This window comes from Natrix helvetica (assembly GCF_964273705.1).
Source record: "Natrix helvetica genome assembly, chromosome: 5".
NCBI classification, from domain to species: domain Eukaryota; kingdom Metazoa; phylum Chordata; class Lepidosauria; order Squamata; family Natricidae; genus Natrix; species Natrix helvetica.
Window position 1 is genome coordinate 122,769,524 of NC_138551.1, and position 144,179 is coordinate 122,913,702.

The 144,179-nt window shown below is 46.0% G+C and overlaps 1 protein-coding gene across 1 annotated transcript; it reads right to left on the reverse strand.

The window, feature by feature from the left end:
• Positions 1 to 26,285: 26,285 nt before the first annotated feature.
• LOC309392701 (vomeronasal type-2 receptor 26-like) lies at positions 26,286 to 111,321 on the reverse strand (the record flags this gene model as incomplete). The annotated part of the gene is made up of 10 exons (XM_081954129.1): positions 26,286 to 27,196; positions 27,493 to 27,619; positions 96,137 to 96,201; positions 97,738 to 97,846; positions 100,666 to 100,722; positions 101,339 to 101,445; positions 103,578 to 103,730; positions 104,816 to 104,948; positions 109,259 to 109,262; positions 111,302 to 111,321. The coding sequence occupies 10 exons, from the start codon at positions 111,319 to 111,321 to the stop codon at positions 26,286 to 26,288; spliced, it is 1,686 nt and encodes a 561-aa protein (XP_081810255.1).
• Between the last annotated feature and the right edge of the window lie 32,858 nt (positions 111,322 to 144,179).

Here is a 144,179-nt window from a genome sequence, read left to right on the forward strand (position 1 = left end):
CAAAGTCTCATGCCTCTCACAGGGCTGACCTTTCCCTTTTAATCAAGAAGCCAATCGTCTGTAGAAACTTAACGGCACCACTGTATAAAAACAAAGACTAAAATTGCCTCAAATGGAGGGAAATCTCTCCCTCGTTTGAAGAAAAAATAAAAAAGAATTAATTGACCTTCTGTCTTAATCATGGCAAACCCTTACCAATAAACCAAAACAATTGGCTGATTTTAAAAATAACAGGAAAGTCCTGCCCATGATATCAAAAAAGAATTTGATTTACCTTCTAAAATACATTTGGCAGATATGATTGAAGTGTGTCAGGACATAAGAACATCTTCTTATAAAACTAATTTGTTAGTAGCTGCTTTATTGCAAGGCAGCAAACCTCAAGAAAAGCGTTATTTTAAAAGAGAGTGTAAAAATCCAAGGAGGGGCATGTCTGTAACATCTTGCCCTCTCTTTCATCAGGGATCAAAACCCTAGTACAAAAATGATTTATGTGTCCTCGGAAAAAATACAACTCTCGCTTCCCCTTTCCTGACTTTTGCTTTTGCAATCCTCCCCCACTGTGCATTCAATTTCCTTTGACTTACCGTTCTTTGCATCTATAATGATAGTGTGTAAAATTAATGTGGCAAAAGAAATGTAACTACAGGTGTGAATGGGTGTGTATGTAGTCAGTATTGGACGCTTGAAATGTAAGGTTTGTTGGCTGAAAAAGCAGAGTGTGTTGTGTTAAAAGAGCCTGTCGTTTTAACAAAGCATTTTTTCCCTTCCTCTCACCCCCCTCTTTGCCTCCAGTGAGAAGGCAGGAGGAAGGGGGGCTGTGTTCTTTTCACCATTTTTTTTTCTTTTCTCTTCCTGCCAGCCGAGAAAGGCGGGGTAAAGGGTGATATCTGATGCCTGCATCTGAAGTTTTAATTCAACTTTGCTTTTTGGAAAATTTTAATATTGACTCAAATTACCTTATTTAGATTGTTTGTTTTATTTTTGAAGCTGTTTTTTTTCTCTTTTATGTTTTTATGTTTGTGCGCACCTTGTATGTTTAACAGATGTCACGTTTGTTTGTTTAATTGTTTGTTGGTCTGTTGTTTGTTTGTCTGTCGGCAGCGCTAGTTGCTGCCCTATTAGGAATTCTTACAGAGATGACTTAGAAATTACAATATGTAGTCAGAGAGAGTGAATAACATTTTTGTTTGAATCCAGCTCAGTTTACAAGGAAATTTGGAAGGACAATCAGATATTGGTGCTGAAATGGAGATGTTAGCTTTGGCAGTTGGAGGTTGTTTTGGGACCAAATCAATGTGCATTTTGTACAGTAATTGGTCATTGTAAGAGAGGATTTCAGATAAGTGAGAGGAAGTCAGAGATATGTTTTTGAGGACGAAAAATGAGGATGCCTGAGATGAACTTTCTCTGAAATTGGCTTATGAAAATGGTAATAGGGATTGTCAAAAGGTTCTTCAACCTACAGCAAATCGTCCCGGGGTTACTTTAGCTGATTTCCTTCAGGCTTGTCGCATCGTGGGTACAACTGACCACAAGATGGGGGCTCTTGCTGCTGCGTTGTAACAAAATGCCGCGTTTCCTGCTTCTTCTTCATCTGCTTCTTCCCGCCCTACCAGAAATTGTTTAAATTGTGGGAAACCTGGTCATTTCAAGGCTTAGTGCCGCGCCCTTGGGGGCGGTGCAAACAGGAACAATCTACAAAGAAGCTCCAAACCAAAAACTGTACCTTTCCTCTGGAACTCTATGCATCTTTGCTAGCATTTCAACAATTTTCTGATCAGCCTTTTAATTTCATTTTGGATAGTCTGTATGTCTCTCAAATTATTTCTTCTATCTATGACCTTGCTGTCCTTTTTCTTTCCCTACAAACACTTATTTCAAAAAGACAACACTCCTTTCATGTTTCTCACATCAGAAGCCATCAGCCTTTTCAAAGGCATTTATGAAACAATTTGATCTCTCTTCAACAGAAGCGGCTGCAATCATTCAACAATGCCCCACATGCAGTCATCAAGCACATTCAGTGCCTATGGGAGTAAATCCTAGGGGCACTGAATCCTGATGGATGTCACCCAATATGCTTCATTTGCCCCGTGGAAATATCTACATGTTTCCATTGACATTTATTCTGGTTTCATAATGGCCACTTCGCAAAGGGGTTAGGCCACCAAACATATGATAACCACTGCATTCGTACCTTTGCAATGTTGGGATGCCCAATTGTCCAACACACACACAATTGGCTTGCCCTGCGGTTCTCATGGCCAGGGAATTGCAGGGCGAGCTAATTAGACTCACAAACATGCCCTGAATAAATCAAAAGAGGAAAAATACCTCGGCCTCCCAGCCCTGCAAAACAAAACTCAATCCTTGTTTAATTTATTTTGAATCAATTGAATTTTTCAATTTCTAATTTGACCGCTTATCAGAGGCATTTTCAACAAAAAACAAGTTTGCCTCTTCATCTGGTATATTTACACCAATTACCAGACAAAACATGGTTAACACCGATTACTTTAATTACTTGGGGGTGGGGCTAGGCTGCTGTGTTTACATCTACAGGATCCAGCCAAAGATGTCGTGCCACCAACCCCTGACTCCTATCCCAGAGATGGCAACGGTGACTTTACACCAACCCGATCCTGTCATGCCAGTCATCCAGTGACATGGGGAGATGTGAAGAATTTAACCACCAAAGCGCACCCGAGAATTTGTGTGCTGCAATTTTTGTGTTTAATTGATAATAACTGTATTTTGAGCTGTCATATCACCCACACATTCACTTGAACAACACATGAAACAAGACTTATATGTACAGCTTGCATACATCACACAAACTGATGCCTTTTGTTTGTCTGAAGTGTATATACCGTGTTTCCCCGAAAATACGCCAGGGGCTTATATTTTTTTGACCGAAATATGGCCTTGGGCTTATTAAAGGGGAGGGTTTATTATTTTTGGGTTGCCGGGCGGCTGCTCCCTTGTGACTGGGTTCCCGAAGAGCCGGGCACAGCCTCAGGGTCGAATGGCTGTGTTGCGCTGTCGCAGCAGCAACGCAGCAGCCATGAGGTGACCAAGCTTATGAGCAGCCGCCCGGCAACCCCCCTTTCCAGCCGGGTACAGCGCTGCTGACCGACCTAGCAGTACCCAGAAGGCACCAAGCAACGCGAGCGCCTGTTCACCGCCCTCCGCGTCCCGTGGCTCGGTGCCTTCGGAATGCTCCTAGGTGAGTGAATGGGGCTCTGCATGGCTGGAGGGGAGTTTCGCAGCGGCTTTTCCTCTCCCCGCTCGCGCGAAGGGCATCTGCGCTGCTGGCGCCGTCCGCCGCTTGGTTTTTTTTTTCAAAGCACGGAGGATGGATGCCGCTCTGGAAGTACGCTCTATGGTTGTACAACCCCTCCCTTCTTCAGCTGGGCACAGCGCCTCTGACTGACCTAGCGGTACCCCGAAAGCACCAAGCAACGCAAGCGCCTTTGCCCCCACCTCATTCCCGTGGCTTGGTGCCTTCGGGATACCGCTAGGTCGGCGAGCGGTGCTCTGCCTGGTCGGAGGGGGGGATTGTCCAGAGGGTTTATTTTCGAGGGTGGGCTTATATTTTTGCGCACACGAAAAATGTCGCAAGGGTTTAGTTTCAGGACATGGTGTATTTTTGGGGAAACACGGTATGAAAAAATTTGCTTTCTACATGTTTAATTCCAAAACCACCTCTCACGTTGGCCCAGGGTCAGGTTTATGTCTTGTATAGACAACTGCAGGGATATCCCTCTCCTGATAATAGTCCTTTTCTAGCCCTTTGTAAGAAGATGACTTTACAAACCATCACACTGTGAACAACACTTACTCAGTGACACTTTTTATCTCATTTCCTGCGGAATTGTGCATCAAATGGAATAATTCTGCCACAAGGAAGCTCTCCAGCATTACAGACCCTGCACAAAAATCCTTCCACTGCCTGGCACCTGCCCTGAAAAACCATGGTCTCCAACAATCTGTGCAAACATGGAAGGGGATGGACCTCTCTGATGCCTTTAGTGGATGGTGGTCGAAATTGCCTGGTTTGCAAACTGTAGTTGCGCTTATTGGAATGATTGCTTTAGGCTGCATAATATTACCCTGTGTTTTGCCAATCTTTGTTCATACTATCTCAAATAGTTTGTCATTGTTAACTGTTCCTGATTGGAACACATATATGGAATTTGGGACTGGAATAAATTGAGTAGTAAATGCGGGTTGAGATGGATGCCCACTGGGAGGTCCCAAATTAGAAAGCTGTGCTTGCAAAGCTAAAGTAATATCGAAACCATCTTAACAGGGACTTTCAAACTGAGGAAGTAACAGCTTGCAATGTAGAAAATGTAGCTGCACTGTGTATATTTCTGCATATCCTGTTCCCACCACATAACCATGAACTGTATGAAGTAATTGTTGTATTGAAATTGATGACAGTGGTCATGTAATCAAGGAAATCACTGACAGAATGATTAAAATTGCCCATGTTCCTGTACAGACATGGACTGGATTTGATTTTGGAGGTATGTTTGATGGTATTTTACCCAAATTCCCAGGTTTAAAAGCTGTTTTTATATTTGTTGCAATGATTGCTATGGGATGTATATTATTATCCTGCTTATTACCTATTTTTATGTTGGTGCCAACAGATGAAAGTAAGCAACCCTTACTACATTTCTCCTCGGATAACGATTCGGAAGATGACGCTGAGAGTATGGTAGGTGCGGACACAGGAAGCTTGGGGTCGGAGGGCAACTCGCGACCTGAGATAGCACTCACCTCACGTAAAAGCTCCATGTTTTCAGCTTTAATAAAGTAAAAACAGAGGAGATGTAGCTAACATGCTTAAAGACATAAATACCACATCCTTTGTCGAGCTAAAGCACCTGTAGTTTACGCAGAAACGCTAAACCACAAAGCCTGTCTGGAGAACTCCGGGCATGAGAGAAAACCACATCCTATGGAAAGCTTCTAACCTGCTTAAGTTTTGCCCTGCAACAAGTTTTTAACCAATCATGTAACCGTATGTTGTATTACGAAAACCCTTCTTGTATGCCTTAATAAATACCGTCTCAATCAGCCAGTGGGGGTCTTTTTGGCATCTCGCTGAGCTGGTTAATGCGTTCCAACACATCTTGGTGTCCGTGCTTCCTTAGCAGAGCCAGACCCACCTAGCTTAGGCTCACCCTAACGAGGGTTCTCACCCCTTCGGGGGTCCACAAGCCTAGCTCAGGTGCACCCTCACGAGGGTCCCAAAAGCAGACAAGGTCATCGCCGTGTGGCAGCCAGCCGCACAATCACAGTGTCCTTCATCTTTTTTCCAGTCCATCTATGTTCTTATATGAGACTCTATTGTTAGTCAAGTCCTAGTTGCTAAAAATCAGATATTTTTCTACTGCTTTTTACTTATGCACCCTTCCCTGTGTGCTAATCATAAATATTGTTTCTGGAAACTTGTTATTCCTCTTATAAAAATTTTTTATTCAAAAAGGTAAAATAAAACTATTACAATGACAAAACAAAAGTAGACAACACATTTTAAAAAGAAATGTGCATTAAAAACAGACAAAAGCATGCATATTGTCTCCCCAATTGAATACAATACAGCAATAATAGTTTCTCCCACTTGCAAAATAGGCCCACAATTATAAACTATATTATCTCCTGGACTTGTCATCTATCTGCTGTATATAAAAAACATAGTTAATAGGCAGTCCAACAATAAAGTTAAATTTCAAAACTTCAAACTTCTGTGTTATCTGCTGTTGTATTTAACTCACAGAATATTTATAGGGGCTTCTTATCTACTACAGACCACCACATTAATTACCTCTGATCCATCCAGAATCTGTCCAGGGTTAAACATCTTTGGTTGATTCTTAATAATAATACATTTCCTTAAAATGTTAATTAGGATCTTTCCCAACAACTGCTTTCCATTCCCCAAAGTCGTAGGACCTCCTGTAAATGGAAAAACAACGGCTCTTAAGACTTGTTTTCCAGTTAAATATGAAAAGTTCATTCCCCAATCTCCCTCAATCTTCTTGAAAGAATCCATTTCATCAGTCCTCTGTTCTGCCCACTTTGAATCTTCAGGGTCCATGGCCTCTCCAGCCATCTCCAAGCAGCCTGCCTTCAAACCAGACTCCTCCTTCAGGGATGCCAGCAGCAAATTAAATTCCAGTCCATCCATCCAATCCATCCTATTCAACAATTGTTGCTTGCTTCTGATTATTGCCTTTAAATTGATTTAAAACCATTGTTATTTTATCAAACTTTTAAATTGAAATTTAAAATAAAGTTTCAAATAAAGCTTCTAAGTTGAAAGACTTTATATTCTTTAAATCACATCAAATTAGCTTACTCTAAGATCGTATTAATTACCGTATTAATAACAGAAAAATTGATGACCAATGGCAGATTATAATCCATCACCTTCAGGTTTCATAAGAAAGATTAAAAATTGTTAAAAATTATTTGATTAACATTTTGGAGACAGTTTTTATCCATTTAGTTATCATACCACCCCTCAAGTTTCCACAAAATTCACAAAATTCTTTGTGAGTCCTTTATTGAAATCCAGTTCTATCACCAGAGTTCCTATAATCCATTTAGAAAGTATAATGATATGTGAGAATGACTTTTGGTATGAGGAGAAAAGAGGCTGACTAGGGAAGGATCAGATAAGAGGGGAGAATCCTGCAACTGCATAATGGGAGAGAAAGAAATTCAGAAAGGATCCTCCCTAACTTTTCAGGCTGAGAAAAGTGTTCGTGGGAGATTTGTTCTTTCAGATTTTAATTTTTTTGTTAAGTCACATTACAATAAAGCAGAATTAGCACATCTGGAGGTGTTTTCCATCAGGATTACAAGGGAGAAGATTAGCCTGAAAGATTTCTTCTTGATCAACCCATGCTTTCAGAGAATCAACCTGTTGTTTTCAAAGAGTTTCTGGATCATCTTTTTTTTCTGTTAATTTTATTGAATGTTCCCTATAATTGACCAACTGTGTGGATTATATTTTCTTTATATTTTGTCAGTATGTGATTGACAAATTTTTCTCAAACTTTTTCATTCACTTATGAAAATATTGGAAGTATTTGTATCCTATTTAACCATATTTGGAAATTGGACAATTGTAGAAGAAAGATTCAATGTGGGATAAGAAACAAAGTTTTCTGTTTTTCAAATTCCTGGATGTTCCCATTCTAGTTTCATCCCTTTCTGGAGAAGAATGAATTTTGGAATATTTCTGATAGAAAACTGTACTTGGACCAAAATGGAGAGATAAAAGCAGATCTGGCCATATCGGGCTTCTTGGTTCTCCCCAAGGAGGATGCCAAGAAAGAGATTCTGGCGTATTTTATAACACAGAGACTTATTATCAGACAAGATGCTCTTTCACAGCTAAAGTTGCTCAATAAGGTGAGAGAAATTTTGGTGTCTTTTCTCTGTTTCCCAAACAAAGCCTGAGGTCCCATTTCAAGTGGGCAAAGCCTATAGTCTCCAGGGTGGTTGGCCTTCCATGCCAGTTGGTGTCATCTAATGGAAGTTCTTTAACAGATGGGACCTAAGTGAAGGAACTTTGCCATGTTTTATGGAAACCTTTTAAGATCTTACTGGTCAGAGGTTTTTTTCTTCATCAGTTTTATTCTATATTAAAAATCTAATGGAATAAAAGTTTCCTAAATCTTTTACATATATCATCATACTTAATTTTTTTTCCAATTCAATCCATTAATAAAGTTTAAAGTAGAAAAGTACTTTATTAAATACCAAAATCAAAAGGAAGGAAGTAAATGAAGAATATTTCAGTCGTTATCCCCCCTGCATCTGTTTAGAAGTAGTCAGAGATTTCATATTTACCTCAGTGAAGACCAGAGGCTACATGTCTCCATCCATTTCTCTCTCCATTTTCCATGGACGGAGAGTCCTAATATGTTTTCTTTGGCATTCCTTGTTTTTCTGCTCAGTCCCTGCCTGAGTCCAAATGTGTGGAAAGTTGTCATCCTGGATTTTTCAAGAGGGCTCGAGAAGGAGAGCCAGTTTGCTGCTATGACTGCATTCCTTGCCCGGAAGGGACCTTCTCCACTCAGGAAGGTGGGTCACACTGAGGAAAATGGGAGGCTTTGTGGAACTGGATCCATCCAGAACATTTTCATAAAAGTGCAAGTTAAAAGACAGATTGAAGTTCACCAGTTTTTTAATTTTTATTTTTAACCTGCACAATTTATTATTTAAAAGGAAGTAAATAAAAAAAAAACTTTGAAGGAGGGGCTGGGAAGAGTTGGGAGGAGGAGGTGGAAGACTGAGCAAGCTTTTCTACTATTTAAGGAAATATCTCTTCTGCTTTTTAGTTTGGACTTGTGCTGCTAAGTTCACCTTTCTAGGAACACCTGAGTTCTTTGAAACTTGATGAATTGTTTTAGGTCCACCTTCTGAAAGACCTTGCAATTCACTGTATATTGAATCCTCCCCTTGAGGATCACTGAGAAGGTGTCAGTGGTCCATAATGTGGTGCTGTGGATAGTTATGGGGGGAACTCATTACACAGATATTCTGCCAGTCATGTAGATCAATAAATCAGAGTAGAGCTGAAAGGGACCTTGGAGATCTTCTACCCCTGCTCAAGCAGGAGAACCTATACCATTTCAGACAAGTGACTGTCCAGTCTCTTCTTTAAAACATTTAGTGTTGAAGAACCCAAAACCTCTGGAAGCCAGCTGTTCCACTGGTTAATTGTTCTTACTATTAGGAAGTTTCTCCTTAATTCAAGATTGTTTTTAAATGTTACAAGATACTGTAGGTATCCTCCAAGTCCAGTATATTAACTGCCATGTGGCAGGACTCAGGATGTTTGCCTGAAAAGATTATATGATTCATTACTAATTTCTAGTAATGTAGCTCCCTAAGAAGATTCTACACATTACACAGGAAATAATTAACATCCTAGGACTTCCCTCAACTTCAAATACTTTTAAGCCCACGCTTGAAGATGGCAGGTGAGATCCTGCCAAAACGTTGCAAAGACAATCTCAACCTTACACAGGAAAAGACCCGAATACAACAAAACCAGCATACCTACACCCGTGAAAATCTACGAAAACACACACACACACACACACACACACACACACACACACACACACATATATATATATATATATATATATATATATATATATATATATATATATATATATATATATATATATATATATATATATATATATATATATATATCCTTCTTATGCTCTTTTTAATGAAATCATTAAGAAAATACTTCTTGGAAAATGTCCATGGTATCAGTTGTTATCTAAAGAAGGTATTTTCTGTAAGATAAAAGGACAGAATGTTAAATAAAATTGCTTTTTGGTTTCTCAGATGTGGAAAAATGCATCAAGTGTCCAGATGATAAATATCCAAATGAGGACAGAGTCCAATGTATCCCCAAAGTTATAACCTTCCTGTCTTATGAAGAACAACTGGGCATCATCCTAGTTTCTTTTGCCCTGCTCTTGTTCCTAACTACAGTCCTTGTTTTAATTATCTTCATTAAATATGGAGAAACTCCCATTGTCAAAGCCAACAATCGGGACCTCTCCTACATCCTTCTGGTCTCCCTCCTGCTTTGCTTCTTGTCTTCTTCGCTCTTCATTGGTCAACCAAGGAAAGCCACCTGCCTTCTCCGACAAACGGTTTTCAGCATCATTTTTTCAGTTGCCATTTCTTCTCTCTTGGCCAAAACCATCACGGTGGTGCTGGCTTTCCTGGCCACAAAACCAGGAAACCAAGTGAAGAGATGGTTGGGGAAGAGCTTGGGCAACTCCATCATCCTTTCTTCTACTGCTCTCCAAATTATCATCTGCTCCATCTGGCTGGGACTTTTCCCCCCCTTCCCTGACTCTGACCTCCACTCCCAGCCTGGAGAGATCATCCTGCAATGCAACGAAGGGGCTGTTGTCATGTTCTACGTCACCCTCAGCTACATGGGCTTCCTGGCTGCCATCTGCTTCACGGTGGCTTTCCTGGCCAGGAATCTGCCTGGGGCCTTCAACGAAGCGAAACTGATCACCTTCAGCATGCTGGTCTTCTGCAGTGTCTGGGTGACTTTTGTGCCCACCTACCTGAGCACCAAAGGGAAATACATGGTGGCTGTTCAGGTCTTCACCATCCTGGCCTCCAGCGCTGGTCTGCTGGTCTGCATCTTCATCCCCAAGTGCTACATTATCCTTCTGAGGCCAGACCTGAACACAAAGGAGCATCTCACAGCCAGAATAAATGTAAAAGCATGAGATATAATACCATTATGATATTGGAAGAATTGTTAAAGTTTATTTTATTTCAAAGGAGATATTCTTTCCATTTTGATAGTATGCAGGAGTCAAAGAAAATATTTATATGTTTCAAAATAGGAAATTATTGAATTGTTCTAGCTCCCTTCCCTTTCAACTTAGTAAACCTTGCTGAAAGTCATTCAGAGGAATTTGCTGCTCAGCAACAGCTACTGAATTTGACACCTTTAAAAATAATTCGGGCACTTGTTCCTACAGCTAAAAAAGTGTGTGTGTGTGTGTGTGTGTGCGAGAGAGAGAGAGAGAGAGAGAGAGAGAGAGAGAGAGAGAGAGAGAGAGAGAGAGAGAGAGAGGGAGGGAGAGAGAGAGAGAGAGAGAGGGAGAGGGAGCGCAGGAAAAGAGTTCAGGAGGAAGCTGTGGGAACCAAGAACCAGCATGGTTTCCTGATCCTCTCCCCGAGAATGCCAGAATGATGTGAAATGCCATGTTTGACTGGCTGTCAGCTGGGGAGGGAAATCGAATATATAATTCTTTCTTGATTTTCTGACAAAACCTCCTTTGCAGAAAGTGTTCAGCAGAACAGCTGTCTGGGATTTCAGTTTGGGATTGTTTTTATTTTGGTATGAACTTTACACCAAAATAATAAAAACAAAGTAAAAAAAATGTGTAAAATTTCCACTGTATTTTTTTTCTTTGATCAACCAGAGAATTAAAATAACGGTTTTCACACCCTTTAATTTTCCACTCTACAATTTCTACCTAAAGCGTTTTCTCTGCTCCTCTTCCAAGCTTGTCTTCTCTGTGAAGGGCTGGAGAAGATGTCCAGAGAAAGGGGACCTTGAGACTCTCCCCAGAAGGAGGTTGGAGGGATCCTGTCTAAAGGCAGCCGCATCATTGACCAGGTCACAAACCTTCAATGCTTCATAATATCCATCCAGGTCCAAGAAGGGGCTGAATTAGGGGGTGGAGGACTTTGAGGTTTCTAGGACGAGGCACCCATGGAAGCTCTTCTGCTCCCCATCACACAGATTGCTGATCAGTTGGTAATCAATGTTTAGGTCTATGAATGGCTCCTAATTGGGAATAGGTTCCCTTTGCAATTTCATTTTATGGAGGTAAGAAAAGATCTGATGGACCAGAAGAAGGTCAGCCTAAGATTCACAGGGACCACACAGAGGCCTCTGGTTCTCCCACAAGCAGAAGAAGGCAGAGACTTATGGCTTTGCTCAACATGGAACAGACATTTTTGCACAATTTCACTTTCTTCCATCACACACCACAATATTGGACACTCGGACATCTCACACTCTAGGAATCCCCAATTCTGGTATCCCAAATTAATCTGAGAAAATATCTCCAACTTTCACAGCCCCATTCAATAAGAACTAAGGTGGGACTGGAACTCAGGAGTCTCCTGGTGATTGGCCCAAAGTCCCCCAGGAAGTTTTCATGCCTAAGGGAGGATTAGAACTCGAGTCCCCCGGTGATTGGCTCCAAGTCGCCCCTTTGGCTTTTATTTGAAGGTAAATAAATGTAAAAACATGATGATATTGGAAGAATTGTTAATGTTTCTTTTATTTGAAAGGAGATATTCTTTCCACTTAGATAGTAGGCAGGAGCCAAAGAAAATCTAATCTACTTGTTTCAGAATGGGAAATGACTGAATGGCTGAACTTCTTGTATCTCCCTATTCAACCCAATAAATCTTGCTAAAGAGAACTCTGTGAAAGTCATTCAGAGGAATGTAATATTCAGCAACTACCAATGAACCAGACACCTTATGAAAAATAATTGAGGCACTTGTTTCTACTGACAGAAACTAAAAGTTTGTGTATGTGAGAGAGAGAGTAAGATCCTAAGGTCAGAGGAGAGCTGTAGGAGCCCTGCTCTAACCGTGTTGTTGGATCATCTCCATGAGAAGCCTTGGAATGGCAGAATGACCTGGAATTGCAGGGATTGACCTGCCCTCCATCACTATTATGTCCTTCTTTCTTGATTTTCTGATAAAACTCCTTTCACAGAAAGCATCGACCGGAACAGCTGTCTGAGGTTTCACTTTGGGTTTGTTATTATTTAAGTATCTACCTTTTAGAAATCCCCACTCTATTTTTTCCTTCCTCATCCAGAGAATGAAAATAGCAACAACTAACACTATTCCGGCCCTTTAATTTCCCACTCTATAATTTGTCCATAAAGCCTTTCCCTGCGTTCAATGCCACCTATTCATCCAATTCAAGAAGGGGAGGGGGAGTAACGGGGATGCGAGGGGCACTTCCAGGTTTCTGGCAAGAGGCACCCATGGAAAGTCTTCTGTTTTCCAACCACAGAGATTGTGGGTGGATCAGGAGTCAGCCTGAGGTTTCAGAATGGCTTCTGGTTGCCACTCGGGTCACTTTGCAAATTCCATTTTAAGCAGGTAGAAAAGGTTTGATGGATCAGACCGAGGTCAGTCTAAAATCCATGCTGACCCCCCAGATACCTCTGGTCTGCCCACAAGAGGGAGGGGGGGAGGGACGTATCACTTGGCCCAACATGGAACCAGGTAGGGGTGGAATTCAGACAGTTCCCACGGATTCCCTAAAATGGGTTGTTAATTGTATGAGCTGTTCGGCCAACTGGCTGAATTGTCTCGGCCTGCCCCCCAATCCCCTCCTGAGGGTGTGTTCCCCCCCGAGAAAACAACCTGTCTCAAGATCCCATGGACCTCTTTGGCTCAGGCAGTCCAGCTCCCCAGTGGCTCTCACTCTCTACGCAAAGCGAAGGAATCGCAGAAACTCTGCAGAGCCCAGAATGGGGCTTCCTTGAACTTTGGGATTGGGAGGGTCCAGAAAGGCGGAGGACCAATGGGAATTCTCCCTTCTGCAGCATCATCGGTCTCCAGGCAGAGTGTCCCTCTATCCAGTGCATGAGAGCATTCCAAGCAGAGAAGAAGCCCCAGTTGGTTCTTCAGGCCAAGATCCTCCCTCCCACTTTCCCCGCCTCTCTCTCTCCTTAGAACTGGCTTGCCTCCTTCAGCTGTAGCCCCAAAGGACTTTGCCTGGAGACCGATGACACTCAAGAAGACAGAATTCTCATTGGTGCTGCCCTCCCTCCCACCTCTGAAATCCGAGACAAACGCTCACACCCCTTCCAGATTCCTCCTCTGGGGCTGGAAGCATCAGATACACGCACGCGCTGCCGAGCCGAGAACGGGCCTTCAGACGACACAATGCCTGAGAAACGCGGGATGTGCAGAGAAATGCTGGCTACAACCAGCGAATCGCATTTTCCCAGGATCCAATGAAGACCCAGCCGACCAATACGAATTCTCCCTTCTCCCTTCTCCGTGGGGCTGCCCTTGGAGAGCATCCAGGGACTCCGGCTAAGGCATAAGGCAGCTGTGAGGACAGTTGTGTCTCCGCTTAAACAGCCCTGGACAAAGAACAGGAGGGCCTCCACCCACAACGGTTCTTTTAGTTGAAAGTTAACAACAGCACTGAAAAAAGGGACTTATGACCGTTTTTCATGCTTAAAATTACTGCAGTATCCCCATGGTCACGTGATCAGACGTTTGGCAACTGTCTCATATTTATGACGGTCGTAGTGTCCTGGACTCATGGGATGGCCTTTTGGGACCTTCTGGTGAGCAAAGTCAGTGGGGAAGCCAGATTCGCTTAACAACTGTGGCAAGGTTGTAAAATGGGCCAAAATTCACTTAATGACTGTCTTATTTAGCAACAGAAATTCTGGGCTCAAAGCTGGCAGGGCAAGATGGCACACTTCCGTTGTCTTCATGAACTGTGAAACCTGACTCCACCTTTAAAATTCAGGCTTCCGGTCTTTGTCTCCGTGTCACTCAGAAGAATCTCTTGTGGATTGCTGTTTTCCTGAACTCTCTGGGGGGAAAATTCCTCTCTATTGTTAGACTGACTAAAGAAATTCTCCTCTGCTTGGATCTTCTGCCTCCTGGACTCGCCTGTCTGCTCTACTTCTCCAGTTGTCCATTCTCCATACTGACTGATCTCTTTATGTTATAAACTATGTCTCCAAAAAGACCACCCCCTGGAAAACCTGGCTTTGCTACATCTGCCCCGACATCTGCAACATCCAGTCCTGCTGGACAATCAAAGATCACAGAACTGATGCAACCTAAGAGTACAGAGATGGATCTGCAACAAATGCTTCAGCAACTTATACAGGGCCAGGAAGAAATCAAGAAACAATTAAAGGAAATGAAGGAAGAAATTAAAGAGAACCAAGTCCAAATCTATAAGAACTCACAGAGACTGGACCTTGTGGAGGGTGGGGTGGCGGAGGTGAGGGGGGGTGTAGAAGCAGGGCAGAAGGGAAATAAAGAACTTGATATCCAGCAAATGAAAACAGAATTTGAGAGAATGTCCTTTTATCTTAGATTTCAAAATGTTATAGAAGCAGATGGGGAAAACATAAGGGACATTATGACTAACATTCTAGCTGAATACATACATAAAGATAAACAACAGATGGAATGGGAGATAGATCTGGTTTACAGAGTGAATTCAGCTTATGCCAGAACACACAATGTACCCAGGGAGGTCCATATCAAATTCCTTAGAAAAAGCACAAGAGATGAAATTCTGGCTGTACAAAGGGGGCAAGCATTGACATACCACGACAGGGAAATAACCATCTTGAAGCAGATCCCCAAGAAAATTAGGGAAAAAAGGAAAAATTATTCGCAATTGGCGAATAAATTATACCAGAAGGGGGTGTGGTTTAGATGGTTGATGCCTGAAGGCATGCTGGTATTCTGGGAGGAGACAAGAATTAGAATCAATACACCCATAGAGGCACAGGCCTTTATGGAAAAAAACAAAGCAAACCTAGAAAAAACAGAAGACTCTACAACGGTTATGCAGGACACGGGAGGGGCCGAAGCTCTGCCAGCAGGGGGAGAAGGGGCAATACCAAGAAAGCTCAGATCACAAAAATGAATAAGAAAACCATATTGTTATAAACAGACCGAAAGTAATAATGAAATTATATCTAGATCATTTATTACAATATATAAACTGATTGAAAATATTTTTAGAACTAATATGCTGATTTTATATGATTATGTATTAATGTTTTATACTCAGATGTATTCTATGAGTTTGGAGGGAGGGGGAGCCTGCCACACTTTGCAACTGCCAAAATTTGTATACCCTTCCATTTACCTTTTTCCCTATAAATGTTAAAAAAACCAATAAAACTCTTTGAAAAAAAAAAGAAATTCTGGGCTCCATTGTGATCATAAGTCGAGGACTGTCTATAGAATTATTTGGCAGCCTCCTTCCCAAATGGTGAAGCACCATTTAACACAAAGACCCACAACTGCGCACAAAGGGGATGAATGGAGGCAGGTGGGAACTCCTGGGACTTTGCTGCCTTCAGACGGAGCCTTTTTTCAGTCTCAAGTGAGATTCCCCCAGGGAGACACAGACACACAATCAGAGGGGGGAGCCTTGCATCCCTCTCCCTCCCAGGAGGGGTCCCAAAAAGTTCCCCTGCCAGCCCCCTGCAGGGAACCCCCAGCAATGCTGCCAGCAGCTGTTTTCCTGCAGGGAAATCCTGGGTTGTCCATGGGAGAGACGTGGGGGGGGGGCAGTGGCCACCCACCCTTTCCTTAGCAATGCTGGGGAGACCCTCTAAAGGCGGGATTCCTTCCTGGGGCTCACAAAGAGCATCCAAACTTTCCTGGCATCAAGTGGGAAGGAAGCCTAAAAGGAAAGAAATCCCTGCACTGGCTCCGATTGTGGCTCAGAAGGGATAGGAAGCCCCCCCCCCGCGACCCCCTAACCCTTGCAAGACCCCCACTGCAGCCTGCCATCTGGTGAGCCCCCTTTCCTGGGGATGCTCCTCCCGGCCCCTCCCTCCCTGCCATACCCTCTTGCAGCTTCTTGGTTCGATGTGCGTGGCGGGGGCTGTCATTGTGCAGTTGCAAAAGGGGCCGAAGCTGAGGAAGCAGCCCCGCTCCATTCCGTGATTTTTCATCAGGTTGGGGAGTGAAAGAAGCAGAAATGGGCAAAAGGGAGACGCGCATGCTCAGTTCTTTTCTGAAGCTTGAAGCCTGCCAGGACTTCGCCACCAATTGCGGAGCGAGCCCTCTGCTGGTTGCCACCGGCCACGGCAGCTCCCTTTGCGAGCCAGAGGCAAGAGAAAAGCGCCAAAGAGGTGTTAAGTCCTAGAGCGGAAAGGAGAAGCGGCTTTCTTGCAACAGATCCTCCCACGTGGAATCTCTCCCCCCCCCATCCATTTGCTGCGGGCAACGTTCTTTCGCACATGCTCCGTTTGTCCTCTGAAACTGCCGAGTCAGCTTCTTTCCGGCATTGTGCGTGCGAGGCTCAGAGACTTCCGTCAGGCTGTGGGGAGGGGGGGGTCTCCACGGGAGGGGGGTCGCGCGAGGCAATCCGGCTTCGCTCTGCCCCCCCTCTTTGCAATGAGGCGACGCCAGCGGGACGTGCCCCCCTCTTTCCCCTTCCTTGAACCACTGGCGGGGGGCTTTGGGGGGGAGAGATTTGTCAACCGTTTACAAGATAACAGGGATAAGAATAAACATGAGGATGAATGAAATGAATAAAAGTAAACGGGGACAGTAGGCACAATGGTTACGGGTTGTGGAGTTCTACTGTTTCTATCAACACACACACACCACACACACACACACACACACACACACCTCTATCACAGGCGGCAGAGTGGAATCTGCTGCGCTTCCCAGCCCAGCGAAGGGACATCCATCTTCCACATCTGCAGGAGCCCCAGAGGTTCTTTCCCAGCCCTTGCCCCTGTTGGAAGAAATGTCCTTCTGGGTTCGGCTCCAAGTGGGGAAAAAGACACTGGAGACATGGAAGCTGCTTGGAAAGATGGTTTTAATGGTGGACAGGACCGCATGGCTTGAGTCCTGAGCAGAAAAGGTGATCACATGCTTCAATGTTGGTGGAGAAGAAGAGAAGGGAAGAGAAGAGCAGAGGAGAGAGAGAGAAAAAGGGCTTGCAGGGCTTTTTATAATCTGTTCTGTCCCACCTATCTGTTTCCTGTTCCTGTGTAAGAAGTGTATTCTGATTGGTTGCCAGACTCCCATGGGCCCATGCAAGGCCAACCCTCTAGGGTGAGTTTTGAATTCAGGTTTGATTGAGTTTAGATGCCATGTGGTCAGTTGAGTAAAAGGCAATATTATCCTGCCTTCATTGTCACTGCCAGAACTCTACACCCATCCCCCTGGAGCTGAACTCTTTATTATGTAAAGTGGACTAGCTTGGCCTTCTTAAGGGCCCATTGACAAAGTGGGGATGGGCCGGAAGCTGCAGGAATTTACTTTGTTTAAAATGTGTTTCTCCCTTTTTCACATCCAGGAAAATATAATATTCTGCCTTATCAATATTTCCTAGGATATTTCATTTTTCTGGGAGAGGGCTAGGTGATAACTTCCTACACCCCAATTTGGGGGGGGCAGGGGGGAAAACGCAGCCACAGCCCAGGACCCCCCTAACCCTCCTGTGCAGAAAGGGGCTTTGTGGAGGAGATCCCTGGAATTGCAAAGAAGCAGAGATGAAAAAGGGGTTTGGGGAGGGGGCTCGCTTTGCACCCAGCCCTTCTTTCCCCCTTTGATGGGGAGGGATCCAGGCAGCCCAGATCTTCAGGGGGGAGTCCAGAGCCTCAACTGACCCAGGGACCCTTTGTTAGGGTTCTAAATACCATGCAGAAATAAATCATTGTCCAAGGCAAAACATCCTTTAAGGTGCAATTTATTCCGCAGGCATGTTAGTACGGCTATGGAAATTTCAACTCTAAATTACATCCTCTAAGTTCAACCAGTTGAAAGTTCATGATCTCTCCCCACACCCACAAATCCATCACATGTTCCAATCATATTCTTCCACGCTGGCATGTACACCCATCTTCTTCCGGCCAGGTGTCGAGATGCGAAGACAAAAGATGACCTTGGCTTCTACAAAAGAATGTCAACAATCCATTCTACAATCCTACTCCTTTCTATTCCCCCCTCCCAACTACTACACTAATGAAACAGCATAGAGAATTATTAAAAAGTGTGGCAGGCCAAAGATCCTAAAAAGAATATAATTACAGGCCTGACAGGCGGCCTCTCCTCAAAAGAAAAACGTTTCCTGCAAAGAGAATAACATAAAAGTTAACATAACAAAATTAACCACCTCTTCTCCACCCAGGGGAACCCCTTGACTTCTCGGGAAACTTCCCATTGAATTGCTTTACTAACTTCTCCACTTTTAGGTTCCCACTGTTTACCCAATTAACTTCAGACCAAGGGTAACCCTTCCAATGCACTAAGTACTGTAAGCAACCCCTATTCAGCCTGAAATCTACAATTTTTTCCACCTCAGATTGTGTTTCCCCTTCTATCACCACAGGAGGAGATTGAGCTTGGGTGGATGCTCTTCTGTTAGACCCAATTACTGGTTTCAACAAGCTACAATGAAATTCTGGGTCAATTTCCCCTAGACTTCTGGGTAGACTGAGTTGAACTGTAACTGAGTTAACTATCTTCACTATTGGGAATGGACCTAGAAATTTTGGACCCAATTCCTTGCTAAGCATTTCTAATCTTATGTATTTGGTAGATACAAAAACATTGTCCCCCACACGGTAGGGGTTTAGGAGTGAGCGACGTTGATCATCTTGCTTCTGGTAGGCTTCTGCTGCAACTGCTAGAGCCTTCTTCGTATTCTCCCATCCTTTCTTTAGCATGTCCATCCATTCACTCAAAGACATGAAGGAAGGAGGTTCTCTAGGCAACTCAGGCATTGCAACAACTTCCATGCCACTGGTAATCTGGAAGCCCGCTAATCCTCTGCTGCTGTGGACCGCATCGTTGTACGCCACTTCGGCGAAGGGTAGAAAGTCCGACCAATTGTCGTGCTGATAGTCCACAAAACACCTGATGTATTGTTCCACCACTGCATTGGCTCCCTCTGCTGCACCGTTCATGCTGGGATGAACCTCTGAGCTCAGTTCTTGCGTGGACCAAATGGATCTCAGGACCTCTCTCCAGAACTTGGCTGTGAACTGGACTCCGCGGTCTGAAATGATCCTCTTGGGTACTCCGTGCAGGCGATAAATGTGTTTCACAAACATTTTCGCTAATTCGTTTGCGGATGGCAATCCTGAGCAAGCAATGAAGTGTGCCTGCTTAGAAAACAAATCAATAACAGTCCAAATTACTTTATGCCCACTGCTGTCTGGGAGTTCCATGATGTAGTCCATTGCGACCTCTTCCCATGGCCGTTTCGGGCTCTCTGCTGCAGGTGCTGTAGGTTCTGGGCTCTTGGATCCAATCATCCACGGCTGGCCTTGTTCCTCCTCCGAGGCCTCCCCCTTAGGTGGACTCTTTGTCACCTTCAGTTGGGGATCCTCCTCTGGAGATTGTTTGCCCTTTTCCTCTTCCGAGGCCTCCCCCTTGGTAGGACACTTTGTCACTTTAAGTTGGAGATCCTCTTCCAGAGGCTGTTGGCCCAGATGACTTTTCTGTGCGGGCATCTGGGGCCCTCTCTTAACCACCGTGGCAATTGGTACACACGTTTGTTCTTCGGCAATTCCCTCCTCCGAGGCCTCCCCCTTGGTAGGACTCTTTGTCACCTTAAGTTGGGGATCCTCTTCCAGAGGTCGTTTAGGCTTTTCCCCCTCCGAGGCCTCCCCCTTAGTTGGACTCTTTGTCACCTTAAGTTGGGGATCCTCCTCCGGAGAATGTCTGCCCTTTTCCTCTTCCGAGGCCTCCCCCTTGGTAGGACACTTCCTCACCTTAAGTTGGGGATCCTCTTCCAGAGGTTGTTGGCCCAGATGACTCTTCTGTGGTGGCATCTGGGACCCTCTCTTTACCGCCGTGGTGGTTGGTGCGCACGTTTGTGGCATTGGGGCTGGAGCCAAGCACTCTGACGCTCTGTGGCCAAGTTGACAACAATGGTGGCATTTAATTGGGCCCCACGAGGAATGGAACCAAGTTACATCTCTAAACTCAGGAACCGTTTCATCACAGTGCCTTGCTCTCCAACTTGCAGCTGCCCCCTTGGTAAACCCTTCTTCCATGGAGGAGATTGCTTCTCTGTAGGAAGGTGGAGTAAGAACCTTTTGGGGCATTGCAGATGCACCTTGTCCCTCTTCCCATCTTGCAGGCCTGGCTTTGGTAATCCCTTCTTCCATGTTGGTGATTGCTACTCTGTAGGAAGGTGGGGTAAGAACCACTTGGGGCCTTGCAGGCACACATTTTCCCGCCATCCACAATGCAGGCCTCTGTTTGGTAATCCCTTCTTCCATGGAGATTTCTTCTCTGTAGAAAGGTCTGGTAAGAACCTTTTTGGGCCTTGCAGGGGAGACTGGAACCGGTGGGGAGGTCAATCCCTCAGTTGGCCACTGCCCAGCTTTCTGCCATGGTGCCATCTGCTGAGGGAGGGCAGGTGCCCACTGGCATCCCTCCCATCCATGACCTGGGGTTAAGACCCATCCCGGGGTTGCCTGCTTCACAGGTTGCAGCTCAACCAATGATGGCTGGCTAGGGGGTTTTACGTGCCAAGGACCCTCCTGCTGGCTTGTAGGAGATATGGGCCAAGTAGGTGCCCTTTGCTGGCTTGGATGAGTTATGGGCCAAGTAGGTGCCCTCTGCTGGCTTGGAGCATTTCCCCATGCTGATGGCAAAGGAGTTGGTAAGTAGCATCTCTTCCATCCAAGTCCTGGGAGGAATGCCCAATTTACTGCCCAATTTGCTTCATTTACTGGTTGCAGCCCCATTTGTGGTGGCTTGCAAGTGACAGATGCTGGAAAAATCCCTTCTTCCTGCCTCCTTTGAAATTCCCATTTTGAAAGGGAATCTTTCTCCCAGCTAGTTGCAGGGTGATAAGGCATTTCATTTATTGCCGTCTGGAAGGAGCCCAAACCTCTGTTCTAGGGGTTTTTTTTTCCAAGCCTTGCTTCCAAGCTGGGGGGGGGGGAAGGAGGGGAAGAGTGCACTCACATTTGAGGTAGAAGAAGTACGTCTGAGATTTTCCTTCGTCTTGTCGCGTCTCCTCCTGCATTCCTCCAGATGCAATTAAACTCGAAACAGCATTCCATTGCCTTTGAAGTTCCGCACTCAGCTTCTTATCACCAAAAGCTTCTCATTAATTCTTCGCTGATATTTACGCTGTCCCGGTCAGCATTGGGAATGCCAAGACCTCATCACCAGATCTTCCATCACCAGCCCTTCCCCCTTGAGAGGGGGAGGGTGCTAGTGAATTATTTTAAAGGTGAGAGTTGGAATAATGTTAGGGTTCTAAATACCATGCAGAAATAAATAATTGTCCAAGGCAAAACATCCTTAAAGGTGCAATTTATTCCGCAGGCATGCTAGCACGGCTATGGAAAATTCCAACTCTGGATTACATTCTGGAAATCCACCCAGTTGAAAGTTCATGATCTCTCCCCACACCCACAAATCCATCACATGTTCCAATCATCATCTTCCATGCTGGCATGTACACCCATCTTCTTCCGGCGAGGTGTCGAGATGCGGAGACAAAAGATGACCTTGGCTTCTACAAAAGAATGTCAACAATCCATTCTACAATCCTACTCCTTTCTATTCCCCCCTCCCAACTACTACACTATTGAAACAGCATAGAAAATTATAAGAAAGTGTGGCAGGCCAAAGATCCTAAAAAGAACATAAGTACAGGCCTGACAAAGGACCTCTATGCAATCTAGAGCCTAGTATTTTCCTTTCACTTCATATTGAGTTTCTCCCTGTATTTTCACAGGGGGGAGGGTGTGGTTGGGTCCGTGGTCTTCAATTCAACCCAATCACAAGTTTCAGCATGTGACTATGTTAGATAGCTAGTTACAAAATCCATGTCATGTGCCCAGTGGTGGGATTCAAATGTTTTTACTAGAGGGGCTGTGGACATGGCTAGGTGGTCGTGTGACTGGGTGGGCGTGGCTAGGTGGTCGTGTGACTGGGTGGGCGTGGCTAGGTGGTCCTGTGACTGGGTGGGCGTGGCTAGGTGGTCCTGTGACTGGGTGGGCGTGGCTAGGTGGTCCTGTGACTGGGTTCTTTCTCTAAATAGCTCAAGGCAGTGAACATACTGAAGACTCCATCATCCTCACAACAACATGCTTGTGAGGTAGGCTGTGGCTGAGAGAGAGGGACTTGCTCAAGGGGACCCACCAGGATTTCCTGCCTTGGATGGGACTGGTAAATTCTTGGAGGGGGGGCTCTTTCCTAATCCGAATGGTCCCCCCCTTTCCCTCTCATGTGAAGCCCCCTAGCAGTGCCAGAGGTGGCTGAATTGACCAATCGCAGATTCTGACTCCTTTTGGAGAGTCTTGATAGAAGAGAAGCCTCGAATTGGAGTCAGAATCAAATGGGAAGTCATGATAGTTTAAAGGGAGATCAGTTGTGATGGATTAAGTCAGAATTTCTCAAACTGGGGCCACCTGAAGTCTGTGGACTTTAGGCCAGGTAACAAAATGTCCCCTGAACTGAGAGAAGAAGTGACTGTGTCTCTCCATTTTCCAAACAGGTCAGCAGCAGGGAAGAAACGGTCCTTTAGGGAATATCCTTGGCTGTTTTCTCAATGAGCAGTGATGGCCTCCATGATCTCCAGATTAACCAGATTCCGTTGACTTTCAGATCCAGGAATCCATGAAAGACAAACAACGGATGAAAGAGCAGCACAGTTGTCTCAAGCAGACAGTGGATCAACTTCAGACCACAACAGAAGACCTGCAGAAAACTCTGCTGGACAACAAAGGAAGCTTGGACCATGCCAACACGATGATCCACCAGTTAGAGCTAGAGAAAGAAACTTTAAATCTATAAATCCCTCAGGTGTCATGTGGGTTGCATCTCCAAGAAACATCATCAGGTTGGTATGCAGGACTATTGACCTTGACCAACTCTAAACCCCAGGCATCAGCATGCGCAGTTGATGGTGACAACAAAACTCCCTTCTGGTGTCTGCGGGGGGAGGGGGGCTCCTCCCCTTGAAAGGGCTCTTGCGGCTGCTGGGGCTCTCCCATCCTGATCAGCTCCACTGTCCGCCCCCAGTGCCCCCCCGGGTGAGACCAGTCCTCTGCAGGTCTCTCCTCTAGATCAGGGAAATCAGCTTCTCTTTCAGACCTGCTCTCACAAAAACGCCGTTTCTCCCAAGCCTCCTGAAAGAGTTTCATCGCGTGGGACATCATGAGATCCTCTTCTTCGGCTTCCTGCCAAGCAGCTGCCGGTCTCCGACGTTGGCTGGTTGTAATTCCAGGCGGAATTTCCTCAGGATCATACTTCTGTCCCACTCCCAATGAACAGCTGGGGCGGATGGATCTTTCCTCCAAATTCAGTTCCACCATCCGCTCCGTCTCCAAAGGACATGAGGATCCTGCAGCCCCCCAAGTCGTCCTCCTGGTCGCTGCACAGGTTGGACATTTCTTTGAAGCTTGTTTATATTGCACTCCCCTCGGAAGGTGTTAGCTCAGGGATGAGTGCACAGGTGAGACCTTGCTTAATGTCAGACCAGCCTCCTTCAGCAACCAAAAAAGAAACCACTCAACTCCACTTTGTAGAATTAAGAGTACTTTTACTGGTTATGAAAAGATAGCAGCAAAGTAAAGCAAGGTCTGAAGCAGAAGCGCGCAAAATCATACATATCAATATATGTCCAACCCCCTCCCCCCAACAACCCCCATCCCATTGTCCAATCCGTAAATCCCTCGGGTGTCATGTGGGTTGCATCTCCAAGAAAAATCATCAGGTTGGTATGCAGGACGGTTGGCCTTGACCAACTCTAAACCCCAGGCATCAGCATGCGCAGTAGATGGTGAGAACAAAACTCCCTTTTCCACTATCTCTCGTGTACCAATTAATCCCCTCCCAAATACCATGGCCCCCTCCCTGTTTCAATGGCAGCCGAAAGCGAATAACAGCTTTCAGAGGCTGACAGCACCTCAGTTATCTGGATCCTGATGGAGAGAGCACAGAAATGGCCTCTCTGCCTTTTGATCTCTCCAACCTTGGAAGGGGAAATTTGTGGGCCTGACTCCTCAAGGAAATCCTGTTGTTTCTGAACAGTTACTTAAAGGTGTCAACTGGGCTTTGGCTGTTATAACTATGGGTGTCCTTTACGGAAACTGCTGCATAAAACTTTATATCTTGCATATATGAAGAATTTCTGAACGCTGTGTTTGTGTGTGTATTTGTGTCTTGTGGCACAATGGTCTTTTTTCTATACTTATCTTTTTCTTCTTCTTTCTACTCCAGCTAAATTCAATAAATTTAAAACTAATAATTAATACATTTCAGTTGCCAGAGAGGACAAACACTGAATTAAACAGTATAGGAATTCCAACATTTAGGATCCTTTGGGTTTATGTCCTCATGGTTTACGTCCTCATGTTTCACCCAAATCCAGTCTGCAAATCGCACATGAGTGGATGGCCTCTAGGAGGCCCCTTCTCCGTTCCATCATCCAGCAGGTGCATCAACTACAATTCCAAGAAGGCCCAGGGCTGGGTGGCCCATAGGTCAGAAGTATCCATGATGATGCAATCAACGCTCTGCTGGGAATTCTGGGAGTTGTAGTTGAACCTATCTGAAATGGCCAAGCTGGGGAAAGCCACCCCAGGGACAGATTAAGAGACATCCTGGATTCCGTCCTGGATATCTACTCTATGTTTGCACCCAGGAGTTCTTTCCCCTCTCCCACTTCAGGTCTCCTTCATCAGTTCCAGGAAAGAGGAAGAATCCCCTGCAATGAGTCATCCTGATTGGCGGCCTCCCACTTGTGGGTCTTCTCCTGCCTTTGCTGCTCTGGAGAAGCCACTCAGAAGAAACCTCCAACCCTCCACAAAAGGCCAACAAGGAAGATGGGAGCAATCTAAGATTTGCTTAATGACCACGCTCATTTGCTTAACAACTATGGCAAGCAGGTTGTAAAATGAGGCAGAACTTACTTAAGAACTGCCTTGCTTAGCAACAGAAATTGTGGTCATACATGGAGGACTACCTTGATTGCCTGATAGTCCATTGGAATTTATCTCCAGAGATGTTCAGGATCTTGTAATAAGAATTTCCCCTTCTGCTAGCTTCTGAGGAGCCTGGAGCTGAGTTCTTGGTAGGGCTTATTTCTGGGGCTGGAAGCAGCCTGAGATGACTGAGGGCAACCCAGCAGGTCAGACCTTCAAGAGTTGCACTGCTGGGCTTTTAACCTGAAGAGAGGGAGATCCTCTTTCTTTCCTCTGATGGAGTTTGAGACACACCCGATCTCCTGCTTGCAACTATTCACCTGGTACAGCCACAAGGAGCCCAATCTCCTCAGGATGCAGTCTGACTCTCCTGTGGGGTTTCTCCACCCACATCTTCTGGACTCCAGTCTCAACCTGGACCATGGGGAAAAGAACCGGATGTTTCTACTGTCCTTATCACCCAAAAAACAGGATGGAGACAGGATGGTGGATCTCATAGAAAAGCTTCTTTAACAGGGCAGGAGCAACTATGGGAAAGGTGAACTAAGCAGGTCTCCTTGGATGAGAACATCTAAGCAAGAGGACCTGGAGGCCCCCACATTCTCTGGCTTGGTGGGATGGCCAATGGTTCTCATGGAGATTATCAAATAACATGGTAGTTGGAGCTTGGCTCCCATAGAATCCATCTTACCACTTTTCCTATTCATTCTCTCACACATACACTTTTAGTGCTGTCCATAGGAATCTTTTTTTAAAAAACGATTTTTAAAAGGTGTCAAATTCATTGGCTGTTGGTGAACAACAAATTCCTCTGAATGACTTTAGCAGAGTTCTCTTTAGCAAGATTTATTGAGGTGAAAAGGAAGGCAGTTATAAGAATTAAAATCCTTCAACAATTTCCCATTTGGAAACATCTAGATATGTTCTTTGATTCCTGCATACTATCTAAGTGGAAATAATTCAGGTATTCGTTCAAATAAATGGACATTATACAATTCTTAAATATCATGGTGTTTTTTCTCATGTTTTTACATTTGTTCTGGCTGTGAGATGCTCCTTTGTGTTCAGGTCTGGCCTCAGAAGGATAATGTAGCACTTGGGGATGAAGATGCAGCCCAGCAGACCAGCACTGGAGGCCAGGATGGAGAAGACCTGAACAGCCACCATGTATTTCCCTTTGGTGCTCAGGTAGGTGGGCACAAAAGTCACCCAGACGCTGCAGAAGACCAGCATGCTGAAGGTGATCAGCTTGGCTTCGTTGAAGGCCCCAGGCAGATTCCTGGCCAGGAAAGCCACCGTGAAGCAGATGGCAGCCAGGAAGCCCATGTAGCTGAGGGTGACGTAGAACATGACAACAGCCCCTTCGTTGCATTGCAGGATGATCTCTCCAGGCTGGGAGTGGAGGTCAGAGTCAGGGAAGGGGGGAGAAACTCCCAGCCAAATGGAGCAGATGATAATTTGGAGAGCAGAAGAAGAAAGGATGATGGAGTTGGCCAAGCTTTTCCCCAGCCATCTCTTCACTCGGTTTCCTGGTTTTGTGGCCAGGAAAGCCAGCACCACCGTGATGGTTTTGGCCAAGAGAGAAGAAATGGCAACTGAGAAGATGATGCTGAAGACTGTTTGTCGGAGAAGGCAGGTGGCTTTCCTTGGTTGACCAATGAAGAGAGTAGAAGACAAGAAGCAAAGCAGGAGGGAGACCAGGAGGATGTAAGAGAGATCCCGGTTGTTGGCTTTGACAATGGGAGTTTCTCGGTATTTAATGAAGACAATTAAAACAAGGCCTGTAGTTAGGAACAAGAGCAGGGCAACAGAGACCAGGATGATGCCCAGATGTTCTTCATGAGACAGGAAGGTTATAACTTTGGGGATACATTGGATTCTGTCCTCATTTGGATATTTGTCATCCGGACACTTGGTGCATTTTCCTGCATCTGAGAAAAAAAACCATATTCCCTTACTATTCTCTTCTTTTACCTTGCAGGAAATACCTTATTTGGACAACAATGATACCAGGAGATATTGTCTAGGACACATTTATTAGTACCACTAGTGAGAGATGGTAAGAAGTATAAGACTTTTTTAAAAAATCATTTTTTGTTTAATCGTCTATGAAAGTGAGAGAAGAATTGGGACCCAAATAATTTCCTGTGTGATGTTCAGAACCAAACTTTATTATTTGATGTATGTAATGAATCAGTTCCACTTCCTTTCCTCCAATGTGACCCACCTTCCTGAGTGGAGAAGGTCCCCTCCGGACAAGGAATGCAGTTGTAGCAGCAAACTGGCTCTCCTTCTCGAGCCCTCTTGACAAATCCAGGACGACAGCTTTCCACACATCTGGACTCAGGCAGGGACTGAGCCGAAGAACAAGGAATGGCAAAGAAAAGATGTTAGGACTCTCCGTCCATGGAAAATGGAGGTAGAAATGGATGGAGACAAGTAGCCTCTGGTCTTCACTGAGGTAAATATGAAATCTCTGACTACTTCTAAACAGATGCAGGAGGTAGAACAACTGGCAGATTCTTTATTTAGTTCCTTCCTTTTCCTTTTGGAATTTAACATTGCAATAAGGTACTTTTCTACTTAATAGTCTAGAGGGATGGAATTGAAAAAAAGATTTAAGTATGATGATATATTCATATTAAACTGAGAATAAAGTTTACTATAAAATTTTTAGGAAACTTTTATTCCATTAGATTTTTTAAAGATAGAATAAAACTGTGATGAAGAAAGAAAACTCTGACCAGTAAGATCTTGAAAGGTTTCCATAAAACATGGCAAAGCCCCTCCACTTAGGTCCCATCTGTTAAAGAACTTCCATTAGATGACACCAACTGGCATGGGAGGCCAACCACCCTGGAGACTATAAGCTTTGCCGACTTGAAATGGGACCTCAGGCTTTGGAAAACAGAGAAAAGACACCAAAATTTATCCCACCTTATTGAGCAACTTTAGCCGTGAAAGAGCATCTTGTCTGATAGAAAGTCTCTGTTCTTGAAAAAGTGCCAGAGCCTCTTTTCTGGGATCCTTCTTGGGGAGAACCAAGAAGCCCCAAATGGCCAGATCTGCTGCTATCTCTCCATTTTGGTCCAAGTACAGTTTATAGTGAGAAATATTCCAAAATTCATTCTTCTCCAGAAAGGGATGAAACTAGAATGGGAACATCCAGGAATATGAAAAACAGAAAACTTTGTTTCTTATCCCACATTGAATCTTTCTTCTACAATTGTCTCATCTCCAAATATGGTTAAATAGGATACAAATACTGCCATAATCTTCATAAGTGAATGAATAAAATGAACAGAGAAAAAAGAGATTATTCATAAACTCTTTGAAAACAACAGATTGATTCCCAGAAATCAAGGGTTGATCAATAAGAAATCTGTCAGGCTAATCTTCTCCCTTGTAATCCTGATGGAAAACACCTCCAGATCAGAGGTGGGTTCCTACCTGTTTCGACCAGTTTGGCTGAAATGGTAGTAACCTGGTGGCCTGGGTTGCTGGAACCAGCAGTAACCCAGGCTGGCCACGCCCCTGAACCGGTTCTCTGGCCATATTGTTTTTGGCTTCTGCGCATGCGCAGAGCAACCGGCAGTAGCGGTAGCCAGAACCCACCCCTGGCTCGATCCCACTTAGGAACCTCAGTTTACTCCTGAGCCCCATTGGCCTTTCTCCCTGCCTCTCCTGGCCAATGTTGCTCACGAGTAAACTGCAGCTAGGATCTCCTGCATGTTGCACGCCCAAAAACGACATGGAGGCATGGGCGAAAGCTGGGAGGGGGGTGCAACACACGGGGTGGGAACTTCTCAGCCCTGCTGTTGCAGTAGCTGCCTGGGCGAGCCACTCCCCACCTCCCCAGACCAGGCCCTCAGCTCGTGCCAGACTGAGGCCGCAGCCGCCACCTGCTCCTTTGTCCACCCAGCCTGCGGGAGCCACAGCAGCGCCGGTCATGGCTGAGAGCTTTCTTTGCCAGCTGGCAGCCGAAAAATTCTCCCTCTTAAAAGCCTCCAGTGATGGAGCTTTCGGATCCAAGCGCACTTTAACCAACCAACCAACCGGGGCTTAGTTTGGAAACAGAAGAAGAAAGAACCGGTGAGTGTCTGTGCCTAGGCATGGGGGAGGTTGGGGGGGGAGGCTGGGGGGGTGAGCAGTAGGGTAGGAGGTCTCTGAGCAAGTGCTGGACAAGAAGGCGGTGGATGACTTCACTTTCCAGTCGCCGGTGAGTGGCTGAGTCCAGCCGGGGGATCAGAGGGGGCAGCTGAGTGAGCGCTGGGCAAGCAGGCAGGAGGGAGACCTCGGAGGCTCATTGTCAACCCAACTTTGCGCCCAGTTGGCTCCGGTTGCATAACCATCGGTTGGCTTAACGGTCGGGCACCGGGAGTTGGGGGATGCCGCTTGGCAGGAGCGGTTTGGCTCAGTTGTTCACCGGGCGGCAAAGCGGAGCAACTCAAAAAGGATGAAGGGGATCTTTGGTGGAGCCGGTCGAGGGAGCAACCCCTGGCTTATTGAGTCTTATTGGGTTGATGGGCCTAGCCTTGGGGTGAGGGGTGGGCCCAAATTGCACCCCACTGCAGGCGTCTCTCAGCCGTTGTGTGCAGGGAAAAACCTTGCACAGTAAAGAAAACCTTCTTGTGAGTGTGAGGTAATTAACAATTTCTCAAACTCTTGGGAAGTTTTTCTTTACTGTGCAAGGTTTTTCCCTGCACACAATGGCTGAGAGACGCTCACAATGAGGTGCAATTTGGGGGTGGTGGGTGGGGCAGGGGATGGGCTGGGCCAGGCCACGAGATGCACATCTTACTGGAGACTGGCAGCTCCGGATCCTGTGGCTTTTGGGAGGTTTTCTTTTAAAAAATGCCTCTGCAGAGGAGCTGAAAACCTCCGAGGTTGCTTTGGGAGAGGGAAGATGGACAGCATCCCCAACCCCCCCTCCCTGGGTGCCTGCAGCCGTGGAGCAACTCTGGGCCCTTCCACACTAAAGAAAATCCTCTGGCGAGTGAGAAGTTGTTCATTGCCTTTGCTGTGCAAGGGCTGGGAGTTGCTGCAGGCTCCGAGGCTGCAGGCACCCAGGGAGAGGGGAATGCTACCCATCTGCCTGCCCCCTCCAGAAGCAACCTGGGTTTTTTGGGGGAGGGGATCCCCAGAGCACCCTTGGAATGGACTTTGGTGATCGGCCTGCCGCTAAAAGCAAACAATGAGGGGAGGCGCAGAGCTGGTTGGAAGAGGGAGGGAGGGAGGGAGGGAGGGAGAAAGAGTGTGTATATGTAATGGCTGGTTTCATCCAAATGAGTTTTTGTTTCAGGTGGATCTCCTAGCTTTGAAAGGAGGAAAGGAAGGGATAAAAGAGAAAGAAAGAAAGGGTGAAAGGGAGAGAAAGAAAAAGAAGGGAGAAACAAGAAAGAAAAGAAAAAAGAAATAAAAGGTAAAGAAAGAAAGAGAGGGAGGGAGGGAGGGAGGGAGGAGGGAGGGAAAAGAAAGTGAATAAGATATAGATGGGTGGATGGATGTATATATACATATATGGAGGGAGGGGGGGAGGGAGAGAAAAAAGAAGAGAGGAAGGAAGGCTCCAGAAGACTCTTTGAAACAGCACAGCAATCTAGGATTGGAAGGGATCTCGGAGGTCATCTAGTCCAACCCCCTGCTCCAGCAGGAGACCTGATATCCTCTGGATTATTTTGGTGCCTTTAACAGAGAGGAAAATTGCCAGAAAAGGAGAAGGAGTTTACTAGGACAAGGATGCCATGCAGAGGAAGGCAGAGACAGTCCTTGACTTATGACAATTGAGCCCAACAATTTGGTTGCTAAGCCAGAGTGTTGTTAAGTGAGCTTTGCCACATTTTACTCAATCCATGACATCTCCTGGCTCTAACAGTCATGTGCAGGCTAGGGAAGAACATCTGAAGGCCTGTGTAATGTTCTAACGTGCAGAAGTTATAGTTAAATGTGTGGCAGAAAGTGGACTCTGGGTGTGTTTTTCCAAACGCAATAAGTGAGGTTGAATGTGTATAGTTTTAGAAGAGCTTTGTGTTTGTGTGTGTGTGTGTGTGTGTGTGTACATACAGTATACAATATATACTTTACACACTAAACTATGTAATATGTATGTACACATATGGAATTTATACATAGGATAATACCAAGGAGAGTGAGCACAGCAGCAGTGGGAGCTGGCCGTGCCCACCATGGCCTCCAAAGTCAACCACAATGGGCCCCTCATTGAAATTGAGTTTGACACCCCTGGATGAACAGATGACCTGAGTGCTGCATGTGTTGCTCTCAAACCTACAAACTATGAGTCAAGGTTAGAAAAATTATCAGCTTGCATTCAACAGCAAAGATCACATTAATCAAAAGCATGACAAAGGCAAATGTTTACCTTTCAATATAAAGATGTTTGTATCATTGAAAGCGCTGTTATTGTGGGGGGGTTTTCAGAGAAAAGACTTTAATCATGAATTAGTTGTTTTTCTAAACTAAAACCTCATTATTCCGGTTAAATTGCCATGTTGGCACTCCGAGATAAATAAGTGGGTTTTGGGTTGCAGTTTGGGCATTCTGTCTCTAAAAGTTTTGCCATCACTGCATTAGAGCATACACAGAGTGTAACCTAATTCAGCTTTTGTTAAATTGCTGTTGAGAGAAGTTCCATTGTAACCTAAGGTGCCAACTACATAGATAAAACTTCTAGGTGAATTGCCAAGCTTAGCCTAGCAAAGTAACGTCTTGTGAAAAGTAAAATATGGAATCTGCCAAGTAGCCTTGCTTGTACCTTAAAACGTGTGTTCAGCATTCCCTAACAAAGCTATGAGTTATACTCCCAAAATGGATTTCTTTTCCCTTCTACATTCTATGGTTTTCAGAGCGCCAACAAAAATCATGAAATTTGCGTGATATCAAATTATGTTTCTATAGCAATGACGTTCTGTGCAAGCTATAAGATGTTTGGAAAAGTTTTTGGCACATGCCTGTTTTTCTCTCTCTGCCTGCTCTGTTAAGGTGGGAGACACAAAGGTCATCCAGTCTTTTGCTTTCTGCAGAAATAAAAGCTGATAATCCATAGCTTCGTCTTCGTTTCACTGGACTTATCAGATTCTGAGCTGCATTCAAAAACCTTGCACAATGAAGAATGCTGTGTTATATTTGGGGTCAAATCAAGTCCAAACTATTATATTTTAATAAATCCAATCTTGTTCTCATGAAGGCATTAGAATAATTTGTTAATTAGACATTGTTTAAAATATTAAAGACAGAATATTAGCAAGATTGTATTATAAATGTGGAAAATAATAAATAAATTAAAAAACTATAAACAATGTACCGTAAGTCATATTACTGTATCTCACCCCTACAATTTATTGCAATTAGATTAACATGTGCAAATGCCAACTGAAGTATTCTATTCCAATAAACGGCCTACTATAATTTTTGAGCATTGGTGCATATTTTAATGCTTCTAAGGCCCAGATTCTTTGTGGAGGAATCTTTTTAGCTTCTCCAGTTGTACAGGAAACAGGGAGACCTCAGTTCCTCATACAATTTGTCAGTAGTAGAATCCAAGATTGGTCTTTTATTGAAGTTTTGTCTGTTCTAACAGCCACAATTTTCAGAGTCTGTCAGTTTCCATAGATTAAATTTAATGCAAATACCCATATTTTCTGATTTTAGACAAAGTAGAAATTGTGTAAATTCCCAAATCACAGGGTATATAATCCAATGTGTAAGTATAATAATATCACAGTGTAAATCAGCATGTTCCAATAGGTATTTAGCATGCTAAACATATGGACCTATAACAGAACTTATCACAAAATAAAAGGGTTGGAAAGGATCTTTGAGGTCTTCTAGTCCAACCCCCTGCTCAAGTAGGAGACCCTATACCAGGGGTCCTCAAACTATGTCCCACGGGCCGGATAAAGGCCACTGAAGCCATTAATCTGGCCCACGTGGGACCATGAGGCTGCCCCGCCCAAATCACCCCGTCCACTTGCCAGTCCCCACCCACGGATTGAAACTGCAAAGTAAGACCAAAGCTTTTGGCCGGCAGAGTGCTTCTGGGGGCTGGGGAGGCCAAAAACAGGATGCACAGAGGCCCCAGGATTGGAAAATGGCGCCCTCTGCCTCAGCTTCTTAGCTCAGGCTGAGTGGAACACAGAGCCATGTCACCTGGCACGCATGGCCTTGCCCGTTGCTCTTCCGGGTTTCTGGTGCGCATGTGTGTGCAACAATCAGCTGGCCTATGTGCGCATGGCAGTGCCAGGAACTGGAAGAGCTGGTCTTCCGGTTTCTGCGAGCGCATGCGCACTAGCCAGCTGATTGTCATGTGGGTGCGTGCCAGAAACCGGAAGAGGAGCTGCCTGGTGCACATGTACGTACTGGCATGTACACTGGGCAACTTCTCTTCCAGATTGCGTCCCTGACAAGAGCACTTGGTGCCAAAAGGGTTCGCCATCAATGCCCTATTCCAAGGGTGGTTTTATCAAGGCATTATAAAATGGTATCAATACTTCTCGTGATTTGGATTCTATCCTTCTGTTGATGCAGCCTAGGATTGTAGTGGCTTTTTTTGGCTGCTGCCACACATTGTTGGCTCACATTTGAGAGATTGTCCACTAAGATTCCAAGATCCCTCTCACAGTTCCTGCTATTGAGCCAGGTTTCACCTAATCTGTACCTGTACATTTGGTTTTTCTAACCTCAGTGTAAGACTCAGGGGTTGCCACAAAGAAGACGGAATCAAACTATTTTCCAAGGCACCTGAGGGTAGAACAAGAAGCAATGGGTGGAAACTAATCAAGGAAAGAAGCAACTTAGAACTGAGGAGAAATTTCCTGACAGTCAGAACAATTAATCAGTGGAACATCTTGCCTCCAGAAGTTGTGGAAATCTTTAAGAAGATGTTGGATAGCCATTTGTCTGAAACGGTATAGGGTTTCCTGCCTGGGCAGGGGTTTGGACTAGAAGACCTCCAAGGTCCCTTCCAACTCTGCTATTGTATTACTTTACTTTTCTCTATACTGAATTTCCTTTTGTGAGAGAGGCCCAGGGTTCAAGTCCATCTAGATCCATCTGGATCTTGAGCCTATCTTCTGGGCTGTTGGCTATTCCGGTCAGTTTAGTGTCATCTGTAAATTTGATGAGTTCCCCATCTATCCCTCATCCAAACCCTTGATGAAGATGATGAAGAGTAGTGGGCCTAAAATGGAATCTTGGGGTCCCCCACTGCTTGTTTCCCTCATGTAGATGTAGTTCCATTGAGGACCACAGGCTGAGTCCATCTGGGGGTGATGCTGTCTATCCCACATATTTTTAGCTTACCAAGAAGTAGATGGTGGTTTACTTTGTCAAAGCCTTTCTAAAATTCAAGTACTGGAAACTATGTGCACTGCATTTCACTGGTCCACTAATTTAGTAATTTTTTGGCAAAGAAAGAAATGACAGTTATTTATGATGTGTTTTTGGATCCTTCATTAGTTGAAGTAAATTGTCAATATGAAGAGAGAATAACAAGGGTTCAAATATGCATCCTTCCCTTCCTCCTTGGTAAGTATCAATCCTTCTTCTCATTGCTCCGTTGAGCCCAAACCTCCCTCTCAAACAAGGACCTGGAGAAAGAGCCTGGATCAGGGCCAACAGGTGAAGCTCCATTTTGAGGGCAATCAATTTCCTATATAATATTTCTCTGTTAATTATGACAAATGCACTAACATCTAGAAAGCCAGCAAAACCGTGTTTTACTTCGCTGATATAGATTAGATATTTCAAGACAAATTTGTTACCAATATTAGATTATTGACATGCAATATTTCTTATAAAATCTATATAGCTATTCACTACCTAAAACCTTCTGGTTCTTCTGCAAGGAATGCATTTTTCTCAAGTTTAACTAAGAGGATCCAGGCATACATTTCAGCCACAATATCTGCTAGTATATTTGGTCTATAATTGCTAGAGTCCTTTCTATTCCACTATTTAGATAGATAAAATGCTACTATTGCCAACTTCAATCCAACTGGATCTTATTTATATGTGGAAATGAAGATGTCAATAGAAGCCCCAACAACCAGGGATATTTTTTGATCAGTTAAATAGTTGGTAGAATGTCTTCTCCGGGGAATGTATTGCTTCCATTTCAGGCCTTTTATGATTAATTTCAACATGAACATAATGGGGTAAAATATTGTCATTTTTGCTAATATGGAGAAAAGCAGATTTTGAATTCCATGGAGAAGACATGATTGCATCTATTGCTCACCCACCACCACCTACCCCACACTTTACCAGAAGGAGAAAAACACACACAAACCTGTGGGACTTTGTAGGTGCCTCCTAATGTTGACATCTGGATGGAGATGTCCCTTCCAGCTGCATCAAGAAGAGCCAGAAGGTTCTCCTTCCTTCCACAGCCGTAGTTGGGGACATTGGCTTCTCCATTGGAGAGAATGTCCACCAAGGCATCTGAAGTGTGGAAAGTGCTCCAATAGTTGGCATGGATGTTGTAGCCAAGTGTGAGATTGTGCAGGAGCTGGGAATTCTTGTTGACCATTTGAATGTTGAAAATGAATCTTAAGGCATCTGGAAAACCATTAGCATACCTATTATTAAAAAAAATGATTATCATGGGCAGCAACAAATACTTTTTAAAAATATATAAGCCTCTGAAAGCCTACTGATCCTTAAGCCAACATTGATCCAAAAGCAATGATCAGTTATACAAATATGGAAATGGGCTGAGGTACAGCAACTACAACTGGTTCCACCACTACTTTAAATAAAATTCATTATTCAAGTGATAAATTAAGTGATAAATTAAGGATTGAACTGAGCGGGGAAAATAATCTGCAGCCCTTTCAGGCCTATTTTTCGATTTGAGTTTCTTTCACAAAATCAGACAAAAGAGAGAAGCCATGGAAATCCAAATCATTCAGGAAATTAGACATAATCCCCAATATAGGAATAAATGAAAAATAAAAACAGAAAAGAAGGAGAGTGTTAGAATGGAGGGAGTGCAACTCTATCACCCTGAATGACTTACAGATCACGAAAAACAAACTGAAGAGAAGGAGCCACGTTGAAAAGCAAGTTTGTATGCAATATTTCCTCTCCAGTGGCGACTATACCAATGAGATGGTCTCCTGGGCTGTAAAAGCTCTGTGGTTGTTTTCCATCCTGGTTCTCCAAACTCTGTGGGCATTTCATTCTCAGCTTCCCAGAGATTGAATGGGACACCAGCAGAATCAGAAGCAGAAGCAGGAGGTCCATCATTCATGGGGTGAATCGATGAATCCCTTTTCTGTTTCTCAAGAAGAATTAGAAGAATTCAAAGGACTCTCACAAGGTGGAATATGATCCAGTTGCTTTCCTGATTGAAACACAGAGAAACACTCAGCTTCATCTGGAAAGGAGAGAGACGGACATTCAAGAGCACAGACCCTGCCTGTCCCAAAACTCCATATTTCTCTGCTCAAAGTCTCCCGTGGAGGATTCGGCCAAAGAGCAGGGCTGAAACTTTTATCATAATTCTCTCTCTCAGGAGAGATCCCTGGATAATTCAACAAGTTCTTGGACTCAAAGGTTGTTGGGAAATTCTCTGGAGGGAAATGAAAGGGAAATAATCCCCATGTGATTCATAATAACAGGGGCAGATATCGAATTAAAGCCATCATCTAGAATTGAGAGATTTGGGGTCTCCGTGCTTGAAACTGAGGCCAGAGGGAATACACAGCACCTGTGGCTGAAGAAACAAATAAATCTGAGATTTGTTGGCATAGTGATAAAAGACAAAACTCCAGGGACCAGTTAATGCCAGAGCATATCACAGAACTGAAATAGTTGGCAGCTGAGTTGGAACCAAAATGTACTTTATTTTGAAAGCTAATGCTCAAGGGCACCACACAAAAGGGCTGATGCTATAGTATGGCCTGTCTCCAAGAACAAAATCAACTTTATTGAAAAACTAATTACCAGAATTTTGCAGAGTTAAAAAAAAAGGAAGGGGGGGGAGAGAGAGAGGTTAGAAAAAATGAAATCAGGGCTGCTTCTCACCCCATGGAATGAATGCAGGAAGAAAGCAAGGAGAGGGGGAGGGGGGGAGAAAGGTTTAAAGAAATGAGTGAAAAGATGTCAAAATCAAGGCATGAAGTAAGGATGCCTTAGGAGATAAATGCCTCTTTGCTGATGTTATGATATTACTTTTATAGTTTCAACTTGGGTTGTTGAGAAGAGTTGGTTCCCACTCTGCTAATACTTGTTTTAAAATTAATAAATGAAAGTCAACAGTTAGGGTGTTTGGAAAATAACATCATAGCCATAGATGGCTATTTGATGGTGAGTCAATAGAGTGAATTAACATATTTCCTTATTTAGGGTACTTTTCTCCAGAACTGAAAGTTCACTCACTCTTGTTCAATGAAGCGCCTTTAGAGCAGGGGACTCAGTGAATTTGCTGCTTAAATTTTAAAAACCATCCACTTTCCTTAGCCCAATATATTAAAGTATGTATTTCCAAGCTCCTATATCAAACTATAGTTAAAATAGTTCATGCTCAGTACAATTCCAGTCCCAGCATTTGAAGAGTATCTTAGAGATGGATAAAAGAACTTTAGCTTCTGCCCTCAGAACTAATTTAGGAAGTTGTTCATTTTTCTCTCTCACTAAAATTAGGGAATATTATTATTGATCTAAAATGAAATTAGTTGAAAATGAGAGAACCCCAAAATCTGGTCTGTCAGAACCAACAAAATTTCAATTACAGCCCACTTTTCTTGAACATCTGACAAATCCTATTAGGAGCTGTGGTTTCCCTGTCTCTTGCGTCCTCGGAGAACAAGTTCAAGAGAAGGCTGCACAAAGAATCTGGGATATCCGAGCAGAGAAAGATACACCCAACCTCAGTAAGGTTGGCACATTGAAGTGGATGAGCTGCTACAAACAGACCTCCCAAATTGCCACGTATTGAGACACAGAAATGCCTTAATATCTCAGGGTCGTATTTATTTGAGCAAGATTTGAAAAACTAGTCATAATGGTTAATTAAAGAAATATAATCAACTGCTTATAATGAAAAGGATTTTATTTGTGGAGCCCCAGTCATGCATCTTAATAAATCTGTTATTGGAATGTCTACTGTCTAAGAAAGAGAAAGATCTTGGACTGCATTGTTAGACAAATGACCCATTGCTTAAATCCAAACAATTGATTTCCTGGGTGGTCAGAATTCCAAAATTACATATAATGCAGCTCCTTATTGGAGCAAAACTCTTCCATTGAGAACTGGATATGTGGGTATGACTGTGGCAAATTTTAAGGGTAATGCATAAATATGTTTTCCAGTCTTTATTCATATTCTTTCTCACTTATTTTTTTATTACTTTCCATTTTTATATATGGACTTATTGATGCTCTGTGTTCTACATTATTCATCTTGACATGGCTTAATGGCTAATTGATAATAAATTCTTCTAATAGGTTCAGGAGAACCAGGTTGGATTTATTAAATGCTAACATTTTGGATTTGATCTAACCCCCAATATAACACGGCATTCTTCATTGCTTTTTTAGATCAGTGATAGAATTGCTTCAGAGACCCTAAGAGATAAAAATCAGTTCCCCTTTTTCCACCAGATGTTCCCCAAAGAAGGATTCCAGTACCCAGCCATTGTCCAGCTGCTCCTCTATTTCAGATGGACCCTGATTGGCCTCTTTGCTTCAGACACCAAGAAGGGAGAGAATTTCATGAGGATTTTCACCCCTGTGCTGGTCAGGAATGGAATTTGTGTTGTTGTATCACAACGATTCTCCACAGATGGAAATACAGCTCCCCTCTCTAAGTGGAGACAAGTCCATGTCTTTGTTCACATCCTGGAACATGTTCCTCTTGCAAACAGAGTTCTTCCTTTCCATTCAGCACTTGCACACTTGCCAGGACCCACTGAAGGGAAAGTTTGGATCTTGTCAATCTTGGGCGAAGCGACACTGAGAAGGCACAGGCTTTTCAAATATGTCCACAGTATTTGGAACTTGGCTTTTCAGGAAAAAAAAGTCCTAAGGATGATCCCTCTAAAGACAGTTTCTTTGTGGGACCTCAATATCAAGATGAGCATTTTCACTGTTCTGTTTCAAAGTCCATCTTCTCGGTCAAAGACAGGGGAAGATGCCCCCAGAAAGCCCCACTGGAGACCCAGTGGAAATGGAACAGGATCCAGGTCCTAAATAATCCCAATGTGTACAGTATCACCAAGACTCTGGCCCAGGCCTTGAATGCTGCCTATTCCTCCATTCTGAGGAGGAGAAACAAAGGGGTCGAAGAGAGTTTGGGGCCTCCAAGGCTGCAGCCATGGCAGGTAAGGGGTCCCGACAAGGATCCATCAGATTTCCTTACTTTTTAGGAAGCATCCAAAGCAGTGACGTGCTGTGAGGTTTATGGCTGGTGAGGCACTGATGTCATCACAATCAGATTTACAAACATTAAATTCCTACAAATTATCTTATCCAATATTTGATTGGCAGCAGTTAAAGGGTTATGTTTAAGGTCTCATATCAGCATTCTTTACACATATTGTAGCACACAAAAAAGCACATTTGCCATCAGAGCAGATGTTGGGAAGGGGGGCAAGGAGGAAAAGGGTCCACTCCCTCTCCCTCAGACCCCCAGGAAGAAAGGAAGGGAAGGAATGGGGAGGGAAAGGAAAGGAAATGGGAAAGAAGAAAAAGGAAGGGAAAGGAAAAGGAAAAGAGAAAGGAAAGGAAAGGAAATAGAAAAGAAGGAAAGGAGAAAGGAAAGGAAATGGCAAAGAAGAAAGGAAAGGATGAAGAAGGGAGGGAAAGGGAAGGGAAGGGAAAAGAGAAAAAGAAGGGAAAGGAAATAAGGAAAGGAAAAGAAAAAGGAGAAAGGAAAAGAAAAGGGAAAGGAAAAGTGAAAGGAAAGGAAAAATGAAAGGAAATAGAAAAGAAGGAAAGGAAAAAGGAAAGGAAATGGCAAAGAAGAAAGGAAAGGATGAAGAAAGGAGGGAAAGGCAAGGGAAGGGAAAAGAAAAAAGAAGGGAAAGGAAATAAGGAAAGGAAACGAAAAGAAAGGAAAGGAGAAAGGAAAAGAGAAAGAAAAGGAAAAGGAAAGGAAGATAGAAGAAGGACTGAAAGGGAAAGGAAAGAGTGGAATGGATTGGTACTGCTCAAAAATCAAGTCTCAAGATCCCTTTGACCACTTTGGCTCAGACAGTCCAATTCCACTCTGGTTCCCTCACTCCAAAAAGTGAAGGGAGGACGCAATGCCTGAGCAATGCCAGATGTGCAGAGAAATGCAGGCTACAACCAGCGAATTGCATTTTCCCAGGAACAAACGAAGCCCCAGAGGACCAATGGGAATTCTCCCTTCTGCAGCGTCATCAATCTCCGGGCAGTCTTCCTTGACTTCAGGAGAGAGTTCAAGGCAGAAGAACTGCCTGCCTCACCTACCTCGGGATTTTTTAGGCTTTTAGCCCTCGCTTAACTCTGCTCAAGCGATCATAAAACGCCTTAGAAGTCAGACTAGACTAGGTGAGGCACACAGTTCTCCTGCCTCATAGTAGAGGGCGCATTTTAGAGGCTTTTTTAAACAGTTAGGCAGTCATTCACGGTGAAGCAACAGCTAGCTAGCCTTACCTCAGCCCTCACCCTTTTCCTTTTACATTTTTTTCCCTTTTCATGATGACAGTGGTGAGGCTGTGCTTCCCCTGCCTCACCTGACTGCACATCACTGATCCAAAGGAGACGGAGGGGAACCATCAGAGCTCTTTGGGGTACAAAAGGCCAAGAGTTTGGGGCAATTTAATTATTCATGGAAAGGGGTGTTAAACACTGCTAATTTTAAAACCATGCATACATTTTTCAATAAAATACTGTAGGCAGGGGTTTGAAATTAGCACCATAGAATTTTATATTTATACCTTTGAAGGAAACTCTGAGACCATCTAGCTCAACACCTCCTCTCTGCAGGAATTGAAGCTTTTCTGTCTGATGACTGCTTGGTCTTTGCATGAAGATTGTAGGAGCTGAGCAGGTGGGGGTTCAATGCATCATCTTGTTAGAAACATTATATTCCAACAACTCCATTCCCCCCTCCCCCCCCCATGGATTTTGTTGACTTTGAGATCAACTGCTGTTCTTGGCTACTTGCGCCTGAGAAAGACAAACAGCGAAGGGGAGACTGAACTCCTCTGCTTCTCTGAGTTTCCTCTCTTGTAACTGAGTTCATTTTTTCCATGCCTGACACTCTGGGATAACAGTAAACAGATCTTAAGCTTCTGTGTGACATCTTTCCGTCATTGGAAGAGGGCTGCATCCTCCATTCGCCAATTGAGAGATTGTCCTAGAATATCTAGTTAATCGAAGAGAAGGATTAGGAGGGACATAACAGATGTACCTGAGAGGCAGCCCTAAAGAAGAGGGGTTTCATTTATTCTATAAGGCCCTGAGGGCAGGGCAAGAGGCAATGGGTGGGAGCCTGTTAAAGAGAGATCCAACCGAGAAGGAAGGAGAAATTTCCTGATAGCGAGAACTGTTTAATGGGTGGAAGAGCTTGCCTCTTGGGCTTGTGGATTCTCCATCACTGGCAGCTTTCAAAAATAGGCTGCGTAACCATTTGAGTGGGATGGTATTGAGTAAGGGGTTGGCCTAGAAGACCAAGATCCCTTCCAGCCCTCTGACTCTATGACTGCATGGAAGGATGGTCCCAGGCTCCCTCTGATTTTCATCTGCCTTATTTCAATAGGGCCCTTTGGCAGCCAAGATGGCAGCAGCTTCCTTTCCCCTTCCTTGCCCTTCCTGAGCCAGATATTCTGTCACGTCTTCCCCAAGGGTGGTGCCTACAAGGGGACCTTAAGTTGGGGTTTCCCCAGACAAGAATATTTGCTCTGCTGTGGCTTCCAATCAATGACTCTGTTGAGATCATTTCACCAAATGTTCCTATCCAGTTTGGTATCCATCATCCCTTTTCTCTTGCATCACATTTTACTTCTAAGTGAAGATCTTTTCACTTCTCTCTCTCTTAAATTCCTTTTGGGGGGTTTTCAGACAATTTTGGTGAACCATCAAGATGTTTTTTTGAATTTTATGCCTGGGTCTAAGTTATAAATAAAGAAATGATTTAAGAAAAGGTGCAAATGAAATCTTAATAAAAATGTTCTTATACAAAATAGCATAATTTGTTAAGTCCTAACTGCTAAAATTTACATATTTTTGATATGACATCAAAATATATTTAAAAGTTGAAATAAATGTTGCATCAGAAAATCATATTTTATCAACCAGCAGCCTGCATTAATGACACTATAGAAAAATAGATGATCAAGGACTAATTGTTATTCATAAATTCCCAGTTTTATGAGGGACATTAAAATTAATTATCTCAATTAATTAGTTATCAGCAAGTAGATTGTTACTACTTTGCTGAAATCTTTACATCACCAGCATTTCCACAATCTATTAAGGAAGTGTAATGACATGTGCAAATATAATATAATACCAACATCTTCACCAGGCTAGAAAGTTGGAGATCCTGAGTTCAAGTCCTGCCTTAGCCGTGAAAGCCAGCTGGGTGACTTTCAACTAGTCACACTGTCTCAGCCACAACCCTTGTTGTTGTGTGAAAAATAAGAAGAGGAGGGTGTGTTTGATATGTTTGCTGACTTATTTCTTCGGAGACTCTGTCCAGCCACCTCATTCTCTGTCGTAAACATTTTTTTAGATCATGTGTAATTCTCCAGGCTTGAAAAGGGGTTGGTGGGAGATTTAAACTTTCAGACTTGCGAGTTTGTCTTGATGTGGCCTTCCAATAAAGTCGGGTCACCTCATGTGGTTGTGTTTCCTGGGAGAAGATTAGCCTGGCAACTTCCTTCTTGACAAATCCACGTTTTCTGGTAATCCCCCTGTTTTTCCCAAGGAGTTTACAAATAATCTCTTTGTTTGTTTCTTTGTTCAATTTATTTGTAGTCTGTTCTAAAATATCCTCTTTCATAGAGAAATCTGGTCAATGATATTTCATCAATACAAATGTAGTTTTTCAATATATGATTGACAAATTTTGCTGAACTTTTGTCAGTTTTGAAGACAGGGATAACACTTATTTCCCAACTCACAAAATTTGCAAATTAGACAACTCTAGGAGAAAGATTCACATGTGAAAAGACCATGAGTGGTAAGAAACCAAGCTTCCTGCTTTTAACCTTCATGGGTGTTTCTATTCCAGTTCCATCCGTTTCGGGAGATGAGTGAATTTTGCAACCTTTCCAAGAAGAAACTGTACTTGGATCAAAATGGAGATGTAGCTGCAGATTTGAATATCATAAGCTGGGTTACTTTCCATAAGAAGGATGCCATTAAAGAGCAGCTGGGGAGTTTTCAAAGAGAGAGACTTATTATCAGCCAAGATGCTCTTTTACGGCTCAAGTTGCTCAACAAGGTGGGTGAAATATCGGTATCCTTTCTTTATTTTTGAAAGCTGTTGAACCCGTTTCAAGTTGGCTAAATCTGATCATTAAGGGGAAGACCTTCAAAGAGAATTGAATATTGGGAACAGAACACATAGAATCTTCTTAGACTGCTTGGAAGGCTTCCATACTATTGACCAAGGTATCCTTTATATGCTGTAGCTTGAAACATGATTTAGCCATGCCCAACTTGGGATGCTGCTGACCATTTAGGATTTCAATCAATCAGAATAGAGCTGGGAGGAAGTCAAGGGAGACTCTGCCCGGAGACCGATGACGCTGAAGAAGGGAGATTTCCCATTGGTCATAAAAAAAGAGTTGATCTTCAATGAATTTTTTAAGTTATACTTTCTTCAAAATGCTGTGGATAAAATCCTTTTCCACCAGGCCTTCCTTTCCTCTAGTGTCACCCACCTTCCTGAGGGGTCAGCAGCCCCCCTCCCATTCTTTAGAGGTTTCTGCCCTCCTGAATGCTGTTCGGGGTCTGATGAGAGCATTAAAAGAAAGCGTGTTTTTCCTAGAGGCAAAACTGGGAGCCAATGAAGGAGACTATTTGTAGCTCAGGGTTGACCTGAGGCCCCTTGGGCTCTCGGAGCTTCCTTGTTTTCTTGCAGACGTTTCATGACCCATCGAGGTAACACCACCAGGGCTAGAAGAATGGGAAGCTGAGAAAATGAGATGTGAGTGTATTAATTGGCGGTGGAAAGTGGCGTGGAAAGTGGCGAGGTTGAAGGGGCGACTGCTGGGATCCTCCCCAAAGTGCGGCTTCATGGTCGGCGGGTGTGTGTGCGTGGCTTGTTCCTGCCAGCCCCGGGTGCGAGGGAGTGGAGCAGGCGAGGGGTGGGCCCAAGTCAACCGGCCATCAGCAGGGGACCCTTTTCCTGCCTCTTTCTTCCGCCGAAGACAAGTGGGGCTCTCTGCATTTGCCCCCCCTTCTCAGAATCCCAGCCCCTCCCTTCCCTTCGCCCCGCCCAAGAGTCCCAAACCTCTGAGCGCTCGGAAGCCTCTGGATGCTGAGACTGAAGGCAGGTGGTTGTGTCGCCCTTCCCCCACTCTTCCTCCCCTTTAGCCGAAGGTTTCGGCCCCACCGAGGCCCCCTCTGCCACCCCCGCCAAAGGACTCTGCAGCCTCAGAGACGCTCCAATAGCAGCGCCATTTGGACTTCAGCCAAGCAGCCAGGCGGAGCTGAAGGGCCCCTCGGGGACTCTCTGCAAGTGGGCCCTTCCTGATGGGAATTCAGCTCCACCATCACAGGAGCCTCTTCCTTCCTCCTGCCCAACTTCTCAAAGTAGCTGGGATCCCACTAGATCCCTTTCTCTCCAACTGTGGCTGAGATCTCCGTCTTCCTCGGGCAGATCGAGGCTCCCGGGGATTTTGGGTTGCTTATTCAGACAAGTCTAGCTAGGTGGGTTTTGCTCTGCGGTGTAAGGGCTACGTAATAAGACGACATCACAAATAGGCTGCAGACACTGACCAGACACTGGCAGCTGATCAGGGAGGAAAACTCCGTGGAAGGAAAAGAGGAGGAGGGAGAGGGAGGGAGGGAGGGAGGGAGGGAGGGGGAGACTCATTGTGTGAGTCCCTTCTGAAGAGGCCTTCTGATTGGTTTGCTCTGTGAAGTTGTGAGTGGGTCAGGCTGATTCTTCTTCAGTTATTTGTAGTTGCAAAATAATCCAAAGGGAAGGGAAGGTGAAGGGGTTTATTTCAGTTCCCTTTTCTTCTCTTTTCTGTTTCCCTTTTTCCCTTTCTCTTCTTCCAATTCCCCTTCTGCTTCCTCTTCTCCTTTCTCTTCATGTTTGCTTCCATTTTGCTTTCTGCTTCCCTTCCTATGTCTCTATCCTTTGCCTTCCCCTCCTCCCAACTTCCCCTCCCCCTCCATTCAGCCGACACAGAGTTCATGCCTCAATTCCTCAATCATTAGGATAACCTTGATCATCTCATTGGACAGGAGACCACACAGAAATGGCACCTTCACTTTCTTTATTTAACAGTGTGATGAGATCCATCAAAATTTCAGATCCTTATAAAAATATGTATCAGAGATATAAAAAAAGGAGCAGCAGGACGCCTCACACGGCCTCTCAGGGCCATTTCCACATTACTATGACTCCAGGGCTCCATTCAGATGATCCCCGGTGCCCGGAGTCTATGAGGGTCCAGACGGAGAGGAACCAGCTCCGTGTCTCTTTGAAGGCTGGGAAGAGGCCGGGAACAGGAGACTTGCCATGGAGGCTCCCCACAAAGGACTCCGTAACCCTTGAGACCTACCAATCCCTCTAGGGAGGTGAGGGCAGGGCTCTGGCTAGAAGGGGGAGGGGGCTGGGGAAGTGGGAGCCATCTGGGTGAGTTTAGGATCTGTGGGGCAGAGCGAAGCCCTCTTTCCGTCTGTTGGGCCATTTGAGGGAAAGAGGTTTTCTGCCTCTGGGCCAAAAGACTTTGGAGTCCGATCTTTCCTCCAATTCTGGACCTTCCCAGCTGCCCTGTCTGCCTCCCACCTCCCACCTCACAAAATAGGAAATCTCAAGGGAAATGAAGTGAACGGAGTCAGTTCTAAGAAAGGAGGAGACAAGAGGATCCAGGATAGAGAAGGGAGGGAGGGGAGATGGTGGATTGAGGAGGACTGTGTGGTAGACAGGAGAGAGGAGGGGAATCGTACCCCTCTCCCTCTGTTGAGAGAGGGCTGTTCAGTTTTAAGATAGATGGCCTCTTGGACCCCCCTTTCCAACCAGGGGTCTCCTCTGTCCAGAGGGTGGACTTTGCTCTCTCCCAAGATAGCAACACGGTCCTTTCCCCAGTTCAAAGGAGATTCCCCCCCCCATTTTCCCTCTGATTCAGGTGGCCCTGAGGGGGCAGATAAACCCCCAGGTGGCCTCAAGGCCTCTCAGAGAGCTCATGGCTGACCTTCACAAGGCTAACCACCAAACGGCTGCCAAGAGGACAAATCCTTCCATTCCCCACCATTCAGTCAGAACTGAAGAAGCTTCTTGGATGAGAAGTGAAACGTTTTCAAGGAAAAAACCCGAAGAAATACCAGCTGTCTTTTGAAAAGCCGCTTTGGGATGTGCGCTGAAGATGCCCCAAAGAGGGATGTGGCTTTCGGAGCCTCTTACGTGGCTGAAGAAGGAAAAGGGATGACGTGGGAGAGCCTTTCTTTTAGGCTGCACCTCAGGTCTTGTGCAGGAGGTGCCCTTTGCAAAGAGCAGGTGAGCCTGTCAGGCCTTCTTAGCCTCCCATCCTTGATCAGGTGGGTCCTCTGTGCTTTGCCTGCCACGGCTGGTTGCTGGGGGGTGTCAGGCAGACAGAATTTAACAGAATAGCAGATTTGGAAGGGACCTTGGAGGTCTTCTAGTCCAATCCCCAAACCTTGAAAATCTCCAGTAATGCAGCACCCATCAAGAATAACCTCTATTGTCATTGTTAAGAAAACAATGTATCAGTTATATTTGATTCTTTTCTTCTTCAATCCACAGAAAAAGGTGTCTGCAAGTGTCGCCAGAGAAACAAAATGAAGATGTGGAGGCCACCATAATCACGGTGGAACCGTACATACCGGAACCCATCTACCCCAACATCCCCATCATTGATGAGCGAAGGATGTCAGACGTTCTGCCTTGCACGACAATGTGATGGTTGGTAAGTGATCTAATTTGGTTGTCAGGATTTCTTTATTTTTCTATTTTAAAGGTATTCTGTTGTTATTATTATTGTTGTTGTTATTGTAATTTCATTCTAATACCTTTTGCTGTTTTGCATTTCTTGCTTTTGGGGTTTTGTGTGGGGGTGGTTGGATTATGGAAACTAATAGGAAAGAAAACTAGGAGCCTTTAATTTGGTTGCTCTGTTTTTTATTGCTTTGTTTCTATTTCATTATTCTTAAAATATTCAATCTGTGTTTCTTTTGCCCCAGGACAAATTGCAGCAACCATCACATTGTTGACCAGGGCTGAACGTCTGGCATCGTCTTCCATCAATGATGGTGATGTTGGGATTGATGGATTCCAGTATGGAGGTTCCACAGTGATGGAGGCCTCCTCATCTTCAGCTGGTGATTCTGGTGACACTTGCAGCACCTTCAACACAGAGGCTAAATCATACATGGACCCCAAGGATGACAAAAGTCATTTTCCAGAGTCTCCGAGGAAGTTCTGAGGACTCTCACTGGATGGCCGCACCAGTTCTGACAGATGGACCTGATGGATGGACCCGTGGCTGGATGAGTAACTAGCACAGAGCTCCACTTCGACTCAGAGGTGACCTCCTCACCTGGCCTAAACCCCATTGAGATCTTGTGGGTCCTCCTTAAAGGGGAGATTTATGGTGAAGGGAAACAGTTCACCTCTCTAAACAGTGTCTAGGAGGCTGTGGTGCCTGCTGCACAAACTGGATCCTCAACAGATCAAGAAACGGACTGACTCCATGAATGGAAGGGTTAGGGTTAGGGTTGGTTAGAATGGTGGCTATATTGGTCACTTATTTCTTTTTGTGAACTTTCAGAAATGTTTATTTGTACATTTTGAGTTGTTTGTTTATTATTCTGTAAATAAATGAGTGTATGGGCAAATTTTCATTTTGTTGTGTAATAATTCTGCAGACTAATAGTTGCCCAATAATTGTGCAGACACAGATATTCTCCAAAGAAAGCCAAAACCTCACTTTTACTTTCTTCAATGTTCAGGTTTGAGGTTTATTAACATTTTGGATTGACCAAGAACACTGGAGTAGTTCAATAACACAATTAATCCTCCCAAATACAGCTTGCCTAATAACTGTGCACAGAGTGCAGGTACCACTTTGGTGGGAAATGTGGTCCGTTTCATGGAGATGGTCAGGCCCCCTGCCAGTGCTGGACATGCTCGGATGGGACCCCCAACTGTCAGCAGTGGTGGGATTCAAATAATGTAACAACGGGTTCTGTGCCCTAATGAGGATTTTAAATATTTAAAAAATGGATATTAAATCTTATTTTGGGGGATGTCTGACTTTACAGCAGGTGGTGTGGTGGGGGGACTGCACATAATTCAGCACCTGCCACCAAGATGCCCTCGCTTATGTTTCTGTACATTTGACTCATCCCATGGACAGTACAAACCTTATTACCTGTTAAGATTATAGAGAAGAGCAGACTTAACAGCATCAGAATGAGGATGGTATATATTTTATATGGTTTGTCCTAAGAGCATCAACCAGGCAGGGCAACAGAGTCATCTTGAAAAATGAATTTAAGTAGTAAAAACAGTAAAAATCTGGCTGTTTGAGATCCCTTGTCATCTGGAGCAGTGGTTCTTAACCTGGGTGATATTGCCCCCCAGGGTCTAATTTCGTTTTTCAAGGGGGCGATGGAACGAAAAGGGGCAATTGTCCCCATGTTGACTTAGCTGGTGCAACTTATTCCATCCTGACCCAGCTCCCTCGAGACAGCCGAAGCTAGTGGGCAGCATCTCCCCTTGCCCCCTCCTCTCCTGCTGGGTCGCCCATCTTATTGCTGGGGATGCTTTGCTTACAAAGCCTGATCTCCTTGCACGGAGAGGGGGGGGCTCCCTATGACATCCCCCCCCCCACACTTCGCTTTCTGCTGCCACAGGTCCCTTGAGATCTTTCAAGGCAGAAGTTGGACTCAACGGCTTCCTGCAAACTTTCTCCTCTGCGCTTCCACGTGCAGCAGCCTCGTCCTCTCTCTCTCTCTCTCTCTCTCTCTCTCTCTCTCTCTCTCTCTCTCTCTCTCTCTCTCTCTCTCTCTCTCTCTCCTCTGTCTCTCTCTCTCTCTCTCTCTCACACACACACACACACACTCCAAACTTGATGCTTTTGTCCACTCAGCTCTCAAAGGGCTCCTCCTTTCAGGATTTCCCCCCTCTCATTCGGCCAGAATCTCCTCTCTTGTCCCCGAGTTCATGTTACCAGGACTGACTCTCTGGAATAACCCTGAAAAGATTCCAAACTTTTGTCTGAGCATCTTTCAGTTACACCAGTGATGGCAAAACTTTTTTGGCAAAAGCGGGGGGGGGGAGTGCAGGGGGGGTCGTGTGCGGGCGTCGCGCACCCATAATGCCCCGCTGCATCGCTCTCAGGTCGGTCAGGGCCATCCCTGGCAGGCGGTCTCTCTGAGCCGGGGCCTCTTCCCTCCCGGGCCACGTCGGGGCTCCGTCTGCAGAGGCTGCGACCAAGGAGAGTCTGGGGGGGGGGCAGACTCTGCAAGGCGGACGGGTGCTGCGGAGGGAGCGGCGGGGAAGCCGGTCTTGGGAGGAGCACATCAGGCACCGCCGGACTCTGGGACACGTTCTCTCCGTCCAAGGGTGCAGCCGTCGGGCGGGGGAGAAACGGCGCCCGGCTCCGCGGAGGGAGGAGGAGAGGCCAAGAGCAGCAGCGGTGGGCTTGAGGGTGGGTGGGGGCAACGTTGGAGGCTCTTGGAAGTGGGAGGAGGGAGGGAAGAGAATCTCCTCTTTGGGGGGGAGGTTGAAGGTGTCAACATCCCCCCTTTTCTTGGCTGCATCCAAATAAGGCTGGAAGAGCCGCTGCATCCCCTGGAGCTTCTCCTCAGCCGGAGATTTGCACTTTCTCAATTCTACCCCCCCCCCCCCATGATCTGAAAGGACTTTCAGACTTTCTCCCCCTCACTTCCACCCCTCCCCATCACTTCCCCGGTCTTTGTCCGACTGGGCACTCCGAGGGCGGCGGTCCTTCTGCCTGCCGAGAAGCCCCTGGAGGGGCAGCCGAGGGGCGCTGCCCCCCAAGGAAAGAAAAGCCCCCTTTCTGCCTCTGCTTTTCCCAGCGGCAGTTGCGTTGAGGCCCCTCAGCTCCCACTTCTCTCCTCCCCCCCCTCATTTAACCAGAGCGCTGCCTCCCCAGAGGGATTGGTAGGTCTCAAGGGAACAGAGTCCTTTGTAGGCAGCATCGCAAGTCTCCCGGTCTCTTCCCAGCCTTCAAAGTGACGCTGAGCTGTTTCCTCTCCGTCTGGACTCTCCCAGCCTCCGATCGTCTGAATGGGAGCCCTGGGGTAATAGTGATGCAAGAAATGGTCCTGGGGGGGCCTCTCTCAGCTCCTTTTTTATTTCTCTCATACATTTTATAAGTGCCTGAAATGATGATGAATGCCCATCTCCCTCTGTTAAATAAAGTCTCTTTTCTGTGTGGTCTCCTGTCCAACGAGATAATCGAGGTTATCCTAATGATTGAGAAATTTGCCTTAACTCTGTGTCAGCTGAATGGGAAAGGGGGAAGAAGAAGGGAAAGGGAAAAGGGAAACGGAGTAAAAAGGAAACAAACAGGAAGGGGAAAGGAAAGGGAAAAGGAAGCAGAAGGGAAATTGGAGGAAGAGAAAGGGGAAGAGAAAGGGGAAGAAGAACTGAAATAAACCCCTTCACCTTTCCTTCCCTTCGGATTATTTTGCAACTACAAATAACTGAAGAAGAATCAGCCTGACCCGCTCACAACTTCAGAGATCAAACCAATCAGATCGCCTCTTCGGAAAAGACCCCCATGCAGCTCTCTTTGCTTCGTTTGTTGGTCTCCTTCCCTCCCCCCCCCTTTCCCGTCTTTTCCTTCCTCCCCTTTTCCTCCCTCATCAGCTGCCACGGAGTGCCTGGAGGAGCCTATTTGTGACATCCTCTTATTACGTCACTCTTACACAGCTGAGCAAAATCCACCCACCCAACTCAACCACCAACCCAAAATCCCCGGGAGCCTCGATCAGCCCCGGGAAGACGGAGTTGAAGAGAAAGGGATCCAGCGGGAGGGAGGAAGAGCTTCCTAGGGAGGCGGAGCTGTCTGAATGGCCGTCACGAAGGGCCACCTGCACATTCCCCGAGGGGCCCTTCTGGCCCTCCAGCTCCGCCTGGCTGCCAGGCTGAAGTCCGAAGGGAACCGGAGCGTCTTGGGGGCTGCGGAGTCCTTGGGGGGAGGCAGCAGAGGCAGCGGCCGCTGGAGCGCTCACGAGTCCCTAGGTGGGGCTGAAACCTTCGGCTAATGGGGAGGAAGGGCGCCCCCTGTGGGAAGGGGGGGGAGTTTTGGAACTCTTGGGCTGAGCGAAAGGAAAGGAGGAGCTGCGATTCTGGCAGGTAAGTAAAGGAGGGGGGGCTCTCTTCTTCTTCTTTGGGGGAGGAAAGAGGGAGGGAAATACTCACCTGTTGGCTGGCTGGCTCTTCTGCAGCCATCGCCCATCCAGGTGAGACCCTCCGCATCCCTCCTTTGTCTCATTAAAAGCTTCATATGTGGGGAGCCTGTTTCAAAGGACTACAAAGCCCCAGATCCTTTGAAGTTCGATGACAAATGTTTGATTTCTTCAGAGTAGATTAAATTTGGGGGACGACACAGATTACCCCCCCCCCCCTTGGGTTAAAATGACTGATCAAGATTGAACGAGTGTGATTCATTGAGGGAATGTTTATCTCTGCCCTTCTCATCCTGGGGGTAATAATACTTCCACATTATAGAGTGTGAAGTAACATAAATATACTAAATAAATACATATGTTAAATAGGAAAATGAAAGCAGTTGATGGGCTCAAGGTTTTTGTACAGATTTCAAAGAGAGAGGAGTGTGCATTTATGACTCTGAGTGTTTGCCAATAGAGATCATCCTTGCTTTACCCCAATTGAGAAGGGAAACTCTGTTGCTATGCAACACAATTAAGCAAGCCACCCCATAACTCCACCCTATAACTTCAGGTCAGCTTCTTCATTGACTGCTTGGTGGAAGTTAGTGGGGAAGCATGGAAATGGAAATCACATGACTGTGGGATGGGGGAGGGGGACACTCTAATAAATTCAAAGACTGTCCATAATGTTACTTTTTCAGTGCTGTCATAACTGCTAAATAATGGCTAAACAGGGCAGTTGTTAAGTGAGAACTCTATGCTTGGGTCCAAGTCAAATTAGGAGAAATGTCAGAGGCAACTTTCAAGAATGACCAGCTAGGTACATCAGCAGATGTACCTTGTTCTCATTCCACCCGAGAGAAATGGATTGTGTTGTTCTACACCCCAGGAAAGCAATCCAGCACAACCTGTGAGCCCAGGAAGGCTGTGAAAGTAACTGGAAATGATGAATCTCTTTGCGTGGTATCTTACATGTACACTTCTGTTGAAGCTATACAATGACTGTCTTAAATACACACATTTAAAAGCCCTAATGTATGTCATCCTTACATGAATGAAAGGAAAGGTCTTCCCTGAATGTTTACAGATGAAGAGGGAGTGTAAGTTGCTACTGATTTTTCACTCTTGTAAATGGATTCCTTCCTCCCTCCCTCCCTCCCTTCCTTCCTTCTTTCCTTCCATGGGGTGAGAGGCAGACTTGATTTCACCATCTCTTTCACTTGCTTTTTTCCTCACTTCTCTCTTTCTTTCTGTATCTGTGGAAAGTTCTGGTAACTAGTTTTTCATTAAAGTTGATTTTGTTCAACAGACTGGCTGCACTATTGCATCAGCCCTTTTCCAGTGATGCTCTTGAGCATTAGCTTTCAAAATAAAATATTTTTTTTCTTCCAACTCAGCCGGCAGCTATTTTTTTAGATCTGTGACATGCTCAGGCATTAATGAGACTCAAAAAGGTTTAATGGTGGACAGGACCACCTGAAGCTAAAGGGGGAGATCTTTGTTATGTAGAATAGACGGACACAGATCTTAATGGCTCATTGCCAAAAGTGGAGGGGATGAGTTTCTTCCTCCCTTTTAGGGGAAATATTCTGCCCTTTAATATTTCCCAAAATATTTCATTTTCTAGGAGAGAGATGGGTGCTAACTTCCTACAGGAGAAACTGCTGGTTGTTATAACAGAAATCGCAAAATTGGATTTCTATACACATGGACACACACAAACAAATACATGAAGTTATATTTAATATTTGCAATTTAAGAAAGTTTTCCAAGTTTTTTTAAAAATGGAGTCTAATTGCTTTCTATTCTCCATAACTTACAGGAACACAACAGAAAAATCTCCAACTAATTGCAGAGAAGGAAGAGCTCTGCAAAGATTTGGAAGAGAGACTGAGAACTTTTAGATAGCAACCCCAGCTTTTCTTCCAGAATTTCATATTAAATTCTCGACAGCTTCTTTCCATGAACAAATATCCTCTAATGTTCTGAGTTGAATTGTGTTGTCTGGAACAAAGTTGGGGAAAATAAGAGGCGACTCTTTTCGACTTCTTCAAAACATAGGAAAACTACATTAATGAAAATGTAAGGCTATGTATAAAAAACAAACTATTGTTTAATTAGGCTTTATTTTAAACAAGCCTGATCATTCAAGTAAAAACCTAAGGGGGCTAATTTTATTCTGGTCTGGATATTTTAGAGAAGAAATATATCAAATGAAGCTTTGCAGATAGCAAATCTTAGAAGGGAGAACAATTGTCTCCTTCGCTTGGGTCTAAAGCAAGATGGGAGAAGGCAGAACTCCCCAAAGAAAACAAGGATCTGAAAGATGAACTTAACAGGTGAGAAATATTTAGACAGCAATCCTGACTTTCAAATTTCTTTATTAGAGCCCTGAGTCTAAATATAAACAAGCAATTGAATTCAAGATGTATTACGGTGTTTTATATATATGTACTGCATACGTGTATAAAGAAAACACAATAAGCATAATGTAAGTTTAGTCATCTTTGGGATCTCTGTGATGGTTGGCCCCTGTATTTTTCTGCACCAGGGAAGGGAAGTTGCTCCTGAACAAGGTTTAGTTACAGAGATAGTTACATAGATAGTTACACAGGTACATAGATAGTTGTATAGCTAGGTATATAGATAGATACAGAGAGACACAGGGAGAAAATCCATTCTGTAGATAAGCAGGACTTGGTTTTTAGTCTCGGGTATTTTTCTTCCTTCCTTGGGAGTTTGGCCTTGGGATGGAGAGTCTTGGAGGGAACCACCAACCATCAAAACCAGAAATTGACTCTTCTTCCTCCATCCCTTTTCTCTTTCAGAAATGGATCAAAATGAGCTGATGTGGCCCTCCAGTGAGAGACCCCAGAACTTCCTTGGAGACCCCTGGAAAATGACATTGTTTGTCTTTGGGGTCTATTTATTCATTGGCCTCTGTGTTTTTCTTCACCAGTGCAAATAAGGTGGCCCTGATCAAGGGAGTGGTGTCATCACAACCTGGGAGCCCTAAGAGACTGAAAGCTCCCCAAAATGTTGGTGGAACTAATGGGAGAAAAGATAAAATACCTCAGGTCTGGAAGGGACTTTGGAGGTCTTCTAGTCCAACCCCCAATCTTTTCTTGAAAACCTCCAGTAACAGAGCCCCCATTAAGAATAAGCCTTATTATCATTGTTACGAAAACAATGTAGCAGTCAGTATTTTACACTGTATACAAATATATTTTTAAATATTCCTTCGTTTCCTCTGACTCTTCCCTCCCTCTGATTCTGGGCTGCATCTGAACAGAGTTTCCTAAGGGAAAGCAGATTTCACATTCAAATCCTCCAGTTCTTTTTTTGCTCTTTAAACATTTTATCAATTACAAAATAAAATACAAAAATACAAAGTCAAGTGGGAAGAAACTGGTAGGGGGAAGAAGGGGGGAGAAAAATAAGGGGGGAAGGAGAATAGAAAAAAAAGAATTGGCTTCTGACTTCCTCTGTTGCAATAAAATAAAGCATTAAAATCAAACCTCAACTTTTTACTTTTCCATAATAATTTAAAGGTTTCTTAAAAGAAAGCAGATTTCACATTCAAATCCTGAAGTTCTCAGGAAGACAAAAATCCCGCCCCTCTTTTTCTCTAGTGGCTGCCTCTATTCCTGGCCCACCCCCTTTGTCATGACAACCCTGTAGCCAATCACACGGGGGGAAGAGACGGTTGCCTGGGAGCTTCCCTGCCCTCAGGCCAATGGAGAAGAGGCTGTAGAAGCCAAGCCAAAGGGGGGGAGGGGATGAGGAAGAGACAAAACCTCCCAGAATTGCAGAGGGAGGAGGGCTTAAGCCCCCTACCCAGAAAAGGCTGCAATGAAGAGGGTCTCCTCAGCTGGGGGCTCTGAGAGCCTGGAGGGACCACAGGAGAACCCCATCTTCCTCAGAGTCATGGAGGGTCTCCTCTTTTCCTCCAGGGCAACCCCAGATCCCCCTTGGAAGACCCAGCCCTACATGGCTTCCCTCCCACAGGAGCCTCTCCTGGAAAGACATGCAGCCCAAGCAAGGCTGGAGGAACCCCGGGGGCTACATCCCCCCAACATTCAACCCTGGGACCCATAAACCCATTTTCTTCCCAGGAATGCCCCAGACCCCCCTCCTCCTTCCTGGCCATCCTGGGCCTTTTCTATGGGTCTGGGGTTTGCTTTCCCCTGGGTGCCCCATGTATGGAAGAAGGTGGCAGTGCAACATGGGATATGTTCTCCCCCCTTCCCAGGACTCAGGAGATGGAACCTGGAGGGGGATTTTGCAGATCTGCTTTCCTTCCCCAATATGAGGCTCCCCAGCTTCCTCCTCCCAAGATACGCTCCCCATTCAGCTGGGCCGAGTCCTGTCTAGCATCCCTGCAACAGCCCCCTTGCCTGGCCTCTGCATGGGAAAGTGTTATATTCCTTTCCTCCCTGACTTCCGATCGGGGATTCCCCTGTTGTCAGCCAGCAACAGCCATGCTGCGCCTTAGCCAATCAGGCGCGGCATGGCTGAAGGCGGGCTGACCGGCGTTCCTGATTGGATCCTTGGCCTGACAGCTCTTCGTATAAATAGCTGTCAGGCTAAGGAACAGTGCTTCTCTCCTGTATGTCTTCTTGCTGTTATTACAAATAAAATAGAGTTGGACGTTCCTCAGTTTGTCAAGCCTCATCTTTCCCCACACTTCTTCACTGGCGACGAAGGTGGGATCCTCCTGAGGCGACGACCCTGACGGAACCCGACCTCTTTACACAGCCGCTTGAGTTTAGCTCCCCGAGCCGCACAACTTCAAGCCGCAATGTCTTCGCTTCCCCCGTTCGCTCCCTTCGGAACCGATGGAGAGGGATGGACGGGATTTTTGGAGTGCTTTGAGTGCTTCCTTCGAGCCAACGGAAAACGGGGTATTCCGATGGAGGAGAAGTGCAGCTTCTTCCTCAGTAGCTGCGGAACCCCGATGTTCAACGCCGCCCGGGCGTTGGCAGCCCCTGTGCCAGTCCACGACCTCGACTGGGACACGCTGATGGCCAAGCTGAAGGGACATTACGCCCCGACCCCATCGAAAATCACCAGGCGGTACGCTTTCCGTCAGTGCGTCCAGAAGCCGCACGAAGACGTCAGCCAGTTCCTCCAGTCCTTGCGGACCACAGCCATACCCTGCGAGTTCCCAGACTTGGAGGACAACCTGGTGGAACAATTCGTTAGCGGCATCAGGGACCGCCGGCTGAGGAGGCGTCTCCTGGCTCGGCCAGAAATCACCCTGACAGAGGCGGTCGCTGAGGCACGGGCGGTGGAGTTGTCAGAGCAATCCGTCGCTGAGATGGACCGCCACCCGTTTCCATCTTCCCCAGCACAGACCTGCCTCATCGATCAGCTGGTGCCCATACCGAGCCCAGCTGAGGAAGAGGAAGAACTCGTGGCTCGCTTGGCAGAGCTGCAGAGACGCCGCAATCCGCGACCTCCGCGCCAGACTTTGACAGCCTGCCTTGGCTGCGGTGGCAGCCACGACCGGTCAGCCTGCCCATTCCAGGCATCCATCTGCCGCAGGTGTTCGAAAAAAGGGCACCTGGCCCAAGTTTGCCGTGCTGTGCTACCACCACCACCATCCCAGGGAGCCACAGGCCAGCAGATGACAGCCGGACCGCAGCAGCAGCCCCGCCGCCAGCCGCGCTCGAAGGCCAGCTGTTACACCGTGGAGCCAGGCCCAGCAGCCGCCCCTGCTGAGGCGATCTACCAGGCCTCCGCAGGTGCGGACAGAATCAAGGCGTCAGTCCTCATTGAGGGCGCGCCTTGCGTAATGGAGGTGGACTCCGGCTCGTCCCACTCCTTAATTGCCTGGGCAGACTTTCAGAAACTGTGCCCCGGCGTCCTTAAACACCAGCTGTCTGCTAGCCCCGTGGCCTTAAGGGACTATCAGGGGTCACTTATCCCAACCCTGGGCTGCCATACAGTCAGGGTTGAATACGGGGGGTTTTCGGGGTGCCTGCCAATCCTAGTGGTTGAGAAGCCCCTCCCCGCTTTATTGGGGCTAGATTGGTTCCCCGCCCTTGGTCTCTCCGTGCAGGGGGTGCACTCCATCTCAGACACGCCCCCTGACGTAGCTGCTGTCATCTCCGCCTACGCGGACGTCTTTGACGGCCAGCTGGGACTATACAAGGGCACCCCCATCTCTCTTAATTTAGATCCCCAGGTTGCTCCCATTAGGCTGAAGGCCCGCAGGGTGCCTTTTGCCTTAAGGGCCAAAGTTGATGAGGAGATTGACCGCTTGCTGGCGCAGGGCGTATTGGAGCCTGTTGACTACTCACGTTGGGAGACCCCTATAGTGGTCCCTGTGAAGGCCGACGGCTCCATACGCCTCTGCGCCGATTTTAAATCCACCATCAATTTGGCCCTTCAGGCAAACCCCTATCCAGTCCCTGTAGTACAGCACCTGCTCCACTCCCTGGGGCAGGGCTGTATTTTCGCGAAACTGGATATGGCGCAGGCCTACCAGCAGCTCCCGGTGGATGACGAAGCGGCGGCCGCGCAGACTATCGTCACCCACCGAGGGGCTTTCCGTTGCCGCCGCCTCCAATTCGGCGTTTCCGTGGCCCCGGGGATCTTCCAGAGCCTCATGGAGCGATTGCTCCATGGGCTCCCTGGCGTTGTACCCTATTTCGACGATGTCCTGATCGCTGCATCCAGCCGCTCAGGACTCCTCGAAGTACTGGGGAAGGTCCTCGACCGTTTTAGGGGCGCGGGTCTCAAATTAAAGCGCAGCAAATGCTCATTTGCTGTGCCTAAAGTGGACTTCCTCGGCTTCTCCATAGACGCCCACAGAATCCACCCCACCCCTGCGAAAGTCGCAGCCATCAAGAACGCCCCCACCCCCGCCTCTAAGGCGGAGCTGCAGTCGTTCTTGGGGCTTTTAAATTTCTACGCGCCATTTCTGCCGCACAAGGCGTCACTAGCCGAGCCGCTGCATCGGTTGCTCGACCGATCGACGGCCTGGCGCTGGGGCAGCCGCGAAGCGCATGCGTTCGCGGCTGTCAAAGACATGCTGACGTCAGAGGCAGTCCTAGTCCAATATAGTGACAGGATGCCCCTGACTCTAGCGTGTGACGCCTCCCCCGTGGGTTTGGGGGCTGTCCTGAGCCACGTACTCCCCAACGGCTCGGAAGCCCCCATAGCTTTTTATTCCCGGACACTCTCTCCAACGGAGAGAAACTACAGCCAGATCGACAAGGAGGCTCTGGCTGCCGTGTCCGGGGTTAAAAAGTTCCACGAATACCTCTACGGACGGCATTTCACGCTCTTCCCTGACCACAAGCCGCTCCTTGGGCTTCTGGCCAGTGACCGTCCGACCCCTCCCATTCTGTCACCCCGGATGACACGTTGGGTGGAGTTCCTAGCGGCATACTCGTATGCCCTGGTCTACCGCCCTGGCAAGCAGCTGGGGCATGCTGATGCCCTCAGCCGCTGCCCCTTGCCCGTCTCCAACCCTCAGACAGTGCCTTGCCTGTCTGTTTTGGCCATTGCAGACCTCGCCTGGCCGCTCTCTGCGGGCGATGTGGCGGCAGCGTCTCTGGCCGACCCCACCCTCTCCCAGGTGATGACCTGGGTTCTGCGGGGGTGGCCTGGGGGGCTGGTGTCCAACGGCCACCGCCCCTACAAGGCCAGGCAGTTAGAGCTGTCCCTTCACAGTGGGTGCCTCCTGTGGGGGGACAGGGTGATCATTCCACCCACACTGCGTGACCAGGTGCTGTCTCGCCTCCATGAGGGCCACCCTGGCATAGCGCGCATGAAGGCATTGGCGCGCAGCTATGTCTGGTGGCCCCGTCTGGACGACGAGATAGCTACCTGAGTTGCCAGGTGCTCGACCTGCCAGGTCTCCCGTCCAGCGCCTCCGGCGGCCCCGCCGCGGGAGTGGGAGATTCCCCGCGGCCCGTGGTCACGCCTCCACCTGGATTTCGCTGGGCCTTTCCGAGGCCAGGTTTTCCTGGTTGTGGTGGACGCTTACTCACGCTGGGTGGAGCTCATGCTCATGACCTCCACCACAGCCGAGGCCACTGTCCGAGCACTAACGCGCCTGTTTGCCACCCACGGCTTGCCGGACGTCGTTGTGTCGGACAATGGTCCTCAGTTTGCGTCCACCGTGTTCCAGGGTTTCCTGGCCACCCAAGGCATCCGGCATGCCCTCGTCGCTCCCTATCATCCGGCCAGCAATGGCCGGGCGGAACGCGCTGTCCGCTCGGCCAAAGACGCCCTTGGACGAATGGACAAGGGCGACTGGCCCACGAGGGTGGCTGCTTACCTCCTGGTTCAGCATTCCACCCCGTGTCCACTGTCCGGAAAAACCCCCGCGGAGCTGCTGATGGGCCAGCGCCTGCGGACCACCTTAGATAGGTTGCACCCAACCTATTCTGAGGCACAGCCGAGCAACCTGGGACTCCCTCCCCGTTCCTTTCGTGAGGGCGATCCAGTATGGGCAAGGGCTTTCTCCGGGGATATTAAGTGGGTGCCTGCCACCGTCACTTTTGTAACCGGCCCCTGCTCTTACAGGGTCCGGACCGCCGACGGTGCAGACTGGCGCCGCCACGTGGATCAATTAAGGCGTCGCGAACCTTTGGATCCACACAACAACCCCGCAGGGTCGGCCTTGCCAATTCCACCCGAGGCCCTGGGGTTGGCGCCGCACCCGATACCCCCGCCGTGGCAGTTGCCCAGACCGCAAGAAGTTTCGGCAGAGACTGTTCCAGGCGCCTTCCGCCTTCCACAGCCCTCCATCGTTCCAGCCCCCGTTGGGCTACCAGCTCCGCCATTGCAACCGACATTGGCCTTCCCTCAATCAGGCCAGCCTCTCCCTAGTTGTAATTCAAAATTCCCTGTCTCAAGCCCGCCAGCGGCCGCGCCACCCCGGCCCTGCCTACCTGCTCCTGAGTCTCCGCCTCCTCCTCCGGCTGGGGTAGGCCTTCAAGATGGCGCCCGGAGCTCCACTCCCTCCAGGGAGGAGCTCCCACGGACACCACCTCCTCCTCCGACGATCTGCCCAGTTCTGAGGCGGTCTGGGCGTGTCCGACGCCGCCCAGCCTATCTTAGCGACTACGCATGCTCCACTGTTACGCATGCGTCCTCGCTAGGGGGGAAGGAGTGTTATATTCCTTTCCTCCCTGACTTCCGATCGGGGATTCCCCTGTTGTCAGCCAGCAACAGCCATGCTGCGCCTTAGCCAATCAGGCGCGGCATGGCTGAAGGCGGGCTGACCGGCGTTCCTGATTGGATCCTTGGCCTGACAGCTCTTCGTATAAATAGCTGTCAGGCTAAGGAACAGTGCTTCTCTCCTGTATGTCTTCTTGCTGTTATTACAAATAAAATAGAGTTGGACGTTCCTCAGTTTGTCAAGCCTCATCTTTCCCCACACTTCTTCAGAAAGGGTGGCAGGGGAACATGGGATATGGGCTTCTGCATTCCTGGGTCTCTGAAGATGGAAGTTGGATTTTGCAGATCAGCCTTTTCATCTGCAACACAAGGATCCTGAGCTCCACTTTCCCCATCCCTCCCTCCCTCCCTCCCTCCCTCCCTCCCTCCCTCCTTCCTTCCTTCCTTCCTTCCTTCCTTCCTTCCTTCCTAGCCTTTGCAGCCTTGATTTCTCCATCTCTTTTCACTTGGTTTTTTCCTAACCGCCCCTCCCCTCTGATTTTTTTTTAACTCTGCAAACTTCTGATAACTAATTTTTCACTAAAGTTCATTTTGTTTTTAGAAACTGACTGCACTATTTCATCAGCCCTTTTGTGCGATGCCCTTGAGCATAGCTTTCAAAATAAAGTAAACTTTGGTTTCAACTCAGCCGGCAGCTATTTTTCAGATCTGTGAGATGCTCTGGCATTAACTGGCCTCTGGGATTTTTCTCTTTAACCACAATGCCAACAAAAGTCACATTCCTTTTTATTTTCAGCCACAAGTGCCATGTATTCCCTCTGGGGCCAGTTTCAACGGTGGAGATCCCAAAACTCTCAATTCTAGATGAAGAATTTAATTCCAACTCTTCCTCTATTATTATGAATCACATGGGGATTATTTTCATTTCAATTCCCTTCAGAGAATTTCTCAGCAAGCTTTGAGTCCAAGAACGAGTTGAATTATCCAGGGATCCCTCCTGAGAGGGAGAATTATGATAAAAGTTTCAGCTCTGCTCTTTGGCCGAATCCTCCAGGGGAGACTTTGGGCAGAGAAATATGGAGTTTTGGCACAGGCAAGGTCTGTGCTCTTGAACGTACGTCTCTCTCCTTTCCAGGTGAAGCTGAGTGTTTCTCCGCGTTTCAATCAGGAAAGTCACTGGATCATATTCCACCTTGTGAGAATCCTTTGAATTCTTCTAATTCTTCTTTAGAAACAGGAAAGAGATTGATTGATTCATCCCATGAATTATGGACCTCCTGCTTCTGTTTCTGATGCTGCTGGTGTCCCATTCAGTCTCTGTGAAGCTGACAACGAAATGCCCACAGAGTTTGAAGCAGCAGGATGGAAAACAACCAGAGAGCTTTTACAGCCCAGGAGACCATCTCATTGGTATAGTCATCACTGGAGATAAAATATTGCATACTAAGTTGCATTTCAACGTGGCTCCTTCGATTCAGTTGGTTTTCCAAGATCTGTAAGTCATTCAGGGTGATGGAGTTGCACTCTCCTTCTTTTTTGTTTTTATATTCATTTATTCCTATGTTGAAAGAAATGTCCTTCTGGGTTCGGCTCCAAGTGGGGAAAAAGACACTGGAGACATGGAATCTACTTGGAAAGATGGTTTATTGGTGGACAGGACCACATGGCTTGAGTCCTGAACAGAAAAGGTGATCACATGCTTCAATGTTGGTGGAGAAGAGAAGGGAGGAAGAGAAGCTGAGTCCCTGGTTTTATGCCCTCTCTAGCCTTTGATCTTGAGCTTCTGTTCTGATTGGTTGTCAGACTCTCATGGGGCCATGGAGGGGCAATTAACTAGGCTGCGTTTTGATTCCAGGTTTGGTTGAGTTCTCAGATGCCATGTGGTGAGTTGGGTAAAGGGCCAATATTATCATGCCTTCATTCCCATCACTCTGGAGCTGAAGGGGAGAACTCTTTATTATGTAAAGTGGACTAGCTTTGGCTTTAATGGCTCATTGACAAAGGGGGATGGGCAGGAAGCTACAGGGAGCTATTCTATCTTTATAATATGTTTCTTCCTTTTCACATCCAGAGAAATATTCTGCCTTTTCAATATTTCCTAGGATATTTCATTTTTCTGGGAGAGTGCTGGGTGATAAGTTCCTACACCTACATTGGGGGATATGTCTAATTTCCTGAATGATTTTGATTTCCATGATATCTCTCTTTTGTCTGATTTTGTGAAAAAGACAAATCCAAAAATGGGTCTGAAAAAAAGCTGAAAGGGCTGCAGATTATTTTTCTCTCTCAGTTCAATCCTTAATTTATCATTTGAATAATGAATTTTATTTAAAGTAGTGTGGAATTAGTTGCAGTTGCCATAACTTAGCCCATTTCCATATTTGTTTAACTGATCATTGCTTTTGGATCAATGTTGGCTTAAGGCTCAGTAGGCTTCTGGAGGCTTATATACTTTTTAAAAAGTATTTGTTGCTGCCCATTATAATAACGTTTTTTTTTTTACAATAGGGATGTTTATGGTTTTTCAATCGGCTTACAGTACATTTTCAACATTCAAATGGTCAAAAATAATTCCCAGCTCCTGCACAATCTCACACTGGGCTACAACATCCATGACAACTATTGGAGCACTTTCCGCACTTCAGATGCCTTGCTGGATATTCTCTCCACTGGAGAAGCCAATGTCCCCAACTACGGCTGTGGAAGGAAGGAGAACCTTCTGGCTCTTCTTGATGCAGCTGAAAGGGACATCTCCGTCCAGGCCTCAACGTTAGGAGGCACCTACAAAGTCCCACAGGTTTGTGGGGTTTTTCTCCATCTGGAAAAGTGAGGGGTGGGTGGTGTTGGGTGAACAATAGATGCAATCATGTCTTCTCCATCGAATTCAAGAGCTGCTTTTCTCCATATTAGCAAAAATATCAATATTTTACTCCATTACGTTCATGATGAGATTAATCATAAAAGGCCTGAAATGCAAGTAATACATTCCCTGGAGAAACATTCTACCAACTATTTAACTGATAAAAAAATATCCCAGGTGGTTTGGGGCCTCTATTGGCATCTTCATTTTCACATATAAAAAATGTCTACCCTATCCAGTCAGATTGAAGTTGGCAGTAGCAGCATTTTTATCTATCTAAAAAGTGGAATAAAAAGGACTCTAGAAATTATAGACCAAATAGACTAGGAGATATTGTGGCTAAAATGTATGCCATGATCCTCTTAGTTAAACTTGAGAAAAATGCATTCCTTGCAGAAGAAAGAGAAGGTTTTAGGTAGTGAATAGCTATATAGATTTTATAAGAAATATTGCATTTCAATAATCTAATATTGGTAACAAATTTGTCTTGAAGTATTTCATCTATGTCAGCAACGGTTTGCTGGCTTTCTAGATGTTAGTGCATTTATCATAATTAACAGAGAAATATTATATAGGAAATTGATTGCCCTCAAAATGGAACTCAGCCTGCTGGCCCTGATCCAGGCTCTTTCTCCAGGTCCTTGTTTGAGAGGACAGTTTGGGCTCAATGGAGGCAATGAGAAGAAGGATTGATATTTACCAAGGAGGAAGGGAAGGATTTCAACCCTTGTAAATCAGTCTAGATATTGACAACTTACTTCAACGAATGAAGGATCCAAACACAGATCATAAATAATGTTATTTCATTTCTTGACAAAAATTACTAAATTAGTGGACCAGCGAAATGCAGTACACATAGTATACAGTACTTGGATTTTAGAAAGGCTTTGACAAAGTAAACCACCATCTACTTCTTCGAAAGCTAAAAATATATGGGATAGACAGCATCACCCCCATATGGACTCAACCTGTGGTCCTCAATGGAACTACATCTGCACGGAGGGAAACAAGCAGTGGGGGACCCCAAGGTTCCATTTTAGGCCCAGTACTCTTCAACATCTTCATCAATGATTTGGATGAGGGATAGATGGGGAACTCATCAAATTTATAGATGACACTAAACTGGCAGGAATAGCCAACACCCCAGAAGATAGGCTCAAGATCCAGATGGATCTAGATAGACTTGAACCCTGGGCCTATCTATCAAAAGGAAATTCAATGTAGAGAAAAGTAAAGTCTTACACTGAGCCTAGAAATACCAAATGTACTGGTACAGATTAGGTCAGTGATGGTGAACCTATGGCACGCGTGCCACAAGTGGCACACGGAGCCATTTGTCAGGACACACGAGGCGCTGCCCTGTTACCTGGCCAGCACGCATGCGCGCGCTGGCCAGCTGACTTCACCCTTTTAAAAGCTATTTTTCACCTTTCCCAGGCTCCAGAGGCTTTATAGGAGCCTGGGGAGGGCGAAAAGAGCCCCCCCCCGGAGGCTTCTGGGACCGTCTGGAGGCTTCCCTGAAGCCTTCGGAACGCTTAAAACCACCCTCCAAGCAAACCGGAAGTGACTTCCGGGTTGCTCGGAGGGTCGTTTTAAGCATTCCGAAGGCTTCAGGGACCGTCCGGAGGCTTCACTGAAGCCTTCGGAGCGCTTAAAGCCACCTTTTTAAAAGCTATTTTTCGCCTTTCGACGAAGCTATGGATTATCAGCTTTTATTTTTGCAGAAAGCAAAACACCTATTTGCTCAGAGGGTGTTTTTAAGCGTTCCGAAGGTTCCGGATGGTCCCTGAAGCCTCCGGAGGGCCTCCGGAGGGGCGGGGGAGGCTCTTTTCGCCGTCCCCAGGCTCCTATAAAGCCTCTGGAGCCTGGGGAGGGTGAAAAAAGCATGTAAAATGGGGGGGGTTCGCGCATTGCATTATGGGTGCGGCACGCCCGCACACGACCCCCCTGCATTCCCCCCACTTGTGGCACGTGAGCCAAAAAACGTTCGCCATCGCTGGATTAGGTGAAACCTGGTTCAATAGCAGGAACTGTGACAGGGATCTTGGAATCGTAGAGGAGAATCTCTCAAATGTGAGCCAACAATGTGTGGCAGCAGCCAAAAAAAGCCATTGGAATCCTAGGCTGCATCAACAGAAGGAGAGAATCCAATTCACGTGAAGTATTGGTACCGCTTTATAAAGCCTTGGTAAAACCACCCTTGGAGTAGTGCATGGATAGAGAACCTTTTCAGCACCAAGTGCTCTTGTCAGGGACGCAATCTTGAAGAGGAGTTGCACAGTGTACATGCCAGTGCGTACATGTGCACAAGACAGCTCCTCTACCAGTTTCTGGCATGCACCCACATGACAATCAGCTGGCTGGTGCGAATGCACTCGCAGAAACCAGAAGACCAGCGCTTCCAGTTCCTGGCACTACTGTACACACAGAGGCCAGCTGATTGTTGCACACACATGTGCACCAGAAACCCGGAAGAGCAATGGGCAAGGCCATGTGTGCCTGATGACATGGCTCTGCGTTCCACTCAGCCCGAGCTAAGAAGCTGAGGCAGATGGCGCCATTTTCCCTCCCTGGGGCCTCTGTGCATCCCGTTTTTGGCTTCCCCAGTCCCCAGAAGTACTGTGCCGGCCAAAAACTTTGGTCTTACTTTGCAGCTTCAGTCTGGAGGGCTTACGAAGGTAAGGCCTGCACTCAGCTGGTGGGTGGGGACTGAAGGGGGGGTGGGGTGATTCGGGCGGGACAGCCTCATGGTCCCACGTGGGCCGGATTAATGGCTTCAGTGGGCTATATGTGGCCTGTGGGCTGTAGTTTGAGGACCCCTGGCGTAGAGTCTCCTTGTTGAGCAGAGGGTTAGAGTAGAAGACCTCAAAGGTCATTTCCAACCCGTTTATTTTGTTACAAGTTCTGTTATAGGTACATATGTTTAGCATGCTAAATACCTATTGAAACATGCTGATTTACACTGTGATATTATCATACTTACACATTGGATTATATACTCTGTATTTATTTATTTATTTATTTCTTAGATTTTTAGACCGCCCCTCTCCCAGAAAGGGACTCGGGGCGGTGTACAGTCAATACAAATAAAATCGGTCATAATAATAAAATACATTTAAGATACATTTGGAGGGGGAGATAGGCTGTACTAAGAAATAAATATATTCTAATCCTAAAAACATCCCAATTAAAACCCCAAACCCAATTAAAATAAAATAAATCCCCGGGAGGTAAAACTAAGAAAGTGCCAGGCCAGCTGATTGAAATAGGTGAGTCTTTAACTTTTGCCGGAAGGAACGGAGGTCGGTGGTAGTTCGAATGTCTGGGGGGAGGTCATTCCAGAGGGTTGGGCCCATCACAGAGAAGGATCTACTCCTAGGCGTCGCCCGCTGGCATTGCCTAGCAGACGGCACCAGGAGGAGCCCCTCCCTGTGTGAGCGGATAGGTCGCAGGGACGTGTGTGGTAGGATGCGATCCTGCAGATAACTAGGTCCTATTCCATGGAGCGCTTTAAAGATGGTGATCAATACCTTGAAACGCACCCGAAAGGCCACAGGTAGCCTTCCTGTGAGGAAGACTTGGGTTCTTTTCTCATAATAATTATCTGATAATTAATAAATCAAGTTCAAAAGTTATGGTCTTTGGGAACAGACTCTGAAAATTGTGGCTGTTAGAACAGACAAAACTTCAATTAAAGACCAATCTTGGATTCTACTACTGACAAATTGTATGAGGAACTGAGGTCTCCCTGTTTCTTGTACAACTGGAGAAGCTAAAAAGATTCCTCCACAAAGAATCTGGGCCTTAGAAGCATTAAAATATGCAGCAATCCTCAAAAATTATAGTAGGCCCTTTATTGGAATAGAATACTTCAGTTGGCATTTGCACATGTTAATCTAATTGCAATAAATTGTAGGGGTGAGATACAATAATATGATTTACATTGTTTATAGTTTTTTAATTTATTTATTATTTTCCACTTTTATAATACAATCTTGCTAATATTTTGTCTTTAATATTTCAAACAATGTCTAATTAACAAATTATTCTAATGCCTTCATGAGAACAAGATTGGATTTATTAAAATATAATAGTTTGGACTTGATTTGACCCCAAATATAACACAGCATTCTTCATTGTGCAAGGTTTTTGAATGCAGCTCAGAATCTGATAAGTCCAGTGAAACTCTGAAGACGAAGCTATGGATTATCAGCTTTTATTTTTGCAGAAAGCAAAAGACTGGATGACCTTTTTGTCTCCCACCTTAACAGAGCAGGCAGAGAGAGAGAAACAGGCATGTGCCAAAAACTTTTCCAAACATCTTATAGCTTGCACAGAACGTCATTGCTATAGAAACATAATTTGATATCACACAAATTTCATGATTTTTGTCAGCGCTCTGAAAACAATAGACTGTAGAAGGGAAAAGAAATCCATTTTTTGGAGTATAACTCAGAGCTTTGTTAGGGAAGCTTGGCAATTCGCCTAGAAGTTTTATCTATGTAGTTGGCACGTTAGGTTACAGTGGAGCTTCTCTCAACAGCAATTTAACAAAAGCTGAATTAGGTTACACTCTGTGTATGCTCTAATCCATTGATGGCAAACCTTTTAGAGACCGAATGCCCAAACTGCAACCCAAAACCGACTTATTTATCTCGGAGTGCCAACACGGCAATCTAACCTGAATAATGAGGTTTTAGTTTAGAAAAACAACTCATACATGATTAACGTCTTTTCTCTGAAAAAAACCCCCCACAATAACAGCGCTTTCAATGATACAAGCACTTTTTTATTGAAAGGTAAACGTTTGCATTTGGCATGCTTTTGATTAATGTGACTTTTGCTGTTGAATGCAAGCTGATAATTTTTCTAACATTGACTCATACGTTGTAAGTTTGAGAGCAACACATGCAGCACTCAGGTCATCTGTTAGTCCAGGGGTGTCAAACTCAATTTCAATGAGGGCCCCATTGTGGTTGACTTTGGAGGCCATGGGGGCACGGCCAGCTCCTACTGCTGCTGTGCTCACTCTCCTTGGTTGCCCATGGTGTGTGCAGGAGGTCAAAGTATGTGGGTCAGAGGGAGCCCCACTCCCTCTCCTTACGAGACCTAGCTTTGTAACCAAAGCATCCTCAATGATAGGATGGGAGACCACCAGGAGAGGTCAGGAGGAGGGGACAAGGGGATGATAAAAGGCAACAGGGCTGTTGGTGATCAAGTGCTAAGGCAGGATTTACCTCACACCCTCACCCTCTCTCATTATAATCTCCTTCCTTCCTTTCTTTTTCCTTGCTCTTCATTCTTTCTTCCACTCTTTCCTTCTTTTTGCTTTCTTGCTCTCTTCTCCTCTTTCCTTCTTTTTCTTTGTCTTTCCTGTCCCTTCTTAGATGCTCCAATGCAAAAGGGGAAACATTCCTTGTCTTGTGATCAAATGCCACTTTTGCTAATAGTTTATGGCCACTGAAAAGACTGAGAACAAACCAGGCTCAGTTTATTCCGTGCTTGCATTTCATGGGGACAGACTACAGGACAGCAAAACTGTCAAAATGATGGCTCTGGTAGTTGATCAGAGCTCCTCTGTTTTTTATATGCAACAGCTTTGGCATTTAAGAACAGAGCTAAGTTAGTTGCTTTTCTATGAATACATAATGATCCTTGAAAGATCTCTTCTGTAGGGACCCTGCCATGGTCTAATTCAGACTGAAAATATAGCAAAGGAAACTATTTCCCCAATTGCTCTGTCCTTTTTTCCCCACTGGAAACAGCTGTTTGCAACCCACAAGGAGGGTATACTTTCTTAAGAGCTCAGAATTCAAGGATACCAATGTGCCCATGACCACCACCAGATGGATTCGTAACTGGCTGACCAGCCACACTCAACGTGTAGTCCTCAATGGAACTGCATCTACATGGAGGGAAGTATGCAGTGGAGTACCCCAAGCCTCTGTTTTGGGCCCAGTACTCTTCAACATCTTCATCAATGATGTGGAAGAGGGAATAAATGGGGAACTCATCAAATTTGCAGATGACACCAAGCTGACAGGAATAGCCAACACTCCAGAAGACAGGCTAAAGATACAGAAGGATCTTGACAAACTTGAACATTGGGCACTATCTAATAAAATGAAATTCAATGGTGAAAAGAGTAAGGTTCTACATTTAGGCAACAAAAATGAAATGCACAGGTATAGTATACGTGGTAACTTGCTCATCAGTAGTAAATGTGAAAGGGATCTTGGAGTCCTAGTGGACAACCATTTAAATATGATCCAGTCGTGTGCAGCAGCCGCCAAAAAAGCCAACATAGTTCTAGGCTGCATCGACAGAGGGATAGAATCAAGATCACGTGAAGTGTTAATACCACTTTATAATGCCTTGGTAAGGCCACACTTGGAATACTGCATTCAGTTTTGGTGGCCAGGATGTAAAAAAGATATGGAGACTCTAGAAAGAGTGCAGAGAAGAGCAACAAAGATGATTAGGGGACTGGAGACTAAAACATATGAAGAATGATTGCAGGAACTGGGTATGTCTAGTTTGATAAAAAGAAGGACTAGGGGAGACATGATAGCAGTGTTCCAATATCTCAGGGGTTGCCACAAAGAAGAGGGAGTCAAACTATTTTCCAAGGTACCTGAGGGTAGAACATGAAGCAATGGGTGGAAACTAATCAAGGAGAGAAGCAACTTAGAACTGAGAAGAAACTTCCGGACAGTTAGAAAAATTAATCAGTGGAACAGCTTGCTTCCAGAAGTTGTGAATGCCCCAACACTGGAAGTCTTTAAGAAGATGTTGGATAGCCATTTGTCTGAAACGGTATAGGGTTTCCTGCCTGGGCAGGGGGTTGGACTAGAAGACCTCCAAGGTCCCTTCCAACTTTGCTATTGTATTGTATCTCAGGGTGGGGAAAGCCATGGGGGTCCTAATGATAGAAGAGACCCTCAAAGCCTCCCCAACCCATTAAGACACCTCCTGCATTCACTGCTTCTCCCTCCCTTCCTGCAACAAGGACTCACTTACTTTCCAAACCTCTGTCTCCTCTCTTGTTTTTCAGCTTCTTTGTCTTTGAAGAAGGGAGAGGAGAGTTGGCTGGGAGATGCTTTTTGTGCCGAGAATGGACACTCCTGGGTGCTATAATATTGTGCAGATTCAGGCACCCATCTTCTTTTGCAGAGTCAGGGATCCAGACACTTTCATTCTCGGGGGTGGGTGGGTGGGGAAAGTGGTTACCTGCAGGTCTCCTGCTCCTCCCCTCCCCCCAACTACTTTCCACTTAGCTACTTAATGAGGCTTCTTTGTCTCAAGGAGCAGCAAATGGGGCAGGACAGAGACTGGCAATCCAAATGTGTTTGGCAGAGAAAGCATACTTCAGCCAAGGCACCCAAACTGCTGCCAATGGTGTGGGCGACAGCTGAGCATGAAAATGGGGCGAGACAGAGATAGGGAAGATAAAAGAGTAATCTAAGTTTGTGTGTTTGTGTGTGTGTGTGTGTGTGTGTGTGTTTGTGTGTGTGTGTCAGAGAAAGCGTGCTTCAGCCAGGGCACTCAAACTGGTGTGGCCGACAGCTGAGCAGGGAGGCAGGGTGTGTGTGTACTTTCATCCCCATTCAAGAAGGGCCTCTTATTTCCTCTCCAGCACAGTTGGGACATGCAGGCTGCTGCCACCTAAGCACCATGATTGCCCCCTCCCCAGCCAGCCAGCCAGCCCCACCTGACCTGCTCCCTGCCAGCTCCTGCAAAGCCTCGCCATTCTCCTCCTCCTCTTCTTCTTCGTGTCGTCCTCCTCCTCCGCCCAAGTGGCAGTGGGCTCCACAGGACAGGTTTTCATTTCTGCCCTGGGGCAGAAAACTCTGGTAGGCTGGAAGTGAGTGTGAATGGCCTGGCTCTCCAGTGCTTCCTGGGTCAGTTGGAGGCTTCCTTCAGCCTTCAAACAGTTGCAGGGCTTGTTTGGGGTGTTTTGCTTCCAGGTTGGTGCAGGAGGCTTTCCAGGGCCAAAATGGGGGGGGGGGGGGGAAACCTGTGCTTTCTGCACCCCATTTTGGCCCTGGAAAGCCTCCTGCACCAACCTGGAAGCAAAAAATAAAAAATAAAACCCCTGCAAAAGGAAGCCTCCAACTCAGCCAGGAAGCATTGGAGAGCCAGGCCATTCACACTCACTTCCAGCCCATCAGAGTTTCCTGCGCAATGTGAGTCCCTCCCCCCCTCATTGCATACTCACACATCCCCCGCCCTGGCCCTGCACAAGGGCCCGAAAACCAGCTGTCCGGCAGGAGGTGCGCCTGCATGTGGATGCTAGTGGAGCTGGGCTGGGGTGGCTGGTGTGCCAGGAGAGGACGCTCTGCATGGCACAGGTTCCCCATCACGGCTCTAATCCTTTCAATTCCTTTTTCAGATCAATCATGAAACAGCTTCAGAGGCTCTGAGTGATAAAAGTCGATTACCCTTTTTCCACCAGATGTCCCCCAAAGAAGGATTCCAGAACCCAGCAATTGTCCAGCTGCTCCTCCACTTCAGATGGACCCTGATTGGCCTTTTTGCTTCAGACACAGAAAAGGGAGAGAATTTCATGAGGATTTTTCCTCCTGTCCTTGTCAGGAATGGAATTTGTGTGGTTATATCACAACTGTTCTCAAAGACTGGATATACTGCATACCTCAGGGATTCCCTCTCTAAGTGGAGACAAGTCAACATCTTTGTTCACTTCATGGAACTTGAAAACATTTGGGAGAGAATTCTTCCTTTCCATTTAACACTTATGCGTCTCCCAGGACCCATTGAGGGGAAAGTCTGGATCATCACAAGTTTTGCAGATTATGAAATAAACAAGCGCAGACTTCTCAAATACATCCATAGTATTTGGAACTTTGGTTATCTGGGAAAAGAAAGGCCAATAGATTCTGCCTTTAAACCCTATTTCTTTGTGGAAGTAAAGTTTCAAGATCATTATTTTCATTGTTCTCTTTCAAAGAATGTCTTTTCTGTCAAAGGCCGCAGAAGATGCACCCAGAAAGCCCCACTGGAGACCCAGTGGAAAAGGGACAGAGGAAGGGCCCAAAATGACTACCACCTTTACAGTGTCACGAAGACTCTGGCCCAGTCCATGAATGCTGCCTATTCCTCCAGATCGAGGAGGAGAAGGAAGGAGGGAGAAAAGATCTTGGGGTCTCCAAGGCTGCAGCCGTGGCAGGTATGGGGGTCCCGATATGGATCCATTAATCTTAGGTCCTTTGGAGGAGGAATCCAGAGGAGAAGGAGGGGAACCATCTCAACAGATCTGGCCAATTTAATTACTCAGGGAATTAATGGTTCCAAAGAGTAGATACCATGGCATTTTTATATTTAGCACTGCTAATTGGAAAATGCTGTATTCTTTTTAAAATAAATATTTATGGGTTTATGATTAGCCTGGTGGAATTCCATCTTTCTTCCCTCCCCATTGCAGGTGGGTCTGTGTGCAGCTGGAGAGGCAGCTAAGCCCCCCTATTCTCCTCCAATGAAAGGGAGCCTGGCGTGGATCTGGATGCTTTATTGGGAGAAGAGGGCAGGTGAAACTGAGGCAGTGACGTGCAGTCAGGTGAGGCAAGTGAGGCACAGCCTCACCACTCTCATCATGAAAAAAAAAAAATTAAAAGGAAAAAGCTGAGCTAGTTGCTGCCTCACCATGGATGACTCTGCTTAACCTCACTGGTGCTCTCCCTCCCCAAGTGTAGTGACTTCCTCCCCAGGCCCCCATTCATTTCTCTCTCTCACACACACAGCTGGATAAAACTATATAAAAATCTAGCCCAGCTTCACTGATTACAAGTTTGAAAAGGCAACGTGGCTCCACCTGCAATCAAACTACACTTGGGGAGGGAGAGCACAAGTGAGCACTGAGGAGACCACAGGAGGAGGCAGGAAGCCAGGCAAAGAACCATGCTGTAATACACACACTTCCCCCCAGCCTCTTTCTTTTGGAAGGCTCAGATCGGCTCCCCTCCGGCTTCTCTGCCTCTCCTCTCACCCCAGCCTGCCAGCAGGAGGTGGTGGGTGGGCTTTATTGTGTTCCAGGCATTTCCCACCCAGACAGCAGGCTGCATTTGCAATGGTGGAGGTGTTTGGGAAAGGCAGCAGGGGAATGGGGGGGGGGATGGCAGAGGAGCTTCTTTCAAGCCACTGGAAAAGATATCCAATCCTACTTTTGTGTGTGTGGGGGGGTTTGTTTGAGAGTGAGTGAGAGAGGGAATGGGTAGGAGAGATAGTCCAATCCAACTTGTGTGTGTGTGTGTGTGTGTGTGTGTGTGTGTGTGTTTGAGAGAGGGGGAGGAAGGGAGAGAGGGAGGAAGGAGGGGAAGGAGAAGAAAAAGAAAAAGAAAGAAGGAGCAAAGGAGAAAAACAAATGCTGTCGCTTTAAATTGGAACTGAGCATGCCTGGCTGTGGAATTCTGGGAGTTGAAGTCCACAAGTCTAAAAATATTTGAAACCCAGCACTGTGTCAGTGCCTCACCAGTCATAAACCTCACCGCACGTCACTGAACTGAGGAGATGCAAAGAGTGGAAATCAAATAGAAAGACGAGATAGGCAGCATTAACTGACAGCCAGCAAAGAAGCAGCTGGAACCTTTCCAGCGATGCTCCCTGTGAGGGACGGAGGCGTCTCCGGATGACCAGGAGTCTCGGTCACAACGGCTGCTTCCGTCTTCTCCAAAGGCTGACAGAAAATGGAGTCTGGCTTAAGACCTTATAGTGAGGCTTATCTGTCCCCGGCCACGAGGTGGGGATAGAGCAACAGCAGCACAACAATTACCGTATTTTTCAGAATATAAAACGCACCTTTTTCCCTCAAAAAAGAGGCTGAAAATCTGGGTGCGTCTTATACATCAAATACCGCATTTTTTGCCTCACGAAGCCCCGCCCCTTCACCAAAATGGCTGTGCATACCCTTATGGAGGCTTTCAGAGAGCTCCTGCGGGCTGGGGAGGGCAGAAATGAGCAAAAAATGGACAATTTTTGCCGCCCCCCCCAACTCCCAGCAGCATAAGCCTCCATAAGGCTATGCGTGCAATTTTTTTTTGACAAAAAACAGGCTTGCTTTTGAGAAAAACCTGGCACTTTTTGATCGTCCCCCCCCCCCAGGAGCATTCTGCAAGCCTCCCCCCCCAGGCTATTAATGAGTGTTTTTTTAAAGGGGGGGGGGGCGTTTTCACAAAAACAGGCTGTTTTGGGGAGGTTTGCAGAGTGTTAAAACTTTTTTTTCCCTCTTGGAAAGCTCTTTAACTGGTTGATGAGAATTACATTGATCAAGTGCTTTGCCAGCAGAAACAAAGTCTTAGGTGCTGCAGATTGTCAGCGATTTCCTTCTCCAGCACTTGGATAAATACACCTGGAAACATCTACCTACCTACCTACTCTCTCTCCCTCCCTCCCTACTGTATTTCTCTCTCTATCTCTTTTTATTTCTCTCTCTCTATCTCTCTACCTACCTACCCCCCCTCTCTCTATCCCTACCTACCTACTGTATTTCTCTATCTCTCTATTTCTCTCTATCTCTATCCCTTTATCTACCTCCCTTCCTCCCTACCTAACTACTCTCTCTCTCTCTCCCTACCTACCTATTGTATTTCTCTCTCTTTCTCTTTCTCTCCCTCTATCTACCTATCTACTTTTTAAAAGAAAATTACCTCTTCAAATCCTTAGTGCGTCTTATACTCCGGTGCATCTTATACTCCGAAAAATACGGTACATGTTGTGGCATGACAACCTTTATAAATTTGGAGGAAACCCTGAGACCATCTAGTCCAACCCCTCCTCTCTGCAGAAATCCCAGTTCAAGCTTCTCTGACTGATGGCTGCTCAGTCTTTGCTCTCAGACGATCCATGAAGAGGAGACTGAACTTCTCTGCTTTACTGGCTCAGCTCTAAAACAGCTCATCCTTTTATCATATTTTTTCTCTCATTCAGTTAAAATCTCCCCTCTTGTAACTGAATTCACTTTTTCCATGTCTGACACTCTGGAATAAGAGTGAGCGGATCTTACACTCGTGTGTAACAGAAGTCAGTTATTGGAAGAGGGTTGTATCCAGTGGTTGATTCAAATCTTTTTACTACTGGTTCTGTGGGTGTGGCTTGATGGTCTTGTGACTGGGTGGTCGTGGCTTGGTGGTCATGTGACTTTGTGGGGACTGGGTGGGCAAGGCTTGGTGGTCATGTGATTGGGTGGGCGTGGCTTTGTGGTCATGTGATTGGGTGGGTGTAGCCAACTTGACATCACTCACATGAAGGGGTACCTTGCCTGGCCTCTCCTTGCGTCAACAAGATACAATTTCCCTGTCTATTTATTTACTACTAATGAACATCCACAATACACAATTGAATCCTATCTATAAATGCCATATGTGTACATACATATTACAAGGTATTGTGTGTGTATAGGCACACAAAAAGATACATTATCTACTTTATACACTGTATGTGTATGTATACACACACACACACACACACAGAGCTCTTCTAAAACTGTACACATTCAACCTCATTTTCTTTTCTTTTTTTGTAAACCAAGTTCTATTGGTTTTTTTATATTTTTGCAAAAAGGAAAAGGTAAGTGGAATGTTACAAATTTTGGCAGCCACGAAGTACGGTAAATGCACCCCCCCTCCAAACACATAGTATACATTTGCATAAGATTCAAAGTTAAGTAATAACATAAAGTCAGTGTGAAAAATTCAATTAGTAATTTCGATCAATTTATATCAGGTGGTTTTTTCTTACTCATTTGTGTGATCTGAGCTTTCTTGTTGTCGCCCCATTCACTTTCTGCGTTTGGAAAAACACCCCCAGAGTCCACTTTGTGCCACACATTTAACTGTAACTTCTGTACTTTAGAACATTACACAGGCCTTCAGATGTTCTTCCCTAGCCTACACATGACTGTTAAAGCCAGGAGATGTCAAGGATTGAGTAAAACGTGGCAAAGCTCACTTAACAACGCTCTTGCTTAGCAACCAAAATGTTGGGCTCAATTGTCATAAGTCAAGGACTGTCTCTGCCTTCCTCTGCATGGCAGCCTTGTCCTAGTAAACTCCTTCCCTTTTCTGACAATTTTGCTCTCTCTTAGAGGCACCAAAATAATCCAGGGGATATCAGGTCTCCAGCTGGAGCAGGGGGTTGGACTAGATGACATCCGAGATCCCTTCCAATCCTAGATTGCTGTGCTGTTTCAAAGAGTCTTCTGGAGCCTTCCTTCCTCTCTTCTTTTGTCTCTCCCTCCCTCCCTCCATGTATGTATATATACATCCATCCACCCATCTATATCTTATTCACTTTCTTTCCCCTCCCTCCCTCCCCCCTCCCTCCCTCCCTCCCTCCCTCCCTCCCTCCCTCCCTCCCTCCCTCTCTCTCTCTCTCTCTCTCTCTCTCTCTTTCTTTCTTTCTTTCTTTCTTTCTTTCTTTCTTTCTTTCTCTTTGCATCCCTTCCTTTCCTCCTTTCAAAGCTAGGAGATCCACCTGAAACAAAAACTCATTTGGATGAAACTGGCCATTATACACACACTCTCTCTCTCTCCCTCCCTCCCTCCCTCTTCCAACCATCTCTGTGCCTCACCTCATTGTTTGCTTTTAGCAGCAGGCCGATCGGCAAAGTCCTTTCCAAGGGTGCTCTGGGGATCCCCCCCCCAAAACCCCAGGTTGCTTCTGGAGGGGGCAGGCAGATGGGCAACATTCCCCCCTCCCTGGGCGCCTGCAGCCTCGGAGCCTGCAGCAACTCCCGGCCCCTGCACAGCAAAGGCAATGAACAAGTTCTCACACTCGCCAGAAGATTTTATTTAGTGTGGAAGGGCCCAGAGTTGCTCCAAGGCTGCAGGCACCCAGGGAGGGGGGGGAAATGCTGTCCGTCTTCCCTCTCCCAAAGCAACCTCGGAGGTTTTCAGCTCCTCTGCAGAGGCATTTTTTAAAAGAAAACCTCCCAAAAGCCACAAGATCCGGAGCTGCCAGTCTCCAGTAAGATGTGCATCTTGTGGCCTGGCCCAACCCATCCCCTGCCCCACCCGCCACCCCCAAATTGCACCTCATTGTGAGCGTCTCTCAGCCATTGTGTGCAGGGAAAAACCTTGCACAGTAAAGAAAAACTTCCCAAGAGTTTGAGAAATTGTTAATTACCTCACACTCACGAGAAGGTTTTCTTTACTGTGCAAGGTTTTTCCCTGCACACAACGGCTGAGAGATGCCTGCAGTGGGGTGTAATTTGTGCCCACCCCTCACCCCAAGGCAAGGCCCATCAACTCAATAAGACTCAATAAGCCAGGGGTTGCTCCCTCGACTGGCTCCACCGAAGATCCCCTTCATCCTTTTTGAGTCGGTCCGCTTTGCCGCCCGGTGAACAACTGAGCCAAACTGCTCCTGCCAAGCGGCTTCCCCCAACATCCCCGTGCCCAACCGTTAAGCCAACCGATGGTTATGCAACCGGAGCCAACTGGGCGCAAAGCTGGGTTGACAATGAGCCTCCGAGGTCTCCCTCCTGCCTGCTTGCCCAGCGCTTGCTCAGCTGCCCCCTCTGATCCCACGGCTGGACGCAGCCATTCACCTGTGACTGGAAAGTGAGGTCATCCACCGCCTTCTTGTCCAGCACTTGCTCAGAGACCTCCTACCCTCTGCCTGCCCCCCCAGCCTCCCCGCCAACATCCCCCATGCCTGGACATTCACCGGTTCTTTCTTCTTCTGTTTCCAAACTAAGCCCCGGTTGGTTGGTTGGTTAAAGTGCGCTTGGATCCGAAAGCTCAATCACTGGAGGCTTTTAAGAGGGAGAACTTTTCAGCTGCCAGCTGGCAAAGAAAGCTCTCAGCCATGACCGGCGCTGCTGTGGCTCCCACAGGCTGGGTGGACAAAGGAGCAGGTGGCGGCTGCGGCCTCGGTCTGGCACGAGCTGAGGCCTGGTCTGGGGAGGTGGGGAGTGGCTCGCCCAGGCAGCTACTGCAACAGTAGAGCTGGCCAGGTCCCACCCCACGTGTTGCACCCCCCTCCCAGTTTTCACCCATGCCTCCATGTCGTTTTTGGGTGTGCAGCACGCAGGAGATCCTAGCTGCAGAGTACCCGTGAGCAACATTGGCCAGGAGAGGCAGGGAGAAAGGCCAATGGGGCTCACGAGTAAACTGAGGCTCCTAAGTGGGATCGAGCCAGGGGTGGGTTCTGGCTACCGCTACTGCCGGTTGCTCTGCGCATGCCCAGAAGCCAAAAACAATATGGCTGAGAGAAAGGGTTCAGGGGTGTGGCCAGCCTGGGTTGCTGCTGGTTCCAGCAACCCAGGCCACCAGGTTACTATCATTTCTGCCAAACTGGTCCAAACAGGTAGGAACCCATCTCTGATCTGGAGGTGTTTTCCATCAGGATTACAAGGGAGAAGATTAGCCTGACAGGTTTCTTCTTGATCAACCCATGATTTCTGGGAATCAATCTGTTGTTTTCAAAGAGTTTATCTTTTTTTTCTCTGTTCATTTTATTTGTTATCTACTCTAAAATGTTCCCTATAATTGACCAACTGTGTCGATTATATTTTCTCTATAGTTTGATAAATTTTTCTCAAACTTTTTCATTCACTTATGAAGATTATGGCAGTATTTGTATCCTATTTAACCATATTTGGAGATGAGACAATTGTAGAAGAAAGATTCAATGTGGGATAAGAAACAGTTTTCTGCTTTTCAAATTCCTGGATGTTCCCATTCTAGTTTCATCCCTTTCTGGAGAAGAATGAATTTTGGAATATTTCTGATAGAAAACTGTACTTGGACCAAAATGGAGAGATGACAGCAGATGTTGGCATTTCAGGCTTCTTGGTTCTTCCCAAAGAGGATCTCGAGAGAGAGACTCTGGCGCTTTATCAAAAACAGAGACTTTCTATCAGACAAAATACTCTTTCAAGGTTAAAGTTGCTCAATAAGGTGGGATAAATTTTGCTGTCTTTTCTCTGTTTTCCAAAACCTGAGGTCCCATTTCAAGTGGGCAAAGCTTATAGTCTCCAGGGTGGTTGGCCTTCCATGCCAGTTGGTGTCATCTAATGGAAGTTCTTCAACAGACAGGACCTAAGTGAAGGGGCTTTGCCATGTTTTATGGAAACGTTTCAAGATCCTACTGGCCAGAGGTTTCTTTCTTCATCACAGTTTTATTCTATCTTTAAAAAATCTAATGGAATAAAAGTTTCCTAAAAATTTTCTAGTAAACTTTATTCTCAGTTTTAATATGAATATATCATCATACTTAAATCTTTTTTTCAATTCCATCCCTCTTGACTATTAAGTAGAAAAGTACCTTATTGCAATGTTAAATTCCAAAAGGAAAAGGAAGGAACTAAATGAAGAATCTGCCAGTTCTACCTCCTGCATCTGTTTAGAAGTAGTCAGAGGTTTCATATTTACCTCAGTGAAGACCAGAGGCTACTTGTCTCCATCCATTTCTACCTCCATTTTCCATGGACGGAGAGTCCTAACATCTTTTCTTTGGCATTCCTTGTTTTTCTGCTCAGTCCCTGCCTCAGTCCAAATGTGTGGAAAGTTGTCATCCTGGATTTGTTAAGAGGACTCGAGAAGGAGAGCCAGTTTGCTGCTATGACTGCGTTCCTTGTCCAGAAGGGACCTTCTCCACTCAGGAAGGTGGGTGAGACTGGAGGAAAGGAAGGGGAACTGATTCATTGCATACATGAAATAATAAAGTTTGGTTCTGAACATCACACAGGAAATTATTTGGGTACCAATTCTTCTCTCACTTTCATAGACGATTAAACAAAAAATGATTTTTTAAAAAAAGTCTTATACTTCCTACCATCTCTCAGTAGAGGTACTAATAAATGTGTCCTAGACAATATCTCCTGGTATCACTTGTTGTCCAAATAAGGTATTTCCTGAAAGGTAAAAGGAGAGAATAGTAAGGGAATATGGTTTTTTTTCTCAGATGCAGGAAAATGCACCAAGTGTCCGGATGACCAATATCCAAATGAGAACAGAATCCAATGTATCCCCAAAGTTGTAACCTTCCTGTCTTATGAAGAACATCTGGGCATCATCTTGGTCTCCTTTGCCCTGGTCTTGTTCCTAACTACAGGCCTTGTTTTAATCATGTTCATTAAATACCGAGAAACTCCCATTGTCAAAGCCAACAACCGGGACCTCTCCTACATCCTCCTGGTCTCCCTCCTGCTTTGCTTCTTGTCTCCTTCTCTCTTCATTGGTCAACCAAGGAAAGCCACCTGCCTTCTCCGACAAACGGTTTTCAGCATCATCTTCTCAGTTGCCATTTCTTCTCTCTTGGCCAAAACCATCACTGTAGTGCTGGCCTTCCTGGCCACAAAACCAGGAAACCGAGTGAAGAGATGGTTGGGGAAGAGCTTGACAAACTCCATCATCCTTCCTTCTTCTGCTGTCCAAATTGTCATCTGCTCCATTTGGCTGGGAGTTTCTCCCCCCTTCCCTGACTCTGACCTCCACTCCCAGCCTGGAGAGATCATCCTGCAATGCAACGAAGGGGCTGTTGTCATGTTCTACGTCACCCTCAGCTACATGGGCTTCCTGGCTGCCATTTGCTTCACGGTGGCTTTCCTGGCCAGGAATCTGCCTGGGGCCTTCAATGAAGCCAAGCTGATCACCTTCAGCATGCTGGTCTTCTGCAGCGTCTGGGTGACTTTTGTCCCCACCTACCTGAGCACCAAAGGGAAATACACGGTGGCTGTTCAGGTCTTCTCCATCCTGGCCTCCAGTGCTGGTCTGCTGGTCTGCATCTTCATCCCCAAGTGCTACATTATCCTTCTGAGGCCAGACCTGAACACAAAGGAGCATCTCACAGCCAGAACAAATGTAAAAACATGAGAAAAAGACCATAATATTATAAGAATGGTATAATGTCCTTTTATTTGAAAGAATATCTGAATTACTTCCACTTAGATAGTATGCAGGAGTCAAATGACATATCTACATGTTGCCAAATGCGAAACGATTGAATGATTGTAATTCTTATAACTACCTTCCTTTTCACCTCAATAAATCTTGCTAAAGAGCACTCTGTGAAAGTTATTCAGAGGAATTTGTTGTTCACCAACTGCCAATGAATTTAACACCTTTTAAAAACGATTTCGGCAATTATTCCTTTGGACAGCATTAAAAGTGTATGCATGAGAGAATGAATAGGAAAAGTGTTAAGATGGATTCTATGGGAGCCAAGCTCCAACTATGTTGTTTGACAATCTCCATGAGAACCATTGGCCATCCCACCAAGCCAGATGCTTAGATTTCCTCATCCAATGAGATCTAGTTAGCTCACCTTTCCCATAGTTGCTCCTGCCTTGTTAAAGAAGCTTTTCTATGAGATCTACAATCCCGTCTCCATCTCCTTATTGGGTGATAAGGACAGCACAAACAGCTAGTTCTTTTCCCCAATGCATAGGCCAGGTTGAATCTGGAGTCCAGAAGATGTGGGTGGAGAAACCCCACAGGAGAGTCAAACTGCTTTCTGAGGAGATTGGGCTCTTTGTGGCTGTACCAGGTGGATAGCTGCAAGCAGGAGATCGGGTGTGTCTCAAACTCCTTCAGAGGAAAGAAAGAGGGTCAGCGTTCCAAATATCACGCAGAATTAAATCATTGTCCAAGGCAAAGTAGTCCTTAAAACTCCAATTTAATAAGACAGGCATGTTGGCATTAAGCTGGTGAATTTGAACTCTAATGTACATCCGGTGAATTCACCTAGTTAAAAGTTCATCATTTTTCCCCACACCCCATAATTTATCACATGGTCCAATCTTCATCTTCCACGCTGGCATGTACACCCCTCTTCTTCCGGCCGGGTGTCGAGGTGCGGAGACAAAAGACGACCTTGAGCTTCTAAGAAATTCATAACAATACATTCCACAATCCTACTCCTTTCTATTCCCCCCTCCCAACTACTATACAAATGAAACAGCATAATATATATATGTTTTAATTATGTGGCAGGCCAAAGATCCTAAAAGGAACAGAATTACAGGCCTGACAGGCGGCCTCTCCTCAAAAGAAAACCGTTTCCTGAAAAGAGAATAACATATATGTTAACCATGAAATTTTAACCACCTCTTCCTCCCCCAGGGGGACCCTTTGGCTTATCAGGGAATTTCTCATGGAATTGCTTCACTAATTTATCTGCTTTCAGATCCCAACTTTTCACCCACGTAGCTTCTGACAAAGGGTATCCCTTCCAATGCACTAAATATTGTAAACGACCTCTATACAGCCTGGAATCTAATATTTTTTTCACTTCATAATGTGTTTCCCCTTCTACCACTACGGGAGGAGGTGGAGTTTGGGTGGATGGTCTCGTGCTAGACTCCCTTACCGGCTTCAATAAGCTACAATGGAATACCGGGTAAATTTTCCCTAAGAGTCTGGGTAGGCTGAGTCGAACTGTAACTGGGTTAATTATCTTTTCTATTGGGAAAGGACCTAGAAATTTTGGACCTAATTCCTTACTAGGCATCTTTAATCTTATGTATTTAGTAGACAAAAAAACTTTGTCCCCCACTCGAAAGGGGGGTTGTAGGGAACGATGTTTATCAGCTGGCTTCTTGTAGGCTTCTGCCCCATCTGTTAGCGCCTTTTTGGTATTCTCCCATCCCTTCTTTAGTGCCTCCAGCCATTCATTCAGGGACATGGATGAGGGAGGTTCCTTAGGTAGTTCAGGCATGGGAACGAATTCCATGCCACTGGTAATCTGGAAAGGAGTTAATCCGGTACTGCTGTGAACCGCATTATTATATGCTACTTCAGCGAAAGGTAGCAAGTCCAACCAATTGTCTTGCTGATAGTCCACATAACACCGGATATACTGTTCCACCATCGCATTGGCCCTCTCTGCTGCCCCATTTGTGCTGGGATGAAATGCTGAGCTGAGTCCCTGCGTGGACCCGATCAATTTTAGGAATTCTCTCCAGAACTTGGCGGTGAATTGAACTCCGCGATCTGAAATGATCCTTTTTGGAACTCCATGTAGGTGATAAATGTGTTTCACAAACATTTTCGCTAATTTCTTTGCGGATGGTAGGCTTGAACAAGCGATAAAGTGTGCTTGCTTGGAAAACAAATCAATAACTGTCCAGATTACTTTATTACCACTGCTATCTGGAAGTTCGACAATGAAGTCCATTGCTATCTCTTCCCATGGACGGCTAGGGTTGGCCACTTGTTGTAGTAGTCCAGGGGGCTTTCCCGGACGGGTTTTCATTGTTCCACAAGTAGCACAGCTTCTTACATAATCTTCCACCTCCGACCTCATCTTCGGCCACCAAAATTGACGTCTAGCGAGGTGGAGAGTTTTCAGGAATCCGAAATGACCTCCTAGTTTCGCATCATGACTCCGCTGTAGCACTTGCAATCTCATCTCTGCAGGGACGTACAGTTTGGATCCCTTCCAGGCTACGCCATCATTAATCGTTAGGATGTCTTTGTTGTTGTTGAACCATGGGTCTGTCTGGAGGGCTGCTTTCAGTTCGGTTCTCAGTTTATCTTGGCTTCGACTGGTGACTTGAGCTGCCTTTTGGTGAGAAGGAAATATGATGGGGTGGAAAATTTCTTCCTTTTTACTGTCAAACTGGGGTTTCCTCGACAGTGCATCTGCTAACAAGTTCTTCCCTGCGGGGATGTGTTTAATTTCAAATTTGAACCTTTGGAAATATTGGGCCCAACAGACCTGTTTGGGGGATAACTTTCGATGGGCAAGGAGAGTTTCGAGGTTTTTATGATCAGTCCATACCTCGAACGGTATATCCCCCCCTTCCAGGAGATGCCTCCAGGTGAGCATGCTCCACCTGATCGCGAATGCCTCCTTCTCCCAAATGGGCCATCTTCTTTCCGTAGTGGTGAGTTTCTTGGAGATGTAAGCGCATGGTAAGAGGTGGCCTTCTTTATTCTTTTGTAGTAGCACCGCGGCTATCGCGACATCACTGGCATCCGTTTGGATTATGAAAGGTCGCTCTGGATCGGGGTGTTGCAATATGGGTTCTTGGGCAAAGAGCCGTTTTAATTTCTCAAAAGCCTTTTGACAGTCGATTGTCCATTTTAATGGTTGGTTTGCTTTTGGTTTAGTAGGAGAAGGCCCCGTTCTTAATAGGTCAGTCAATGGTAGGGCAATTTCAGCAAAGGTTGGAATAAACTGCCTATAAAAGTTTGCAAATCCAAGGAAGCTTTGTAATTGTTTGCGAGTGCTTGGAGGTTTCTAATCTAACACCGCTTTCACTTTTTCTGGGTCCATTTCTACTCCTTCATTGGAGATGCGATATCCCAGATAATCTAGCGAGGTCTTGTGGAATTCACACTTTGACAATTTTGCATAAAGTTTGGCAGCTAGAAGTTTTTTCAGGACATGCCGTACCAGTTTCACATGTTCTTCCATGGTCTCAGAGAAGATCAAGATGTCATCTAAATAAACGAGTACTCCGCGGTACAGGTGGTTGTGTAGCACTTCATTTATGTACTGCATGAATACTGCGGGTGCTCCTTGTAGTCCGAAAGGCATGACTTTATATTGGAAGCTGCCTAAGGGAGTATTAAAAGCGGTCTTCCACTCATCCCCTTTCCGGATTCGTATACGGTAATACGCCTCTCTCAAATCCAGTTTGGTTAAGATCTTGCCCTTAGCCAAGTGGTTCAACATATCTTTCATGAGAGGGAGGGGATAGGTATTCTTTTCGCATACCGCATTCAAAGCTCGTAAGTCCACACAGAGGCGAACCCCCCCATCTTTCTTTTCCCTGAAGAGCACTGGGGCCGCTACTTTTGATTTTGCTGGTTCAATAAACCCTCTTTTCAAATTGGTGTCGATGTACTTCCTCAATTCTATCATCTCTTTAGGCGTCATAGAGTACATTTTGGGCTTTGGTAAGGTTACCCCAGGTTTGAACTCTATGGCACAATCTGTGGCGCGGTGAGGTGGAAGGTAGTTTCCGTCTTCCTCACTGAACACCTCCGCCAGATCCCAATAGATCTTTGGGACTCGTTGGATTCCCGGAAGTTTAGTGTCTGCTGCGGTTGCTGCAGGTTCTGGATGGGTTGGGCTGTTAGGTTCCAATGTTCCTGGGTGGCCTTTTGGTTCCACCGGTGGTAACGGCCCAAGTCCAATAGTCACCTTTCTAACACCATCCTCCCACTTTATGGTAGGTTCCCACTTGTCCAACCATGCAAGCCCTAGGATAACTGACTCCTGCATTCCGGGGGCCACGATGAATCTGAGGAACTCATAGTGGCGGCCTATCACCAGCTTTACTAACTCAGTGATCTTTGTAGCTGGAGCTCCCCCAATTAGGGTTCCATCCACTTGCTCAAACGGAATGGGATGTTTCAGGGGTCTGGTGCGTATACCTAGTTGCTCCACTATTGACATGCTGATTAAGCATCGGGTGCAGCCGGTATCTATAATCACCCCAACTTCCCCTTCTACCCCCGTTTTCGGTATTTGGAGTTTGGCTTTTATTTGGAAGGGGCGGATAGGTGCACTCACCATTGGGTCGTCTTCTGGGTTTCCTTCCTCTTCCTCCTCTGAGGTGGCCAGGGCGTTTTCAGTGGCTCCGCTCTCTGCCCCTGCTGGCTGTTGTGCCAGGCGACTTTTTTCTGGTGGTTTTCTGGGGGTTTTCTTGACTGTGCTGGCAGGTGGTTGGCGTGGTTGTGGAACTGGGGCTGGAGCCCAGCATGTAGATGCCCGGTGGCCAAGCTGACCACAACGGTAGCACTTTATTTTGGGGCCCCAGGAACGCGGGGTTGGCGGGAGCTTTCCAGTTTGCTGCCTCTGCGTTCGGTGGGCTAAGGGTTTTTTTTCAGGGGTTCTGGTACCTGGCTTTGGATAGGTGTTAATCTCGTGGTCCAGTATGATTGCAGTGGTGTACCATTCTTGGATACGATCTGGGGTCCCCCTTACGGCACAAGCTTGTTTCAGTTTGGGATCTAAGGCCTTTTTGAACGTATAGACCATTAATCTCTCTGGCCAGTATCGTAGTCTTCCAGCTATTCTCCGGAATTCCCAAACTAATTCTTTGACCGGCCGACCCCCCTGTCGTAATTCCTGGATCTGGTCTTCAGCATCTACCTGTTGGGCCACATCGTAAAATCGGGCCCGCATCAGTTGGATGAACCCCGTTATGTCATCTAACTCAGGAGCTGCTTCTTCATGGAGTTCCGCTATCCATTGTGCTGCCTCTCCTTCATTCATCCCCTCTGCTATTTCTTGGATCAGTTCTCGATCCGTCGGGTATTGTGGGCCTACTTGGTCAACGTATGCCAACACTCGATTCATAAAGTAAGCTAGTTTGTCTCGGCTGCCATCATAGGTTGCACGGAATCTTGGGGGTGTGGGAGGAGGAGGGGGTGCTGGTGGTTGAACCGGAGCAACCTGTCGGCCTGCTGCTTGGGGTGGTAAGCTTCTTTGTGGGGCCACACCCATCGGTTGGGCAAAAGCCTGCTGAGGCATTGGTGGGGGGGCTGGGCCCTGTGGTGGTCCCAGTCCCTGGCTCTGCCTCTGAGCAGCTATTTGGGGTGGCGCCATTTGTTGGGAAGGGGCAGGCGTCCACTGGCATTGAGCCCATCCATGACCCGGGAAGAAAGCCCAACCTGAATTGGCTTGATTGATGGGTCCAGAGCCATCGCTTTGCAGAGGGGGGGAGGTGAAAGTGTTCCAGGCCCCTTTCGGCTGGTTAAGTTTTACTTCCCAAGTTTTTTTCACTCCAGGAGGGGGGGGTGCTGATTCGCTGATGGCTGTGTGGAAAGACCCAAGGTCTCCGCTCCACTGCGCAGCAGTTTCTCTGCTGGGAAAGGATAATGTTGGCTTTGCTAGGCTCCACCCGGGTGGTTCTGGGGGCCCCAGGGGTTTTTGTTCACTCACATTTAGGCGTCGGAATTGGTCCGGAATGCCCATCAAAGACTGGCTGCGTGATAGCGACTGAGATCTCCATTCATTTGCTCTTCTCTCCATGCTCCAGTCGTCTGTCAGAGTTCCCTTGGGGGCCCCCCCTCCTTCCAGCAGGCATTCCTGAGAAGCAATAAATCCCGAAACTTCCTCCCGCAGATCAACCTCCGTCTGTGAGGGATATCTCGGTTTCGGTTCCTTTCGCCGGCCCCCCAGCCGAAGTTCCCTTTCCTTCGCCTCTGCCTGTTGAACTATTTCTTTAGAATGTGCATAGATGGTTTCGACAAAAATAAGTGATCCATCATCCTTAGCTTTCTCTGCTGCATTCTTTCCTTCCTCCATCTTCACTGAAATTTCGTCCTGCCCAAGGTTGGGTCAGAGCTGGGATTCAGTACCCCGATGAAAGAAAAAAAAATTTAAGGGGGAGTTGAAATAATGTCAGCGTTCCAAATATCATGCAGAATTAAATCATTGTCCAAGGCAAAGTAGTCCTTAAAACTCCAATTTAATAAGACAGGCATGTTGGCATTAAGCTGGTGAATTTCAACTCTAATGTACATCCGGTGAATTCACCTAGTTAAAAGTTCATCATTTTTCCCCACACCCCATAATTCATCACATGGTCCAATCTTCATCTTCCACGCTGGCATGTACACCCCTCTTCTTCCGGCCAGGTGTTGAGGTGCGGAGACAAAAGACGACCTTGAGCTTCTAAGAAATTCATAACAATACATTCCACAATCCTACTCCTTTCTATTCCCCCCTCCCAACTACTATACAAATGAAACAGCATAATATATATATGTTTTAATTATGTGGCAGGCCAAAGATCCTAAAAGGAACAGAATTACAGGCCTGACAGTCTCCCTCTCTTCAAGATGAGAAGCCCAGCAGTGCAACTCTTGAAGGTCTGACCTTCTGGGTTGCCCTCAGTCATCTCAGGCTGCTTCCAACCCCAGAAGCCCCAGAAATAAGCCCTACCAAGAACTCAGCTGCAGGCTCCTCAGAAGCTAGCAGAAGGGAGAAGAAAGGGGAAGTTCTTATTACAAGACCCAGTCACAGTTGTTAAGCAAACGAGTGTGGTTGTTAAGCAAATCTTAGGTTGATCCCATCTTCCTTGTTGGCCTTTTGTGGAGGGTTGGAGGTTTATTTTGAATGGCTTCTCCAGAGCAGCAAAGGCAGGAGAAGACCCACAAGTGGGAGGCAGCCAATCAGGATGACTCATTGCAGGGGATTCTTCCTCTTTCCTGGAACTGAGGAAAGAGGCAGGAAGTGGGAGAGGGGAAAGAACTCCTTGGTGCAAACATAGAGTAGATATCCAGGAGGGAATCCAGGAGGTCTCTTAATCTGTCCCTGGGGTGGCTTTCCTCAGCTTGGCCATTTCAGATAGGTTCAACCACAACTCCCAGAATTCCCAGCAGAGCATTGATTGCATCATCATGGATGCTTCTGACCTATGGGCCACCCAGCCCTGGTCCTTCTTGGAATTGTAGTTGATGAACCTGCTGGATGATGGAACAGAGAAGGGGGCTCCTAGAGGCCATCCACTCGTGTGCAATTTGCAGATTGGATTTGGGTGAAACATGAGGACGTAAACCATGAGGACATAAAGCCAAAGGATCCTAAATGTTAGAATTCCTATACTATTTAATTCAGTGTTTGTCCTCTCTGGAAACTGAAATGTATTAATTATTAGTTTTAAATTTATTGAATTTAGCTGGAGTAGAAAGAAGAAAAAGATAAGTATAGAAAAAAGACCATTGTGCCACAAGACACAAATGCACACGCAAACACACAGTTCACAATTCTTCATATATACAAGATATAAAGTTTTATGCAGCAGTCTCCGTAAAGGACACCCATAGTTATAACAGCTAAAACCCAGTTGATACCTTTAAGTAACTGTTCAGAAGCTGTAAGGAACAGCCGGATTTCCTTGAGGAATCAGGCCCACAAAGTTCCTCTTTCCAAGGTTGGAGATCAAAAGGCAGAGAGGCCATTTCCGTGCTCTCTCCATCAGGATCCAGATAACTGTGGTGCCCTACAAGAGGAGAGGGGCCTGGGCAATGACTGGGAGATACCGGTCCAAGTGAAAGTCCAAGGATCTGGTCACAATGTTGAGGTCCCCTTTAATTTTAGGTTTCCCAGGGCTGCAGCAGCAACAGACACAACATCAAAAATTCTTTCTCCTGTCTACAAATGGAGCCGCACCAGTGTTGGCAAACACACCTGGGGCCCCTTCTCGGAGGAAGGTGGCCTTATTTGTGCCAAGCACGACTGACGAGTGTTAGGGTGTAACCAACAAGTTGGGTAGACAATATATTGCACAAGGCATGTTATGTATCTTTAAGAGAGGAGCTCTGTTAATTAGTAGATTACAGCCTTTAAATTGCAGCTGATGTTGTTGCTCTCTCTCTCTCTCTCTCTTGATTGCTGTATGATAACTGCTGCCTAACTGTTACTACTGTTGCTACTACTTACTGTGTGTAAGTTATTTGCTACTTGTATCCAAGTTATCTTGGTAGTATTGGACTGCTTTTTCTGTGTATGACTTTTTGGCTGTGTTTATGGATTTTGCTATATTCTTCAAAAAGTAAAGATTTATTTTGTTACTTTACTATCCATTATTCAGTGTGGTTGCTTTATCTATCGCACGCTGCGTATACTTTACAGGGTTGCTCTGTTATAACCTCGACCTGGGGTTCATTGCTAGTGCTTAATCGCACCAGTTCCTAACATTGGTTATGGGCCCAGACACCCTGCCTTAACCATAATTTTTTTTTTTAAGCACCACTTTTTGGATAGTTTATTTTTGTGAATATGGCACAAGAACAGTCTGCTGCAATCTCCATGATTACCCGGTTTGATGGAACCAACTATGTTTCCTGGTCCTTGAAGTGTTCCCTACTTCTGCGTAGAGAAGGACTGTGGTATGTGGTTCAAAACCCACCAGATGTTACAGATTGGGATCCTGCTGATAATGAGGATGCGAAGAAGATTGCGCAGTTTAACAGGGACAATGAGAGAGCTCTCTGCATTATTGGACTAACACTGAATGACCAGCAACTGGTCCATATTCGTGGCGAAGAGTCTGCTGCTAGGTGTTGGAACACATTGCGGAGAATTTATGTTCGGAACAGTGTGGGTGCTCATATTCATCTCACACGGAAACTGTTTAGAGCCCGTTTGCAAAAAGGTGGTGATATGTTGGCTCATTTAGACTTCATGAAGAAAACTTTGCAGGATTTGCAAGAAAAAGAGTTAATTTTTTCTGAGCTTCACCGGGTGTATATTATTCTATCGTCGCTTGATGAAAGCTACGACTCTTTTGTTTCCTCATTGGAAGTTCGTTCACGAGATGAACTGACATTATCTGAGGTTACCGGGAGATTGCTTGAAGAGTCCAGACGAAGAGAGGATAGAGTTCAGTTCAGAGACAATCAATCACAAGAAGAAACACAGTTTTCAACTGTAAATTTTGTTAAGAAATGTTATTCTTGTGGTGGTAAGGGGCATATTGCTAAGAACTGTAAAAATAGCAAGAAAAGGAGTGTTGCTAATAGTAAAAGAAAAAGCAACAATGTTACTGTAACTGTAGCTAAGGTAGATAAGCCTGTAAACCATAGTTTCTGGGTGGTTGACAGTGGCGCATCCCATTCTATAACCAAGGTTAAAGAAAGGTTTGTTACTATGAAGGCTAGCAAACAGCACATTTCCTTAGCAAATGGTTGGAAAATTAAGGCTTCAGGTGAAGGTACAGCTTATTGTCCATGTATTAATGAAAAATTGGAAATGTTATATGTACCTAAAATGAAGTTTAACCTATTATCTGTAAAAGACCTTGTGAAATGTGGGTTTATAGTAACATTTAAGAATGATAGATGCATTATCGAAAAGGAAGGTAATAGTGTTATTGCCAATTTGGAGAATAATTTATTTATTCTACATGAGAACTCTTTAAATATTGCGAGTTCTGAACCTGGTTATAAGAATAAACAGCCCCATGATAACTGTATACATCTACTTCATAGACGTTTAGGCCATGTAAATTTTAAAATGGTACGTCAAACTGTTATTCTATCTAAGGGAATCAATTTGAAACCTTGTTCAAAATATCTTAACTGTAATGCCTGTAACCAGGCTAAAAGTAAGGTTACCCCTGCAAACCGGTTTAAAGGATTCAAGACATCTAAACCACTGGAAGTAGTGTTTGCAGACCTAATTGGCCCTAAGAAACCTAGCTTAGGAGGTGCCTGCTATATACTCAGCATTATGGACCATTATTCTAGGTATGGTTTCTGTTATGTAATGAAATCAAAGGCAGAAACTTTCCAACATTTTACTAAATGGTTAAAGTTTGTTGAACGTAAGATGGATAAAAAAGTACTTTGCCTAGTCACTGATAATGGGTCTGAATTCACTAATCATAGGTTTACATCAATGTTGGAGAATGCTGGTATAGAACATAGGCGTTCTGCCCCCTACAGGCCAGAACATAATTCATTTATTGAAAGACATGGTCAATCATTGCAGGCAATGACCAGAACTATGCTGGTTGATTCTGGTTTGTCAGAAAAACTTTGGGGTGAGGCTATAATGTGTGCAAACCATATTCTGAACATAGTAGTTAACTCAACTACTGGTAAGATTCCTTATACTCTTTGGCATGGTAGGAAGCCTGATTTGAGTTATTTACACACATTTGGTGTCCCTGCTTGGGTGCATATTCCCTCACAGACTAGACGGAAGGATCAAAGCAGAGCTAGGAAGATGGTTTTTGTTGGGTACAATTCCAATCATAGATCGTTTAGGTTCTGGGAACCTGGAACTCGGAGAATTATGCACAGTGCTAGTGCTAAATTTTCAGAACATGTTGGTTGGGAGAAGCTAGAACAAGAGTTTAACAAGATTTGTGATGATGTAAATGTTGATCGTTTGGTTAATCATGATACACCAAATGAGCAGTTAGAGAATCAGGATGGTCCATCTATTACTCTGAAAGGGGAGGAAGATGTAGATGTAGAATCTACTCGTGAGGTGGAACAGGATGATCCTGCAAGTCCTGTATTGCCTAGGAGGTCTACTAGGGACAGGCATCCACCCGATAGATACCAAGCCAGTGCAGTATTGCAAGTTAGCATAGAACCTTCTAGTTTTGCAGAGTTAAGGCTGTATCCTGAAAAAGAAAAGAAATTGTGGAAGGCAGCTATGGAGAAGGAGTTGAAATCCTTACAGGAATTGAAGGTTTATGAAGTAGCTAGGCTCCCTTCAGGGGAGAGTGCAATTGGATGTAGATGGGTGTTTAAAATTAAAAACGATGCTGCTGGCAATGCTATTTATAAGGCTCGTTTAGTTGCTCAAGGGTTTTCCCAAACTGAGAGGGATTACGATGAGGTTTTTGCTCCGAGCTTGAAAGCCTCTACGTTGAGGGCATCATTGGTGTGGGCTGCTAAGTATCGGTGTAATGTTACCCATATTGATGTTGAAACAGCGTATCTGCATGCTCCATTGCAGCATACCATTTATATGAAGAGGCCACCAGGTGTGGATTCTAATGGCCAGACTGGTTGTTGGAGACTTAAAAAGAGCCTTTATGGTTTTAAACAGTCCGGTTTTCAGTGGAACAGATGCATAGTAAATGAACTAAAAGCTATGGGATTTATTCCAGGTTTGGCTGATCCTTGTTTATTTAGACGGGTGAAAAATGGTTTGATCTCGTTGTTGCTTTTGTTCACGGACGATATAGCTATTATTACTAGGTCTGAGCAGGAAGCTATTGACATTGTTTCACAATTAGAGAGTAAATTTAGAATCCGGAATTTGGGTGAAATTAAGCATTATCTGGGCTTAGATGTGGTTAGAACCAGTAAAGGTTTTAAGCTGTCGCAGGCTGGTAAAATTAATCATTTGCTTAAGAAATATAGCATGGAGCTATGTAAGACTGCAAAGACACCAATGGCATTGGAGTTTAAACCTGAGGTTACTGAGGGTACTGGTTTTGATAAGGGAATCTATCAATCTTTGATAGGTAGCCTAATGTACCTAAGTAATTGGTCTAGACCAGATATATCATTTAGTGTGAACCAACTGGCTAGATTTAATGATAATCCTTCAGAGAGGCATTGGCAAGCAGCAAAGCGTGTGCTGCGTTATTTAAAGAAAACTATCCACTATGCGTTGTATTTAGAGCCGAATAGGGATTTAGTTTTGATTGTTTATGCTGATGCAAATTTTGCAGCTGCTTTAGATAATAGGAAGTCAACTTCCGGCATAGCCTTTATGCTAGATGGTGTACTGATTGGATGGAAGTCGATACGACAGAAACACATAAGCTTATCCACAATGGAAGCTGAGTTTTCATGTTTGTCGTTGACATGTACTGAGCTGATATATTGTAAGCAGTTGCTTATAGATATGGGATTAAGTATCAATGAACCTTTTACTGTTTATGAAGATAATCAGGCAGCAATAAAAATGGCGACTAGTTTAGCTATTAAGACGAGATCGAAGTATACTGATTTGAGGTATCTTAATGTTCGACAAAGCATTAAGGATGGCCTGATAAAGTTGGAATATTGTTCAACTGAAGACAATTTAGCAGACAACTTCACTAAGGCACAAAGTTCAGTGAAACATACCTCATCATGTGAAGGTTATCATCTTAGATTGTGAGTGGATATATTGATCTACCCAAAGGGGAGAATGTTAGGGTGTAACCAACAAGTTGGGTAGACAATATATTGCACAAGGCATGTTATGTATCTTTAAGAGAGGAGCTCTGTTAATTAGTAGATTACAGCCTTTAAATTGCAGCTGATGTTGTTGCTCTCTCTCTCTTGATTGCTGTATGATAACTGCTGCCTAACTGTTACTACTGTTGCTACTACTTACTGTGTGTAAGTTATTTGCTACTTGTATCCAAGTTATCTTGGTAGTATTGGACTGTTTTTTCTGTGTATGACTTTTTGGCTGTGTTTATGGATTTTGCTATATTCTTCAAAAAGTAAAGATTTATTTTGTTACTTTACTATCCATTATTCAGTGTGGTTGCTTTATCTATCGCACGCTGCGTATACTTTACAGGGTTGCTCTGTTATAACCTCGACCTGGGGTTCATTGCTAGTGCTTAATCACACCAGTTCCTAACATGATGCATGAATTAATATCTGGGGGCCACCAGATTGGGGCAGGCTGTTCTCATTCATTATCCACAACTGATAGAGTCTTAACAGCCATGAATCAACAGGTGGAAGGTCCCTGTCCAGTAATTAATGATCGGTTCTGTCCTATATTTTAGATATGATAACTGCAACCTCAGTGTGATGTTGCATTTCTTTTTTTTTAATATAAATTTTATTTTTCTTTGAAAAAGACAAAACAACAAATACAGAACAAGAGCAAGGAGAAAAAAAACACAATTTCATCAAGCATATCGTTTGGTTACAGGTTTTTGTGCAACGGTTTTCACAATTAAGAACAAAGTCACTGATTATCCACTAAACATAGTTAAATATTTCATTGAGCATTGTGTGTTCAAGTTACCATTAATATTCTTTCATTTGTGACAACCCTTATTTCTTTACCTCCATAATTATCTACTAGGTAACAATAAGTCTTTATAAAATTATATCACCAATCTCTAAAAAATAAGAATAAAGATTAAGTCAAAAAGTTCCCATTAATTCATATTACGCATTTCTACTTTCCGTTAACCATAGAATTTCCAATTATCCACAACTCCAAGTGATGTTGCATTTCTTGAAGACACATGAATTGTTCCTTTATCTGAGAAAAGTATTCACTACATGGGGAACAGTCAAATCTGTCCTATGTCTTTTTAGGTCCCCTTCTTGGTAAATGGAATTGCATCAAATCAAATCAAGTTTATTACAATCAAAGACCAGAACAAATAAAAACACTCAAGGAATATCCAGTTAAAAATTATAGAATGAAATAATAAACCACAGATAAACTCTATATTAAAATCTAAATTCGGCATCCAATCTGTCAGTTACACATGGCCTAACGATACTATAATATCAGTCCTTAACCTGTGCGGCCCAAAGTCATTAAATACTAAAAGGCAAAGGAGGAGTAATGCAAAAGGGTTTCCTACATCAGTTGTTTAAAAGAGTTATGGTGGATTAATCCCATGTTTCCCATGGATCCCCAGTGCTGCTGTGGAGAATCTAGCTATCTTTGCTGCAACCACAATCTGTTCAGCCTTAAGCAGCCACTGGAGCTAAGCAATGTTGGAATGGCCAGGATGCCTATCGGTTATTGGGAGGATATGTTTCTTTCTAATATTTCCATAGAAAGAGCATCAAGGGAGTCTGTGTCCAACTGTCTATCCAGGAGAGGATGGAGGATTGGGGGAGAGAGGGAGGGAGGGAGGTGGGGGACTGACTTGCTACCTCGTGTGCCAGGTGAGTCTGACCAGAGCTGGATCTGGGAGCCGGAATCGAGCAGCCAAATGGGCTAAGCAGATGGAGGCCGAACAACCTGCAGGAGAGGAGGGGAGAGCAGAGCAGCCAGAAGCTGAAGGGGAGCCCAGGGGTCTCCAGGAGAGGCCTCGGAGGAGCAGAGAGCCCCGAAGCAGCAAGGCTGAGGGAGCAGGCGGGCAGAACGGGAGGACAGGGCTGGGTGGAGGGTCTCGGAGCCAGGCAGAAGCTCCTGCTGCTCCAGAGCCTCTCAGGGGGAAGCAAGAGGAGGAGGAGGCCATGCCTAACATCTACCTGTACTTTTGCTCCCTCCCGCTGCCCTCATGCATTTACCCAATACCACCCCATAGATGGCCTCTCCCACCAGTCAGACAAGCACATCCACACCACATCAGACCCAACTCTCACCCCATAAAGAAATTGGCAAACATCCCATTCAGCCCTTCTGGCTCTCAGCCTCTGGGGAGCCCCCCAAACGTTCCTCATCAAGCACAGGGAACTTCACCAACCGTAACAGTCTAAGAGAGTTGGAAGGGACCTTGGAGGTCTTCTAGTCCAAGCTCTGCTCAAGCAGGCTAATAGTGGAGTATTTAAGAGAGTTCTGACTTCAACAAGCTAAGAGAGATCTAACAAAATAAAATTCAAAGTAGAGAAAAGTAAAGTCTTAAACTTAGGCAAGAAAACCCAAAAGTGCACATATAGACTGAGTGAAACCAGGCTTAATAGCAGTAACTGTGGGAGGGATCCTGAAGTCTTAGTGGAGAACCAATTATATATAAGCCAACAATGTGCGGCAGGAGCCAAAAAAAGCCAATGCAATTCTAAATTGTATTAACAGAGGGATAGAATCAACATCAAGGCAGGTGCTAATACCACTTTATAAAGCCCTAGTAAGACCACACCTAGAGTACTGCATACAGTTTTGGTCACCACATTATAAAAAAATGATGTTGAGAATGTAGAAAAAGTGCAGAGAAGAGCAACCAGGATGATTAGGGGACTGGAGGCTAAAAGATATGAAGAACGTTTACAGGAACTGGGCATGGCTAGCAAAGAGAAGGACAAGGGGAGACAGGATAGCAGTCTTCCAATATTTGAGGGGCTGCCACAGAGAGGAAGGGGTGAAGCTATTTTCCAAAGCACCTGAAGGCCAGACAAGGAATAATGGATGGAAACTGACCAAGGAGAGATTCAACTAGGAACTAAGGAGAAATTTTCTGACAGGGAGACCAATCAACCAATGGAACATAACTTGCCTTCAGAAGGTGTGGGAGCTTCATCCCTGGAAGCTTTCAAGAAGAGACTGGGCTTCCATCTGTCAAAAATGGTGTAGGATCTCCTGCTTGGTTGGGGGGGGCGTTGGACCAGATGACCTAGAAGCTCCCTTCCAGCTCTGTTAATCTTTTCTAGTTTCTAGAGAGGCTGGGAAGGATTCCACACATGGATATCCGAAACTATGAATGTGGAAATGCTTAATTCCTTTTTTGAATCTCTTTTTATGCTCAAAGAAGAAAAAATATGCAAAGAACGAGAGAGATAGAATGGGTATTCAATTCCAAATAGACACAGAACTCATAAGATGACTGACCAATTGTACCCAGTGAGTAGTCCTTTATGGAGCTACATCTACATGGGGTTAAATATTCAAAGGGGGACCTCAAGTTTCTGCCTTGGGCCTCGGATTCTTCCATATCTTCCAAAATGATCTATGTGAGGGGACAGAAAGGGAACTCATCAGGTTTGCAGATGGCACCAAGCTTGTGGGAATTACTAAAATATGAGCTCAATATTCAGAAGACATAAACATTGGACGCTACCTAACAAGATGCAGTTCACTGGTGAGAAAAGCCAGGATCTGCACTTAGGAGACCCCAATGCCCAGGTACAGAACAGGGGGTACCTGACTCAGCAGTGTTACCTGTGGAAGGATCTCCTGGCAAAGCACTGAAGGATCAGCCAGAACTCTGCTCCAGATGACAAAATAGGCCCAGGCAGTCTTAGGCAGCAATAAACGAGGGGAAGATTCAAGAGGGAGAAAAGTGCTGGTACCGCTTTCTGTCTCTCTGGTCAGACCATCCTTGGAAAACTTTGTCCAGTTCTGGTTGTCCCGAAAAAGAAAAAGTTGTGGAGATTCTGAACAGTGTGAAGAAAAGAGGAACAAAGATGATTTAAGGTCTAGAGGCCAAATCATTTGATGAACGGTTGAGGGAGTTCGCTATGTCTAGCTGAGAAAAGGTGGGAAGGATTGGGCAGCCATGATAGAATCTTCCGGCACTTTTAGGGGCTCCAACAGAGAAGAAGGGAGTGACTTTGTCTCCAGAGTCCTGGAGGGAAGAGACCCGATCTAGAAGTCAGGAGAAGTTTTCAGACAGAAGGAACAATTAAGCCATGGAATAAGTGGCCTCCCAAAGTAGTGAGTGTTCCATCTCTGGAAGTTTTCAAAGTGGACAAGAGAACCATTTGACTGGGATGGTATAAAGTTCCTGCCTTGAGCAGAGGGTTGGACTAGAAGACCTCCAAAGTCCCTGTCACCCCTATAAATCTACCTCCTGTGTTCTACCATCCCTAAGACTTCTTCACTACCCACCACCACCCATTGGCCACTGACCAGCTCCAGTTGGCCTTGGTGGCCCCTGGCTTCCCCCTCCTGTTGCTTCTCTCTTGCAGCCTCTGGAGCAGCAGGAGTTTCTGCCTGCCCCCGAGACCCTCAACCCAGCCCTGTCTTCCAGCTCTGCCACCAGCTCCATCAGCTTTGCGGCCTCTGGGGGTCTCTGCTACCTTGAGGCATCTCCTGCAGACCCCTTGGCTCCCAGTTCAGCTTCTAGCTATTCTCCTCTCTTCTCCTCTCCTGTGGGCTGCCCAGACCTCAGCTGCTCGGCTCGTTTGGCTGCTCGGTTCTGGCTCCCAGATCCGGCTCTGGCCAGACTCCCTGCCTTCCCACAGCAGAGCCCTCACCCTCCTCACTGCTGTCCCTTGGCCTCAGATGGCACTCCGAGGCTTGGAACTGATCCTGGGGATCCACCACTACCAACCTCACCTCACCTCACCACTGCCACGGCCATCATCTCCACCCTCCTTCTTGATTCCTCAGTGCTCTCAGGCCCTGATGCTCGGTGTCTGGGAAGCTTTCAGCTCAGCTGACAGTCCTGCAGTGACTGGTAAGGTGGGGGTAAGGGAGGGGCTTCAGCTGGTAAGGGTGAGGCTCTCCTGACTCCCCTGGCACACTGGGTAGCAAGTCAAAGGAAGGGAGGGGAAGAATCTCTTTTCTCTTTCAAATGGGTAAAAGGCCGCCATTCCTCCATTCCAGGTATGGGGAGAGAGAATGTCAGCAAAGTTGTCCCATGTGCTGGTCACTCAGGAGTGCCAACATCATTTCTGAAGAAGGCCACTTGGCTGCTGACCTCCCTGTGGAGATCTTCCCTGTCCTTCTCCAAACACCTGTTCTGCAGCTCTAATTCTTGGATGGCCATTCTGACATGGGTCAATCCTTCTCTGTTGTCCTCCAGAGTTTTCTGCAGGTCTTCCATTCTGGCCTGGTAAACACAGGTCTGCTGCTGCAGATGGTTGAGGTGCTTCTTCTCATTTCCCCTCATATTCTGAAGAATGATGACTTTCTGCTTCAGTTGGCTGGAATGGCTTTTCTCCACAAAGTGGAACTTTGGTCCATCTCAGCCGGTTCATGCTGCAGACTCTAGAGGTGCTTCTTGAGTTCTTAAGAAGGTTCCAGACCTCTTTGAGGAGCTTCTCAGAGGTTCTAAGGCAGCCTTCTCAAGTTTGAGGAAGGCCACTTGGCTAGGAAGCTCAGACATTTCTTTCTGGAGTTCTTCAGTGTGTTTCACCAAAGATTCTTTCTCTGGCTCTAACTGGTGGATCATCGTGTTGGCATGGTCCAAGCTTCCTTTGTTGTCCAGCAGAGTTTTCTGCAGGTCTTCTGTTGTGGTCTGAAGTTGATCCACTGTCTGCTTGAGACAACTGTGCTGCTCTTTCATCCGTTGTTTGTTTTTCATGGATTCCTGGATCTGAAAGTCATCAGAATCTGGTTAATCTGGAGATCATGGAGGCCATCATTGGTCAAGGAGAAAACAGCCCAAGGATATTCCCTAAAGGACCATTTCTTCTCTGCTGCTGACCTGTTTGGAAAATGGAGAGAGACAGTCACATCAGTTCAGGGGGCATTTTGCTAACTGCCTAAAGTCCACAGACGCCTTCAAGTGGCTCAGTTTGAGAAAATCTGACTTAATCCATCACAACTGATTTCCCTTCAAACTATCCTGACTTCCCATTGGATTCTGACTCCAATTTGAGGCCCATCTTCTGTCAAGACTCTCCAAAAGAGTCAGAATCTGTGATCGGTCAATTCGGCCACCTCTGGCACTGCTAGGGGGTTTCTCATGAGAGAGAAAGTGGGGGACCATTCAGACTAGGAAAGAGCCCCCCCCCCTCCAAGTACTCACCAGTCCCATCCAAGGCAGGAAATCCTGGTGGGTCTCCTTGAGCCAGTACCTCTCTTTCAGCCACAGCCTACCTCACAAGCATGTTGTTGTAAGGATGATGGAGTCTTCAGGGTGTTCACTGCTTTCAGCTATTTGGAGAAATAATAAAGGTGGATAAAAATCTAAGTAATAAAAAAAAGTCAATCAGCGGAATGCGTCTATTTGGGAAATAACTACATTTGGCCAATGGAAACTCTGTTTAGGTTAATTTCCCCAGGTCAGCTTCTACCTTTGGGGTCTCAATGCTTCTCCAACTGGGACATCCTGAGGCCAATTTTTCCCTATATCATATTGCTGACCCCCAGCCAGAGACAGGAACCTTTGACCTGTTGGATGAGGAGTTTGGTGACAGGTATGGAGGCTGCGGACACAGCAGGTATCACTACATCTGTCATGTTCGTTGAACTCCCCCTTATCTAATCTCTCCCCCTTAGTTCTGCCTTAAAGGGAAGGGTCTCTCCCTCCTGAGGAGCCCAGGTGAGGGAGACCCTGCGATGCCCCCAGTGCCATCCATCCAATCCAGCCACTTTCCAGGGATGTTGAGCAGAGCCTTCATTATGTGGTCCAGACTCCCCAAGGATGCCGGAGGTTGCCATGGCGAGCTCCAGCCAATGAGCTCAGGAGGAGCCTCTGATGTCACAAGCCAAGGCTTTGATTGGCCTGGACCTGAGATTTGAACAATATCCACCAACCGGCTGCCTTCACCTGGGAGGCGTGGCTTATCCATTGATGAGCCAATCCTGAAGGGGCTTCGAGCCCCGAAATCTCTTCAGCCGGAGTGGCTCCCTCTGAAGGGGGAAACCCTTGTTCGCCTGGAGAGGTCAGGGAGCCCCAGATTCCGCCCCTTCTCTGGGGATGGAGCCCAGATTGGGAATCTTGTCCCTTGGATCTGGAATCTGGTTTTAGAGATCTAGAGAATCCAGGTTTTCCTGCACCTGCCCAGAGGATGAAAGGGAAATCTATGCATAAAATATTAGATATTCTTCTTCTTAAAAAGGCCCTGTGAGAAAGTGCCTGAAGAAACAATGGATCCAATGATGTACAGTCCCTAGCCAAGTATCCTACACATCCACTCATTTAGCAACAGTTCCAAGTTCCACGGTTATTGAATAAAGCACTTTATGATGGTCCTCACACTTATGACTAGTGCAGCACATAGTCGCCACTTGGGGCCTGGCAATCAACATGGATTTTTGACAAGGAAAATCAGTGGGCAAAATGGTGTTTGTTTCTTGATTGCAGGATTCACTCAACAACCGCAGTGATTCACTTAACAACTGAGGCAATAAACACTGTAAAATTCAGCACAACTCACTTAACGACCTCCTAGCTTAGCAATGGCATTTCTGGTCCCAATTCTGGTCGTAAGTCGAGAGCTGTAGGGTGCAGCAGCAGGCTGATTTGGAAAAGCTTAAGCAGGGATGGGAGACCACCAGGAAATGCCAGGGTTAGATTGAAAAGAAGGCAGTGGCCAACCTATCTTGCTATGAAGAAAATTAGGTGGGGCCCCTTAGTGACTTTGAGCCAATCAGTAAGTGACTCTGAGTTCTAGTCCCACCTTAGGCATCAGAGGCAGCTGGGGACTTTGAGCCAATCACCAGGAGGCTCTGATTTCAATTCCCTGGGCCCAGCTAGGACTTCATGGCCAATGTCAAATGTCCATTTCTCCCCCCATTTTCCATGGATGGAGAGTCCTAACACATTTTGTTTGGCATTCCTTGTTTTTCTGCTCAGTCCCTGCCTCAGTCCAGATGAGTGGAAAATTTGTCAAGAGGGCTCAAGGAGGAGAACCAGTCCTTTAATTTCCCACTCTTTCATTTGTCCATAAAGCCTTTCCCTGCTTCTATTCCAAGTGGGCTTGTGCGTATGAAGGGCTGGAGAAGAGAGTCAGGGGAAAAAGCCCTTGAGACTCTCTCTGGGTGGAGGTTGAAGAGACAGCCTCATCGTTGACCAAATGCTTCGCCTCCTGAGGGTGCCCCCCCCCCCGAGAAAATGATCTGTCTCAAGATCCCGTGGATCAGACAGTGGAATTCCCCGATGGTTCACTCTCTGCGCAAAGCGAAGGGATTGTACAAACTCTGCTGAGCCCAGAATGGAACTTCATCCAACTTCGGGATTTTGGAGGGTCCAGAAAGAAGCAGGACCAATGGGAATTCTCCCTTCTTTAGCGTCATCAGTCTCCAGGCAGAGTCTCCCTTGATTTTACCCAGTGCAGGAAAGCGTTCCAAGCAGAGAAGAAGCCCCAGTTGGTTCTTCAGGCCAAGATCCCCCCTCCCACTTTCACCCCCCCTCTCTCTCCGCAGAACTGGCTCTCCTCCTTTGGGTAAAGCCCCAAAGGACTCTGCCCGGAGACCGATGACGCTCAAGCAGGGAGAATTCTCATTGGTGCTGCCTCTAGTTCTGGCCTGGCCCTCCCACCTCTGAAATCCGAGACAAACACTCCCACCCCCCCTTCTAGATTCCTCCTCTGGGGCTGGAAGCATCAGGGCGGGGAGACACACGCACGCACCGCAGAGCCCAGAACGGGGCTTCAGAGCCGCAATGCCTGAGAAACGCAGGATGTGCAGAGAAATGCAGGCTACAACCAGCGAATCGCGTTTTTCTCAGGATCCGACGAAGCCCCAGCGGACCAATAGGAATTCTTTCCTGTGTAGCGTCATCGGTCTCTGGGCAGTCTCCCTTGACTTCACCAGATGTGAGAGTTTGGTGCAGAGAGTGAAGGGAGGGAGGGGGAATATGTTCAGTCTTGGGGGGGGGCGCAGTTCAAGGGGGTTCATGCCAGCCCTGGAGGGGAGGGTGGACTTCCTTTTGCCCCCCCCCCGATCCAGCATGGAGTGGGGCTGCAGTAGATGCGTGAATCTCTCTCTCTGTGTCTCTGTCTCTCTCTGTCTCTCTCTCTCTCTCTCCCCCCCCTCTCCATCATTGGGAGTGCCTCTCCCCCAACCTGTGGGGCCCCTGTCCTCCATCTCCCTCCCGGAAGCTTCTGACTTTGATCCTTTCCTGGCAAAGGGGCTGCCGGAGGGCCGCTTGTATCTGCAGCGCTGTGGGGTTTTCTGATCCACCGCAAATAACAGCTCAGTTTGGGGTTCAGGAATCGCTGGATGTCGGGGGGGGGGAGAGAAAGGGTGAAGCGGGAATCCCTGGCTGAGAATCGTGAAGAGAGCAAAGAAAGGGGAGGGTTCCATCTAGGGCTGCCATGAACCCCCCTTGAGCTGCAGCCCCCCAATACCGAACGGATCCCCCTCCCAATTTCTCCGCTTCTCTCTCTGCCATGAACCTTCTCCTCCTTCAGGTGAAGCCACAAAGGACTCTGCCCGGAGACCGATGACGCTCATGCAGGGAGAATTCCCATTGGTGCTTCCGCTGGTTCTGGCCCCTCCCACCTCCAAAGTCTGAGATCAAAGCCTCCTCCCCCCAATTTAGAACCACCCGATTCACGTTTCATTTCAGAAATGAAGGTTTCTGCCATAGGAAGAGGCGCTGTGCTGGATGAGAAGAGGGGGAGGCACACCCCATAGCCAGGGAGGACCTGGGGATCACAGAAACCTCCCAATCTAAAGGGAAGCTACAGAAAGCCCTCAGCGATTTCCCTCCTTCAAACACGGATCTCTCCTGCTCAGACCGTCTGGACGAATCAGCCTGTTCAGATTCTCTCCCCTCCCCCTCAACCCCGATTGTGTCGGAGTCTCCCTCTTTCTTTCTGTGGGTCAGGCTCCCCCTGTTCCTTGCAAAGCAGCCCCAAATGAAGATCCCGGAAGAAAGTTTGGCTGTGTCTCCCCCCCCCCTGCCCCGTATCCCTTCCCAGGTCCTTCTGGCTGGAGGGGCAGAGAGGAGCCAACGCCTGGCTTTTCCAGAGGTGTCTGTGGATGGAAGCCTCCCTGGTGCTTTCTATGCCCCTTGACAAGCTCCTTTTCAATGTAGGTTTTCTGGCCATGAAAAAGAGCCTTGAGTGTGTTAGTTCAACCCCAGTTTGATATTCCTTTGAAAGACTGTTTATATCTTGTGTTACACGAAAGGTCAGTTTGTATTGGGAAGGAAAGTTGGGTTCTGCCAGCTGGATGTTTCTGATCCGGCCATTACTAAGTGAATTACAGGGTTTTTTTATGCTTCATATGATAATGAGACTCATACAGCCGGACTTTTATTGTTTTTAATACTTTTATTAATTTTCCAACACTGCACTTTTGCCCTGGCTGGTTGATGCTCTCAGGCCCAGTTCCCTTGGGGTCTTTGTGCAATGCACCATGGGAGGATCGACATAATTTTTCCTTTTCCGTTCCTGTTTTGATGGCCGCAGCTGCTCCTTCGGGTGCCCCTGGACAAGAAAAGTAAGAGTTTATTGGTCACTTTCCCAGCCATGCCCTTGGAGCTCCTCCAGCTTCACCTTATGACCCTCTTCGCCCATGTTCCCCCCAGAAAAGGCAGAAGGGAGCAGTTGCCTTAGCAAGAGCCTTGGGAGGAGCCCCCCCCCCGCTTTCTCCCTCCTTTTCCTTCGTGTTTGCCATCTGTTGAGCAACTTGATCCCTAAACCTCCCATTCGATCTGTCTGATCCTTTTTCATCCCCACTTTGGAGAGAGAGATTGGGGATTGTTCCCATGCCAATCTGGGATGCTTGGTGGCAGGGAAAAGACATTGGCTGCTCTCCTTAACTTCAGGAGGAATCTGGCTGCCTTTTCTGACTAACCTTTAAAAACAGGCAGAAGCTTTTCTGATGACGTCCGATGCAGCTCACAAAAACCTTCTGCCTTTTGAGAAAAATTACTAATCATAAAACTCCTCATTTTGGACACTGTAGAATAACATGGCTTCCTCTGCTCCAATGTCTCTTTAATTGGACACTCAAATGGTTAGTAAAAATAGTGTTGGTCATCAGCTTCATTACTGCAGTGGAATAGATTGGCACTGGACCAATAAGTTTTAAGTTGGGATACTTTCCTGTTAGTTCAAGCAGTGGTGAATAGGACTTTAATTCAGCCATAGGGAAGAACCCAAAGTCTCTGCACCAAAGAGTTAAACTACAAAGCTTGAGTCTGTGACAAACTGTATAAAATATATACCATCCTCATTCCGATACCGATAAGTCTGCTATTCTCTATAACCTTAACACAGATAATAAGATTTGTACTGTCCATGGTTTGAGTCAAATGTACAGAAGCTTAAGCGAGGGCATCTGGGCACCAGGCACTGAATTATACGCCGCCTGCTGTAACGTAAGACATCCCCCCAAATAAGGTTTATGTCATTTTTAATACTTAAAATGGTCATTAGGGCACAGAACCAGTTGTTAAATTATTTGAATCCAACCACGGACTCAAACGTGTTACATATTTGCATCCCATAATATTACACGTTCATTAAATTGAGGTCTGAGATCAGAACGGGGATAAATTGTAAGGAACACAGTTGCTTATAGTTCAAGAAAGAGATAAAGCAGACCCCAATTTGTGCGAACAAACTTTTTTCTTATCCGGATCTAGTCTCCAGCCACTTTATCTTCCCAGGGTAGCAATGTTGAAGGCTATTCCTACATTCCAGTCTGTAATGAGCCTGAACATCATTTTAAAAGACAGAAAATAAGTCAGATTAAAATACAAACTTAACTATGTTAGTTAACAAGTTATAAAATCCATGTCATGTGCCCAGTGGTGGGCTTCAATTTTTTTTACTACCCGTTCTGTGGGCGTGGCTAGGTGGTCAAATGACTGGGTGGGCATGGCCAACTCAATGTCACTCACGTCAAGGGGTGCCTCACCTGGCCCCTCCCCTCCCAGCCCTTCCTTGTGGTTCTATAGTTCTGTAAAAATGTTGTTCACCTTTTTTTAAAACTTTATTATCTGCATACTATAGATGTACTTTCATGGACCACTGAAAGGAGGAAATGGCTGGCATGCTTTGCCCAAGAGGGTGATAGGCCACAGGCGTTTAAGGGGCTGCCACAAAGAAGGGGGGGGGGGGTTGTCAATGCATTTTCCAAAGAGGCAGAAGGCAAAAGAAGAAGCAATGGATGGAAACTGAACCAAGAGAGAAGCCACCTCTGTCGTCTTGGCTTCAGGTGTCCCTGTTGGACTGGTGGTCTGACTTACATGGAATGAGGAGGACGGACTGAAGACCGGAAGGAAGACTCTTTCTAGGGGTGGATAATCAGGAGGGAATCCGGGGTCTTAAGTCCTCCTGAAGGGCTGTTGTAGCTGTTCAGATGAAGCGTTTGTGCATTCAGGAAACGGAAGAAGTGTAAAGGGGAGACAAATCGAAGCCCCCCCCCCAAAAAAAAGGTGCTAGGAAGGGATTTCCTTTGGGTCTTCAAACAGCCTCCCTCATTCCATGGAGCCCAAAGTCTCCCCCTGGAACCTCAATGGAGGAAATGGGAACGGTGGGGGTGGGGACATAAAACAGACCCCCCCCTTTTCAGATGGAGAAAATAATCCCACTAATATTCTGCTCCCCACCCCTCCCAATTGATCCTGCAGTTGGGCTGCCTTCTCCCCCTCACCCCACACGGCCCCATTTTAGGTCAGGAAATACGACATCGGTCAAGGCTGGCCATGACGGTCGTAAGTCAAGGATTGCCATCAAATTGGAAAACAGTAGAAGTAGTCCTCAACTTACAACCGTATCATATAGTGACCGTCCAAAGTTGCAATGCCACTGTTGAACATTTTTCACACTGATGACGGTTGCAGTATCCCAAGGGTCACCTGATTTACAGTTGGAGGCATAGCGACTGACTCGCAATTATGACGGTCTCAGCATCCTGGGGTCACGTGACACGACTGTCTGAAAAGCAAAGTCACTGGGGGAGCCGGCTTTGCTTAACCATCCTCTGACTGACTTCAACAAGGATCCACTTAACAGCGGTGGTAAGAAAGCTCGTAAAATGGGTCCAAGCTCACTGAACAGCTGTCTCTCTTAGCAACGGGGAGGCCAGATTCACTTAGAGACTGTTCAAGTCACAACATCACTGGAAAAAGGGACTTATGACTTTTTTTCATGCTTAATGACCATTGCAGCATCCCCCATGGTCAGGTGATACAAATTCGGATGCTTGGCAACTGACTCTTACTTATGACGTGATCCCCTTTTGCAACCTGACCAACAAAATCCACAGGGAAGTCAGATTCACTTAACGACCATGTGACTTACTTAAGAGCTACAATGACTCGCTTAACAACAGTGGCAAGAAAGGTCGTAAAGTGGGTGAAAGCTGACTGAACAGTTGTTTCACTTAGTAACGGAGATTCAATGGTGGACATAGAGCGGTACCCTTCCCCTTCCCTTACGAGTGTGTCAATCACCTGTGCTCTCAAATTCTCCATCTGGCCAACAGTGATTGGCATCCACATCGTTGGAGGATGGATTGAGTACGATGAGTCGAAACTCACTTTAACAACACTCTTGCGTAGCAACCAAAATGTTGGGCCATCAATTGTTGTCATAAGTCAAGGACTATATCTGCCTTCCTCTGCATGGCAGCCTTGCCTGGTAAACTTCCCTTTTCTAGGAATTTTCCTCTCTATTAGAGGCACCAAAATAACCCAACTGACATAAGGTCTCTTGCTGGAGCAGGGGGTTGGGCTAGATGACCTCTGAGGTCCCTTCCAGCCCTGGATTGCTGGGCTGTTTCAAAGCATCCTCTGAAGCTGCGTCTAGTGCCAGAGTTTGTGGTCCTTTCTTCCTCTCCTTTTTCTCTTCCTCCCTCCATATCTCTTTCCCTTTCCCTTCCCTTTCTTCTTTCTCTCCTCCCTCCTCCCTTTCTTCCCTTCTTTCTTCTTTCTTTTTCTCATTATTTCTCCCTTCCCTTCCTCTCTCTCTCTCTTTCTCTTTCCCTCGCTCTTTTCTTTTTCTTTTCTTTATTGTCTCCCCTCTCTCCCCACTCCCTTCTTCCCTCCTTCCTTCCTTCTTTCTTTTTGTCTCCCGTCTTTCTTTTTTCTTTCTTTCTTTCTCTTTCTTTCTTTCTCCCTTCCTTCCCTTTCTTTCTTTCTTTCTCCCTTTTCTCTCTCTCTCTTTCTTTCTTGTCTCCCCTTTGTCTCCCTTCCTCTTTCCTTCTTTCTTTTTCACTCCCTTTTCTTTCATTCTTTGTTTCTCTTTCTTTCTCCCTTCCCTCTTTCTTTCTTTCTTTCTTTCTTTCTTTCTTTCTTTCTTTCTCTTTCTTACATTCTCTTTCCTCCCCCTCTTTCTTTCTCTCTTCTTTCTTGTCTTCCCTCTCTACCCCTTCCTCCTTCCTTCTCTCCTTCTAACTATTTCTCTCCCTTTTCTTTGCTTTTTCTTTCTCTTTCTTTCTCCCCCCCTCTCTCTTTATTTATTTATTTCCTTCTTTCTTTCTCTTTTCTTTCTTTTTTCTTTCTTTCTCTTTCTTTCTCCCTTCCCTCCCTTTCTTTCTTTCTCCCTTCCCCCTCTCTCTTTATTTATTTATTTCCTTCTTTCTTTCTCTCTTTTCTTTCTTTTTTCTTTCTTTCTCTTTCTTTCTCCCTTCCCTCCCTTTCTTTCTTTCTCCCTTCCCTCTCTTTTTATTTATTTATTTCCTTCTTTCTTTCTCTCTTTTCTTTCTTTTTTCTTTCTTTCTCTTTCTTTCTCCCTTCCCTCTCTCAGGGCTTTTCCCCTTTTTTGGGCATGAAAAGTCTCCTCACCAACCTGGAAGCCAAAACAAAAAACAAAACAAAAAAAAACCCAAGGCTGAAGAAAGCCTCCAACTGAGCCTCCAACTGAGCCAGGAAGCACTGGGGGGCCCAGCCCATTCACACTCCCTTCCAGCCCATTGGAGTTTGCTGAGCAATGCAAGCGTCCCCTCCCCCATAGGTGCCCTGGCCCGTGGCAGAGGCCCGAAAACCAGCTGGCTGGCGGGAGGCGGGCATGCATGCGATGCGCAGGGGAGCTGGGTTGCAGCTGGCATGACCGCAGAGAGGGCTCTGTGTGCCACTCGTGGCAGGCGTGCCATAGGTTCACCATCACCGGTATAGAATGTGAAGGGTGTGTGGTTTTGTTTCATTTTAATAGTTTTCTTATGTATGATGTACACTGAAGATGGCATTTACTTTCATTGTACGGGGTGCAATGACAATAAAGTAAACTATGGGGCCTTTTTTCAGCTTATTGACCCACCAAAAGATTTAATATTTTATATTACTCTGTCGTTTAATTTGATTTAATCTCAACGGCCATTAACGTTTTCTAATGAAAGCCTGTAACTCCCTCCAAGGGGCACCTGGGCCGGTCCAGCTGGCCACCTGGGAAAGGGCTCAAAGGGTCTGGTTGATGGCTGGGCCTTTGGAGGGAAGCAGCTAATTCCCCACAAGGATGCAGCTTCCTCTCCCCTCAGCTCCCCTTCCCCTCTCTCCCCTCCCCCTCCTGGGCCAAGGTGGACACCTCAATGTCCCCCTCCAGGAAAGGAACACAATCCCTCAACCACAGGCCCACATAAACCGGGAGTCCCAATGGGGCCTTCCTAGAACTCGGAGGTCTTTTGTGGGGTTCACTCAAGGCCTGGGAGATGGGAAGGTCAGAGGGGTCCCATCCCACCAAGTAACACCCACACAACCCTAAGAGGGGCCACCATGCCCTCCTACATGGGCCTCTAGGTAGGTGTGGCAAGAATTCAGGCTGTGCCATCCCCCATTCTGTGGGCACCTCCAGGATCTCAGCTGCAGCCTCTCAGGCCTCTGCTTACTCCAGGAACTGAGGAAGCAGAAAAGACCTCAGAGTCCTGCATGAAAACAACACAGGGTGAAGGGAAGAGACTCCATCCGCTGCTTAATTGAAAGGCAGCACCCGGACTGTAAATGGGGGAAAATAAAACTTTATATTCCCTACGTAACGTTCTTCCTCCTTACACAGCAACGTGGCTGAAAGGCCCTTCCTGACTCCTAGTCAGCTCTCAAACCACCATTCTCCTTTCCATGGGAAACGAAGTTTCACTTCAGGCAGAGGGGCACAGGACATGGATTTTGTAACTTGTTAACCAACATAGTTAGGTTGTATTTTAATCTGACTTCTTTTCTCTCTTTTAAAATGATGTTCAGGCTCATTACAGACTGGAAGGTAGGAATAGCCTTCAACATTGCTAACCTGGGAAGATAAAGTGGCTGGAGACTAGATCCAGAGAAGAAAAAAGTTTGTTCGCACAAATTGGGGTCTGCTTTCTCTCTTTCTTGAACTATAAGCAACTGTGTTCCTTACAATTTATGCCCCTTCTGATCTCAGACCTCCATTTAATGAATGTGTTGATATTATGGGATGCAAATATGTAACACGTTTGAGTACATGTAACTGATTTCCTATTCAAAGGTTGCTTTTATCCTGTCCAATCAACTTTCCTCTTTCATTTTTCTTTGCTGTGCCAACTATGAAAAGGAATGTAAGAGGGGTCTCTGTGTTCTCCCTTTTCATAGGGAGATCCCACTTTATCAGGGCACCCTCATAAACGGCTTCTAAGTCATCTTCCAACTTGATCGCTTATTGGGAAGGTGAACCAAGGCAGATCTGACTATCAGGCACAAGGAGTTTTAAAATAATGTCCAGTTTAGGATTAGTACAGGGCCATGATGGTGAACCTATAGCACGCATGCCCTAAGTTCCATGTGTAACCATGTCACCCGACACGTGTGGCCTTGCCTGTTCATTTTCCAGGTCTCTGGCATGCATGTGTGTGCGACAATCAGTTGTACTTCACTCACCTGGCAGTGCCGAAAACCATGGTGCGCATTCGCGCCAGCTAGCTGATTATGCGCACCAGGACCCGGAGGTTCAACTTTTCCAGAGCGCAGTCCCCCCACGCGTGGCAGTGCCAAAAACCAGTGTGCACATGTGAACCAGCCAGCTGATCTTTGGACATACATGTGCCCCAGAATCTGGAAGTTTGGATTCACAAGCACACCCACATGCAATGCGTGGGTGTGCGACGTTTCTGCACCTTTTTGGCACTTGGTGCAGAAAAGGTTCGCCATTCCTGGCTGAGAGACTTCTAAGAACCAACCAGGATGTTCTCTTCAGGTGTGTTTGTTGTTTTCCAATGGAGGTCACGTGTGGAGAGTTGTTGGTCTGCATCCGTGTTTTTTAAACTTTAAGATGAATGGACTTGAACCCCCAGAATTCCCCACCCATCAATGCATCTCCCAGGATTCACTGGCCATCAAGCTGTCCAGGGAATTCTGGGCATCAAAGTCAGTTCATCTTCAAGTTTCCAGTTTGAAAAATGCTGGTCTATATTCTCCCCTTCTGTCAGGAGTTCAACTCTGCACCGAGACTTGGCTAATCCACACATTTCTGAATAAGCAGGAGACAATTTTGCAGATGAATCCTGGGTTGTTTGGCTAATCCCTGATTAGGTTTCCTCCTTTTTAGCTTTTGTTTTATATCTCTGGTTTTTATCTTTCTCTCCCCCCTTGGAAGACCCAGCCCTGCATGACTTCTCTTTCACAGGAGCCCCTCCTGGAAAGACACGAAGCCCAAGCGAAGCTGGAGAAATCCTGGGGGCTGCGTTCCCCCCCCAAAAAAAAATTCAGCCCTGGGACCCATAAACCAGGATAGTCTTTCCCAAGGAATCAGGGCTGGGGGGAGGTGCCCCAGATCCCCTCCTCCTTCCTGGCCATCTTGGGTCTTTTCTATGGGTCTGGGCTTTGCTTTCCAGAGTGTCTTATGCATGGAAACAGGTGGCAGTGGAATATGGGGCTTGGGCTCCTCCCTTCTCAGTAAGGAAGGAGGGAAGACAGGCCCTGAATCTTGGTTCAGACTTTGGTTCATTATAACATTGCAAAGACTGGTCAAGGAAAAAGATATTTGCAGACAGTTGCAGGGTGGGATCAATGAGGCATGACATTTATATATTTTTATCTGTATGTTCAGACAGACCATGAGGGGTGTATCCTGTTATCTGTCTAGGACAGGGGATAGTCCTGTGTTTGTCTCACAGATGTTAAATGTTCCTTGACGTATTTTTATTCTCGGCTCTTTCTGTACTTTTCCATTTCTCCTTTTATCAATTTAGCAAATGTATGCCTGAGTATATGCTTACGTCAAAATGACTATATAAGATTGTTGTTTGAGACTGTTCGGGGTTCAAACCCCCATATGCTGTTTTAGCTGTTTGGAACCTGCGCAATAAACTTTCTTGCATTGCAAAGAGCTGGTCTTTGAGTCCTCAATTTCCACAACAACATGGCACCATCCAGATGGGACTCTTAGACGAGGCGAAATTTCGCTGAGGGCAGGTTTCACCCTTCGGATCCAGGGGAGGCCACTCCCGACTTCCATGGTGCCGTGGGTAAAATTTATCTCCAGGAAAAGGTAGGGGCCTCCTGTGGGATCGACGGTGCTGGAAAACCTAGTCCAAGAACCCTTGAATGCAAGAAAGAAGGTCTGACCTCTTTTCCTGGCCAGGACGTGTGTGAAGACTTTTCAGGCGAGTATATGTTAACTTTGTGAAGTACCTATCTCATTTGAAGATAGAAGAGGGGGACTAATTACCCCCCTGGAGTCGGGGCGTCGACCCTAAAGAACTCCGTGTCAGGTTGTGTGGGTGGTTACTACCGCAGTTCCCTTTAGTGGTCGTATGTGCATCCGAGACTAAGGGTCGGTAGTTGTGTGGTTAGAGATGGGTGGAAAGTCAAGCGTTCCCAACACCCCGTTGGAATGCATGTTGGAAGGTTTTGATGAGTATTTCAATCAGGTCGAATACACGTTTCCCTATGCCAAAGTCACCAAACAAAGATTGAGGTTCTTATGCGAAAGTCAATGGCCTCATCTAGGGGTTGGGTGGCCGTGTTATGGGACGTTTAGAGAACAGATTATACAAAGGCTGTGGGATGTGGTTAACCAAAATGAGGAGAAATATCCTAACCAATATCCTTATATAGACCAGTGGCGTAACGCAGTCCTTGAGAGAAGTGATAGATTGTTACAATGTCAGGCAGAAATGGTGAAACTGTGTCTAAGTAGACAGGGAGGAAATAAGAACAAGATAACTAAAAATATCTGTGACAAAGAGAAGCCGAGAAATGTTCCAAAGGTTGAAAGAAAGACAGAGAACGAAAAGAAAATATTGAGTGTGGATGAAGATGATGTTAGTATAAGACCCCCACCATATGCGCCACCCCCACCTCAGTTATATGCTCAACCTCAAGTTGCTTTTGCAGCAGGGGGGGGGGGGGAAACCTATAGTCCGTAGAAAACAAAAAGTGGCAGATGGTGAGACAAAAGCAGAACTTAGTGGAGAAATGTCTGTCAGTGAAGAAGGAGGAGAAGGGGGGTTAGAAGATAAGGAGGAAGTTATAAAAATGAAAACACGGTCTGTTATGGCTAGAGAGGAAACAGAGGCGAGGAAGGAATTCCTTGCTCCCTTGAGACAAACGGACCCACAAGTGCCGGGAGCTCACGGGCAGATGCAAATTGTGCCTATGTTTCAGTATGTCCCTTTTACAACGACTGATTTATTGAATTGGAAACAACATTATGGTCCGTTGAGTGAAAAACCTACAGAGATGGCGGATTTATTCCAGACAATTATGCAAACTCATAATCCAACCTGGAATGATATCGAACAACTTCTAAATACCTTATTAACCCCAGAAGAGAGGGAAAAGTGGAAGACAGCAGTTAGAAAGTGCATTCAGAAACAGTCGCCAAATGCTCCAAATTTACAGCAGGAATTGTCAGAAAAGGCACCCGAGGAAGACCCGCATTGGTCCACCCGGGATAATACACATATGGATAGACTCAAGGACTATCAAAATTTGACAGTAAGGGCACTCCGAATGGCGGGAAAACCCCCTGTTAATATGTCTAAACCATCTTTAGTGATGCAGAAGCCAGATGAAAGTCCTGAGAGTTTCCTGCAAAGGTTGATTGAAGCCTACCAGTTGTATACTCAAGTAGACCCCAGAGCCCCAGACAATGTGCGAATGTTGAATGAGCGCTTTATAGCCCAGAGTTATGAGGATATTAGAAGGAAGTTGCAAAGATTGGAAGGAGCATTGGGTAAAAATACTACTGAGTTGTTGGAGATTGCGAGAAAAGTGTATGTGAATAGAGACAAGGTTGAGAAGAAGGAAAGAGATGTTAGGATGCAGAAAAAGACAGAATTGTTGGCAGTGGCACTGCAGAGGGGCCCTGGATTGGGACCCAACCAATGTGCATTTTGTAAAGGAGAAGGACATTGGCAGAGAGAATGTCCCAGAAAGATGATGAGGGGAAGAGGTTTAGGGGATAAACCAGGAAATAGACAGGACTCTGAGAGGCAAACATACGGCCAAGGAGGAAGAGGAGGAATGGTGTCTGGAAGACTCCCTGGCAGAGGGAGAGGCAGAGGTGTGAGAGGCAGAGGATATGTGAATGCAGATAGAGAGAATAGGGTGGAAGGAATTGGATTGGCAGAAACAGGATGGACAGATTGACGGGGACCTGGCTTAGGGGAGGCCCCACCCGAGCCTTTGGTTACTATGCAAATTGGGGGTCAACAAACCACATTTTTGGTAGACACGGGAGCAGGGAGATCGGTAGTAAATCAACCAGTCACGTCACCTGGACCATACAAATTACAAGTGCAGGGGATTTCAGGAAAGGTGGTGGGACGTGAGGTTTTGAAACCAGTGAAGTGTGTATTGAATGGATCTGAAATTGAACATGAGTTTTTTTATATTCCTGAATGCCCCATTCCTTTGTTGGGAAGGGATCTGCTTAGCAAATTAGGGCTACGGTTTCATTTGATGAAGGGTGTCAGCGGGTGTCTGTAAGACACCGGTCTGAAGCCACATGGAGGGTAATGGTACTGGATGTTGTTGGGGGGCAGGAATCGGATGAAAAATGGAGAGAATTCGATGTACCGGAATTATGGGCAGAAGACAATCCTCCGGGTTTTGCAGCCCACCATCCTCCCGTAATTGTAGATTTAAAACCTACTGCTATGCCTGTACAAATTGGACAGTATCACCCATATTCCAGGGAAGTCGTACTCGCCATATATAAAAGTATACTGAAATACTTGAAAGCAGGTATATTAGTACCGATTCAGTCTCCTTGGAACACCCCGATCATTCCTATTAGGAAGCCGGATGGCTCCTATCGGCCGGTCCAGGATTTGAGGCTCGTGAATAGTATGACTGTGACCCTACACCCAGTGGTACCAAACCCTTACACGCTTTTGAGTTTGATCCCTCCGGAAGCTAGGTGGTTTTCAGTCATAGATTTAAAAGATGCGTTTTTCACAATACCCATTCACCCGGTTAGTCAGCCATTATTTGCCTTTCAATGGGAAAACCCAGGAACAGGAGTTAAGATGCAATTCACTTGGACTCGATTACCACAAGGGTTTAAAAACTCACCCACCCTATTTGGAACTGCATTGGCCAAGGATCTGCTCTACTTTGTTCCCAGACAAGAAGGAGATGTGGTTTTACAATATGTGGATGATGTGTTGGTGACAGGACAATGTGAGGATACTTGTTGGGAGAATACCAAAAGGTTGTTGGATTTGTTATTAGATTGTGGTTATAGAGTATCCAGACTGAAAGCGCAGTTGGTAAAAGAGAAAGTGAGATATTTAGGCTATGATATTGAACAAGGACGCAGATCGCTAGGACCAGAACGAAAAGAAGCAATTTTAACAATAGCAGAACCCAAAAACAGAAGACAACTTAGGGGATTTCTTGGCTTAGCAAGTTTTTGTAGAATTTGGATCCCTAACTTTGCTCTGATAGCAGCACCTCTATATACATCTACTAAAGGAGCAAATGTAGATCCTTTCCTTTGGGAAGGAGAACAGAAAAATGCTTTTAGAAATATTAAAATAGCTCTTACTTCTGCACCTGCTTTAGCGTTGCCTAATTTGAGGAAACCTTTTAATTTGTATGTGGATACCAGCAAAAATATGGCTCTAGGAGTACTCACTCAGAAACTTGGAAGGTGGCAACAACCTGTTGCCTACCTATCCAAACAATTGGATGGAGTGGCCAAAGGATGGCCGCACTGCCTGAAGGTTTTGGCTGCAATTGCTGAGTTGTTACAGGATTGTAACAAACTAACATTTTCTTGTCCTATCAATGTGCACACCCCACATGCAGTACAGTCAGTATTAGATAATAAGGGACATTTATGGATTAGTAACCAGAGATTGACTAAGTATCAAGCCATGTTGATTGAGAATCCTCAAGTACAGTTGATAGTTTCCAATAGATTGAATCCAGCTACATTGTTGCCCACAGAAACAAAAAAGGAACATAATTGTTTGCAAATATTAGAGACAGTGTATTCAACTCGTCCCGATTTATCTGATATCCCTTTGACAGATGCAAATCTTTATTGGTTTACAGATGGCTCTAGTTACATGCATGAGGGGAAACGTGTGGCCGGATATGCGATTGTGGATGATGAAGGTGTTGTAGAAAGTGGACCGATAGGAGGGAAGTGGAGTGCTCAGGTGGCAGAATTGTGGGCATTAATAAGAGCTTTGGAAAGAGCAGAGAAAGAAACTTTGAATGTGTGGACTGATAGTAAATATGCTTTCCTGACTTTACATGCTCATGGAGCAGTTTATAAGGAAAGGGGTTTTCGAGATTCTGCAGGGAAGTATGTCCAGCATGGACATTTGATTAGTCGCCTCATCGATGCAGTACATAAACCTGCAAAGGTTTCTGTTATGCATTGTAAAGGCCACCAGAGGGGGGACGATAGGATAGCCCAGGGAAATCGACTAGCAGATTTAGAAGCCAGAGAAGCAGCCAAACGAGCAGGCCCTACCCCTGATTTAGCAATTCATGTGGCAATGGATTTAGGAGTGATTCCACCAGAAATAAAGCCAACATACACTCAACAGGAGTGTATTAAGGCCACTCATGATTTACATGCTAGTATAAAAGAAGGTTGGTATGTGATGCCAGATAAAAGAATATATGTGCCGACGTCAGTAGCATGGACATTGGTCCAGCTATCACATAAAACTACTCATATGGGGAAAACTGCCTTAGAAACCGCCCTAAGTAGGGATTATTTCATTAATGGACTGGCTGGAATAGCAGCGAAAGTCGTGGCCAAATGTATTATATGTGCTAAGGTGAATCCGAGGCAGGGACCACTCTTGCCCCCTGGAACCATCCCGGTGTCATATCTCCCAATGGATTATTTGATGATTGATTTTACGGACATGCCAAGATGTGGCCCTTATAAAGCAATGTTGGTTATGGTAGATATGTATACCGGATGGCCAGAGGCTTTTCCCACTAAAACAAAACAAGCTAGAGAAGTGGCTAGACTGCTCCTTAAAGAGATAATCCCTAGGTTCGGACTTCCATCCCATATCTCATCAGATAATGGGCCTGAGTTTGTCCATCACATTAACCAGGCGGTGGCTAACGCAGTGGGGATCAAGTGGAGGTTCCACAGTGCGAATCACCCTCAATCGGGAGCGATGTCTGAAAGAATGAACAGAACTCTTAAAGAAAGGATCATTAAAATCTGTGCGGAATGTCATTTGAAATGGACTGATGCCCTTCCATTGGCTTTGTATGCTGTCAGGTGTTCTCCCCGACGCCAACATAAACTGTCACCTTATGAGTTAATGTTTGGGCGTCCACCTACATTGTTGAGAAGAAACTTGGCGGGGTGGCCTGATTTGGGACATAAGGGAGGTGTTTGGAATATGGAAATGGTGCAAGAATTAAACAAGCAAGTTGAAAAACTCCGAAATTATGTTCAAGAACAAACCCCCCCACCACTAGTAACTAAATGTCACCCATTTAAGCCGGGAGATAATGTGTGGGTAAAGCATTGGAAGAAGGAACAGTTGGAAGGGAGATGGAAAGGTCCATATATGGTCATAATGGTGTCACCCTTGGCAGTGAAAATAGCAGAATCCAAGGCCTGGATTCATTGGACAAGGGTTAAGGCTGCGGACGTAGGCTGGAGCGTTTCAGTGGACCACCGAAATCCTACCAAAATGACATTCAAACGTGCTTAAATCACTTGTGTTATGTATATAAATAGGTTAAGTGTACCCAGGTTGTGTTGAGAAGGCGGAAGAAGAGGACCTAGCCCTGCGGGACCACAACCCGGAAGCTGGCTCCCAAGCACGGCTGAAGATTGGTATGGACTCATGTTTGAAGCCTGGGTGTGGGGACTTTGGATATTAGCAGTAGGATCACTAATGATAGTATTATTCTACTACTGTCGTGAGCGATTTTGTGGTATTCCAAAGCCTGTGGATCCTCTGATTCCCTTGCCCACTCCAACTCCTGAGGGCCAACAACAGATCACGTGGCTTGAATTCCTGGAGGAAAGAAGAAACCCCTGCTAAAGTCACCCCTGGAAGCTGACTTTTCAACGCATGGGTGAAGATTGGATAAGTAATACTTAGTATAGCATACATATTATTAACATATGCTTATTATATAACCAAATAGGATAAGTCTATATGTGTTGGTTTTGTGATTGTAAGTGTGGGTGTTGTTGCTGTACACATTGTATTGATTGTATTGCATACTCACATTGTGGAATTGAATGTGATGTAAAAATTATAGAGGACGCATTATCACCATACATAGGTCAAAGAGATAACACATATTATTGTACACTTAAACCTTGTCCTACTGTAAATCAAACCATCCAGAGGCGTCAGGAAGAAGCGGACAACCCGGATACAACGGAGGATGAGGTTCACTTGTGCTTTCGTTTGGTTGGGGGTAAGTGTGTTATTTACAAGGGTCTTAGGAAAATCAGTGTGCGTGCAGAATCTAGGACAGTGGAATAGGCCTGAGGAACGTCCAGGTATTGTCCAGTCTTATGTAATAGGCAATGGACAATGCCGGGGCTATCCTCCTCTTGTCTTTACACCAGATTGCTGGAATGAAATCTTACCTCACCCTTGTCAAGCCCCCCATGCATTTGATCAACTAGTCAAGGAAGCCTGTCTAGCTCGGAAGTACACAAACCATCTCCTCTGCAAGTACGTAGGCTATGTGCTCAGAAAGGGAATGTGTAGCTATGCTTCATATCGAGGGGAAAGGCCTCCTATTATATTAGACTGTGGGGATCCGATATTTCGGGGTTGGGAACGGGTTACTCATATCAATCAGTTAAAACCTGGATGGAAAGGGATATGTACCTTACAACATAGCCGCATAAAGAAGAGAAGGAAACAGCGAAGTGTTGGGGAAAAATGGCCTTTAGGGGAAGGACCCTGTACTCAATGTTTAAATGATGGAACCATCTTCTATCGTTTGGAGAAACCAAAAACATGTACCAGGTTTGACTTAACCTCTTGTGCTCGATCCGGGAGAAGAGGTCTAAGTATATACAAAAGATGTAATGGAACAGAAGGGGTACTATGTTATCAGGATTGCAACGGCTCATTGAATCACTGTCCACCCCCTCGTCAAACACCCACCAAAGCACACGTAAAAAGACTTTCCCCACAAACACGTGTACCAAAATCTCATGTTACACCAAGAGAAGCACCTAGACGGGCACCTCACTCCACCGAGGCCCCTGACACCTGTTCTCCTTGTATTACAAAGGCACAAGTAGGGAGAACCATTCTTAACACTTTAGTCTACCACACACAATCACCTAGAAACTGTAAGCCTCAGCTTGTCAATTGCATACATAACCAAACCATGTATAGTTTGTGCAACCATGATGGAAAAATTATTTGTTATAACCCTAGTACTCCCATACGATTGAATGTGACCATATATGCTGGATTGGCTAAATATGGCTCCCGTAATACCCCTGAAGGTGACCGGAAGTTGTATTTTCTCAATTATACTCTAAAGTTAGAAAGAGGAAAAGACCCCTTAAGAATAAGCTTTGATGCATGTATCGCCATGAGCAAAGGATGGGGTTCCACCTGTGGAGACGAGTCTTGGGTAACAGCCTACCAAGCAAACCATAAATATTTGTGTTCCGCTAACTTGAATTGGGCTTATGGCAACCCAAACCAATGGCTCCCCTGTGCTGGAAACACCCAATGTTCTGGCTGGAAGTGCATCTGTGATTATACTGGAGGGGGTTATAAGGGCTGTAAGTATATTACTTCCTTTAGAAGAAGCAGTGGAAATGTAGTAGAGTTAGAAGTGGACGGAAGGCATCCTGCGGTAGTAAGTTACGGATTTGGAATAGATGGTACAGGATCGGATCCAAAAACGTATCTTACTATAAAGGTGGAGAAAGTATTTGAAGGTGAAGTAAAATCCCTGGGATGGTCGGTTTATGATAATCTACGGAAATTAGAAACGCCCCTTTTAATAAGCGCAAAAGCCAATAATCTTTTTGTAGAGCTTGCCGAAGAAGTAGCTAAAACCCTTACAGTCAAGAATTGTTTTGTGTGTGGAGGAACTAACATGGGGGAACAATGGCCCTGGGAGGCTCTGGAGGCTCATCCATTGATCTATAATAATCTTTCCAAGGCAGGAAATATTACAAAGAGGGAACAGCTTACAGGTATTGTCTGGACACTCACCACTAATCTTGTAGGAAGAAACTGTTTTGCTAGAAATGGTACACATTATGTAGGAGAACTTATTTGCTTAGGAATTTGGAATGAAAAGTATAACCAATGGACATCACCAGGTAATGCCACAAAACCTGAACATTTTAATAGAACATATCTAGGTTACCTGAACTCATCCCGGACGGCTGATGAATGGGTAGCTCCTAAAGACATGTATTGGATATGTGGAAAACTAGCTTATGAACAACTCCCTTTTAATTGGTCAGGTTCGTGTGTCTTAGGTTGGATAAAACCATCCTTCTTTTTGTTACCAATTCAATCAAAACAAATATTAGGAGTCCCCTTATATGAACAAGTAGGATTGAGAGCAAAGAGGGAAGTGCAAACTGTGTTCACAGACTTCCCTTGTAAAGAATATTCTGCTTATGATAAGGAGGATGAGAAATGGACTAGTGAACGCATAGTGTGTACATATGGAAGAGCAACATGGGCAGAAGATGGATCATGGGGGTACCGCACCCCTATATACATGTTAAACAGAATCATTCGGTTACAGGCAGTTCTGGATCTGGCAGGGGTGAGAATAGACAAAGCACTTAATGTTTTGTCGGAAGCCACTGATAAGATAAGAACTGCTGTGTATCAGAATAGATTGGCCCTAGACTATCTCTTGGCTAAAGAAGGAGGTGTGTGTGGAAAGTTTAATCTGTCCAACTGCTGCCTCCAAATCGATGAAACAGGGAAGGTGGTAAAACAGCTGACTACAGAAATTAGACAACTTACACATAATCCCATTCAAATATGTCGAGGATTTAATCTGAAGGAGGTGTTTGGGGGATGGTTTCCCAAACTTCCAGGATTACAGGCCATAGTTGCTTTGATTGGGTTGATTGCAGCGGGATGTGTGATACTTCCTTGTGTATTGCCAATTTTTGTTCGAACCATCTCTAATAGTCTGTCTTTATTAGCAGAAAGAAAGGCAACTGCTCAGGTGATGGCTGTGCTAGAATATGAGAACTTAAGACCCACAATAGAGTTGGAAGAATATGTGACTCTTCTGGAAAACTCAGATGAGTCACAAAGGGGGGATTAAGGAAGGAGGGAAGACAGGCCCTGAATCTTGGTTCAGACTTTGGTTCATTATAACATTGCAAAGACTGGTCAAGGAAAAAGATATTTGCAGACAGTTGCAGGGTGGGATCAATGAGGCATGACATTTATATATTTTTATCTGTATGTTCAGACAGACCATGAGGGGTGTATCCTGTTATCTGTCTAGGACAGGGGATAGTCCCGTGTTTGTCTCACAGATGTTAAATGTTCCTTGACGTATTTTTATTCTCGGCTCTTTCTGTACTTTTCCATTTCTCCTTTTATCAATTTAGCAAATGTATGCCTGCGTATATGCTTACGTCAAAATGACTATATAAGATTGTTGTTTGAGACTGTTCGGCGTTCAAACCCCCATATGCTGTTTTAGCTGTTTGAACCTGCGCAATAAACTTTCTTGCATTGCAAAGAGCTGGTCTTTGAGTCCTCAATTTCCACAACAACATGGCCCACTTTAGGGAACCCGTGGGAATTGTCTGAATTCCACCCCTACCTGGTTCCATGTTGGGCCAAGTGATACGTCCCTCCCCCCCTGCTTATGGGCAGACCCGAGGCATCTGGGGGGTCAGTGTGGATTTTAGAGTGACCTCGGTCTGATCCATCAAACCTTTTCTACCTGCTTAAAATGGAATTTGCAATGTGACCCGAGTGGCAATCAGAAGCCATTCTGAAACCTCAGGCTGACTCCTGATCCACCCACAATCTCTGTGGTTGGAAAGCAGAAGACTTTCCATGGGTGCCTCTTGCTAGAAACCTGGATGTGCCCCCCCCATCCCCATTACTCCCCCTCCCCTTCTTGACCTGGATGAATAGGCGGCATTGAACGCAGGGAAAGGTTTTATGGACAAATTATAGAGTGGGAAATTAAAGGGCTGGAATAGTGTTAGTTGTTGCTATTTTCATTCTCTGGATGAGGAAGGAAAAAATAGAGTGGGGATTTCTAAAAGGTAGATACTTAAATAATAACAAACCCAAAGTGAAACCCCAGTCGATGCTTTCTGTGAAAGGGGTTTTATCAGGAGATCAAGAAAGAAGGACATAATAGTGATGGAGAGCAGGTCAATCCCTGCATTCCAGGTCATTCTGCCATTCCAAGGCTTCTCATGGAGATGATCCAACAACACGGTTAGAGGAGGGCTCCTACAGCTCTCATCTTACCTTAGGATCTTACTCTCTCTCTCTCACATACACGAACCTTTAGTTTCTGTCAGTAGGAACAAGTGCCTCAATTATTTTTTCATAAGGTGTCTGGTTCATTGGTAGTTGCTGAATATTACATTCCTCTGAATGACTTCCACAGAGTTTTCTTTAGCAAGATTTATTGGGTTGAATAGGAAATTGTGGGGAAATGCCTGTTCCACGTTGAGCAAATATCTAAGTCTCTGCCTTCTTCTGCTTGTGGGAGAACCAGAGGCCTCTTTGTGGTCCCTGTGAATCTTAATCTGACCTTCTTCTGGTCCATCAGATCTTTTCTTACCTCCTTAAAATGAAATGGCAAAGGGATCCTATTCCCAATTAGAAGCCATTCATAGACCTAAACATTGATTACCAACTGATCAGCAATCTGTGTGATGGGGAGCAGAAGAGATTCCATGGGTGCCTTGTCCTCATCAGGCAATCAGGCTGGTTCTTGGTTCCCACAGCTTCCTCCTGAACTCTTTTCCTGCTCTCTCTCTCTCTCTCTCTCTCTCTCTCTCTCTCTCTCTCTCTCTCTCTCTCTCTCTCTCTCTCTCTCTCTCTCTCTCTCTCTCTCTCTCTCTCTCTCACACACACACACACACACACACACACACACTTTTAGCTGTAGGAACAAGTGGCTGAATTATTTTTAAAGGTGTCAAATTCAGTAACTGTTGCTGAACAGCAAATTCCTCTGAATGACTTTCAGCAAGGTTTATTAAATTAAAAGGGAAGGGAGCTAGAACAATTCAATAATTTTCTATTTTGAAACATATAGATATTTTCTTTGACTCCTGCATACTATCTAAATGGAAAGAATATCTCCTTTCAAATCAAATAAACTTTAACAATTCTTCCAATATCATAATGGTATTATATATCATGTTTTTACATTTGTTCTGGCTGTGAGATGCTACTTTGTGTTCAGGTCTGGCCTCAGAAGGATAATGTAGCACTTGGGGATGAAGATGCAGCCCAGCAGACCAGCACTGGAGGCCAGGATGGAGAAGACCTGAACAGCCACCATGTATTTCCCTTTGGTGCTCAGGTAGGTGGGCACAAAAGTCACCCAGACGCTGCAGAAGACCAGCATGCTGAAGGTGATCAGCTTGGCTTCGTTGAAGGCCCCAGGCAGATTCCTGGCCAGAAAAGCCACCGTGAAGCAGATGGCAGCCAGGAAGCCCATGTAGCTGAGGGTGACGTAGAACATGACAACAGCCCCTTCGTTGCATTGCAGGATGATCTCTCCAGGCTGGGAGTGGAGGTCAGAGTCAGGGAAGGGGGGAGAAACTCCCAGCCAGATGGAGGAGATGATAATTTGGACAGCAGAAGAAGAAAGGATGATGGAGTTGGCCAAGCTCTTCCCCAACCATCTCTTCACTCGGTTTCCTGGTTTTGTGGCCAGGAAAGCCAGCACCACCGTGATGGTTTTGGCCAAGAGAGAAGAAACAGCAATTGAGAAAATGATGCTGAAAACCGTTTGTCGGAGAAGGCAGGTGGCTTTCCTTGGTTGACCAATGAAGAGAGAAGGAGACAAGAAGCAAAGCAGGAGGGAGACCAGGAGGATGTAGGAGAGGTCCCGATTGTTGGCTTTGACAATGGGAGTTTCTCCATATTTAATGAAGATAATTAAAACAAGGCCTGTAGTTAGGAACAATAGCAATGTTCCCTCTAATTTTTTTTCAATGTGAGCAGAAAAGTATAGTGTTTGAGCGGCACATTTTCATGCCTGAGCACCTGAATTTTTTTCACAGATGTCACCTAAGACAACAACGAAATCAGTATTATTTGAAACTCAAAGTTATTCAAGGTACCCGCTTAATTCAAAGTGTTATATAATATCAGTATCACTTAACAACGCTCCTGCTTAGGAACCAAAATGTTGGCTCAGAAAATCTGGCATTTGAAGCACGCAACTCTTAAAGCTGCCAAGTTACAAGACCCTTGCACCCCTAACCCTTTAGGAAAAAAAAACCAGGGGTCTTCAAATCTGACAGCTTTAAGATTTGTGGACTTCAACTCCCAGAATTCCTCCTCCAGTCATGTTGGCTCAGGAACTCTGGCATTTGAAGCATGGAAGTCTTAAAGCTGTCAAGTTACAAGACCCTTCCACCCCTAGAAAAAAAAACACAGAGGTCTTCAAACCTGACAGCTTTAAGACTTGTGGACTTCAACTCCCAGAATTCCTCCTCCAGTCATGTTGCAGCGACGTCATCTGCGTGGATCTGCTCCATCTTTGCTTTCTTCATTGTGGGCAGGGCTGCTGCTGAAGATGCCGACGAGTTGCCACCAGAATAACTGCTGCTACCTCCTCCTCCTCCAACAGCATCACCAGATTTGCTCCTGAGCTCAGCGCCGTTATCCCTGCCCGCTCCTCCTCCTCCATGCTTTTGAGGAGCCATGAGGCTTTTTTTTCCCCTGCTCCCCCCCTGCCTTCCTACTGTCTCCTGCAGCCTCATGGCTCCTCAAAAGCACGGCGGAGGAGGAGGAGGGGGCAGGGGTAACCCAGCGCTGAGCTCAGATGCTCCAAGCGGAGGGGAGGCGCCGCTGCCACACGCGGAGATGCCGGCTGGAGCTTTGGCGGCTTCATCTCAGCCGCAGCGCCGGGCGGCAAATCCGGCAGTGCTGCCTGTTAGAGGAGGAGGAGGAGGAGGTGGCAGCTGTTCTTCCCGTGGCAGTGGGGGCTTTGGGGCTTCACAACTAGCCTCAGTCGCCCCGTGCTCCTCAAAGCAAGTCTGGGGAAGTCCTTTGCGGGCGGCCCGTTCTAGCTGCCTGCAAAGGACCTCCCCAGCTTCTGGACCCTGTGGCAATAGAAATCACTGCGCAGCAGTTGAAAACTGCTGCACGGTGTTTTCTTGCCACCTGCGCGGGCGCGCAGCCGCGCACCTTAGAGGGAACGTAGTCCACGTGGCGACTATGTGCTGCACTAAGCGCTTTATTCAATAACCGTGGAACTTGGAACTGTTGCTAAATGAGTGGATGTGTAGGATACTTGGTTAGGGACTGTACATTATTGGATCCATCGTTTCTTCAGGCACTTTCTCCCAAGGCCTTTTTAAGAAGAAGAATATCTAATATTTTATGCATAGATTTCCCTTTCATCCTCTGGGCAGGTGCAGGAAAACCTGGATTCTCTGGATCTCTAATACCAGATTCCAGATCCAAGGGACAAAACTCCCAATCTGGACTCCACCACCAGAGAAGGGGCAGAATCTGGGGCTCTCCAGGCAACCGAGGATTCCCCCTTCAGAGGGAGCCACTCTGGCTGAAGAGAATTCGGGGCTTGAAGCCCCTTCAGGATTGGCTCATCAATGGATAAGATCCCTCCCCCCCCTAAAGGCAGCCAGTTGGCTTGTGACATCAGAGGCTCCTCCTGGACCACATAATAGAGGCTCTGCTCAACATCCCTGGAAAGTGGCTGGATTGGATGGCTGGCACTGGGGGCATCACAGTGTCTCCCTCACCTGGGCTCCTACGAAGGGAGAGACCCTTCCCTTTAAGGAAGAATTAAGGGGGAGAGGTTAGATAAGGGGGAGTTCAATGAACATGACAGATGTTTGATACCTGCCGTGTCTGCAGCCTCTGTATCGGTCACCAAACTCCTCATCCAACATGTCAAAGCTTCCTGTCTCTGGAAAGGGCCTGGGAGCAGCCGGCTGGGGGTCGACAATGTGATCTAGGGGGAAAAAATTGGCTTCAGGATATCCCAGTGGGAGAGGCATTGAGACCCCAAAGGTAGAAGCTGACCTGGGGAAATTAACCTAAAAAGGGATTCCATTGGCCAGATGTAATTATTTCCCAAACAGACTCATCCTGCTGGTTGACTCATTTATATATTTTTGTTTTTTATTACTCAGAGTTTTATCAAACCTTTATTCTTTCTCTAAATAGCTCAAGACAGTGAACATACTGAAGACTCCACCATCCTTACAACAACATGCTTGTGAGGTAGGCTGTGGCTGAGAGAGAGGGACTTGCTCAAAGGGACCCACCAGGATTTCCTGCCTTGGATGGGACTGGTAAGTACTTGGAGGGGGGGGCTCTTTCCTAATCCGAATGGTCCCCCCCTTTCCCTCTCATGAGAAGCCCCCTAGCAGTGCCAGAGGTGGCTGAATTGACCGATCACAGATTCTGACTCCTTTGGAGAGTCTTGAGAGAAGAGAAGCCACGAATTGGAGTCAGAATCAAATGGGAAGTCAGGATAGTTTGAAGGGAGATTAATTGTGATGGATTAAGTCAGAATTTCTCAAACTGGGCCACCTGAAGGCCTCTGTGGACTTTAGGCAGTTAACAAACTTATCTGAACTGAGAGAAGAAGTGACTGTGTCTCTCCATTTTCCAAACAGGTCAGCAGCAGGGAAGAAACGGTCCTTTAGGGAATATCAGCATGAGCAGTGATGGCCTCCATGATCTCCAGTTTAACCAGATTCCGTTTACTTTCAGATCCAGGAATCCATGAAAGACAAACAACGGATGAAAGAGCAGCACAGTTGTCTCAAGCAGACAGTGAATCAATTTCAGACCACAACAGAAGACCTGCAGAAACCTCTGCTGGACAACAAAGGAAGCTTGGACCATGCCAACACGATGATCCACCAGTTAGAGCCAGAGAAAGAATCTTTGGTGAAACACACTGAAGAACTCCAGAAAGAAATGTCTGAGCTTCCTAGCCAAGTGGCCTTCCTCAAACTTGAGAAGGCTGCCTTAGAACCTCTGAGAAGCTCCTCAAAGAGGTCTGGAACCTTCTTAAGAACTCAAGAAGCACCTCTAGAGTCTGCAGCATAAACTGGCTGAGATGGACCAAAGTTCCACTTTGTGGAGAAAAGCCACTCCAGCCAACTGAAGCAGAAAGTCACCATTCTTCAGAATGTGAGGGGAAATGAGAAGAAGCACCTCAACCATCTGCAGCAGCAGCAGACCTGTGTTTACCAGGCCAGAATGGAAGACCTGCAGAAAACTCTGGAGGACAACAGAGAAGGATTGACCCATGTCAGAATGGCCATCCAAGAATTAGAGCTGCAGAACAGGTGTTTGGAGAAAGCAGGGAAGATCTCCACAGGGAGGTCACCAGCCAAGTGGCCTCCTTCAGAAATGACGTTGGCACTCCTGAGTGACCAGCACATGGGACAACTTTGCTGACACTCTCTCTCCCCAGACCTGGAATGGAGAAGTGGCGGCCTTTTACCCATTTGAAAGAGGAAAGAGATTCTTCCCCTCCCTTCCCTTGACTTGCCACCCAGTGTGCCAGTGGAGTCAGGAGAGCCCCACCCTTACCAGCTGAAGCCCCTCCCTTACCCCCACCTTACCAGTCACTGCAGGACTGTCAGCTGAGCTGAAAGCCTCCCAGCCACTGAGCATCAGGGCCTGAGAGCACTGTGAAATCCCAGGGCTCTTAGCCAAGAAGGAGGGTGGAGGTGATGGCCATTGGAATTGGTGAGGTGAGGTTGGTAGCGGTGGATCCCCAGGATCAGCTCCAAGTCTCGGAGTGCCATCTGAGGCCGAGGGGCAGCGGTGAGGAGGGTAAGGGCTCTGCTGTGGGAGGGCATAGAGTCTGGCCAGAGCCGGATCTGGGAGCCAGAACCAAGCAGCCAAACAAGCCGAGCAGCTGAGATCTGGGCAGCCCACAGGAGAGGAGAAGAGAGGAGAACAGCCAGAAGCCAAACTGGGGTCTGAGGGGTCTGCAGGAGACGCCTCGAGGCAGCAGAGACCCCCAGAGGCCACAAGGCTGACGGAGCTGGTGGCAGAGCTGGAAGACAAGGCTGGGTTGAGGTTCTCGGGGGCAGGCAGAAACTCCTGCTGCTCCAGAGGCTGCAAGAGAGAAGCAACAGGAGGGGGAAGCCAGGGGCCACCAAGGCCAACTGGAGCTGGTCAGTGGCCAGTGGGTGTTGGGTTGGGAAGTAGGGGTGGTAGATTTATAGGGCTGGCAGGGACTTCGGAGGTCTTCTAGTCCAACCCTCTACTCAAGGCAGCAACTTTATACCATCCCAGTCAAATGGTTCTCTTGTCCATTTTGAAAACTTCCAGAGATGGAGCACTCACTACTTTGGGAGACAACTTATTCCATGATTTAATTGTTCCTACTGTCTGAAAACTTCTCCTGACTTCTAGATTGGGTCTCTCTTTAACAAACTCCCACCCGTTTCCTCTTCTCCTTCCCTCCAGGGCTCTGGAGACAAAGTCACTCCCCTCTTCTCTGTGGGAGCCCCCAAAAGTACTGGAAGATTCTATCATGGCTGCCCAATCCTTCCCACCTTGTCTCGGCTAGACATAGCGAACTCCCTCAATTGTTTATCATACGATTTGGCCTCTAGACCTTAAATTATCTTTGTTCCTCCTCTCTTCACACTGTCCAGAATCTCCACAACTTATTCTTTTGACCAAAACTGGACAAAGTTTTCCAAGGATGATCTGACCAGAGAGACAGAAAGTGGTACCAGCACTTCTCTCCCTCTTGAATCTGCCCCTCTTTTATTGCTGCCTAAGAGTACCTGGGCCTATTTTGTCCTCTGCAGCAGAGTTCTAGCTGATCCTTAAGTGCTTTGCCAGGAGATCCTTCCACAAGTACCACTGCTGAGCCAGGTACCCCCTGTTCTGTACCTAGGCATTGGGGTCTCCTAAGTGCAGATCCTGGCTTTTCTCACCAGTGAACTGCATCTTGTTAGGTAGCGTCCAATATTTATGTCTTCTGGATATTGAGCTTATATTCTAGTAATTCCCACAAGCTTGGTGCCATCTGCAAACCTGATGATTTCCCTTTCTGTCCCCTCACATAGATAATTTAGGAAGATATGGAAGAATCCGGGGCCCAAGGCAGAAACATGAAGTCCCCCTCTGAATATCCATGTAGATGTAGCTCCATGAAGGACTCCTCACTGGGTGCAATTGGTCAGTCACCTTATGAGTTCTGTGTCTATTTGGAATTGTACACCAATTCTCTCTTTCTCGTTCTTCTTTTCATATTTTGTTTTTTTTCCTTTGTGCCTAAAAAGAGATTCAAAGAAGGAATTAAGCATTTCTGCATTCACAGTTTTGGACATCTACGTGTGGAATCCTTCCCAGTCTCTCTAGAAACTAGAAAAGACTTAACAGAGTTGGAAGGGACCTTGTAGGTCATCTGGTCCAACACCCCCCAACTAAGCAGGAGATCCTACATCATTTCTGCAAATGGCAGTCCAGTCTCTTCTTGAAACCTTCCAGTGATGAAGCTCCCACACCTTCTGAAGGCAACTTCTGTTCCATTGGTTGATTGGTCTTCCTGGCAGGAAATTTCTCCTTGAAATTTCCAGGTTGAATCTCTCCTTGGTCAGTTTCCATCCACTATACCTTGTCCGTCATTCAGGTGCTTTTGACCCCTTCCTCTCTGTGGCAGCCCCTCAAATATTGGAACACTACTCTCATGTCTCCCCCGGTCCTTCTCTTCACTAGACCAGCCATGCCCAGTTCCTGTTACCGTTCTTCGTATGTTTTAGCCTCCAGTCCCCTAATCATCCAGGTTGCTCTTCTCAGCACTTTTTCTACAGTCTCAACATCTTTTTTATAGTGTGGTGACAAAACTGGATGCAGTACTCTAGGTGTGGTCTTACTGGGGCTTTATAGAGTGGTATTAGTACCTCTCTTGATTGCATCCCTCTGTTAATGCAATTTAGGATTGCATTGGCATTTTTGGCTGCCGCCACAAACTGTTGCCTTATATTTAATTGGTTCTCCACTAAGACTTGAGGATTCCTCTGACAGTTACTGCTATTAAGCCTGGTTTCACCTAGTCTATATGTGTACTTATCGCTTTTCTTGCCTAAGTGTAATACTTTTACTTTTCTCTACATTGAATTTCATTCTGTTAGATCTCTCTTAGCTTATTGAAGTCTCAGAACTCTCTTAAAGACTCCACTGTTAGCCTGCTTGAGCAGAGCTTGGACTAGAAGACCTCAAAGGTCCCTTCTAACTCTCTCAGACTGTTACAGTTGGTTACGTTCCCTGTGCTTGATGAGGAATGTTTGGGGGGCTCCCCATAGGTTTTGAGCCAGAGGGGTTGAATGGGATGCTTGCCAGTTTCTTTATGGGGGGGAGAGTCGGGTCTGGTGTGGTGTGGATGTGCTTGTCTGACCAGTGGGAGAGGCCATCTATGGGGTGGGAGGGGTGGATGCATGAGAGGGGGGAGCGAAAGTACAGGTAGATGTTAGGCATGGCCTCCTCCTTCTCTTCCTTCCCCCTGAGAGGCTCTGGAGCAGCAGGAGCTTCTGCCTGCCCCAGAGACCCTCCACCCAGCCCTGTCCTCCCATTCTGCCCCCCTGCTCCCTCAGCCTTGCTGCCTCGGGACTCTCTGCTCCCCCTAGGCCTCTCCTGGGAACCCCTGGGCTCCCCTTCAGCTTCTGGCTGCTCTTTTCTCCCCTCCTCTCCTTCAGGCTGTTCGGCCACCGACTGCTCAGCCCATTTGGCTGCTCGGTTCCGACTCCCAGATCCGGCTCTGACCAGACTCACCTGGCACACGAGGTAGCAAGTCAGTCCCCCACCTCCCTCCCTACCTCCCTCCCCCAATCCTCCCTCCTCTCCTGGATAGACAGTTGGACACAGACTCCTTTGATGCTCTTTCTAGGGAGATATCAGAAAGAAACATGTCCTCCCAATAACCGATAGGCATCCTGGCCATTCTGACATTGCTTAGCTCCAGTGGCTGTTTAAGGCCGAACAGACTGTGGTTACAGCAAAGGTGGCTCGATTCTCCGCAGCAGCACTGGGGATCCATGGGAAACACGGGATTAATCCACCATAGCTATTTTACACAACTGATATAGGAAACCCTTTCGCATTACTACTCCTTTGCCCTTTAGTATTTAATGACTTTGGGCCTCACAGGTTAAGGAGTGATAGTATTGTTAGGCCATGTGTAACTGACAGATTGGATGCCCAATTGTGATTTTAATATAGATTTTATCTGTGGTTTATTATTTCAGTCTAGAATTTTTAAATGGATATTCCTTGAGTGTTTTTATTTGTTCTGGTCTTTGATTGTAATAAACTTGATTTGATCTGATGCAATTCTATTTACCAAGAAGGGGAGCTAAAAAGACATATGACAGAGTTGACTGTTCCCCATGTAGTGAATACTTTCCTCAGATAAAGGAACAATTCATGTGTCTTCAAGGAATTCACCATCACATGGAGGTTGCAGTTATCACATTTTTAAAAATAGGACAGAACCGACCATTAATTACTGGAAAGGAGCCTTCCACCTGTTGATTCATGGCTCTTAAGACTCTATCAGTTGTGGATAATGAATGAGAACAGCCTGCCCCAATCTGGTGGCCTCCGGATGTTAATTCATGCATCCTCGTGATTCATGCTTGGTAACAAATTAGGCCACTTTCTTCCGAGAAGGGGGACCCAGGTGTGTTTGCCAACACTGGTGCGGCTCCATTTGTAGACCAGAGACCGAACCTTTGATGTTGTGTCTGTTGCTGCTGCAGCCCTGGGAGACCTAGAATAAAAGGGGACCTCAACATTGTGACCAGATCCTTGGACTTTCACTTGGACCGGTAACTCCCAGTCATTGCCCAGGCCCCTCTCCTCTTTAAGGGCACCTCAGTTATCTGGATCCTGGTGGAGAGAGCACAGAAATGTCCTCTCTGCCTCTTGATCTCCAACCTTGGAAGGGGAACTTTGTGGGCTTGATTCCTCCAGGAAATCCTGCTGTTCCTTGCAGCTTCTGAACAGTTACTTAAAGAGGTCAACTGGGCTTTGGCTATTATAACTATGGGTGTCCTTTACGGAGACTGCTGCATAAAACTTTATATCTTGTATATATGAAGAATTGTGAACTGTGTATATTTGTGTCTTGTGGCACAATGGTCTTTTTTCTATACTTATCTTTTTCTTCTTTCTACTCCAGTTAAATTCAATAAATTTAAAACTAATAATTAATACATTTCAGTTGCCAGAGAGGACAAACACTGAATTAAACAGTATAGGAATTCCAACATTTAGGATCCTTTGGGTTTATGTCCTCATGATTTACGTCCTCATGTTTCGCCCAAATCCAGTCTGCAAATTGCACAAGAGTGGATGGCCTCTAGGAGCCCCCTTCTCTGTTCCATCATCCAGCAGGTGCATCAACTACAATTCCAAGAAGGACCAGGGCTGGATGGTCAGAAGCATCCATGATGATGCAATCAATGCTCTGCTGGGAATTCTGGGAGTTGTGGTTGAACCTATCTGAAATGTCCAAGCTGGGGAAAGCCACCCCAGGGACAGATTAAGAGACCTCCTGGATTCCCTCCTGGATATCTACTCTATGTTTGCACCCAGGAGTTCTTTCCCCTCTCCCACTTCCTGCCTCCTTCCTCAGTTCCAGGAAATAGGAAGAATCCCCTGCAATGAGTCATCCTGATTGGAGGCCTCCCACTTGTGGGTCTTCTCCTGCCTTTGCTGCTCTGGAGAAGCCACTCAGAAGAAACCTCCAACCCTCCACAAAAGTCCAACAAGGAAGATGGGATCAACCTAAGATTTGCTTAATGACCACACTCATTTGCTTAACAACTGTGGCAAGCAGGTTGTAAAATGAGGCAGAACTTACTTAAGAACTGCCTGGCTAGCAACAGAAATTGTGGTCATACATGGAAGACTACCTTGATTGTCTGATAGTCCATTGGAATTTATCTCCAGAGATGTTCAGGAACTTGTAATAAGAACTTCCCCTTTCTTCTCCCTTCTGCTAGCTTCTGAGGAGCCTGCAGCTGAGTTCTTGGTAGGGCTTATTTCTGGGGCTTCTGGGGTTGGAAGCAGCCTGAGATGACTGAGGGCAACCCAGAAGATCAGACCTTCAAGGGTTGCACTGCTGGGCTTCCCACCTTGGAAAGAGAGAGAGACCCTCTGTTAGATATTAGCATATATCGCTGTAAGTCTCCACTCAGGTCCGCTGCTAGGGCGGGAACAAGAAGTTGTTCTGATTGGATGGGAGGTGTACCCGATCCCTATAAAAGGGGAGATCTTAGACCACAAGCTAAGCTGGATCACTACTACTACTAAATAAAGAGCTGTTGTCACAATCGTCCGGAGTCTGTTCTCTCGTTGCCCGAATCTAACATTGGTGACGAAGGTGGGATCGAGAGACAGATAGGACGAAGAAGCTACCTCCAGAATCCAAGGATTCAATCCAGCCCCAGAATTCGGTGGAAGTTCCGGCAGCCATCTCAGCGCAGCAAATTCGAACGCAGACAAGATGGCGATGCACGCCCCTCCAGCTCCATACGATCCAATCGCCGAGCATTGGGAATCCTACATGCTGAGGTTCGAGTGCTTTCTCGAGGCAAACGATTACACGGGAGTACCAGACTCTCGGAAAAAGAATATGTTCCTGAGCTACTGTGGTCGAGAGGTCTTCGAAACGGCCAGAGATCTTTCCGAGCCAACCCCCATACAGGCGGTATAATGGACGGCGCTACAACAGACATTGCAAACACATTACGCGCCAAAACCTTCCCGCTACGTTCGCCGCCAGGAATTCAACACGAGGAACCAGAAGGCGGGAGAATCAATCAACCAATATGTTGCAGCACTTCGGAAAGCAGCAACGCATTGCGAGTTCAGGGATCTGGACGAGCAAATCCTGGCGCGCCTCATATGCGGGTTAAGAGACATTTCCTTGCAGAAACGGTTGTTGGCCAAACCCAACCTAAGCCTGCAAATCGCGCTCGATGAGGCAAGAGCTTCTGAATCAGCGGACAGATCTTCCGAGACAATACAACGCGGATACAGCGCGATCCAGACCGGAGCCAGACACGCCAGAGTACCTTATGAGGCCGATCAAGAGGTCGAGGACAGCGAGTTCAAAGACAGCCATCGAATGCGGAGCAGTCACGCAAGACCGGTGGGAAAAACCGAATTCCGTTTGCCACCATGTGCAAGTTGCGGAGGGAACCACCCCCGGTCTACCTGTTGTTTCAGAAACGTTGTTTGCTCGCATTGCGACAAACTTGGGCACATCGCACGAGTGTGCCGGAGCGAAGTCCCTGCCTCACAATGGCAGCCTCCGATGTACCGCTGACAGAAGCCCAACCCAGGGGCTTGGCGGAAAAACAAAGGGCGCCCAGAGAGAGAACCGAGGGAGTTAGCCGAGAGAGAATACACACAAAGAGCTGAAAGGGCATATTACCAGAGAGCCGAGAGAGAGTATCCCCAGGATACCGATGCCAAGAGAGAGTTGACCCAGAGAGAACCGATGCGAACCTATCTCACAACTATAGGTCAGGTCCGCACCAAGCGGCCTAAAAAGCTGAAAATCACTGTCCTCCTGGAGGACTCCCCTTGTGAGCTTGAAGTCGACACGGGATCGTCCCTGACGATCATCTCATGGTCCGCCATGAAAAAGGCAATTCCTAGCCTTAAGAAGCGCCAACTGCGAACACCAGACATCCTGCTACGAGACTACCAGGGGAACAGGGTCCCCATCGTGGGTCAAGGCATGTTTCGGGTGCAGTTCAAGGACATCATAGCCCAACTGCCCGTGACCGTTGCCAGCGCACCATTACAGAGCCTCCTAGGACTGGATTGGTTCGAAGCCCTGGGGTTGGAAGTCACTGGAATCAACGCCGTGGAGAACAGCAGCGCTGAACAGATTTTTAAGGAGTTCGAGGATGTGTTCAGCCCTGGTCTTGGTAAGTATGTGGGTAAACCAATATCATTCAATCTAGACCCAAACGTGGCACCAATCCGACTCAAACCTAGAAGAGTGCCTTTTGCGCTCCGTCCCAAGATTGATAAAGAGATTGATAAGCTCGTAGAACAAGGGATCCTTGAACCGGTGGATCACGCGCGCTGGGAAACCCCCATAGTGACCCCAGTTAAACCAGATGGGTCAGTCCGCATCAACCAATATGCATTTCACGATGTTAAAAGGTTTGCTAGGCCTGAACTGCCTGAATTGACACTCAAGAGTTAAACTAAGAAAGCTTTATTGCGCAGGTCATAAAACAAAAAAAGGTTCTTATCTGAAAGTGATTTATTGCGCACGCGTTACACATTCCAAATTCCTCTCTTTCTTTGTTCGGCAGCCAACTTTGGCAAACGTAGCTTTCATTATCAAAATGTAACCAATTAGTTACTTCTGTTTTTCATTTACTTTTATTATTTTATTATTAAAGTTTGTTTATTAATTAGAATACTTTTAAAGACTATTTCTTTTCTAAATATCTCAAAAGATATGCGGAAGGGAATCAGCCACGGTCCATCGATCTCCAACAGGGTGTTTTTTCCCCTGACAACTTGGTAGCAGAGTTTTGGCTTTTGATGATACAAGCTGAGATGACTACAATTTATGGCTGTATTTTCTCTTCGCGCTATCTTAAGATAACCGACTAAGCCTAATTAGCAATGTCGGAGAAAAAGAAAAAAGAAGAAAAATGGAAAGAGCTTTTTCTGACAAGGAGACTCCCTCGGACACAGAGAAGCAAGATCAAAACGTGCTTCAGGAACAACAAATTCCTTCAGGTGCCGAGCCAAATATGGGAGAAGGAGCTACAGGACGCGACATCCACGAAACGAGGTCAGTGGTTCCTCCTTCTAAAATATCTCCAGGAGATTATGAATTTTTGGGGGCCAAGCCAAAACTTCCCACTCTGCCAGAGCCACTCCATTCCCAGACCCTCGCAGATTATCAAACGATTGATGAATGGCAACTGCCGGCACAGAAAAAATCCTCCCACGCAGAAAGCAGATTTTATGACATCTCCCCAGATGAGCAAGAAATGCAAAGCTATCTAGATCAAATAGAACTGTTTGAAAAATATGCTAGGGAGGCGAGAGTGTGTTTTGAAGAGATAAGGCGAAGTAGAAGAAGCTCCCCCACTCCCAAAATGTCTGAGGACGCCATCTTGTCTTCTTCAAAACAACAGCCTAAGACACACCCCACAGAGTTCATTGGTCAATTAGAACAAAGAGACATGTACACGTCACCGAGGTCACGTGGTCCCTTTGAGTCAACTGAACTCCCGCATACGTATAGAAAGGAGAGGCAGCCAAGAAGTGAAGCTGCACTGCCATCTGCTGGCGGAGAAAAATTATTACAACAAAAGATCAAGCAATTGGACCAGATTTTTAGAGATATGTCTATGAGTTTTACAGAAGCCCAAACTTTGCCATCAGAGGTTAAGTCTTCAACACCCCCTGGCGGCGTTGAATCCTCCCTAGATGAAAAAAGGCAAAGCCAAAGGCGAATTCGAGGAAGCCAATTTGATGTTGCCACGCAAAGGCCAATGATGCAACCCCAGCATCCCCTGGTTCAACAACCAGCTTTGCAACCAGAGCAACAAATCATTCCTCAGCAGGTATTCACAGTCACCCCCTTGACTGGTGAGTCCAAATTAAAGGAGTCAGGAGAGAATTATAAAGCCTGGGTCAGTGAAATTGCGCTCTTGCTTCGAAGAGAAGGCACATATTCCATGGTTTTTAATCCTCCTCCTCCACCGTGGACGCCTGCAATAAGAAACCTCGAAAACAGAGCAATCACGACTTTACTCATGTCAATGGAAATTGAGATCCAAGGTATCTTTCCACCTGATGCAACTGCCCAAGAAATATGGGCTATTTTGGAAGATTGCTACAGGCCCGTTTCAATTGAATCCTCATGTTTGCTCATGTCTGAGTTCCATGGTTTGAAGTTGAAACCTGGTGAACGAATTGGTGGACATTTGACCAAACTGAAAAGAATGAGAAGTGAATTGAGACAAAATGGCCATGTAATCGATGATATCCAAATGATTAGCATCATCATTAACTCATTGAATTATGAATGGAAAGATGCTGTTGCAAAGATTAACTACGTGCCTATTGCTCAACGCACAGTTAACCACGTTTGCAGACTTTTAGTGGAAGAAGAAGCTATCAGGTTAGCTACCCCACATCTGCAACGACCTCCAGCACCAAAGGCTCCAGCCAGACGTCCCTTCCGAGGAAGAGGCTACGCTCCAAGGATGCCAAAATGCTACACCTGCAACCGTGTGGGACATGACACCCGGGATTGTCCCCAACGAGTTCCAGCTCCCGCCACGTACCAGCCCAGAGGAACAGATTCCAGAGGCAGAGGTAGAGGCGGAAGACAAGGTCGTCGTGGTCCAAGGCATGATTCACAAGCTCCACTTGCAACACTGGCCATAACCAACGTTCCACAACCTGATCCAAAGTTCGACAGACGTCTTTTGTGGACTTTAGATAGTGGAGCAGCTGTGCATGTTACCCACAGAAGGGAACTTTTCACAGAGATGGGCGAACCAGAGCCCGAGTATCGAGAACTGTATTCCTTCACCAACCACACTTGCAAGGTTATGGGAAAAGGAACTGTTTACATTGAAGAGCTCGATACACACATCCCTGATGTTTATTACATACCTTCAGCAACCAGTAATTTGCTTAGTCAAAGTCACTTGTCTAGAGAGTTAAAGTTCCAGGTTCACCACCTCGAAAAAGCAAGTTACTTAGTTAAAGATGGTGATATTGTTGCTGAAACTATGCTGATTGGTGGTGTTTATTACTTAAAGCCAAAGCCTAAAGGGCAAGCACAGGCAAGTATGCAAACTCCAAAAAGGCACAACGCAAACCCAGAGAGAGTTGTCCCAGAGAGAGAAAGCGTTACTGTGCCAAAGGCTCCTAAAGCCAACAAACAAAGAAAACAGAAACAGATTGCTCAAAGCAAGCCTGAGGGTCCTCATGAAACTGTTAATGTTGAGAATTCACTAACTGGTAAACCTTTGCATTCCAGGTGTATTCACAAGTGGCACAGAAGATTGGGGCATGCCAGTTTCCGTGTTCTTAGAAAGATGCCGGAGTTCGCAAAAGGTTTGGATCTAAAGGGGTGTAAGATGTTTTTGGATTGTGCCGTTTGCAAAAAGGCTAAATCCAAGGCGGCTCCAATTCCAAAACACGCTACACGCCGGTCAACACGCATTTTTGATTTGGTACACACTGACATAGTGGGTCCTTTCCCACCAACCCTTGGTGGCAGAAAGTATTTTTTAACAATTGTAGATAATCATTCTAGATATGGTTTTGTATATCCTATGAGAGAGAAATCTGAGACCTTTCAGATCTTTAAAGACTTTGCAGCGTTTGTTTCTACACAATACCAAGTTCGCATCGCCAGAATCCAGAGTGACCGTGGTGCAGAATTCATGTCTCAGCGTTTCCAGGACTGGATGCGTAAGAATGGAATTCTTCATCAGACATCTGCTCCATATACACCGGCTCATAACGGAGTCGTAGAAAGAAGACAAGGGGTTCTACAAACCATGATGCGTTGTCTTCTAGAAGATGCCAATCTCAGTAACGCATACTGGGGTGAAGCAATCAAATATGCAAATTACATTGTCAACCGTACTTGGAGCAGTGTAATCAATCAAACTCCTTTCTACATGCTGTATGGCTACAAGCCTGATCTCAAGAACCTCCACATTTTTGGTTCATATGCTATGGTGAACACTCCCTTAAGTCAAAGGAGAAAGGGAGGTACAGTAGCAAAGAGACTGAGATTTATGGGTATTGATGATAATTCAAAATGGTACAAATTCATTGATACTAAACATGTGATTGTCATTTCACAATCTGCTAATTTTGAGGAAGATATTGACTGGTCCAGGATTCATTCCAATGATCCTGAAGTTTATTTTCCTAGAGATGGTGTTCCAGATGCCACGCAGCCTGATGACAATTCGCAGGCAGATATTCCTTCTACCAGTTCTTCACAACCTGATGTTCCGTCTTCTCAAGCCGCGGATGCTGATGCTAGCGACGAACGTGAGGACGAGGATGATGATGATGAAGAAGAAGAAGACTGGTCTGTTGTTCCTAGACGCTCCAAGAGGGCCACAAAAGGAATCCCTCCACAACGTTATTCATGGCAACTGACAAAGTCACCATTACCTTTGATTTGCAACGTTACTCTTCCTCCAGAGACATTCACACAAATCAAACAGCTTCCTGATTCAGAACAAGACAAGTGGTATGATGCAATGCAGGATGAAATGGACAGTTTAAAGAAACTTAATGTATTCACACCTGCAAAACCTCCAGCAAACAAGAAAGTCATTGGCACCCGATGGGTCTACAGAATCAAGAAGAAACCGAATGGTGAGTCTTTATACAAAGCCAGACTGGTAGCTCAGGGTTTCGCTCAACGTTATCCTGAGGACTACACAAACACTTACTCACCAACAGTCAGAAGTGAAAGTGTAAAAATTGCTTTAACCACTGCAACTATTCTTGGTTTAGAAGTTTTTCAATTTGATGTGGACACAGCTTATCTACATGCAGACCTAGATGAAGAGATCTACGTGAGAAGCCCTCCAGGATTCCGAAAGCAAGAAGGGGATACCTGGTTCCTGAACAAAAGTCTTTATGGTCTGAAACAGTCAGGTTTAATGTGGTATTTATGTCTTACTGACAAACTAAATTCAATGGGCTTTATTAAGTCCGAAACTGATGAATGCGTGTTCACAAAAAGATCTAACAATGCATATGAGATAATTCTTGTTTATGTTGATGATATTGTTTATATTGGTCCAAATAAGAAAATGAGTGAGATTTTTGCTAAAAGTTTGCAGAGATACTTCACACTAAAATCTTTAGGACACATTAGCACTTATTTAGGTGTTCAAATTGAAAAGACACAGAAGGGGTTTAGTCTTTCACAAGAAGAGAAAATTGACCACATTCTACATCATTGCAACATGAAAGATGCTAGCACAACAAAGACACCCATGCAAACAGATTTTCACAACTTAACACATGAACCAAGTCCTGAGTTCGAGGATCAAACACTTTATCGTTCAGTCATTGGTTCACTATTATACATTAGTAGTTGGACCAGACCTGACATCGCACTTAGTGTTAATCTTTTATCACGACACGTAGGTAAGGCAACACAATTTCATTGGTCATGCATTAAGAAGTTGTTGAAATACCTAAAACACACTAAGCACATGAAGTTATTGCTAGAACCAACACACACTGATCAACCAAAGCTGATTTGTTTTGCCGATTCCGACTGGGCGAGCGACAAGAAGTCACGCAAAAGCACTTCTGGTTACATGATGTTCCTAAATGGTTGTCCTGTTTACTGGCAAGTGAGAAAACAGAGTTTTGTTTCATGTTCATCTACTGAAGCTGAATATGCTTGTGTTTCAGATGCTTGTAATTCTCTAACGTGGTTTGATGCTTTGATCACAGATATCTGGACACTTCCGATTCGACCAATCACCGTGATGGAAGATAATGTATCTGTTGTTTATATTTCTGAGTCACATTTTACAGGTTCTAGGTCCAGACACATTGACATTCGTTATCAAAACACAAAGCAATTAGTTAAGCAAGGTTTTGTTAAATTGCAATATGTTTCTACACATGATCAGATCGCAGACATGCTTAACAAACCACTCGCCGCAAATCAACACGAGTATCTGCGAAAGAAGATGTGCCTTAATTGATGATTTGATGACGTCAGCCCAGACTAGCAAAAGAAGGGGTGTCACGATGTTAAAAGGTTTGCTAGGCCTGAACTGCCTGAATTGACACTCAAGAGTTAAACTAAGAAAGCTTTATTGCGCAGGTCATAAAACAAAAAAAGGTTCTTATCTGAAAGTGATTTATTGCGCACGCGTTACACATTCCAAATTCCTCTCTTTCTTTGTTCGGCAGCCAACTTTGGCAAACGTAGCTTTCATTATCAAAATGTAACCAATTAGTTACTTCTGTTTTTCATTTACTTTTATTATTTTATTATTAAAGTTTGTTTATTAATTAGAATACTTTTAAAGACTATTTCTTTTCTAAATATCTCAAAAGATATGCGGAAGGGAATCAGCCACGGTCCATCGATCTCCAACAGGGTGTTTTTTCCCCTGACATGCGCGGACTATAAATGCACAATTAATGTCGCCCTACAACAGAGCGCGTATCCTGTGCCCGTAGTCCAACACCTATTGCACTCGTTGGGGCCAGGAAAAATATTTGCAAAATTAGACATGGCACAAGCGTATCAGCCGTTGCCTGTGGATAGCGCCACGGCAGAGGCCCAAACTATAGTGATGCACAGGGGTGCTTTCAAATGCAACCGGTTACAATTCGGCGTAAGCATCGCTCCAGGTCTGTTCCAAAGCGTCATGGAACGGCTTTTGCAGGGAATACCAGGAGTCGTCCCCTATTTCGACGACATCTTGGTGTCGGCTGCAAACGAGGAGCAACTATTAAAACGTGTTAGAACTGTTCTGGCCAGAATCAGAGAAAAGGGCCTCCGCCTAAAAAAGGAAAAATGCCAATTCTACGTGCCTAGCGTAGAATTCCTGGGGTATAGAATTGATGGACTGGGTATACACCCAACATCAAAGAAAATTAAGGCGATCCAGGGCGCCCCCACACCACGAAATCAGACCGAGTTGCAGGCGTTCCTCGGACTTCTTAACTTCTACAGCGTTTTTCTAAGACAGAAAGCTACCGTCGCTGAGCCGCTACATCGACTCCTCGCCAAGAACGCGAAATGGACATGGGGACGCCCCGAGGCAGCAGCTTTCGCTGCAGTCAAGCTCCTGCTCACGACCGACTCGTTACTCATCCAATACAGCCAAACTCTACCACTGATTTTAACCTGCGATGCATCACCTTTCGGCGTCGGCGCAGTCCCCAGCCACAGAATGCCAAACGGAAACGAAGCACCCATCGCATTCTACTCAAGGACCTTATCATCGGCTGAAAGAAACTACAGCCAGATGGACAGGGAAGCATTAGCCGCTGTGGCAGGAGTCAAACGTTTCCACGAGTATCTCTACGGCCGCGATTTCGAACTCATCACAGACCACAAACCACTGCTGGGTCTTTTGGCGGGAAACTGCCCCACACCAGTCTCACTCTCCCCACGCATGACCAGGTGGACTGTTTTCCTGGCTGCGTATTCCTACAAACTGATACACCGACCAGGTTCCACACTAGGGCACGCTGACGCACTCAGCCGTTGCCCACTTCCAGAACTATTAACAGACCCCACTCCTAAGATACCGGTTTTATTGATTGACTGCTTGGACTCAGGACCAGTCTCTTCTGTGGACGTTGCTAGGTTTTCTGCTAACGACAATGTAATCAGACAGGTACAGACTTGGGTATGGAGGGGATGGCCCAAGGGAAATGTGGGACCCGAATTCAAACTGTTTTTGTCAAAACGCGATGAACTGTCGGTTTTACAAGGTTGTATATTGTGGGGGGATCGAGTTGTTGTTCCATACGCATTGCGGAGAAATGTCTTAGAAGCGTTACATGTTGGGCATCCGGGGATCGTACGGATGAAAGCGTTAGCTAGCAGTGGTGGCCAAACATGGACAAAGAGATAGAGGAATGGGTAGCCACTTGCGATCCGTGCCAAGAATCCAGACCAGCACCCCCTGAAGCGCCCGCCACGGAATGGGAGAAACCGAAAGCACCCTGGTCGCGAATACACATTGATTTCGCAGGGCCAGTCCAAGGGCAAACGTTTCTAATAGTTGTGGATGCATACTCCAAATGGTTGGAAGTAGTCCTAATGACTTCAATTACGGCAGAGGCAGTCATTAAGGTACTACGGCGGCTTTTCGCCACTCACAGCCTGCCCGACCTCCTGGTTTCTGACAACGGGCCCCAGTTCACGGCCATGCAATTCGAAACGTACTTAGCAGGTCAGGGAATTCGGCATGCCCTTGTCGCGCCATTCCATCCGGCTTCGAACGGACAGGCGGAGAGAATGGTGCGATCTTCAAAAGAGGCCCTCGCTAGGATGGGCCCAGGTGATTGGCAAACACGAATTGATCATTACCTACTAATCC